This window comes from Phodopus roborovskii, unplaced genomic scaffold (genome assembly GCF_943737965.1).
Source record: "Phodopus roborovskii unplaced genomic scaffold, PHOROB, whole genome shotgun sequence".
NCBI classification, from domain to species: domain Eukaryota; kingdom Metazoa; phylum Chordata; class Mammalia; order Rodentia; family Cricetidae; genus Phodopus; species Phodopus roborovskii.
Window position 1 is genome coordinate 14,559,007 of NW_026125059.1, and position 143,497 is coordinate 14,702,503.

General features: G+C 49.3%; 3 protein-coding genes across 4 annotated transcripts; 1 reads left to right on the forward strand and 2 right to left on the reverse strand.

The window, feature by feature from the left end:
• Positions 1-15,250: 15,250 nt before the first annotated feature.
• On the forward strand, positions 15,251-71,301 carry Rims4 (regulating synaptic membrane exocytosis 4). Of its 2 annotated transcripts, none has more exons than XM_051186690.1 (6): positions 15,251-15,508; positions 54,975-55,113; positions 68,184-68,296; positions 68,535-68,636; positions 69,121-69,260; positions 70,779-71,301. In XM_051186690.1, the coding sequence occupies exons 1-6, from the start codon at positions 15,412-15,414 to the stop codon at positions 70,995-70,997; spliced, it is 810 nt and encodes a 269-aa protein (XP_051042647.1). In that variant the 5' UTR covers positions 15,251-15,411; the 3' UTR covers positions 70,998-71,301. The 2 variants fall into 2 exon arrangements, with proteins under 2 accessions (XP_051042647.1, XP_051042639.1); XM_051186682.1 differs by having other exon boundaries at positions 15,270-15,508; positions 54,978-55,113.
• Positions 71,302-76,069: 4,768 nt separating this feature from the next.
• Positions 76,070-82,405, reverse strand: Kcnk15 (potassium two pore domain channel subfamily K member 15). The gene is made up of 2 exons (XM_051186648.1): positions 82,061-82,405; positions 76,070-76,762 (listed from the first exon to the last, which is right to left on the reverse strand). The coding sequence occupies exons 1-2, from the start codon at positions 82,398-82,400 to the stop codon at positions 76,074-76,076; spliced, it is 1,029 nt and encodes a 342-aa protein (XP_051042605.1). The 5' UTR covers positions 82,401-82,405; the 3' UTR covers positions 76,070-76,073.
• A 16,975-nt stretch (positions 82,406-99,380) lies between these two features.
• Positions 99,381-111,519, reverse strand: Ccn5 (cellular communication network factor 5). Its single transcript, XM_051186703.1, has 5 exons — positions 111,305-111,519; positions 110,973-111,062; positions 107,006-107,222; positions 102,512-102,766; positions 99,381-100,380 (listed from the first exon to the last, which is right to left on the reverse strand). Exons 2-5 carry the CDS (start codon positions 111,027-111,029, stop codon positions 100,160-100,162), a joined length of 750 nt encoding a protein of 249 aa, XP_051042660.1. The 5' UTR covers positions 111,030-111,062; positions 111,305-111,519; the 3' UTR covers positions 99,381-100,159.
• Positions 111,520-143,497: the final 31,978 nt, after the last annotated feature.

Sequence of the window (143,497 nt, forward strand, 5' to 3'; positions counted from 1 at the left end):
AAGATAGGATAACTGAATAATGAAAAATTGCCATGCTTGTAGATGCGAGAAATAGCATTGTGATGCTGCTGAGGTTTGAATGGTCTCTAACATCAGGAGGGAAGGGGTTGTGTTAACTAAATCTAAATTTTCCATAGAGATAATAAGGGATGTAGCTCAGCAGTAGAGCATAAGTTGGCTGGGTGGTGTATGCTTACAATCCCAGCATTAGAGAGGCAGAGGCAGGAGGATCTCAAGTTCCAAGTTAGTTCAGACTATAAAGGGAGGAACTAGGTTTAACTCAGTATGGAAAGGAGGAGAAGGGGAGGAGTTGCATGAGTGGTAGCCGCCACAGCTATTCTAAAAAAATATGAGCAAAGGTGAAAATCATCTCTCGGCCAGATAGTAAGGAATGCTGTGATGTTTAATGTTCTTGGAGCATCTAACACAAAGTCACACTAGATCTAGGTATATGGAATGGACATTTGGTTCGTAAGAGGCAGCAAGAGAACTCAGTAGGGGAAATGGATTATGTTAATAGTGTTGGGGAAAGTGGTTCTGAATGGAAACAAATACAAACGATTTAACAAACAATAAAAATTTAAAGGATAATCTTTATGATATTGGTTATGGAGATATTTCTTAAATAAAATACAAAAAGTTCAACCTAGAGGGATAGACAAATGGCTCAATGGTTAAGAGCACTGGTTGCTCTTCCAGAGGGCTGGGGTTCAATTCCCAGCACCCACATGGCAGCTCACAACTTCCTGTCATTCCAGTTTCAGGGGACCCAACAAATTCACACAGACATATATGCAGGTAAAACATAAATACATATGAAATAAAAATAAAGAAATCAGTTTTTAAAAGTTCAAACCAAGTTAGGTGGTGGTACATGGCCTGGAGGCAGGACGATCTAGAGTTCCTAAACAACACACTCTCACAAAAACAGAAAAAAGTCCATATCAGAAGGAAAATAATTGTTTTCTGTACAATAAAAGACATTACAAAGTCAATCAGTGGTTGACAGAGAACATTTTGAAAATGTTATTACATATTTATTTTCTATGTATATGTGTGTATGCATGTGTGCATGTATGTGCATATATGCCATGGCATAGGTGTGTGTGTGTGTGCCATGGCATGGGTAAGTGTGTGTGTGTGCATGTTTATGTGTATGTGTGCACCATGGCATGGGTGTGTGTGTGTGTGTGTGTGTGTGTGTTCGCGCGCGCGCCATGGCATGGGTGTGGAAGTCAGAGAACAGCTCTTAGAAGCTGGTTTTTTGCCTGCACCTCGTGGTCCTGGGGACTAACAAAGGTCATCCAGACGGTAGCATGTACTTTTATCTACTGAGCCATCTTGTAACCTATTTTTAACAATAATGGAGGATTAAAATCTATAGGATATAGGAAACTCAGCTATCAAGCACAAAAATCTGACAAAACCTAATTTACAAAAGCAGGAGACTTATTCAAAGAATAGCAGGAAACTCAGAGAATAGATAACTATATGAAGAAAAGTGTAACTTATTGGGACTCAGAAAAAAAAATAAAAACAGAAATGACCTATTATCTAATTTTCATCAGATTGGAGAAAAAGGAAAAGAAGACAGACAGTACAGTGAGCCTGAGATGTGAAGAACAGACTCTAAAGTCTTATACATTAGTATATTGATGAGCTACCTTAAAGCATTCAGTAAAACCAAATTAATTTTCATCCATTCCTTCTCACATGGGACACAACCTATTTCCATATTGTGAAATAGCCAGTGTTTTGCAATTAACATGAAGTTGAACTAAACAAAATGAGATGCATTTCAAGGCTCTTCATGCAATAATGTAATGAGGATGATTAATTAGTCCATGAAAAAAGTTTACCTGTGTGTGGAGGTAGCCTTACCAGGTAATGATGTAAATATATTTCTTACTGAAAGTCGCAACACAAATTTTAAATAAAATAACTTGAAAATGACTGCTATCCTTGCCCTTCCAATAGTTCCATTTCTATATAGAAACTGTGGCAAAATGAAAGAGACAGGTATAGACACAGTGAGTCCCAGATCTGCCAGGGCTGTGTAGACAGACCCTGTCTCAGATAAACAAAGAAACAAAGATACAAAGAAACAAAGATACAGGTATGAAGATGTTGAACATGCTGTTGTTTGTGATAACTAAGTGCTGGCAACACATTACACAAGTTTGAAAGTAACTTTCAATAGTGAAGAAAAAGTTAAGTAGCAGTTAAAGTGAATACATTAAAGTTATGTAGATAAACAGATCTTTAAAAATGGTATTGTTCAAACAAAAGGCAGCAGAATAAAATGTGTAGTGCAATAGCAATAAAGTATGTGGCATTAAAAAACATGCCTTTTTAGGGCCTTCAAGATGGGTTAAAAATGGTTGCTCTGCAAGTCTGAGGACCCGATCCCCTGAGCACGCATGAAAAAAGCTCCATGTGATGGTGTGTGCCTGCAATCCTCGTACTGGGGTGGCAGAGAAAGGCTGATGCTTGGCTGATTCACTAGCCAAGCATCTCTAGCTGAAACAGCTAGTTCCAAGTGCTGTGGGAGACCCTGTCTCAAAAATAAGGTGGAGAGCTGCCAAGATGGCACAGTGGGTAAAGGCACTTGTTACCAAGCCTGGTGATTCAAGTTTGATCCCTGGGATCTGTATAGGGGAAGGAGAGAACGGAACCCACAATCTCTGGCCCCCACGGCATGCACATGCGTACACTTTCACAAACACACCACACACAATAAATAAACAAGTGTAAATCTTTGGAAAGTTAAACACTACGGTGGACATTGATCGAGGAAGATACTCAACGTGGAGTTCTGGACTCCACATGTATACACCAGCACTTACATGTTCATAAGCACACACACACACACACACACACACACACACACTCATGCACCTTTCAAAGTAATATTATATATTGTTTATGAATACACATGTGTAAATAGAGGTTTTAGACTGGATTGTCTAAATTCATGAATTTAATAGATTCATTGTGTCTCAGTGGTGAGGAATGAAAAGTAGCAAGTCATGGGGTTACTGATCATAGACAAAAAAAATAAAATCACAAAGCAAACTGCTAGATTTTGAGAGTGAGCATGAGAAATAATGTCATCTGCTCCCAGAGAGAGGGGAGGTTGATTCACATTAGCAGAGGAAATGCGTCATTACTTGTGAAAAGCCTTCAATACACTCATCGAGTTGGGCCCACAGTTGCTCTGCTGGGGTAGTCAGCACCCTTGTAGTAAGACTATTTTTAAAAATTTTATCGGGAGAGCAAAACACTGGGAATAATCTAAGTATCCAATGGTAACAGCTAAATAACATGGAATTATTCAATAATTTAAAAGTGACAGGGAGTTATATTTGCTGTGGGAAAAGGTGGATGGTGGAGAAAAGACAAAACATGGAGCATGTGACCCTTGTAGGATGCTGTCATTAAATGTGACCTTGGATGATTGATGGACAAAAGGAAAAGAAAGAGTAGGTAACAGTAGTGGAGATAATGTGACATGTCCAGCAATGTTCTCTGGGTAATATGATAGGACGACTTTCTATTTTCCCAATTTACCATTCTCTTCATTAAACCACAGGGGCTGAGAAGGCAGCAGAAAGGGCACCAGTAGATGTGTTCAAGCCATTATCTTACGGTTCACACTCCTATTTCTCTGAGTTGCCCTCCCCTTCACTCTGTGTGTCCCAGACATGGCTTCTGGTCTCTGCAATGTCTCCTCAGTACTCAGTAGAATTAGCCAGAGCAGGCAGCAGGTGTTACAAAGGGATACTTGGAATAACAGGCACAGGTTAATTGGGAGGGTATGATTTGAAAGAAAATGACCCCCATAGGGAGTGGCACTATTAGGAGGTGTGGCCTTGTTGCAGGAAGTGTATCACTGTGAGAGTGGGCTTTGAGGTCTGTTTTGCTCAAGCTTCCCTTGGTGTGACTGTCAGTCAGCTTCCTGTTGCCTGCAAGATGTAGGACTCTCAGCTACTCCAGTACCACATCTGCCTGCATGCCGCCATGCTCCCCACCATGATGATAATGGACTGAACCTCTTAAATATTTTCACTTATAAGAGTTGCTGTGGTCATGGTGCCTCTTCACAGCAATAGAAACTCTAACAAAGGCAGAGAGGGAGAAAGGCTAATACAGGAGTGGAAAGGAGGAGAAAGAAATAACACTAAGGATGTTTGAAAAAGCTACAGGGAAACATTATTTCTTAAACTTACCATATATATATATATATATATATCTCATACATTTGTGGGCATATATATGTACACACACACACAAACCCACACACACACACAATGGGGTATGCCACATGGGATGCTGGTGCTTCTCCCAAAAACCATGCACAATCTAACAAACCCCCAGTGCCAAGGATGGAGACCTCTCCTGGTGTTGTAGGTTAGAAGAATGTATGAGTTTCCCAAAGCAATATGGGTATTGCCATCGTTCTCAATTGCCTTCTAGATCTTGAAGTTAAGAGCCTGTTACAGAAGACACTATGCACATCGGACACAGGACTGGAGGACTCAAGCTGGAACTGACCCTAACCCTCTTCCTTGAAAAGTGGTTCTCATGGTACTAGAAGGAGCTATGCAAGCTTCCAAGGAAGGGGAGCAGCGGCCAGTGTTACCAAATAAGACGTAATGATCTGTTGGAGCTTCGGGCCTCCAGCAACTGTTTTATTCATTCCCTTCTTAGATGTGGTGAGGTTCAGGTCTAGAGAGTGGTTTCTTCAGGGTCAACCAACCTTGGAAAGAAGGGCTGACCTCTTCCGCCACTGGGACTCTCCTGGCTCAGCAGAAGAATGATGACTTGGAAAACAACAGATGGAAGGTCTAGGCATCCTAGGCTACTCTCTCACTCCAAGAAGAGGAGTGAAGTGTTCTCATTGGTAGAATGATCCCAGGGTGTCTGTTCTACCTGAGCTGCCATTGCCGTCAGCTCCTTGTGATGCTGCCCTTTGTGTTACTGGAGTCACCAGTAACCTACCAAGAACCTACCATGTCCCTTGGCACTGGCACTGGCAATGGTTATTCAGCCATTACTGACACTGACCTCTTGGTGTGTGGTGTGCATGCGTGTGTGGTGTGCATGCGTGTGTGGTTGTGAGCTGTCCAAAACAGGTGCTGGGAAACAAACTCTGATTCTCTGAAAGAGCCGTGCCTGCTCTCCACAGCTGAACCATCTCTCCAGCCCCACAGAAACATATGTGTATGCACTACCTTTGTGCACATGTGCAAGCATGTCTGTAGAATGCAGAATAAATTCCTGGAAGGCTGCTGCATTAAATGGAGGATTGCCCAGGTGAGTGGTATGCAGATTTAAGCGTTTTGATAAACATTAACAAGCTAGTCTTCAAAGTTTATTGTGTGGCTGCTTTGATTTCACTGCTTTGCTATACAGTGATTTCTCCCAGAACGAAGGACGTGAAATGAGCACAAGGGAGTCCAGACAAGAGCCCTCAATCGATTAGTGCTGCTCTCAGCCTTGGTCAGAGAAGTTTCTGCTTGAAGAGGGTAGCAGTTAATGCTCATAAAATACCAAGAACAAATGACATCGAGTCCTTAGCCTTAAATGGGACATCTCTTCCACTCCCGCCAAAGCTCTGGGAAGACTATGGAAGCCAGGGCAGCAGGAAGGTAAGGGCAGAGAGTGCTGTGACATGCTGTCAGCTGCATATGGTGTGGCCTTGGCACTCATGAGCTCTCAGTAGCAGTGGCCAGCTACACAAGGCCTGAGCAACCTGGGTCCATCAACTGTCTACCACGGAAGTGGAGGGCTTCATGAGGCTCCAATCCCCTCCCTGAGGAACAGTGGGCAGTGAATGGTGGCTGGGGAAGGGGGAATCTTTTCCTTCAGTTATGTTGCCACTGCTAAGTTGCCTATGCCTCGGTAACTCCCAACCCACACTCAGGCAAGCAACCTTAATCAAACACAGGGGCTCACAAAACAGGAGCAACAAAAGACAGGAGGGTCGGAGGGAGTCATTGGGAAGGTTAGTTAGTTCATCAAGGGTGGGGGAGGGATGACTGAGGGCGGGCGGGGTGTGTGAAAATGACCTGTAAACATTTCCTTCATGAATGAAATTGTCTTTCTTTTTAAAAAAATAAGCACAGACATGTCATCAACTGCAATGATAACCAACTTTTGTAGCCTTTCTTCATTTTCGAGAATAGCAAGAATATTCAGATTTTGTTCATTACGCTTGAGAGGGTCATACACACACTCAATGAAATATGATCTCCTATCTCACAAACTCACAGCAGTGAGGATTATCTTCCCAAGACCTGTTCAAGATCAGTGTGGCTGAAATTCTGCACTGATTAAGTAGATGGTATCAAGGCCCCACCCCTTACTGAGGAGGCACTTGGGGGAAGGGTGTCAGAGTCTCACTATGAACCTCAGGCTAGTTTCAAACTCATGCTTCTACTGCTCCTTGAGGACTAGGATAACTAACAGGTGTGCATCACCACACCTGGTTGCCAAGGCCTTTTAGTATTGTTTTGTAATCGCCATTCCCATATTAAGAGACTTTGACTTTTCAGGCCACCTCATGGGGTGATCACCTCATTATCCCTCATTATTTCCCCACCCCACAATTCCACGTTTCGTTATGACTTTGCCTACGTTATAAAGTTTCTTTTCCAAAAATTTCCATTATTCCTAAAATGTTTATATTGTGAATCCAGTTAGTCTTGTCACCACAGAATGAGGTTTCTGGGCAAGTTGTCCAAATGAGGAAACTAAGGTCCACATGGGACATGACTTAACATAGCCAAAGTCACACAGGAGTGTGCCAAAGGACAGAAGCCATTCATCCCTCTCTGGGCCTAGGCCTTTCCTACATGTTGCAAGTCTGTGAGGAATAGTTTTGAGGGTGTATGCACGCATGTGAGTGTATGTTTGAGCATTTGTGTGTGCACAAATGCATGTGTGTGTGTTGGTTGAAGATAGCCTGGACACAGTGCCACCCTTTTGGGGCTGTACCAGGTTGGGCTTTGCTTTGTGCACAGAACCACAAAGTCTGCAGTGAAGCCCAACTCCATTCCCTTCATCAAACAGTAAGTGATGAGTCCGGCACTAGAGGTGGGAAGAACCTGTGTCATTGCCTGGGGCTTCTCATGGATGCTGAACAACAGAGACTGGAGTGTTAGGAAGGAGGCAGCCAGAGGCAGTGGACTGAGTCCAGCAGTAGAATGGGTCTAGCTTTGTCCATATTCTGCCTGACCGTCTGAATGACTCTAAATGGCCCTTGCCAGTCTGAGGCTTTGGAGCATCCTCTAGACTGCTGTGTGACTGCATAGCTCTTGGTGCATTGAAAGCGCAGACGCTCTGGAATCTCCAAAAGGAGGTAGTTATCTCCTTACAGAGGGTGGTGATTTGACCAACTTCTAGCCCAGAGGAGACACTGAAGATTTGCTGGAATGTCTTAACCACAACCGTGTGGTGACAATGGTTAATACAGGGCTGGGGAGACTGTTTAGCTGGTAAAGCATAATCATGAAGACCTGAGTTCTGATCCCAAGCACCCATGTGTAAAGATGGGTACAGCAGCCTGGCTGCAACCCCAGTACAGCACAGGTGTGTGTGGGGGGGTGGGGACAGGCAGATCCCGGAAACTCATTTGGCAACCATGCTAGCCAAATGGATGAGTTCAAGTTCACGGGGAGACCCTACCTCAAAAACTAAGGTGGAGAGTGATCCAAAAGACTCTTGATATCAGCCACTGGCAGACATATGTGCACACAGCCACAGGAACACACGCAAACATACCCAAAATGTAAACACAGTGAGCACTTACAGGGAGCACACAACACACTAAGTTTTTCATATGTAATGTCATGTACCTCAGCCCTAGCAAGTAGCTTTGCCTTTATTATCCTCATTTTATGTTTTTATTTTGTGTGTATGAGTGTTTTTCTTGAACGTAGGTCTGTATACTGCTCATGTACCTGGTGCCCTTGGAAGTTAGAAGAGGGCATCAGATCCCTTGGGGATAGAGTTAAGGGAGATTCTGAGCCACTGTATGGGTGCTGGGAATTGAACTAGGTTCTTTCCCAGTCAGTGCTCTTAACTGCTGAGCCATCTCTCCAGTCCCATCAACCCCATTTTATAAACAAGAAAACTGAGGCATTGAGTTCAGCAATTTACGGAGAGATAACTACAAAGTAACCAACCACCAGTGTAGTTGGATAGACAGATGGATGGATGGATGGATGGATGGAAAAATCAGCAAGTAAGTAGTTAGAACTTGAGTTTATAAAAGTCCTTAATATCTGCCTTCTAAGCATCTTTAAGTTGTGTTATCGACATTTTGGAGGCAGATATTACCCAAGAATATACATGTTCCCTCTCTAGCTATCAGCCTCCATGGTCAAGGTCACATGTAGCAGCTTTCACACATAGTTTAGGATACACTTACATCAACCAGGATGCAGAGAGACAAGAACAGAAATCTTACACTGTACATAAATATAGCCAACCCAGCCAGTTCCACCCACACAGACACTGATACACTTAGAGACAGGCAGACATCGAAAAGGACACGCTATCAGGAGGACACACGCAAGGAGACACAGAAGCACAGAAAGATCAGGATGCATGGACTATGTGCCCTCAGATCCCACCCCCCTCTCACACACACAGAGTACATACAAATGCCAGGGTGTACATTGCATCTAAACCCAGACTGGACACACTTAGCACAAGGGTACACGCCTTGCAAGGATATACTTAGATACAAGGTCATTGCTGCATGAGGACATAGGTCTGCACACATAAGCAGAGATCATACACACACACACACACACACACACACACACTCACTCGCATGCACGCACATACGCATGCACACAGGCACACACGCACACACATATACTTCTAGTCCAGAAGGCAGAACACAGACACTGCCAAAATCTGTCTTTTTCCTGCTGACCTAGCTCCACACAGACCCACTTTAGGCTTAGCTGCATTGCAGCCCCTTCTCATTTTCTGTAGGCCAAAGTCACTTACTGGATTTTGTGAATCATGCAGACTGTCAGGGCTTCTCCCCTCAGATTAGAGGAAAGGGTCATGAAGAAGAGAGGCTTCACCGCATGTCCTTTTTGTCTCTGAACATACAGAGAAACACCATGTATTTGTCCCTATACTAATTTAATATGTCACCTATTTCTGCTTATACAGTCTCCTGGCCTGGACCCCTGTTGTCTCCCATACAAGTCTTGACCACACCTTCTCATGTGACCCTCCATGTCACCTGTCAGAGGGACAATCTTTCTCAGCTGTCGGCCTTTGTTGAGGTGGCATTTTGGTGCAAACCAAGACTGATCTGCTAAGAGGGAAGGTGCTCCCTCTGAACTCACTCCAATTCACCCCACTCTCAGAGCAGCCCTGGGATTGTTTTCAAATGTGGTGGACTGGAGAGCTGCTTCAGTGTTAGATAAGAACATTCTGCTCTACCAGAAGACCTGGGTTTAGTTTCCAGCACCCACAAGGCAGATCACAATCACCTATAACTCCAGTTGTAGGGGATTAAATGCCTTCTAACCTCTGTAGGCACCAGGAACACATGCAAGCAAAACATCCATACATGTAAAAAAACAAACAAAAAAAACCAAAAAAAAAAAAACTGTAAACCAGAGGCCACTCACTGTTTTATTGCTACAGCATTGGGGTCCAAAACAGTGCGAGGCTCCTAGTAAGTAACATCCCTAGCTTGAATATCACTTCCCCAGAACAGACTTCTTGAATCCTTGGCAGACTTGTAGTCTGCCCATCCCCTAAACCTCATAATACTATAAAATAGAGATATGCTACAAACCTTTCATCACACTTGTAATTAAATTCATCACAATCAAATGTTGAAGGACGTTTCTGTTTCTGTTATTTTTCACAAATTTTGGAAGTTGCCTGATTGCACTCAGTTAATATTATTTCCTTTTTGGGTCTCCAAGGGAGTTGAAGACTAGATAGTATTATTACAATTCCTTGTTTACCAGACTCAGTAAAGAAACTCACTGAAGATGTGTTAAGTGTCATATGTTTGAAAGACATTAAAGGATGATTTGATAATGCAAATTAGAATAGAAAGTATATTAGAAACAAGACTTTGGACTCATCAAGAAAGAATAGATATGGAGTATTTTCTCTGAACTTGTCAAGTACTAATGGACCAGACATTATTAATGTACTTATTACGGTGTATATTTTACATACTTTTATATTTTATATTTATTTTTTATATTTTACATTACATACGTAATGTTTATTGTATATAGTTTTTCTTATGTTAGTTATAACCTTTAAAAAATAATTTAGACAAAAAATAGAAACATGTGGTGATATCTTGCTTGTACAAATAATAAAACCTGTCTGAAGGCCAGAGAATGGAGCTTGCCACTAGCCAAGCATAATCAAACTATTACATAATGTCAGTGATCGTTGGCATACTGTAAATCCCACAGAGGCAGAAGCCAGGGCTGTTTTGTTCACCCCTGTATCATGAGTTCTTCACATAGATTCATATGCAATAGGCACCCAGAACTTCCATTCAGTGAACACTCAGTAAATGTCATGTCTACTCTATGTACTGATTTTGTGCTGGGGTGTGTGTGTGTGTACACATGTGTGATCACCTGCATGTCTATGTGAGGGCCAGAGGTTGATCTTGCCTGTCTTCTCCAGTCATTCTCCACCTTAGTTTTTGAGACAGGTTCTGTCATTGAGCCTGGAGTTCTCCAATTTGGCTGGGCTGACTGGCCAGCGAAACCCCTCACTAGAGTTGAGAATATAGGCCCATGTCTGGGGGTCTGAACCCAGGTCCTCATGCTCCTATGAGATGTATTTTACCAATGCAGTGGAGCCATCCCCAGATTCCTTATCTTTATTTCTTCACGGAGAATTCCAAAAGGACTCATCCAAGACTACATATCCAAAATAAGGAGAGGCATTTAAATTCATCGGGCAAGGCTTCCTCAACCCTGCCTGTGGGGCTGTGGCATTCTGAGTTTTACTTGTCCCAAGGTGGAAGCTTGTCTGTGGTTTCTCAGAGCGCTTTCTCTCCCAGATCCACACCTGCCAGTCCCCACTCAAAATCTCAAGCCTCCCTTCGCTCTCAGACTTATCCTCAAACATCAGTCACATGGGTCCAAGAGCCCAGCCAGTGAGATTTCCCATGAGGAAACCAAATATTTATAAAGGATCAAAGATTTAGGCTTATAAGCCCAAATCCTATTCCTGGAATATTAGCCATGAGCTAACCCAGAAAGGAGAAATCACACCGGAGGCTGACAAGACTTTCTTTTCTTTAAAAATAAAATAGAGCTGGGTATATTGGTGTACACCTTTAATCCCAGTACTTGAGAGGCAGAGAAAGGTGGATCTCTGAGTTCAAGGCCAGCCTGGTCTACAGAGTGAGTCCCAGGGCAACCAGAGCTACATAGTGAGACACTGCCTCCAAATACAAAACAAAAACCAGTTTGTGCGCATGGTGGGGGTAGGGCTGTGTGCATCTTGAACTTGTTCTTAGAAACCAAGAACAGGGCTTCTTTCTTTTATCAGGTGAGTCTCAGGGGTCAAACTCAGGCTGTCAGGTTTGGTGGCACTCACCTTCACACTCTGAGCAATCTCACCGACCCTCTAGGTTCTTTGGGGGTCACCTCAACTGTGCTTTTCACCAGGAGCCCCCAGGTGACCTGGATCTGGTGACCTAGCACAGGTCCAAGACAAGAGGAGTCTGTCTTAGCAGCTCTGCCCACATGTGCCACATGGCACTTTCCAAGCCTGTTTCCTTCTCTCCAAGATGAGGTGGTATTTCAGGTCCCTTTGCTTGGTGTGTTCTGCACTGACAGGTGAAGCTGTGTGGACCTTAGAGTATAAACTCAGGCTTGCAGAGCATGTGCTGCGTCTGAAGTGACTGCAGAGCGCATATAATCTCTAGACACAGACGTGCTCAGGGAGGGCTCTGCGGGGCAGCAAATACTCAGTGACTCTCACGTGGTTGCCAGCGATGTGGCCCTATCAAGCTCCATCTAGGATGGGCCCCAGGATGGTTCTCATGTGGCCTGTGGTCCAGGCTCACTGATAGCTGGCAGCTCCATGGACTTTCTTATGGTGTCTCCAGTATGGAGTCTTCACTTAGCTAGGCATCTTGGGCAGAGGCCGGCTTCTCCCAGGGTGTGGGGCCATGAGGAAGCAGGAGGACTCTTTTGACCAACCTTCAGAAGCTCTATATGCTGCACTCCCCCCCCCATTGTTCTACTGATTGCAACATAATCACCTGGATATAAGGGGTGGGGCTTGGACAAACACTGTTTCTAAGAGTGGCACAGGGGTCCTGCTGATCAGCAGCGAGGATGGAATTAGACTGTCCAAAGGTTATCTTGGCTCTGCATGCTTCATTTTCACGCACAGCCTGCTTTCGACATTTAGGCTTAGATATTCCTCTTGGGTCGCTGAGATTTCTTCCCTGGTTCCAGGCCAAGCTCTGTGACCTCCCACAGCTCCCTCACACATGCTTCCTTGAATTATCTTGCCCTGGTGTTAGGAGGCTAACAGTACAGTGGTAAAGACAGCCTTTGGAGATGGCTGCCCTAGGCTCCAATCTCAATCCTTTCCTGTGACCTTGAGGACATCAGGTCCCTTCTATAAGTCTCAGTTCTTTGTAAAAATGGGGGATAAAATGCTAGAACACCCCATTCATGTTAGCATGGGGGTTCATTCATCCAACCTACAATGAGTTAAATGAATACCCCCTTACCCCCCCTCCCTTTTTTTTTTTTTTTTTTTTTTGGTCAGGTAGCCTACTAGGCTCTGGGGTGGGTAGATAGAATGAATAAACAAGAAAAAGATCTATCATCCACAGACATTCGATGGAGATGGCTACTAGAGCTACACAGGAACCAAGGGAGGTCATCCCAGGAAGGGGGTCACGAGGGGAGCCTTTACTGCAGAAGTGGTATTGGAGTGGATACCCACGAGGTCAAGCCCTGTGGCTTTCCAGAGAGTGTTTCTGGCAGAAGGAAGAGAAATTCCACTGAGTCTGAAGCCAAGTGAGCCACAGAGATGTGTGGGAGATGAGGACAGAGAGGTGGCAGAGTATGCAAAGTTAGAGCCTTGTAGACTCTGGACTCCAACTCTGAATGAGATGACAACCATGAAGGTTTGTGGCAGGGAAGTATTCTAGGTATATTTTGGGTGTAGAGGAGCTGAGTCACTGATGGACATGGACACACACACACACATACACACACACACACACACACACGAGAGAGAGAGAGAGACACACACATACACAGAGAGAGAAAGAGAGAGAGAGACAGAGAGAGAGCTGAGATGCATGGTGTCTGAATACCTAGAAAGAATGAGGCTCCCATTTACCAAGGCAGGGTGGCTGCATGCAGAACACGCTAACATTTTTGCACCTGGTACTCAGCGAGGTGACAGAATGGAAAGGATGGCCCAGGGATCCCCACCTTGCACAATTCCCTTCTGTCTGATTGTGTGTGGAACTAGGAAAAGACATCACCACTGTGATCAAGACATAAGGCAATATAAAGGATAAAGGAGGGCCGTCCCTTAGGAGATAACCCAGTGGGGAGTTAGAGCAAAGGATGAGAAGGGCTTGCCATTCCTGTGGTGGTTTTGAAGATGGAGAGCCAGAGGGCTATTTGCAGATGTTGAGCTGCCAGCAGACATGGCCCTCGTCCTACAGCCACAAGGAACTGAGTCCGCTGGCACCCAGAATGATCATGGAATCTGATTCTTCTCCAGAGCCAGCACTAACAGCTTCACCTGGCTAATCATTTTCAAGATAGAGAACCCAGCTGAGCTGCCCAGACTTCCAATCTAGACAGATTGCACACTGATAAAGATCTGTTGCCTTTGGCTATTTGGTTGGCTATGAAGAAACAGAACAAATATACACATCCATCCAGAATGAAGGGATTCTGTTGCCATTGCACAGATGAGGAAATAGATAGGTAAGATGGGAAGGCTTGCTCTAGGCCTTTTGGAAAGGGACCAAGTTATCTTTCTGAAGCCACCTCAGATAGGTCAAGAAGAGCAGCTAGAAAGGGCAGACACTTTGGCTGGTAGAGTGAGCTTGTCACTCAGATCAGATAGGGAGGGCAGCAGGGTGTTGCTATTGAGCTTGTCTGTCTATACTCAGGCTCTGGGTGTCTGAGCTGTGTGTGTGTGTGTGTGTGTGTGTGTGTGTGTGTGTGTGTGTGTGTGTGTGTGTGTGATTCCAGGGACTATGGAGTCTTACCAGTGTAAGCCTGCAGCCATGTCTCAGCATCTTCAGTCTGAAGGTGTCTGCCTCAGGATGAATCCATCCCCGTGGGTGACTCAGTTGATATGGTTGTGTCTGTAGGTATGAATGTTCTGAGGGTAACTGTCCCAGTTTTTGACACACAGGTTATGGCAGGAGGGGGGCTAAGTGTCTGAGGTGGTCTGAGATTATGTTCTCTGTGTGTGAGAGCTTTCCAGGGTGTGTGCAGATTTTAAGACTGTGTGCATGATAAGTTGTGTGACTGTCTGAACTTGTGTGGGGTTTGTGGCATCTGAGGGTCTCAGCTGTGTGGGAGGACATGTCCTGCCTGTTGCTCCTTGTGACCCTACAGGGCTCTATGTACCTTCTGAAGTTGCCGGTTGATTTAACTGCTGTCTTGTCTCTAGGAGTCTCTGTGTGCCCCCCCTCAGTGTGAGGGAGCCCGAGATCTCTCTTCTCGTGTGAATACATCTTTGTGGGTCCTTGTGTGCCTAAGGGTCTCCATGCGAGCTGGAGTCCTAGGGGGATCTAGCAGGTTTTTCGGATTTCTTAGACTGTGTCCCTCTGAACACATCTGGGTCTCTGGGTGAGGCCTGCTTGAAACGGGGTGACTGGCCACCTGCCTCTGGAGCGAGTCTGAGGACAGCCACGGGCCAGAGCGGCCACTGGGGGTTCAACCGCAGCAGCCAGGCGCAGACAGCCTTGTGGCGGGCTCGTGCACCTGCCGGGTTGGCAGCGGCGGCTCAGCCCGCACCCTCGCGGCTCCCACGCCCCGCCCGCGGCGCCCCCTCCCCCGGGCCGCGGCGATTGGTTGCGGCGCTCGGCTCCGGCCCGCCCCGCGCGGCTGGCAGGCTGGGGGCGCCGCGGGCCAGAGCGCGCTGCGCCGCTGCCACCGCCGCCACCATCACCGCCACCGCCGCGAGCACCGCGCGTCTCCAGCTCCACGCGCCGCCAGCGTCCGGCCCTCTGCGCCCCGCCGCCAGCCCCGCCGCCAGCCCAGCCGCCCGCCCGCGGAGCCCCGGGCCGCCGCCACCACGCCGCGCGCCGTACTCCGCGTCAAGAATGGGGCGGCCAAGCTGCCCAAGCCGCCCGCCGCCGCCGCGGCCGAGGCTCCTGGCGCGGGTGCGGGTATGGAACGATCGCAGAGCCGTCTTAGCCTGTCCGCCTCCTTCGAGGCGCTCGCCATCTACTTCCCGTGCATGAACTCCTTCGACGATGAGGATGCAGGTGAGTGCGCCTCGGTCCACCCACCCCGGGAGGTTGTCCCGGGATACAGGTGCCAGGGACCCTCCGGGACCTGGGGCGCCCGGGAGAGGCGGCCACTTTCTCCACTGCACTCCCGGTCCCGCCCGGATACATACCCAGGAGCCCCTTTCACTCCCTCGGGACCTCAGGGGTCTAGGATAAGCTCTGGTCCTGCCCCTCCGCCCCAGGGATCCCTCTATAATCTGCACTCACCCTTCTGGCGCAGGTGGGCCCTTGGGTCGCCTGGACTCAACTCCCCCACGACCACCGTCTTGCCACCACCTAAGTCTGGTTTCTATGAGCTCTAGTCAGATCTTAGGGTTTAGGCCGCCTCACCCTTGGGCTTCCGATGGGTCTTCTAGCCCTTGGAGGCTGTGTGCAGACCTTACCTCTCAGAGGTCTTTGTCTTAGCTGCATCCGGAGGCTTCCTGGCCAAGACCCCTGTTTAGAGGCCAAAGTCTTGAGTGCCCCTGTTTGTCTCTTGTTCCCTTCCCCCACAGGCTGAGGCTCCAGACTCTAATCAGATTGGGGCAGTCTGTGTCTGATGGCCTTTCCTCTTTCCTCCCCAGGGAGGTGTGAGGCAATTTAAGTGGTAACAACACCAGCACACCCTCGGGTGTGTGTCCCTAACTCAGGTGTTCTTGTCCCTTCCCTGGAGTGGCCTTTCTGGATGGGCTGAACCCAGGTGCCATCCTGCAACTCAGCCTTCTGCTTCTGGGCCTAAAAAAAAAAAAAAAAAAAAAAAAAAAAAACCAACAAAAACAAAACAAAATCCCTAAAGGTAGCCACAGTCCAGGGGTGGGGGAAGAAACCAGCTTTCAGACCCTGGGACCAGGCAGAGGGTACAGAGAGCTGTGAGTCTGGATTGGGGTAAAGAAGGGAACCCAACAACAGGTGGGGTACCTAGAAGATTTGGGACAGAGGTCCCCCAAAGGGTGCCAGGCTCTATTCCTCTATTCCTTAAGCCGTGACCTTGGACAAGTCATGCCATCCAGAGTCTCAGTTTCCTCGTCTGTAAAATGCAGATGATGATGCCTCAGATACAAGGCTCCCATGTGGTGGGAGGGTGGAGTGAAATGGTTTTGAACTGATAATTTGAGAGTATTTGAAGTCAATGAGGGGCGGGGAAGAGGAGTATGTATGTATGTAGGAACGAGTGGGTTCAATACTGATTAAAATACAAATTATCTCTCAAAAGGAAATATATATATATATATATATATATATATATATATATATATGTAAAACCCCCAAAATTTCCTGCACAGTTTAAGGGATTCAAGAGCTCGGGTTTCAACTCCCTGCTGGCTGGAGCTTTCTGAGCAGGGGATGTTATGAGATGGAGAGGTGGGTACTGGTTAAGAGATGAGAAAAAGGGGTGTTCCCCAGAGTGATTGGCCATAGTTGAGGCCAACACCTGATAGAATTTTCTACTGACCTGGAGGCAGGAGTTAAGGGTGAAGATGGTTGTTACATGTCCAGTCTATGTACACGCCATCTCCTATGTCAAATAAGTGAGACCCAGGAGCTGAGCTGATCTCCTCATAGCTGAGGAGTGTTGTATTTTCTAGGCAAGACCAGGTGAGATGGAATTGGGGGGAGGTCACTAATGTAGTTGCAGCTAACTCAAAGAGAGCAGACATCAGGCTAGCTGTAGAGGAGGTGAGGGGGAGCCTTGGGGTGTCTGTAGAGGGAGAGCCGGCTTCCAGGCCGGAACTGATGTCAGCAGACCACTTGGTTGTGTCTCGAGAGTCAAGCTGGGCAGGAGCACACGTGTGTAGAAGCATCAGAGACAGGCATGGTTTGGTTTTTCTCCAGAGTCATGCTGCATGTTGTGGGTCAGGCACCTTGGCTCTTATTGCAGGACTCACTCTAGGTTTCATTTGAGTCAAAGATAGCTTCATTGAGAATATTAATGGCCATCTCTAAACACCCCTCTAATCACCCTCTTGGCTTCTAAGTGAGTTTCTTGTGTTTCATTTGTAAGAGACCCTCTTCATCCCTCTGAGGCTACATGGGGGTGGGGGTCTGTGTCTGTGAGAATGTGTGTGAATGACTGAAGCCCTGGTGTGTGGTGTGGTGTGGTGTGTGCATGTGTGTGTGTGTGCATGCGTGTGTAACCCAAGGTCATCTGGTGTCTCATGCACAAAGCTGAGAGCAGAACCAGGTTTCTGGCTCTCTCTAGAACACCAGTAGCCTCTCTTTCTGGAGGAAACCAGATCTCAGTGCAGAAAATGGTTCCCAGGTGAGGAGGCCTTGGGGAGTAGTTGGCAGCCCAGGGCTCTGTTTGGGCATCTCGGGCTCATTGATTGCTCATCCCTAAGGCTGTCTCAAGCTTGGGAGGGAGGAAGAGAAAGTCTACTTTCATATCTAGAAGAATAACGAGGGCTGGTAAGAGTTGGAAGTAAGAACCATTGTCCTGATGCTTAATTTCTCTTGATTGTCTCATCCATTCATTTTCTCCTAAAAGAAGAAAATTGGGTTTATTTCCTTTAAAACAGCACTGAGCTGAACTAATTTTTAAAGGCAGTTGGAATAGGTTCTGGGGTCCTGGACAGGGGATTGGCTTAGCCAGAGGAGGCCATCACAGACTTGGTTCCTCCTGACTTCCTCCCCTCTCCCACTGGCCCCTTTTACTGCCTGTCTGTCTTTGGTGGCTCCATTTTTGAAGCCTCCCCTTTGTTGCAGTTTCTAACCCATGTCACTACTTATTTCCCCATCCATTAGATTAGGCCAGAGCCATCTTCAAGTCTTTCCTGCTGTCTCCAGCTAGCTTCCTGAGTCATAGGCTGAGGAGGAGACTTCCTTTGGCTTTAAATGGGGCAGAGCACATCCCTGCATTGGACTTAGGAGTGTTGGGCAGTGGGTTAGGAAGGAGCTGCCTTCTCTTCCTGTGTCTCTCTAACACCCTTGAGCCCAAGAAAAGGATCGCTAAAAGTTGCTACGTTGCCCATCAAGAGGCATCTCCCCTCATATGTTCTGATGCATCTCTTACAATGCTGCTGCCTTGCCTTGTTCCCAAGGACGTTGGGGCTTTAGAGAGGCAGCACTCAGGGACACTTGTATATTTGTGCCCATGTCTTTGTTGTTCAGCCTTACTGGTCATGGGCTGGCAACTAGGGCGGGGAGGAGCCAGACATGTGACCCTGTTCTCCTCAGCTACGTGAGGAAGAAAATAATAGTACTCCTAGTAGACTTAGTTGTGTCAGTGTTTTAAAAATTATTACCATATGCTACATGACTTTCCAGGCATTTAAGGTGCATTATCTTAACCTTTCCTCATAACATCCCCTTAAAATTAATATCCTACCTAACATCCCCATTTTCAGATAAGAAAACTGAGGTCTAGGCAGAGGAATTCATTCAAGGTCATTTAGCCAGGAAGTGTGGGGTTAGGGCTTAAGTCTGGGAAAACTGATTTAAGCACACTTGCTTTTAGGATTGCTACTTACTATGCAATGGTACCTGGCATGAAGTGTGTCTCAAAACATGTTAGTTCTGGTCTGTCTCATTAGCAAGTGAGAGTTGTCTCTGAACATGGCCATAAAGACTCCTGTGTGCTTGGGCAAAGACAATCTCAAATCTCAAAATGTTAGCTGTCATCCTTTTAATGGACTGATTTTTATCATAGTTTGCAGACATAGAGCTGGGAACCACCTTCTTTGAAGTGCCTAAAAGGTGGGTATTTCAGGGGGTTTGTAAGCCAAATGAAGGTGGGAAGCATTCCGGCTTACCATTTCCCTCCTATTTCTAATGAGTTTATTTGTAGCACACCCACAGGCCTGTTCCTTGGGGTATATAGTTGGGGAGCTGGGATGTATCCCCTTCCTAGTAGATACCAAAAGAAGTTGTTACATCAGGGTCTGGACCTGAGGCTAGTGTTCCTGAGCCTGACCAAGTGATTTGGCGTCTAGTTCTCCCCCGCCCGCCCAGGAGAAGGGCGGAGATGCTGGAGGAGCCAGCTCTGATTTGCCCATAGGATGGATGCTTCGATCCAGCTCAGAGAGGAAGTTACCATGGCAACACCAGCCGGCTACCAGTCCCTCTCCTAGCAGTTAAGGCCACATCTCTGGGCTGGAAAGCCCTTCATGGCACCTCCCTCTTCCGCTCAGACCAAATCTTTTTGAGGGGAGCATGGTGGGTGGGATCCACAAACTAGTACCACAGCCCTCATCTCCTCCCCCGGTTTTGAACGGAGGGAAATGGAGGTGGTTGCTTGAGTTACTCTGAGGTTGTGAAGCTACCCATTTCCTGCCAGACAGATCTTGGCAGGGGGAATCAGGCTTCCAGTTCCTGCCAGCACCCCCAGGCACCTGGAATGACCACACTGAAATCTCACCCTCCCTCCCAAATTTGCAGGATTTGGCGGAGTTTTCTTTCCCAGGCCAAGTGCTAACTTTTGTCCTTGAAATTTGACCTGAGCTTCATCTGGGAAACAAAATGTCCTGCTGCCCCGGTCCTTCCCCTAGAAATGGTGGGAACAGAGTGAGTCCCTCAGCTCTGGGAGGAGGGGGAGGGGGGACTGGCCTGTGTACATGATTCAGGGAGGCTTCAGTATATCATATCTTCATGGGAGGGGTGAAGGGGTGCCCTAAAGCATGAATCTAGGCTCTGGACCCTCATCTCCCTCTCTCACCCCAGCAGAGGCCACATTCTGTAACCCTTTCCTTTTCTGTCATCTGTTACCCACACCTCCAGTTTACCACCTGGAGCTGTAATCTCCTTGTTTTTTTTTTTTTTTTAAAGAAAAGTAGCCCTAGCTGGCCATGCATTCACTGTGTGGCCCAGGCTTTCCTCAAACATGTGATCCTCCTGCCTCAGCTTCTTGAGCGTTTGGATTACAGCTCTGCCCCACCATAGCCGGCTTCACAATCTCCCACAAATTTGGGAGCTGGACAGAATTCTTCTAGATTTGGAAAGCTGAAGCCTCCATAGTTCAAGTTGAGCAGTAAGGTGAGGGTGTAGTCAAGGCACTTGAGTCAAATTAGCCTGAAGAAATCATCTCAGAAAAGCCAGGTACAAGGCACACATATGCACACGTGTGTGCGTACACACACCCTTGTGCATGCCTTAGGACTGCTGCTAGGGCTTTCTCTGACCCCCAGAGCTCTTTTCTTCAGTCCCCTCATTGGGTGTGTGCCTACCCCCTCGTCCGGCGTTCTTTGGTTTGCAGCCCCCCCTCTCCTGCTCTGCTATGTGGGGAAGGGGAAGGAAAGATCCATCTACCTTGCAGCCCCCACCCCTACCAGTTGCCCGTCTCTGTCTCCAGCCTTTCCTCTACCCAGCAAACATCGCCAGTATGCCCTTTAAAAATTGCCAGGAAAGAACCCTTCCATTCTCAAGGTCTGCACCATTCACTGTCCTTTTGTGAAAAGATCATAGAGCTTGGATTTAACTCCATGGCCCATGGCCTCAAGCGAATCCCTTCATCTTCCTGAGTTCAGGGTTGGGGGAGGGATAATGATCTATCTTGGCCAGAGATGTTCTTTACGTCCCTGATCTTTTAGGAAATTAAAAAAAAAAAAAAAAAAAAGGAAGGAAGGGAGAGAGAGAGAGAGAGAGAGAGAGAGAGATATGACTGAAAGTCTTCCTTGGTAGTGTCCCCTGCCTTCTACAATCTCAGCAACCTCATAGATCTTGTATCAACTGAGGTGCTGGCTGCTGCCACATACACACCCATTTTACAGATGCTGAACCCTAGTCAGCTGGAGCCATCCATGGGTGGTGATCTCAGTCCAACCATGCTTGCCTGGAGGCTACCTTCCATCTCCTGAGATGAATTCCCATGTGGGAAGAGGCTGTCATAATGGCAAATGACAAAGGCCAGGGTATAGGGGCCTGTTGGCTTACATAAGCACTCCAGGGACCAGCAGCCTGCTACACACCACCATTCCTGGATGGTCTCACCAGCTGGCCAGCGGCAGTGGCTGCATGGCCTCCTTGAAGAATCCAGTTGTCTGCCCTGGCCCTGAGGGCCCAGCCATCACCTGCCTCTGCAGAACGATGTAGGCCAGGACTAGATTATATTTAACGCTGTGCTATTTCTACTTGACAGCTCTGGAGCACCACTCCCCTCCTCCTTCCTCCCCCCTCCCCTTCTGATTCACTTGGAAACTGATGTCAGCGCCTTATTCTTAGCCCCCGTAATTGTAACTGCATCGAGCAGTGCGCACTTCATTAACAGTTTCTGTGGTGGGGGAGTGAGAGAGCTGGGTGGCCAGGCAGGGACACAGGCATAGGTGGGGACAGGGTAGGCACTGCTGGGACCCTGGCTAGCTGCCTGCTTTGGATGGACCAAACTGGGTGGGTTCCAGGTCCGGCTTTCTAAGATAAGCTGTCCTGGAAGGACCATTGGAAAGTAGTGGATGGTCCCTTCTCCTCATTAGGCAAAGAAGTGAGGCTCAGGCTGGCAGAATGGCTTGCCAAGGTCACACGTTAACAATGGGCTAGAGTTTGGCTGTTGAGCTGTTCCAGCATTTATTCACTAAGTTATTCAGTGCCAAACTACATTTTAGGTGCTAGAGACGTACCGGGAAGCGAGTCAGACATGGAGCTATGTCCTGGCCTGGGGCATTTAGACAATAACTATGTAATCAATTAAAAATCCATATTTTCAGACTGTGTTATATGACAAGAGAGGAGATAGCAAGCATCAGGCAGTGACAGCGGAGTTGACGCCTAAATGACAAAGAACCCAGCTTTTCCAGGAAGGTGTCCCAGGACAAAGGCCCTGAGGTCAGGGTGACTCAGGGAACAGAAACCTAGGTGGGATCTGGCTAGCAGTCGGGGACCATCATAGCCTGGTAGGGAGTGATCAGGAGTATCTGGTGGTCTGGAGTGGGGAACTGAGGTCCAGAGTGGGGAATGAAATGGCCCCTGTGTGAGCAGGGACTGATGGTGGGGCCAGGAACTCCTCAGACCCATCTTTGGGTGTAGATGGCTATGCCTTTGAGTGCACGGCGTGGCTTCCTTGGTGCTGAAGGTGAAGGTGGGAGGCACTGTGGAATCAGGCAGGCCTCTTCCTGCTCACCCTGCTTGCCCGCCTCCTCTTCCTCACTGGACCCAGCTCTGTGGCTTCTCAGGCTGACAGGACTGAGAGGGACCCAGGGGGCTTCCAGGGTAAGGAAGAGAGAGTGAGGCTTGGGGTCTGCAGACCGTGGCTTCTGTCCTACTTCTTTTAATTCTCGCTGACCTTGGGGGAGCCTGGGTCGAGTTTCTTCTGCACCGAATTTCCTCCTCTGTAAGATGAGCCACGGTCATAGATGACACCTTAAATATTGCTGCAAGGGATGAATTACATATTGCACATCTCCAGAGCTGGACATGTATGGTTGTGGCCACGGCAATTGTGTGTCCCATACCCAGTTCACAGAAGGTTTTAGCCAGTGGTGACTACTATGGCTGTTCCATCAGTTTGAGCAATGCTCCCCAGGATTACCTAGGTCTGTTCACAGGCAGTCTGTAGACACTGCCCTGATCCAGGGTTTCTTGTTTAATCTGGAACAGTCCTTGAGAGGCTTGCTCCCCACTTCCCTCTCTCTCCCTTCCCCCTTCTCTGCCTGCCTCTCTCTCTCTTTCTCTGTGGTGTGTGTGTGTGTGTATGTGTGTGTGTAATGTACATGAATGTAAAGGTCAACCTTAGGGACATTCCTCAGGCTCTATCTATCTATCTATCTATCTATCTATCTATCTATCTATCTATATTGTTTTTTTTTTTTTTTGAGTCAGGGTCTCTCAGTGGCTTGGAACTCACCAAGTATGCTAGGTTGGCCAGCCATTGGAGCCCAGGAACCTCAGCCCTGGGATTACAAATGTGTCTACCATGTGTGGCTTTTTTATGTAGGTTCTGGGGATCAGACAGGTTCTTATGCACCTGTGGTAAGGGCTTTACCGACAGAGCCATCTCCCCAGCTCAAATGAAAGGCCTTTGAAGGCACCTCCCATGTCTTAGGCTTTAGTGATGGCTGTTATCTGCAGGCCCTCTTGCTCCTTCGTGGTCTCTGATTCAGAAGCACCTCAGCTGTGTGAGACATACAGTCAGCTTCCTGTGTCCTCTGGGAAGCCATGTGAACAAGTGATGAACGCAGCAATGTAGCTTAGAAGATGTCACAAGCCGAGGACTGGACACAGGCAGCTCTGACACCTCAAAGGGCTAGGTGGAACAGGGCACTGCCCTGCCCCGCACTGATGAACAGTAGGCAGAGCCATGTGTGTATGCATGGTTCATTCGAGGACAACCTCGACTGGGAAGAAGTAAGTCAAAGTGATCATAGATGTAGACGCGTACTGCTGAGAAGTGCTGCCAAGGGGCTGGCTGAGTCAGTTTATTGAGATGCTTCTGAGACAGGTTGGCCAGTTTCTAGGGGAGGATTAGCAGGAGGTGGACCCTGTGAAGTAATAAACTTCTTATCTGACCCAAATAAAACTCAAAAATGGAAGACAGGGCACCTAGAGCTAGTTTGCTGGTGAGGTGTGACCTAAGCTGATAGATTGCACTCTTGGAGGGGTGGCTTGGGGTAGCAGTGACCTGGGTCTACATCGCTGCACCATGCCAGCTGTGAGTCTATTATAGGTGACTGGTGTGGGCTTCAGCCTTGTGTGTTACAAAATACTGCACAAAACTGAGATCCTGTGAGGATTTGAGGTTGTTTGTACCACATGTGGAGAAACAGGAGCTGCTGCCTTACCGGTCACTGTAGACTTCCTGGAATGAGGCCACATGCATGCATGGCTGGTTGAAAGGTGTGAGGGTGGAGGCGTGCCCTAGGCTGGGGTGGCAGTGCCTGGGCCTGCCTGGATGATGGTTCACTGTGTGTCCGTGGAGCCCGAGAGGCTGTCTGAGGGTCAGAGGGGAGGAGTCTGCACAGCCGTGACTCTTGGTGTCTCCTCTGGTCACGTCTGATTGTATGTGTATATGTTCATGTGGGAGCATGCATATGTATACATGTATGCACATGTGTTCTGGAAACCAGAGGGCAACCTCAAGTGTTGCTCTTCAGAAACCATCCATTGCATTATTTTGTTTTTAAGTCAGAGTCTCTCATTGGCCAGGAGCTTTCTAGTTAGTCTGGACTGGCTGGGCAGTGAGCCTCAGGGATCCACCTGTCTCTGCCTCCATGTACTAGGGAGGTACAAGGGATTACAGGGGTGCGCATCACACCCATGATTTTTATGGGTGTTTTGGGGGTTAGACTCGGTTCTTTGCAATCAGTTTACTGAGCCCTCTCCCCACGTGCCCTCGGTGTTGTTCTTTTGCTGCAGCTTATGCCTAAGAAACACAAACACGAGACTCAGCGCCCACGTGGAGTTTATTGAGAGAAGGGAGAAAGAGGGGGTAGCTGGTGGCCAACCGAAAGCAGGAGAGAGAGAGAGAGAGAGAGAGAGAGAGAGAGAGAGAGAGAGAGAGAGAGAGAGAGAGAGAGAACGGGGGGCAGGGAGAGAGCAAGAGAGAGCAAGAGAGAGACCAGAGAGAGAGGGGGGCGCGCTTGGCTCACTTGCTTTAAAAAGGGGGGCTTGCGCATGCGTAACTGAGTCCTCTGGCAGCCAGGTAAAGCTTGAGCCACCAGGTAAGGCTGAGGTAGCGATGACATGGCCATGAGCGCCCCGCCCATCGTCGGGGGCGGGGATCAGCTGGCTGCTAGTTCCTAATACCCGGGACTCAGTACCCATTTCTTCCAAACAAAAGTCTGTTGGGCTTCATTTCCACATGGGCAGAATCTCCTAGAGACAAAAGGCCTCACACCCCACTTGTTTCCCATCCCAAGGTCCTTCATTCAGAGTTCTTCTTTAGCTGATCTTTGGTGGATGGGTCATTGAATAATTTTAAAAAAAATAAGCACTCGGGAGGCAGAGGCAGGCAGATCTCTAAGTCCCAGGACAGCCTGGTCTATGGAGTAAGTTCCAAGACAGCCAGGACTACAAGGAGAGACCTATCTCAAAGTCCAAAAACAAACAAACAAATAAAAATTTTAATTAGGATGTTGGACATTTGTGTATGAAGATTCTAAAATTAAATGTATTAAAGATGTCCAGTGAGAAGTATCCTGAGCACAGCATCCTTGGATCTTCCTGACTCCAGATGTGTGCATTGGTACCAGATTGCACAACCAGTTCTCAGATGTGCACATTGGGACCAGATTGCACAACCAGATCTCAGATGTGCACATTGGGACCAGATTGCACAACCAGATCTCAGATGTGCGCATTGCACTGGTACCGGACTGCACAACCACATCTGTTACAGTTGTGGATGAAAGCACCTGTGTTGGAACTAGCTGAATAGCACAGAAGGCCACCAGAGAAGCTGTCCATCTTCCCTCCCACAGCTACCATGACAGTCTTATTTTTTCTTTTTTTATGAGACAGGTTTCCCTGGTTGTTCTGGAACTCTCTCTGTATTCCGGGCAGGCCTCAAACTCAGAGATCTGCCTGTCTCTGCCTCTCAAAGCATGCCCTCCCCATGTCTGGCTCACTGTAGCAATCTTTAAGGCTTCTAGTGTATCCTTACTTTCCTGTTATCACATTGAATAGAGTGCCTACGGAGCCAGGCACTGTGAAGGCTGCACAGGAGCCAGATAGTCCTGGGTACCTAAAAGAACAGAGGGGAGAGTCAGACTTCACAGTCAGAAGGTTTGGGTTTGAGTCCTGGCCCTGACATGTATTCCTGAGTGACTGTGGTGGAGTAACCACTCTTAGCCATCTGTAAAATGGGTTTGTTTATCAGAGCTCCTTCCAGTGCAAAGGTGCCATGAGAATTAAATGAGCCAGTATTGGTCAAGTGCTTTATAGACAGCCTGGTGCACACTAAAAGTAAAGTGTGCTAGTGCTTCGTATTCTAGGCTTTTTAAACCCTGAGATTGACCCTGGCTATCTTGGATGAGGACCAGAGAGACATCTTCATTTGTCCGAAGCCTTACAGCAGGTAGCTAAGAAAGCCAGAAATGGTGCCAGTTTTCCTATACTCACGACTCAGCCTTCCCTCACCCCAGCTGTGCCATGTGCTATGATGGATGGACCCTGCTGGCACCTGAGGCTTCAGTTCTGCACCATGCATTTCCAGCACTCAGTGTCCCTGGAAAATGCCACTTGCAGTCACCCTGGGACCGGGTGGGAGGATGTGTCACTGACTGAGACCTGCCGTGGAAATTAATTAGTGCCTCAGAACAGGTCTTGAGAAACATCTTTCATACGCCTGGGCACCGTGCTGAACCAGGAGTCTGTGGGGCCCACCCAGCCTGGGCTAGGCCACCCTTAAGCTGCCTGGTGGGTATCATCAGTTCTGGAGAGGAGGGACCCTCAAACTTGGCAATGAACTGGGTGTCTCTTGCAAGAGACGACTTAGCACATAGATGAAACTTAGGACCCTTGAGGTTGTTTCAAGTGGAAAGCAATGTGGAGGCCATGCAAAACTCTCCCTCTTGCTTCACCACTTAGCCCGAGCTTTGGGTTTGGCTGATGATGGATAGTACAACAGAGATGCCTATGGGGTAGTCAAGGAACACAGGGGCCACCATGGGTGTTCAACTGCTTGTACCAAGAGTGGTAGTATCCTAAACCAGCTTTCTGATCTCCTATGTCAATAGCCCTCCAGCTGAGGAGCAGACATACTTCTAGGGCCAGGCAGCTCCCATCAGCTAACGGCGGGACTATAAAGTTAGGACAGCCACTTGGGGAATGAGGGTGAGGGTGATGCTTGGTTAAAGGGTATGTCCAGATCACTGATAGGGCCCAGACATCCGCTGTCAGGGAACCTCTGACTAGAGTAGGGGAAGTAGATGAGCCCAGCTCTGTATTGGACCATGCCTAGGCAATGGCATGTCACCTGTCTATAGTTCTGTGAAGTGGGTCTGATTATCTCAAGAGGCCTATTTATGAAATGTGTCTCTGGTTCGAATACTGTCTTGGCTAGGGTCATTCACCCCATGAGAGCTGGGACCTAAGCCTGAACCCAGCCCAGTGGTCTCTTCTGCATTCTGTACTACATTTCTCGTTCTTCCAGAACATATGTATGCATTGGATGCTTCTTAAGGCTTCTCCCCCAGTGCCGTCGTGAAGGACATCTGCCTTGACTTCTACTTTGCATGGAGGCACAGAGTCCTCCATGCCGAGAAAGAATGTTTTCAATCTACTCGAACTCATGGAATCCCATGGAACTTTGGCCTGAATTGGAGAAGTAGGCAGGCTGCCTGAGGGTATGTGACAGCTTACAGGGAAGCTGATCTGTCATAGGGTGACCTGGATTTGGGATCTCATTTCTGCCGGTTTGCTGGTTGGATGACCCCGGTCATGTCATTCTCCTCCTGAACCTCGGTTTCCTCATTGGCTGAACAAGTGTGTGGCTACAAAGCAGCAGCTAACCTGGGAGTTCAAGATGCTGCTTGAACCCAGGACTTGGCAGGGCTCAATGGTGGAGAAGCTGAGAGTCAACGATGTCCCCTGTGCTTGTGGAAGAAGCAGTGTGTGTATCTCAGGACCGCAGGGTCCTCTTCGGAAGGGACACAACAGCTCTCGCCCTGCTGTCCAGGTTTAGGTTTCCTCCGATGTAGACTCTGAGGTGAGGATTCAAGCTTAAACAGCAGAGGAGCCTCATGGAGCTGCTGGGTTTTTCTGAGTTGGAAATCACATAGCGACTGCATATTATTCACAGAGTTTACAAAAGTGGTCTGTGATGCCCAGGAGGGAAGTGGGAGAGTGAGGCAAGGAAGAAATCGGGGCACAGCAAACCTTTAGGCTGGTGACCTCTGAGTAGAGGTTAGCCTTGCTGGAGACATTGGGGAGATGCTCTCATACAGGGCCATTCTGTGGGAGGCCTGACAGCAGATAATTTGACCTTTTCAGGTCCTGGATATCCGTTGCAGCTTTTCAACCACACTAACTGTATGTATGTAAACGAACAGACATTGGGTCCTAATAAAACTTTATTGACAGATGAACTTAGTCGAAGGGCTATAGCTTGAGAACCTCTAGAGCAGAAGGCACACTTGAATTGTCTACCCAGATCAAAGGATCTGGGCTGTTTATGTTTCAGCTTCCTTAGTATTGGGAGCTGTGGTGGGTGCCAAGAGTGGATGATGGCCATCATTTCCAGTGAAATGGGGGTTGGGCGCTGAGAGTGGGTCATAGCCATGATTTCCAGCAGAATGGGGAGTAGCCCTCAAGCAAAGAAATGCTGTCGCTGGTAAGGGAGATCAGCTGGTAAGAGAGATCAGGACAGCGGTGTGAATTGGCAACAGCTCTCTGTAGCTAGGGGTGTGGCGTGCTTGACCACTAGAAGGCATTGTTGGAGAGAACGCTGAAGGATGAACAAGAAAGACATCAAGTTCATGACAGAGCTGTACTTCATATCTCTGTCTTTAGCAAGCATTTGATGCTTCTTGGCTCAAAATGGCTTCTCTTCACCTGATGCTATTTTGCACGCTGGATAGAACCCAGGACTTCACACATGTCAAGGAAGTGCTTTTCCAGTGAGCTACTTCCCCAGTTCCAACTGACGATCTTGTTCTACTTTTCATGTCTGTGCCTCTGCTGGGCTGTCCTCTCCTGGGGTGCCTCTCCCTCCTCTGGGAAGCACTGCCGGACTCCTCCACTTCAGTGGGATTTACGGTCCTTTGCTTTCCCTTTTCTCCGGGGACTTACGTGATCCTGTGTTCCACCCAGGGCACTGGTTTAGGACAGGCAGCTCTGGCTCCCAAGCTTCTTCCTTCCTTCCTTCCTTCCTTCCTTTCTCTAGTTGCTGTGTTACCAGGCCCTGTTCTGGGGACCCAAGACAAACTCCCTTTCATTGTCTTCATGGAGTTCTTAGTCTGGGGGCAACCCAAAGAAACAAGAGATGGTTGCATCACTCCTGTGGTAAGCACCATATGAGGCAACATACCAAACCAGGCCATGGGCAGCTGAGCTGAGACCTGGGGGCTGAATACAGTTGATGTGTGCAGGCAGCAGAGGTTAGAGCGGACAGGACGCCACTGTGCCAAGCTCTGATAGACAGCTATGGGGACACAGGTGGCGTCCTTGAGTCTCACTGTCCCTGTGGCTTTTCTGTTCATCCCACCCTGTCTCTGTCCTTCTGTCTCTTTCAAGCACACACACATGATAGAACTATGGGTAGATTTTGCCCTCCAGTTTGTGTCTTCCAGAGGTTCTCTAGTAAGATGGTAAAAACCAAGGGCTGCAGAGCCCCAGCCAGGCTCCCACTGGCAGTCGTGACCTTAGCTATGTTATTTGCCACTCAGAAGAGATTATCTTTCTTGCTGTAGAAGGGGGTGATGCTAATTAGCTCTACTCACGTGGTACCCATCACCTCACTAACTCATCGAAGCCCCGTATCGGTCTTAGGGAGGAGTGATAGTGCTCATTCATTAGATTATACATGGTTGTCCTAGGGAGGGGCCATGATGCTCATTATATTATAAACGGCAGTCCTAGGGAGGAGTGACGATGCTCATTATTATATTATGCATGGTGGTCCTAAGGAGGAGTGACGATGCTCATTATGTTATAGACAAAAAGACTGAGACACAGAGTGGCGTGCCACAGAGGCCACCCAAGATCACAGAGCAGGGCTCAGAGGCAGGATTCCTGTCCACCTGCCTGGCTTTGGAGTCTGAGCTTAGCTTCTTGGCTTTGCTGCCATCTCATAGGTCAGAGGTTAGGAGAGAGGAGCCTTCACCCAGCCCTGAGACAGTGCTCCAGAAATATTGATGCTTGTCATTGTCAGCAAGGGCCCCGAAGTGGGAAAAAGACTTGGTCTTTGAGAGCCCAGAGAAAGGACCGTGTGGCTGATGGGGTAGCACATTGGGTCATACTTCATGATCACATCTTGCACCTGAACTTAAGGGCAGTTAGAGCCCTTGTTGACTTTTTAGCAGGTATGGGATGTGACACATAGGTTTGGGGTTTGCAAATCTTCAAAGACGTGTCTGGCTTCATGGGGAGGAATGGAGTCAGAGGTCAGGATCCGTCCCTTTGCATTGTGATTCTTCTCACACATATGGGCCCTCAGCCAGGCCTGTGATGGGCCAATGTCCAGGCTGCTTTGTGGGCCAGAGCACTGGAGAGAAGGCAGGAGTGTGCCACTAGGCTGGTCTGGTGATGCTCGGAGGCAGGGAGTGCCGACTGGAAGGCAGAAACAAATTACTCTCCCAGAGCCGAGGCTGGGCCAGTTCCTGCCGTGTTACATTATTAAATTTGTAATCTTCGTTCTAATACTTTCCAGCAGTGAATAAGAACCGAATTTAAAATGCCGGCTTTACATTTCGGGAATGGGGTTCTTTGTCGAGAGCTCTTGAAACCCATAATTTCTCTCCAGAGGTGACTGTCTAAGTCTTTTTTAAAAAATTAAAATAATAAAAAAAAGGAAAACTATTCTTTAGTTAAAGGTTGAAGCTGGAGGGGTGGACCCCAGCCGTGCATCTCCAGCCCCCAGAAGGGCTCCGAATCAGACCAGACCTACAGATGCTCAGGTCTGTCTTAGAATTTGAACTCCCAAATCTGGGCTTTGTGGGGGAGGCCTACCTTGCATCCCAGGAGTTGTCAAATCTCTAGATTTGTAAGAGTTAGGTAAAAACTGAGTCACACTCTCAAAAGGATCAGCCACTGTTCCTGTGACCTGCATAGAGGTGGCTGCTGTTAGCCATGATTTTTGTCACCACCTTGGTCCCAGATTTTTTTTTTCACCTGATATGGGGTTGCCAGACTCCCTGATTGCTTCTGTCAGACCCTCCTCCAGTCAATCCCTATCTATCTCTTGGGTATGGGGAGTCTGAGAGGGGATACGACCCACCTGCCTGGCCTTTAATGCTAGGACAAGTTCCAGGACTGGGGACCCCAGAATCCCCTGCTCACCCAGCCGTGGGCCACTGGGTCTATCCAGATCTCTTCCCCGTGTCCATCCAACTGAGGGTGGGTTCCACCACCAGTTACCTGACCAGCGACCTTGATGCTGTTCTTTGTGCATGTGCCAACAGCATACAGGTGTGCAGTGGGGCCTGGGGATGGAGAGCAGGGGTGGGCCCTGGCTGAAATCCAGCCCCCTCCTTGCTTCATGATCAGCCTCGGGGCTCTGCAGATTCTAAATCTGAACCTGCCCCAGCCTTCAAGGTCATTATGAAGACATATTACTCAGAATAGAAGGAGGGGACATATTTTATTTAGTAGCCCTGATTTATAACTTTTAAATATTTAGAATAAGTATGAGAGTCTCGTTGTAACCCTGCCAGAGCCCTACATATTAGGGGCCTTTACATCATCTTTTGAACTAGAGCGAGGCAGTCCACTTGTCTCTTCCACCTTGTGATCCACATCATAGGCTCAGGTGCCTGGCTTAGGCGACACTTTTGTGCCCGTCAGGAAAAGGTGTGCCTCCCCACACCCCAGACATCTCCTCCGGGAGGGTGAGTTGGAGAATGACCCCCCCCCCCCGTCCAGTATCAGCGGGATACGCACTGTGAGCAAAGCCGCCCCTCTGCCACCACCACCCTCACCTAGGCACCTTTGTTCAGTACACAGCCTGCCTGAGGGTTCCCAGCATCCTTTCACACCAGCCAGGGAGGAGCCACGACCAGGAGAGCCCAACGGGAAAGTGCTGACATTCTGAAATCCTGAGCTGTTCTCAGTGTTGAAGTTATCCTTGTCCTAACAGGAACGTGTGCTTTGTGTCTGCCAGATGCTCCAAGCACTTAACCTCCATTATCAAGGTGGCAGACCAGGAGGAGAATACAGTGTCACAGCCATTCACAGATGGAGACACCAAGGCACAGAAGAGACAGGCTTGAATTTGGCTCAGGATCATTCGGTAGTAATTTCAAATACACATCTGCCTGGTCCTTGAGTATGTTGGTCTAACCCCTATCCTGTAGTGCCCTTCATTATTTAAAAAAGCTTTTTTTTTATTTATTTGTTGATCTTGTGTATAGGAGAAGGGCATGGCACAGTGTGCACATGAAGTCAGAGGACAGCTTGCAGGAGTTGGTTCTCTCCTCCTACCGTATGGGTTCTGGGGATCACACTCAGGTTGTCATGCCAGGCCACCTTTCATCGACACAGCCAGTACTCACTGGTACTTGTTCCTGTGTGCTGCATCCTGCAGGGGTGTTGTTGTGGAGCCAGGACCTCTACTGCCCAGTGCATCAGATGCTAAGAGTCACTGGGTTCATAAGAAGCTGTTTACTAGCCCAGGCTTGGGCACAGGGTGGGCTTTCTGAGAACAAAGCAGATACATTATTTATGTCTCTTGGGAGCCAAGTAGGTATAGCAGAAAGCGGATACAGGGGAAGAGGGGTGGCATGGTGGGTTAGAAAAGGCCCCAGAACTTTGCTCAGAAGCATCCTTCTTGGAGACCAGAAGTACATGGTATTTTCAGGTCTTGTTGATCTGATGAGATGGGTGGGGCTTAACCTCCACCTTCACTGTCCTTCTGAAGTTCAGAAGACAGGGATGAGAGAGGAAGTCATTTACACACTTCCAACAGGTTGGGTTGGACCTCGGCTCAGAGCACCCCAGGCTGTGATCTTGTCCCAGCGCAGGATACCTTTCATTTACAGGAAAAGCAGAGTTGCCATGCATCATTATAACTTTTGCATCTCTCTCTCTCTCTCTCTCTCTCTCTCTCTCTCTCTCTCTCTCTCTCTGTGTGTGTGTGTGTGTGTGTGTGTGTGTGTAGGGGGTGGAGGTTTGCACCCTGTTATGTCGGATATCTTCTTCAGTTGTTCTCCAAACTTCTTTTTGAGGCAGGGTCTCTCTTTGAACTTATCCCTCACTGGTTTGACCTGGCAGGCTAGCCAGGAAGCTCCATGAATCACCCTGGGTCTGCTTCCCCAGCACTGAGGTTACAAGTGTCACCCCACATCTGGTTTCTACATGAGTTACTTTACCGACTGAGTTATCTTCCCACCTTCACATTTGTTGTTGTTGTTTTCTTTTGTTTTTCAAGACAGGTTTCTCCGTGTAGCCCTGGCTTGGAACTCAGTCTGTGGACCAGGCTGGCCTTGGACTCAGAGATCCACCTGCCTCTGCCTCCTGAGTGCTGGGGTTAAAGGCGTGCGCCAGCACTGCCTGGCCCCCAGGTCCGCATTTTAACCTTGACACGAGTTATAAACACATCTACCATTCCCACTGGCATTTCCTGCACACACACTGCGCTGTCAGGCACTGTGCTGAGGTTTCATGTATGCCTCCTTGCTTGTGTCCTCCCAGCGTCCGGGGCTGCACACACAGCGGAAAGGTACCTTCTGTGGCTTTACTGGGTCTCACACACTCAGGCAATGCAGGGTATGGTCATAGTGCAAACTGGGAGGGGAAAACAAACAGACAGACAGAAGCCATGTAAGGGGAGGGTCAGGGGGAGCAAGCTAGGCATGGTGACACATGTGTGTTATCCTAGAACTGAGGAAGTAGAAACATGCAGATTCCTGGGGCTCCGTGGCCAGCCAGCCCAGCCTGCTTAGTGTGTTTCAGGCCACTGAGAGACCCTGTCTGAAAACACAAGGTGGGCAGCTCCTGAGGAGTGATAACTAAGATTGACCTCAGGCCTCCATGCATGAACACACACACACACATACACATACACACACACACACACACACACACACACACACACACACACACACACACACATACTCCAAAGGGGGAACATCCTAATCTTTTAGTCCAAAAGTAGAAGAAAGTAGAATGTACTAGGGTTGTTTTCAGAAGAGACAGACAGGAGAGAGAAAGAGAAACACACAGGGAGAAACAGAGAGAAATAGAGAGAGAAAAACACACAGAGACAGAGAGAAGACACATGCACAGGAAGACTTGTTTAAAACAAAGCAGGGTTATACTGTGACGCTGTTTTGTAAGCTGAAGCCACCACTGCTCACAAACCACCTCAGAAGACCTTGGCAGGCTGGTCTCACTCGCATTTCTGGGATCAGGTCTAGAACTGAATGCTGCTGTTGGGCTGTTGGTCACGGGCTTGTTCCAGCTGCACAGGGACAGCACAGAGTGTGCAGTTCAGCCTGATGGGCCATGGTGCACATCTCTCCCTGCTTTTCTTGTAAAACCAATCAGTAAATAAAATGGAAAACTGACAACCCTCCCCAGGATTTTATTCTGTGCCTGGCCCTGCATTTCAATGTAGAAACAGAAGGCTTCTGAACTATAAATAGCCCCAGCCTCTTCTACACAGTGGCAGGAAGCATTTGTAGGTTGTCTCCTCCCAACCTGGTGACCTGGATTACTTCCTCCCTGCAGTGGCTGCGTCCCTTGCCGCCTCCTGTCTGTCCTGCATGGACCAGAGCGGCCCTGTTTGTGAGTAGTTCCTTCGTGAGCATCTACACAGGGCCACACCCTCTGGGCTGGGTGCACAGGCTTACGATAATAGCCCCGTCTTAGCCTTCCGAGGCAGGAGGCAGGTAGAGTAGACACAGTGGTCCCCAGATGAGACTTTTCTGGTGTGGAAGCTCAATAAGAGGCTTCCTGACTCTGGGAAGTGGAGGGAGGGACACTTCCTGGGGGAGCCCAGGGAGGAAGCAGCCTGGGAGAAGGAGCTGATGGATCAGTGGCCATGCCGGATACAGTCCTGTCCAGACCTTCTCTTCTCTGTAGCTGAGCAGACTGCATAGTGAGAGTGGGCCCTGTGTTCTGTGGGCCCAGTGGTTCTGGAGTCCTGTAGTCTTAGGTGAGGGGCCCTGCCCCACTTTTACTGGTCCTGGATTCCATGTTTGTCTGGACTCCCAGATCAACCTAGGTATCAAACGAAGTATCTTCATGAAGCCTGGGAACTCATCTCCTCATAGGCTCCCTGGTCATGCTTGTGTTCAGCCACACTGGAGATGCAGCGTACTGTCTAGTCCCCATCCAGGAACCACAGCTCAGTTTCTGATTTCCCTGATGAATGGGGGCATAGTCTCTAGTCTCTCTTGGGTGCCTCCAGTGATAGGGAAGGAGTTCATAGCCTCTTGGGGCTCCTACTCCACCAACAGGCAGCTTCCTATTGTATCCAAAGTCACCTTCACCATCAACCCTAACACAGTGATGACATGGACACCCCAGCATGCACAATGGACACCTTTGTTATCCACAAAATAACTACTTTGAGAAGCAAAAAACAAACAAACAAACAAACAAACAAAAACCATGGGTTTCAAATACAGTCAGACCCAAGTTCAAACACTCCCTTCTTTATAATTGTCCTACTCCATAGGCTGTATCCTTAATCTCTTTGTGTCTCAGCGTCTACTTGAGTAAGCTGGGGGACATCGTGGTTCTTACAGTCAGGTCACTGGAAAGATTAAGTAGGTGTGTGGGAGCAAGGCCCAGCACTATCATTACATTATGGAGGACTCTCTTAGTTAGGTTTTTATTGCTGTGAAGAGACACCATGACCACGGCAACTCTTATAAAGGAACGTTTATAAGTAATGGCTCGATTGTAGTTAAAAGGTTCAGTCCATCATGGCGGAGAGCATAACAACATGCAGGCAGTCGTGATACTGGAGAAAAAGCCAGGTGTCCTACATCTTGCAGGCAACAGGAAGTCGACTGCCACACTGGGTGGTATCCTGAGCACATGAAACTTCAAAGCCCGCCCCCACAGTGACTCATTTCCTCCAACAAGGCTGCACCTCCCAATACTGCCACTCCCTTTGGGGGTCGTTTTATTTCAAAGCACCACAAGGACTTTTGAATGGTGAAATCAATATCCAAAACGTTTTCATTGAGTGCTTAGTGTGTGAGCTATCCCTGCCCTGGGTGATGGGCACATTGCAAGCAAGTTAACCGACGGCTGTCATCATGATGGTGGGGTGGGTAGTACAGTGTTATTGATGAGACGACACAGACCAGGTTGTGGCACACATGTGGCCCCAGCGTTTGGGAGGTGGAGGCAGGAGGGCCAAGAATTCAAGGCCAACTTGGGATACATGAGACCCCATCTCAACAAAACAAAGGAGTAAGATGGGAGAAAGATAAAGGTTAGAAAAGTTGAGAAGGGCAGCTTCTAAAATCCACTCAGCTGCTAAGGTGGGAGACTTTGGCTCATCTCTTCCACATCTTTCTCTCCTTCCCTTTACCTTCATCGGATTTTTCCAGCAGTCCCTATGAGAAGAGAAGAAGGAAGGGGGCTGGGAGGTCATTTTGCACTGGATACAGAGACTTCTTCAGCTTCAGCCCCATATTTTCCTCTGTGCTGGGCAGTTTAGGGACAGTTATTGGAACTTTCTTCTCTCTATACACAATACCACTGGAGACCTAGTTATGATGCCTTTGGGCATCTTGAAGGCAAAATGGGTCCTTGGGTGTACAAGTACTTCGGTCAGCTTGGTCTCAGATCTGCTCTGTCAGCTGCAGATACGGCCAAATACCCTTTCTCTGTCCGGAGGCCAGGCCCCTCTCCACACTCTGTCACGGCCTGAGCCCAAGCCTAGGTCCTCTCAGATTTCCGAGGCTCAGGGCTGGCACTGGCTGGCTGTGAAATGTTCCCTCCACGAAAGTGTCCTCCCTATCCAAGGAATGAGCAGTCTGCTGATGTGTTCCTTCTTCTAGGGAACCTGGGTTTTGGACCTGCCCTCTTTCCATGGGACAGAAACTCCTGGCCAACAAAGATAACCCCAAGGAAATGAGAAAAGTGTTGTAGCTTAAAATGCACCTGTGCTCAGACTGAATGCCTGTCTATTGCTGGTGAGGTGAGCGTCAACTAATGCCACCCTCATTCATTTCCCTCTGTTCCCTTTCTCTGCCGTGACCCCAGCTTCACTGTCCCTGGTCCAGTTCATTAGCCAATCTAAGTCTTGATGCCTGGAAGCCCCAATGTTTAGAAAATACTTATTTTCAGTTCATGACCTCAAACCTCATGGACTTTTGTACAAGTAGTCTTTTTCCCTTTGGAGATCAGAACTATTCTCTGGAGGGAAACAACTCTCGATAGATTTTTCAAGGGAGTCCATGGGATTAAGAACTCAGAGACTTGTGCTCCTGGTTTAAATGGAATGGGATTGGGTGTGTTAGAGGAAGACAGGGGCTCAGGTCCCTGCTGTTGGTGTCCCTACCCCAACTCTGCTGAATGCAGGCAGTGTAAGGCTTGCTGAGCCGCAGCCACCCATCTATGAAGTAGGCATAAGTCCCAGAGAACGCAGGGTTGCTTTTACTGTGCTTTTACCGTCATCACACTGTCTTTGCCAAGGCCATCATCACTGTATGTCAGTCAGGCCTCCAGACTGGAGGTCCTGTCTTCCAAACCGTGCCTTCTCTCGCTTTTGCTGCATCTTCATAAGTTTATGTTTTTTTTTATTACGTATGTGCACATGCTTCTGTGTGGGGATATGTGCACATGTGTGCAGGAGGGCGTCACATCCCCTGGAGCCACAGGCAGTTGGGAGCTGCCTCATGTGGGTACAGGGGACCAAACTTAGGTCTTCTGCAAGGACAGGAAGTGCTCTTGACTGCTGAGACATCTCTCTAGCCCCCTTTCCTGCATCTTGATCTCATATAGTCTGAGCCACTCTTGCCAGTGTGTGTGTATGTGTGTGTGTGTGTGTGTGTGTGTGTGTGTGTGTGTGTGTGTGTAGAAATACATGTGCGTACTCACACTACAGAGGTCAGAGACATTAGCTGTCATTTCTCAGGTGCCATCCACCCTGCTTTTGTTTTCTCTTTAAAACAGTGTCTCTCATTGACCCAGAGCTGTCCAGCAATACCCGGGTATCCCCCTGACACCCACTCCCTAGAGTTGGGGTTACAAGTGTAAGCCACCATGCTTAGCTTTTTATGTTGGCTCTGGAAATTGAACTCAGGTCTTGTGTTTGCCAGGCAGCACTTTAGTGAATAAGCCATCTCTAACTTGTTTGTTGAGCACGCTGTATATAGATCTGCTATGGAGTTTTTATGTTCTCTTCTCTGGATAGATATTCACAAGCTTATTCCTTACTACCTTCAGGGTCCTTTGTTTTCATTTTCGCTTCTGGTTTTTAGAGACAGAACTTTGCTTTGTAGTCCACGCTACCCTTGGATCCACTGTGTAGTCCAGTTTGGCCTTGAACATGTGACAATCCTTCTGCCTCAGCCTTTCGAGTGTTGGGATTACAAGTATGTGATGCCACACCTTGTTTCCCTCTTCAGCTCTCTCCCAATCTCATACACGAGTTCTCTTGCTGATATTTGTCACGTCTGATGTTTGCTGACTTTGGTCTCCCCTGCGAGTTCCAGGGCCTAGAATAGCACTTGCCATATAAAACACGTTTAAAAAATACCTCATGAGCAGGCGAACAAATGAATGGATCTTGTCTGGTCTGAGATGGGATCCTTTGGTCTCTTACACACCACAGACATCTGCAACGTAGTATTTTCAACAAACTGATATTCCCCTGGAGGCTCCCTGAGCCACAGTGTGAGCCTCAGGTTCCTGAGTTCGAGTGTGAACCCCTCTGAGGCGCTAGGGACCCGGCAGGTGCCATGACAAGACTCCCCTTTAAGCACTTCCTGCACGTGTAGCCGGCCCTTTTGTCCCATTGGCTGTTTCTTCCACTCAGATTGGAAGGGCCCAGGAACAAGGACTTCACCTGCCATGCTCAGTGCCCTGACCCCCCCTCCCCCACTAGGACAAGGGCACGTGCGTGTGCATCTGGTGTCTAAAGAAGCAAGGCAAGGTTGGGACCAGCTGGCAGCACTTGGATATACCCAGGAAGGGGCACTGGCCCTTGGCTACCCTGTGTGGCAACTTGGGAACCAAGAGAGGGTGGTGGCACCCCTCCCTTGGGAGCTGGTGGTCCTTCTGTATTTCAGCTTCTATCTGAACCTGCATCCTTGCAGGTATAAATAGCCAAGGATGGGAGGACAAGGACACCTTGTCCTCTGCCACCAACAGGGATTCTGTTTCCTCTTCTCAAAGAGGGCTGCATGACTACAGATCAGGGAAGGCAATACACACACACACACACACACACACACACACACACACACACACACACACAACCCTCCATCTTATCTTAGAGGCCAGCCCAAGCCTCTCTCCCTAGGCTAGTGTGACTCAAGATGAGGTATGGATGTCACCAATGGAAGGCTCTCTGGGGTAGGCAGACATCTGGCAGGAAGTCCCAGAGATCCTCTAGGCTTAGGACCTTGGCAGACATTACCAGTTAATCAAGGCTCTCTTTCACAAGACCATGGTAGGCATCACCAATCAATCATGGCACTTTTTTTTTTCCTCAATCTAGACCCCGTGTAAAAATTGTTAGCATGGGCTATTTTAGGCAACAGCTATGAGAGAGAGAGAGAGAGAGAGAGAGAGAGAGAGAGAGAGAGAGAGAGAGAGAGAGAGAATATGTTGATCATCACCAATCTGCCAGATGGGTCAGAAATTTATATGATGTCACATGGGAAGTCCAGGGAGCAGAGCTGGGACCAGATCTACATTGCCCGAGTCCCCAGTATGGGTTGCCCTTCTCTTCCCCTATTGCTCCCTGTTTTCCATCAGAACTAAGGTTTCTAGGTGCTGGAGAATAGCTTTTAACCCATGAATTACATGCCCTAAGGATTTCTGTAGTGTATTGTCTGTCTGAAAAGTGCTTTTGTAAAGGGAGGAGTGAATAGCATTCATCAGCTCTCAAAGAGGCTCCTTCAAGACCAAGGAAAGTGTTAAAATCAGAAAAGAGAGTCATCTTGCCACTCAGTATGTGGGCCACAGTTCAATAGTGTTGACTTCATCTACTGGCTGTCAGAAAGGCAGACTTGCAGGTCCCATCCCAAACCTGCAGGGACAGAATCTACATTTAACAAGGTCCCTGGAGGACCGTTTGCACATTACCACCAAAAGGTACCAGGTTGAAATTCACTGGGCACAGCGTCAGTGCGGAGAACCTGCCGATTGCGATTGCCAGCTCGGAGGCAGGCGTGGTCCCTGCTCACGTTTGAGAGAGTGGGAAGAAACAGGTACCACAGCCGAGGCCGGCCCAGTGGGTCTGTGGGTCTGCCAAGGCCAATTCAAGAGATGTCTTTGTTTAAACGGAAGAGCAAAACAACCCCAGCCTGCGTTTAAGCTGGATGTTTCTTGTGGGGAGGAATTAGTTGGCTCAGGGTGCTGTTGTCTGTCCTGCAGGACAATTCAAAGAGGGACGGGTCTTGGGACCTAAGGAGCTGAACATGAACATGGCATTTCTCATAGCTCCCAGAGCTGAACCCAGGGTGGACTTTCTTTCAAGGGTGCTGATGCTAGGTGCTTTCAACTGGTTCTAACTGGTTGCTCTCTGGGAAGCTCAAAGGAAGTTGGCCTTCTGTCTGTAGAGGAGAGTAGAGGTGTGAAGCCTGAAACACAGCTTGCCTTGATGGGGTGGGAGGAAGGAATTGGTCCCACACGCCCACCCTCTGCCCTGCATCCCTGTTCCCCATTGTTGAGGGCTAGGCTGTTCTGGGACTATCCATGAGACCCTGATGTATGGAGAAGGAACTTAGTGTCCTACCTAAAATCAGGTACATACTTGGCAAAGCCAGTAATGGCCTGGGGCCAGGGCCTTGGGGGAGCTGTGGCTTTGGGTTCTGAGAACCCAACTCTGCCTCCAAGGGGCCATGGTTATCAGCCCCCAGGCCACCATGGGCTCAGTCTGTGGAGCACTTGAGATGTCCTGCGCCCCTTGTTCAGCACTGCCTGGCTAGCTTCCCGCTGACCTCATCCAATGGGATGACAGTTTTCTTGCTGATGCTCCCGTTTTCCCTCGCAGGAAAACTGTACGTAAGGTATGGCACTTCTTATCAAACTTGCTTGGCATAACACATAGCTTGCTCAAAACTTTCTAAACTTTCCTGTCCTCTTTATCTCCCTCCTCTCAGGGACCTGTCACTGAAGAACAACCTGCTGGTCCCGGCCACCCATCATGGTGTTTTTATTCCTGGGTCCCTGTGCAAGTGCATTCTGAGATGAGGCTTACCTGGCCTTCCAGCAGGGTTCACAAGCTAGCCTCTTGTTCAGCTAAAGTACTTACTGTCCCTGGCCAAGGCCTTCTCCACCCCTATGTTACTGTCTCCTTGGCTCTGAGGGGTCTATGTAGAATGGAGTTAAACTCAGGTCTGAGCTGTGAGATGATATGAATGTGTTACACACACACACACACACACACACACACACACACACACACACAGACGCCCCTACCTCTTACTGAACTATAATTCACATACCATATAGTTCGCCTGTTTAGATTGTATAGTTTACAGTTCTGTGGGTTTTAGTATATCCACAGATAAGTGACTGTCACCCCAGTCAGTTGTAGGACATTTCTGTTACCCACCAAAGATACTTTGTATTCATGACTAGTCAGTTCCCATGTCTCCTCACTCCATCCTGGCAAACACTAGTCTTTTTATCTCAATAGATTTGCTTCTGCATTTTGTGTAAATCAAGTTGCTGATGGTGTGTGTGTGTGTGTGTGTGTGTGTGTGTGTGTGTGTGTGTGTGTGTATCTGTTGTCAAGGTTCATCTAGTTGTAACATATAACACACAGTAATAATCTATTGTGTGTATATACCACAGTTTGCTTAGCTATTCATGTCTTAATGGATCTTTGGACTTTCTGGATCTTGTAAAGGAAGCTGCTGTCAGCACTGGTGCTCCATGCAGACCGATTTTGCCTCTTGCCTCTACCACTTTCTTGGTGTGGAGTCTTAGGTGAATTTCACTTCAGGTCTCAGAGCTTGTCTCCTGAGTGTCATTAGTAATTGTGGCAATAATTTACTCTATACCCTTATCTTGCTATGACAGGAGCTGCATGTATGTTGTGCTATTGAATTCAGGAGAGACTATTTCACAGTTAGTATGGCCCTCTGCTGTGACAAGCTCACATGCTGCCTTGTCACCATGAGTCATTTAGTGACTAGATGAGTTCTCTTTCTAGTGTGGGTGTCCAAGCCTCCCCATTCTCTGTTCCTTTGGCCTTTTCACATTATCAGCGCTATCATATTTCTTTCTTTTCCTTTTTTTTTAAAAGATGTTTCTTAAACCTTTGAAATATATAAAAAGTACAGTGACTAAAAACACTCTCCATGGCTCCGTCTCCCTCTCCAGCTTCCATGTCATTTCTCACACAGGATTTGCTCCTTCATCCCAGGTCTCAGCTTATTCCTAGGACAGGGCTCCTGCTGACTCTTAAACAGTGTTGAGTATGAGTAAAAACTAAACCTAGCGAGAGCTGACTGGTAACACCGACTCCTTACAAAAGCGTGTGGTGGGTTCTATTATACAAGGGAATCAAGGCTCGCACATTCAGTTACTTCCTTTAATTTTCTCAGAAAGTGACAGAGGCTGGGTTGGGACTCAGCAGCAGAGCACTCGCCCAGCATGGACAAAGCCCTGGACTTGGTCCCCAGCGTTACAGAAGGGTGGTCGGGGGAGAGGACCGCTTCAGTCCTAAACCTAGTCATATAGCTCCAGATCCTGCACTGCGGAGATGGAAGTGAGTGGGCTGTTTGGTGGAGATGAGTAATCGGGGGAGGGGGTAGATGGAACACCTGTGGAGCATGATGTCAGGCTTTGTAGTAAGGGTTTGGGGCAAATCCTGGGAGACATGGATACTATGTGTTCTGTGAAGCTTCCCGCTGCCAGATGGGGAGATAGACTGTACCTTTGTTCACAACCCACTTTCAGTGTGTTTATTCAGTTGGTCCTGAGTGCTGGTAGAAATGGCTTCCTAAGGAAAGGTAGCCATTGGTGGGGACATCAGTTCGATATTGGCTGTCTCCCAGTGACTATTGCAAGGCCTGTTTCCTAATTTCGGAGCAGAGTGAAAAGCCGCCTTCCTTTCTCTGCTGAGTGTAGAGCCCCCTCTGCCCTTGTATTTACTCTGCATCCAGAACGTTCCAGCTTTCGTTGACCTTTTGAGTCCACATTTTTCTCCACCTTCTTCCCACATGTTTCCCATTTGTCAACATAACCTTCAGCTGTACCAGAACGTAGTAACTGTATGGTCAATGAGATACTATTTTATTTGCATGGTCAATGAGATACTATTTTATTTGTAATTAAGTATAATTCAGCATTGAAATGATTCTGCTTTCAATCCAGACCCTGCCGCCACCTCTGGTGTAAGATTAATTATCTCGCTCCCTGGGTCTCGTAATGTTCTGCATACATCTCTCCCCTTATCCTATACTACATTGTAATTATAGCACCGTGTGTTATAATTGCCCCTTTACTTGTCTGCCTCTTCAGGTAGATGACAGAGTTTCAGCAAAGTCTTGGTTTCATTCATGTGCATTGTGAGTCTCCACCACAGGCTGTGGCGCTGAATAGGTAATTAGTAAAGATCCTGTTGGACGCATGAAAATTACATGGTATGTCTTCCCTCCCCCCCCACCTGATAGCCTGATAGCCCCTCAGGATAGAGATTGTTCTTCAGACCCCCCCACCCCATCAAGAAAAACATGGCATAAGAAATGAACCCAATAAATGTTTAGTTTGTTGGATAAGTGCAATAAAATTCCTTTCTAGAGCAGAAGAAGGTAGTGTTGCAAAGCACAGTGTAAATGCTGCAAACATTAGGCTGGAGCCTCCCTCACACTGCTCACAAATGCCTCATTCCTTCCTTGTCTCTCCTCTTCATGTATTCATGGTCTTTTCTTCAGACCCTGTGCAATAAGGCCAGAGGCATTCTCCTTTTTCCACGCCCCAGGACAGAAGCAACTGGATCTGCAGTGATCCAAGATCCTGCTCTGGCTTCAGCTTCCTGCCCACCTTGGGCAGGCACATTAGCTCCAACTCTCCTGTGAAAATGGTCCATTCTCGGCATCAATGGAAGTGTGTGTGTGTGTGTGTGTGTGTGCTCATGGAGGATGTCAGGTGTCCTGCTCTCTGCCATTCAGACTGGTGGCCAGCAAGCCACAGTGATGCTCTTATTCCTGCCTTCCACATCCCTGTGGTTACAGATGCTCATGGCCATACCCATATTGTTTTACATGAGGGCTGGGGATCCAAACTGGGAGTCCTCATGCTGGCACTCATACCCTCTGAACCATTTCTCCAGCCCTGAAACGTGATGCTTTGGGGGAAGCTGGTGGAAATAATGTGTGATTTTGAAATATATTAGATGAAATGGGCCTGTCTCCCAGCCTTGAAATCATCCCTCCGGTGAGACCCACCCCCCAGCCAGGCCCAGGCCTTTGCACCTGGTCAACACCATGATCTCTGCACTTGACCAGCACCATGGACAGTTCCCACGGCTGTTGGAATTGCGGCTGCCTGGCTTCTTCTGTGTACAGCAGCAGCATCTAAGGCCTTTTTGGAGCCACTCACGACTTTTTACCACCAAGAGGGTCAAACCCTTGCAGAGTTAGCTTCTACATACCGTTGGTCATCTAGCACCTCCATTCTGGGGATGCTGAATGTGCGTGTCGTGGTATCAGTGAAATTATGACTATTAGGCCTGGCATTGGAGAACAGTTGATGATAATATACAGTTTACCTAATGCCAGATGGTTGCAGACTAGTGTCTACTCCTTCCTCTCCCACCCTGAGTGTTGTCTGTTCTTTGTACACTTAACAGCTCTTCAATTTGGAGAATGCCATGTGAGCCAAGTGGACATTCATCAACAATCTTCCCCACCAAAGATCCCCTGCACTGAGTGCCATTTCTTCAGGGTGTCTCTTCCTACTGAAGGAAAATCTATGTGTTTACCTACCCAGTCCACAGCATGCCATAGGGAGCCTTCTAAATCTGTATCATGTGGCCCAGCATTTCCAGCCTTAGGTTTGTGTCTTGCAGAACTGTGCACAAATGGTCACCAAAAGACACATGCAAGAATAGTTTTGGCAGAGCCATTTGTAATATCTCCATATGGAGATTACCCAAGTGCTCACCAATAATAGAATGGATGAGAATTATTTTGATACATTCACACATTGCACTACAATAAAGAGAGTGAATGAAGCCATTAGAGTGACAAACCTCATAAGTACAGTTTTGAGTGAGAGAAGCCCAATAGTAAAGAAAATGGATTAGGTGTTCTAGACATTACAGGCTAGGCTGGGGAGATCGTTCACTTAATAAAGTGCTTGCTGTGCATGGACACAGGAGGACGATCCCAGCAGGCATGTAAAAAGCAGCAGAGCACATCTGTAAGCCCAGCACTGAGTAGGCAGAGACACACAGATCTCTGGAGCTACCTGGCCATCCATCTTAGCCAATCAGATGAGCTCTAGGTTCAGTGAAAGACTGTGTCTCAAAGATAAGGTGGAATGTATTCAGGGAAGACACACAGCATTGACCTGTGGTCTCCATACACCCACATAAACATAAACCACACACACACACACACACACACACACACACACACACACACACACACGGGAAGGGGGCGACACATTATATTCCATAACACAGTCTGTGCTCTTAGGGGTCTGAACAGTTATACTGTTGTTCTTGTGGGGAAGTAGCTAGATGTGGGTAGGGGAAGCTCCTGGGCTCTGTGTCTACATCTGGCAGCTGACAGTATAGACCAGTACACTGTGTGACATTCATTAAACTCTGAGCTCCTAAGTACTTACATATATACTTTACTTTGTGTATATTGTAATTTAACAAGCTGTTGCTTTAAAAACATCTCCCTACTAGGCTGAGTGTGATGGGGCTCACCTTTAATCCCAGCTATAGGGAAGTGGAGGCAGGCAGATCTCTGTGAGTTCAAGGGCAGCCTGGTGTCTGCTTCAAGTTCCAGGCCAGCCAAAGCTACATAGTGAGACCTTGTCTCAAAACCAAAACACAACTCCATCCAGGTGAGTAGAGGAGAGGGTCTAAGACTTCTGTTTGGGAGGTGGCTGGCCACATTTGGAAGTGTCCCATCCACCAGAATGCCGAGCTCACTGGGGGAATGGAAAAAAATGGATAAACAGCAGGAAGCTGGGGTTGTAAATTAGGAGCAGGTCTGAAAAGCAGTGTGTTACATCCTTTGATGTATTCTTCAAGCTGTGGGTGCTTCCAAAGTTTCTAATCAAAGAAATGGTGTGTTCTTTAGAAGCCTGTGAAAGGACAGTTCTGTAGTGGACACATTTGGGATAGAAGGGGAAAATGACAGTAAGGTATTTTAAAATCTCTCTCTCTCTCTCTCTCTCTCTCTCTCTCTCTCTCTCTCTCTCTCTCTCTCGTGTGTGTGTGCGCGCGCGTGCGTGCGCACGCTTTGGAACCTGTCCTGGAAATAGCTCTGTAGACCAGGCTGGCCTCAAACTCACTGAGATCCTCCTGCCTCTGCCTCCCGAGTGCTGGGATCGAAGGTGTTTGCCACCAACACTACCTGAACTTGAGGTTGGCCTTGGACTCTTTGTTTTCCTACTTCAACCCCTAGAGTGCTGGGCTTGAAGATGTATACCACCATGCACATCTGAGGAGGAAACTGAGATAGCCTGGTGAGGCAACTTATGCAAAAGCATAGAGCTAATGGTATGACTGGGGGAGAGGGTTAAGGACCCAGGCAACCGGCTCTAAAGACTTCTCGATGGCCCATGCTCCAGGCCACTAGACACCAGCACCTCCCAAATATGCTGCAGATATCTCAGTGAGTGGCTGTGGACCAAAGATGCATGAGTTGCTGCATCACTGACGTGACCACTGATGCATGCCCCTCCTGGAGCCTCGGTTGTCCTCTGAACAGTGGAGGTATTGGTCTGGAGAGTCTTTAAGTTCGCTCCAAATGGAGGCTAATCTGGTTTAAAGGGAAGGCAGGTTCTGATCTCCCTAGATCAGAGGGAGGGCTCTAGGTAAAAGTGGGGGGGGCAGTAAAGCTCTTCATAGAAGTCACCCAGTTTGTGATTCCTCCGTCTGCCCTCGGAGACACAGTCAGAGGCACTGTCAATACTCTGAACCCCATGGATGGTTTCAGCTTCGGTGGGTTTGAAAGCTTAGTCAAGTAAGGCAGGGGAACCTCAGTCCCCTCGGAATATCCAGCCCTGGGAGAGGCTGGCCGCAGAGGGAGGCAGCGCCATCGGAAAAAGCAGCAGTGCCTGGACCTTGGTATTTCTCTCCTCCTCCTTTTAATTAATTGAAGTCACCTGGAGCTCTTGCACCTTGGGAGTCACAGGCTGCTATGTGGAGCTACAGGGAACACACAGAGATTTAGACATTATAGTTGGGGGATCAGTGGTGGTTAGGGACGAGGGCTTAGGGACCTGGGACAAATGTCATGTAACCTCTCAGCTTCAGGTTCCTTGTGTGGAAAACAAAGCTGGCAACATTTGCTTGCAGAGAAATGTGAAGGTGAGAAGTAGCTTGCCACCCTCCACCCTCCATCTTTCACCCGAGACATCCAGTGACTGGGGGATACAGGGTCTGTTGTCCCCGCTCTTGTCCTGGCTTCCCACTAGCTCCAGCTTATCTGATGTATGCCTGGATGTGTTTCCAAGCTACTCCAAGCCCATTTCCTTGTTGTAAAATTAGACTATAATGCTTGCCTCTCAGAGGCATTGTAGATTGAATTACATGTCTACTAGTGCAGAGAACAGGATAACAGCCAAAAATAATTGTGTGTGCTCTCATAATTTGTCATTATTATTTTCTTGCTCTTTGTGAATGTTCTTAGATGTGTTAAGCCCATTCCCTTTTAGGTATGAGCAACTGAGTCTCATTCCCTTGCTGGGGATGTGTAATTTTCTTGGGGACTTGTCTTTATGCCAAGCCAATGACACAGGTTTAGTGGGTGAGCATCAGAGTGGTATCCTTGGTGCTGATGAAGCAAATGACAACTGAGCTCACACTGTCAACATGCAGCCTGCTCCAGTAGAGGTGGAGATTAGAAGCCAACTCAAGGAGTTGGGTAAAAAAGTCTCCTTGGAAGAAATGGCTTTGAACTCTATGGTAGAAATGGACAGTTCAGCTCAGTGGCTCCTTGAGGGCTAGAGAGATGGCTCCATGGTTAAGAGCACTGGCCGCTCTTCCAGAAGACCTGGGTTTAGTTTTCAGTACCTGCATGGAGATTCATTACCATCTGTAACTCCAGTTCCAGGGAAATCTGATGCCTCTGGCCTCTGCTGACACATGCAGTCATGTGCACCTACTCACATACACATGCACACAACTACACATAATTAAAAATAATGAAAATAAATCTTAGCTAAAGAAGGAATCCAAATGAAGGTATGTGTTCAGCATGTAAAGATAAACATGTACCTGTGCTCAGGATGGCTCAGCAAGTAAAGATGCTTGCAGCCAAGACCCAGGTTCCACATGGAAGGCAGAGAAGTGACTCCTGATTTCCACATGCACACACACACACACACCTGGCACAGGGACCAGGAAGACCCGGGTTTGGCATCAGCCTGCCCTGACCAGCTGTGGGTGTCTGTGTATCCTTAGGAGAGTTACTAAGCTAACCCCAGTTCTCCTGCCTGCACGTGCCCAGTCCTGGCGTTACCACTGTGCACCGCCACACCCAGCGGGAGTCACTGTTTCGGCCTCCCTTCCTTCCTGTGTGGAGTGGCAACTACCTCAAGGTTAGTGTGAGAACGTGGTAATAACGCACTGGTGACAGCCACCCTTGTTGAGTGCCGACCTGCGTCACGAGAATTTCCAGAGGGTGAAATCCTATTACGTTATCACATAAACGCTTACATTTATCTTTTACTAAATTTGTTCTTTGACAACTTCATACACACACATGGTGCATCCTGATTGCTGTTACTTCCATTTTCTCTCATCCCCCACCCATCGCTAGTACCCCCACTGCCCCCTCAAAGTCCCTTTCCTATACCCATGTCTTGTATGTGTGTATGTTTGTATGGCCTGCTGAGTTTAACCGGAGCAATCTGAGTGAGCATGAGTGTGGAACTGTCTCTGAGGGGCATGGTGGGTATACAACTGCAGGTAATGTGTGCCCCCCCCCCGTCAGAGCCCAGCAGTGTCCAGTAGTTCTGCATGAAGACTCAGGGCACTGTTGGCCTCTTTCCAGTCTACTATTGGCTGTTGGCAATGCCAGTCTGTGCAGACCCATTGCAGGTGGCTCCTGTTGCTGTGTGGTTGTGATTACATTGGTTGTGTCACACTGTAACCTCTACTCAATGCTCACAACACCTCTAAGAATTTTGTGCTGTTACTCCTATTCTGTGGGAAACTGGGATAAGAGTGCCTGACATAGGCATTGCTTACGGATAGACTCTGGGGGTGGTTGGAAGCTTGGTGGTAGAGTTGCAGGAGGAAGGAGAGAGAGAGGAGAGGGACCAAGATGGGGAAGTTGTGGGAATGGACATGGAGCATGAAGATCCCAGCCAGGCCAGGGAAACAAGGAGGGCAGGGAGCTGTGGGAGAGCGGGGGGGGGGGGGGGGGGGATGATTATTTAATTTGTCAGGACAGGAAGAGCCATTCTAGGGTTTGGTCATGGCACGGTTAGAGCTGTGATCTATTTGTAAATATATTTGTATTTTACTTTCATTTATATTATGGGCTTAATACATTTTACTATAAAAAAAAAATCCATATGGCAAATAAGCACACAAAAGAGAACTAAAATCCCCTCCCCAGTGTACTAGATAGAATCTAAATCGGTGAAGCTATTTGGCAGAGTCAGCTAAAGCGGAACAAATATCTACCTTGTGACCCAGCAGCTCCACTCCCAGGTACATTTCCAAAAGACACAGGTGCAGATCCCCACCCCCAAGAGCCTGCCACTAAAATAGCCACAGCAACATGACTCCTCCATAGCCTCAAACTTGATGAAAAGCCTGCAAAAGCCCCCCACCAAAACAGCGCCTAAACAAGTTGTGTGGACTAAGGACAGCAAGGCGCATGGACCTTGAAGGTGAAAGCAGGAGAAGAAAGCAGCTGCTTCTCCACAGAAAAGAAGGCTCCTTCCATGGCAGTGAAAACCATGCAAACGTAATTGCTGCCATTAGAGACCCAGGTGGCGGCTGCTCCTGTAAACTACTGGGGAAGGTGCTGGGCTCCTTGAGGTCCTAGGAATGCTTGTTGTTTGTTTGTTTGTTTTAAAATCCGTGCTAATTATACAGTCTTATTTAGTTTGTAAAAAGTCGCCAAGCTCTACACTTACAGTCTGTGCACTTACACTTAGACGTAAATGTTATTTAAAAAAAATGATCTTGTACAAACTCCTGCTAAAATCCCCACCCCACAATTACTCACCATTGGCTTTTTAGTTCATGTCTTCCTAGATTTTTCTGTTCATATGAATAAACATGAAGACCAACTGCTCTCTCTCTCTCTCTCTCTCTGCGCGCGCACACACACACACACACACACACACACACTCACACACGCGCACATGCATAGCTATCTATAGCTTTACAGAAATGGCACCACATTTTACATACTGCCTGCAACCTGCTTTTTTAACTTAGCAGTCTGCTGAGGGAGCCGTCCTGTGTCACTGTGGATGCAGATGAGTCTTTTCATCAGTTACATGGTCTTTTATTGTGGTGATGTGTCATTTAATTAACTGGTCCTTCATTGGTGGGCAGTTAACTCCAGCATCTCGTTGATGTGAACAGTACAGTGGGGAGCCCCTCGGTGCATAGCTTTGTGCTCTTCTGTGGTTGCTTGTGTAGAATGGACTAGTCAGAGTGGAATGCCTTGGTCTGAAGTGGTGTTTTAATCTGTTAATGGCTTGTGGGTGGTGGGTTGGAAGCGACTCAAAAGCTATTTAGAGTTCAAGCTTGAGGTAGCAGGGGTACTTGGCCGTGGATAGGAAGGGGGGTATACAGTATAAGGGACAATGACTTTGCAAGCCCTAGAACACAGTGAATGAGAGAAAAAGCCTCTGTGATCCGGGGAGGTCATGAGTCTGGGAGGGGCAACATGGATTAGAAGCTTATTGGAAGAAGAAAGCCCAGAGTAGAATGAACTTTCTTTAGGTTGAGTCCAGGGACCTGGTTCTCTTCCATATGGTGATGGAAGGCAGTTTCAATAAACACAGGCTTAGGGGCTGTGACTAGGGTGTAGGGATCATTTGCATAGTGTAGTTCTGAGGTTGTGGGGGAGTGATGAACCACTAATGGCAAGGAGAAAGGTAGATGGATGGATGGATAGATAGATAGATAGATAGATAGATAGATAGATAGATAGATAGATTCCTCCAAAGGTGCATGAATGGCAAGGGCCTAATGTATGTAGAAGCCAGTAGGGCTGTGAACAGAGTTGATGGCAGGAGGCAGGTGGGAAGCCAGTAGAATTCACTATCAAAGATGTCAAAGACAGAGTCCGTAACTCCGGCTTTGCTGGTAAAGGAGTCAGTGTCCTAAGTTAGTCCCCATCTCTGCTGACCACCATTTGTGTCATTACATCTTGTGCTGGCTCTTCCCAGCACTTAGTTTACCTGTGACTAATCACTGATCATCGACTTTGCGCTCTCAAGAGTGAGGTCACAGAGCCAAGGGCCATGCCAATCCAGCTCCCATCTTCTAGTCCTTCGTCATTTCTGCCTTCTCTTCCTAACCCTTGTCTCCCCTCCTCCCTCTAAAAAATTGGGAGGGGGGATTAGGGCCCTGTGGGAGAAAATGCAAACTATACAGTTTGAATCTGGGGTACATCAAAGATGAGTGCCTAGGGAAAATGGGCACCCATACTCAGTTTACTAGACAACAGGGTGCCAGCCTTGAGGATAGACAGAGGCACTTTTGGTATCCAGGGTCTACAGAGCTCCACAAATGGTAACTGTGCAGGATGGAAACAGTCTTTTGCCCAGAGTTCACTACCTCTAGGAAACCCCCTCCATGCTTAATCTACCAGGTTAGTGACACTTTTGCCCCCATTGTCTGTGGAGGCGGTGGTTGTCCCTGATTCCATAGTGACTGTGTTTATGCTTTCCAAACTTCCCTACCCTAAAACCCACCTATCCTAATGTGATCTTTCTCAGGATTAGACTGAAAGATGTCTCTTCTCCCAGAGGAGGGACATGCGGAGGGACATCGTCCTCCTAGGGAATAAGAGCCTGAGACTGCTTGAGTGGAGTTGAGTAGCTGAGGTTAGGTGGTGAGCATCCCTGGAATGCTTGGGTACAGAGAGTCTCGGGTGGAAGAATGCAGCATGTTTGTGAAAACATCAGCAAGGCAGCTGGGCAGGGTAAACTGGGAAGTGTCATGAGGTCATTCTCTCTCTGTAATGACTGTAGCACTTCTGAGTAACATCTATGGTGCCAGGCATGGTGGCAAACATTCCGTCATTAACCCCTTACACGTTTCATCCTCCTAAAGAGCCGGACTCCCTCCTTCCTGAATCCCACTGACATGAGCTGCAGGAGCCTGAGCGTGAGATTCCCTGAGGACTACAGGCTGGCACAGACATGAAAGACATCCCGATCTCCTCAGCCCTGTTGGTCATGCCTCTGTGTCAGTCTGTGAGGGTGACATGGAGACAGGGCACAGGGCTCAGGGATAGGGGTCAGATGCCTGGTAAGGTGCCTGGAGCGTGTCCGGGGGTGCCTGGTTTGCGGGTCTGAAGCCTCAGGGAGGGATTGCTTGGCCCTGTGCATGACTGCACTTGTCTGCGTGTGTCTGTGTGTAGGGGGCCACTTCTCTCACCTGGTATTTCTGGATCTGTCCATACTTCTGTGCCTGCTGAACACGGAGAGGGACTGGAGATGGCTGGTTAGAGAAAGTGAATGCAGACAGACACACTTCCATCACGTGTTCCTAGACACTGGGTGACACAGGGAAACATGCATATTGCTGCCTCTTCAGTGAGCTTTCTCCAGTGGGTGGGTGTGGCCTTTTAAGGCTGCACATCTGGTGTACCCAGTTACCCTCACACCCATTGAACAGTGGCTAGAGACCCATAGAAACACAGACTCAAATGATACAGGTACACACCACCTAACTGTCCTCAGACACAGACAGCAGCTAGCAACAGGTGGAAACACACACACACACACACACACACACACACACACACACACACACACTATTCTTTGCATCTTTGAGTGTATATTCTTATGTGTTTCTCTGATTATACATGGCATTTCCGTGTCAGTACACCAAGGACACGTGTAGGAGACAGGAACATGTGAGTACACACTTTGGCAAACATACACAACTTTGATAGCTCTGTACATGCACATTTGAGACTCAGAGTTGAGAAGCCACGATACCGTAATTCTAGAACTGGGAAGAGACCAGCAGAGAAGGCTAAGGTGGCTTGGCCCACTGTCAGCAACAAGCAGACAGGGGTCACATGGCTGGCTGCATTCCCCAGTGGGTCAGTCAGCCAGCACTCCCTGATGAAGTCTGCAAGGTCCCCAGCCTATCTCCAGATTCTGGGGTGCTGTGGGAAAAGTCTTACTAAGAATCTACCACATCCATAGTGAGCCATAGTGTCTGTGGGACAGGTAAGGCTTACCATGAATTATCAGGCCATGGGGCTCTGAGGGAGACCTTCGGGGCACATTCCTGCTCTTCCTAACTGCCTCTGTGAACCAGTCCCTGATGTTTGTCATTATCCTCCACACTGAAGGAGGGCGAATAGGAACCTCAGCTTTATGGATTCCTTGGGACACCATGGTCTATCCACCCATAATGAACACTGTTCTTGGCCCGGGGGCTTCCATTGGTGAATGCACCTTTGTGGAGGCTGGCCAATTAAGAAGTCAACACGTGACCACATTACATGGTCAGCACCAGGAAGAAACCAAGAACAGGCTCTTAGGCAGAGGGGCTGGTTATGGACGGACTGAGTTGACAGGAGCTGGTTGGAGGCCTTCAGAGAGAGAGAAAGCATGTTGTGTCACAAGATGGAGTCAAAGGAGTGAGTGGCTGATAAAGAAAGGCAGGATGGGAAGGAATTCCAAGCACAAAGGCCATCACCCTGTAGTTCTCCCAATTTACAGATAAACAAATGGAGGCCCAGGGAGGCCGGGTATGTCATACGCTCTCTAGCCAATGAGAAAGGTATTCTCATTCAGGATTTGAGTCCTGCCATGTGGCTTCAAAGTGATTTTGGCGATCCTCAATGTGGGCAAATTGTTCTCTAGAGAATAGTTGGTAATGTCTGGATACACTTTGGTTGGCATGGCTGGACTGGGGCGCCACTAGCATCTAGTGAGGAGGGCTAGAGGTACTGCTAGGGATTCCACAATGAGCAAGAGAGCGCCAACAACAGGGCAGGATGCTACCCACACAGTCTGTGACTCCGGCATTGAGAAGGCCTAGCCTGACCTTGCAGAGTACCTGAAAGAGCATAAGCCATGGTAGGTGCTTAAGGCAGTATCAGTAGAGGACAAGGGGGTAGGGAGTAATCGCAGAAGACTGCAGGGGAGAAAATGTAAATAAGCCTGTCCATTAACCAAGCTCAAGAGGGTGTTGTGTGCTGGGTAGCTATGTGGAGCACCCTGTGCCCCAGAGAGAATGGGTACCGATGAGCCAGCGGGGTCAAGGACATTGGTGGGCTGGGCTAGGGCTGAAGCTTGTCTGCTGTCAGCTTCTGAAATGCTAACCAGACAACGTCTTTCTTTGTCCCTCCTGCTCCCCATGTCTCTCCCCATCTCTCCTGGCCCCTGTGCTCAACAGCAGACAGCCGGAGGCTGAAGGGTGCCATTCAGAGGAGCACAGAGACAGGACTGGCCGTGGAGATGCCCAGCCGGACACTGCGCCAAGCCAGCCATGAGTCCATCGAGGACAGCATGAATAGCTATGGCTCGGAGGGCAAGTGAGTGTGGGGCCTGCACCTCCCTGCAGCCTAACTGCTCCCAATCTTCTTGGTGGGGGAGGGAGTAAGCAAGCTTCCCAAGAACCCTTAGTCCTTGGGCCTGTGGGATTGTCGGCTAAGCCTCTAGGGCCTTCAAATGACACCAGTAAGAGCCCCGGCTTTACGCTTGCCCCCAGCTCTACCACTTTGGGTCTGTGTGACCTTGAACAGGACACATCCTTGAAGCTCAGTTTCCTTATTTGTAAAGCGAGGCAAAGGCATCAACCACCTTGGGATTGTGATAGTTACTGTTAGCTGTCAATGTTACAGGCTATAGAATCACCTAGGCCTCCAGGTACATCTGTAAGGAATTATTTAGCCTCTGGCCAAGCCTGTGAGAGCTGTGTTGGTTTATTGGAGTTGAGAAGACCCACACTCAAAAGTGGGCAGTGCCATCCCCCAGGGGTGGGTCCGGGACTGTGTAAAAAAAAGAAAAAAGCCAGGACTGGGCATGGTGGCATGTGCCTTTAATTGTAGCACTTGGGAGGCAGAGGCAGAGGCAGAGGCAGGAAGATTTCTATGAGTTTGAGGCCAGCCTGGTCTACACAGAGTTCCAGGACAGCCAGGGCTATGTGGTGAGACCCTGTCTGAAAAAGAGAGATAGGAATCCAGCCGAGCACTGAGAGGGAGCAGCTGTGGCCCTGTGCTTCCCAACTGGGTGCCGTCTGACCAACTGTTTCAAGTACTGCTGCCTCCACTTCCCGCCGGGGTGGTGGTCTGAATCCTTAAACCTGGGTTGAAATCAGTCCTTCCTCTGGTAAGTTGCTGGGATCACAGTGTTTCTTCACAGCAGCAGAAAAAAGAAAAAAAAAAAAGTCACAGATGTTGTAAGGATTAAGTGTTTATTATCTTTGTAACCCTGAGTTAATATTGGATAGACAGCACAGGGCAGCGCTTGGCACATACTGCACACCAGTGCTGGATGATAACCCAGAGAAAGGAGTCGCCGGGGTTCAGTAATACGTCATTGTTGTTTCCTTTTTCCTTAGTTTTTAAAATCCCAGCTGGGTTTTAAAAATACAAACTAGGGCTTAATAAAGACTCATGTATGTCAAGTCTTGAGAAGGTTGGGCTGCCTGGCTTCTCGCCAGAGTTTCCTCTGGGGCTGCACACCAGGATCTGGGTACGTGTTACAAATGCAGATGGCAGGGCTCTGTGTCCCAGCCACCCCGACCAGTGTGACTGGGAGGGAGCCCAGAAAGTCAGCTTCTCAGCCTTCTGGAAGAACTCATTTAGGCTAGGGGCTTCACCTTTATGGGCCCTTGGAAAACTAGGGGAAGTTTGAGGTTTGCCTCCCCCATGAACACACACACACACACACACACACACACACACATACACACACACACACAAGTCACACAAACCTACCCTTCTTAGGTTCCCCCTCATGCCCATCCATGAGCTCCTGGCTAAGAATCTTAAATTCAAAATAACTCCATACTGTACAGATGGCCCAGGACTCAGAGGGGTTTGGAACCTTGCCCAGGGCCACACTGCCACAAATATGTGGCACTCGAGAGTCCGGATGCCAGCTGGAGCTCAGGCCATGCTAACACATTGCTTCGTTTTTCCAATTGAGGCAAGGAAGGGACCTGGGAGGAAGCCGAGGCTTGGGCAAGTTGGGGTCTGTGCTATCTATCTGCACAGGTGTCTGCTGCGCATGGCTATGGACACGTAAATGAGCTGAAATTAAATAAATTGTCATGCTATCTGTATGCAAGTCCTCCTGGTGGCACATAGGTCATGGCAGCTGTGTGGGATAGGGCAAGAAACAGAACGTTTTGTCTTCATGGGGGTTTTGCTGGATTGCACTGGCTGAGTGGCTGCCCCTCACAGCTGGGGACTGGGTGCAGACTCCAGCCAGTTTGGGGTGGGAAGGGCTCAGCCTCTGCCCTTCTTCGATGGTCTGCCTCAGCTAGGACTCCTGCTGGCTAAACGTCTTGTCCCCCACTCCCATCCTCACCACCCCCATACCGGGCATCTCCAGTCTTATGAATGGCCTGGTCTTGGCAGAGCTGCTGTTCCACCCACCTCAAGGAGCCATTCCGGTGGGAGGGAAGAGGGGTGGACAGCGGAAGGGAGAGGAGGAGAAATAGGAGCGGGAGAAGGAGGAGGGGAGAGGAGGGCATCAACCTGCATTTTGAGTAACCTAAGACGCTTGGCAGGGCAGCCAAGCTTGGAGGACGTCATCTAGGCACCCAGGAAATAGTGCCTTCCCACTGACAGGTGCCGGTCCGATTCAGGAGGCCTGAGACCTAGTCTTGTCCCTGCTAATGGCGCATTGGGTGTCTGTCCTTGGGTACATCCGTGATCTCAAGGCCACAAGACATCATGTTGGCCTCAGGATATTAAAAGAACCAGTCCCAGGGAAGCAGCGTGGCGCCCTAGGTGGCAGCTGACGTATCAGAGCTGCAGTCCTATATCATGGAAAAGGAAAGAAAGACAGTCCATCACAGGGCTCCCACGGAGGAAGCATAGTAGGGAGGTATCATGAGGAAGAACAGAGACACTGCCTGCTTGTGGGTAGAACGGGCTCTGGGTGGGTGTCATTTGCTGAACTATGCTTACAGGGACAGAGCGTCCAACTGCATTATAGGCAGGGTCAAAATAGGCTCTGCGGTAGGGCAGCCTTGGCCTGTGGTTCATGCTTCTTAGTTGCCATGAAGCTCTGGGAAAGTTGCCACCCCTCTGAGCCATTGTTTCATTGTGGAAAGGGGGAAGTATGCCTGGCAGTTGCGGTGCAGGTCTTTAATCCCAGCACTTGGGAGGCAGAGGCAGGTGGATCGCTGTGGGTTTGAGGCCAGCCTGGTATACAGAGTGAGTTCCAGGACAGCTAGGGCTACACAGAGAAACCCTTTCTTGGAAAACAAGGGGAGGGGAAGTAATGGAGTGGGCTGCACAGAGAGCAGCGGGGAGGGCAAGTGGGTATATGGGAAGCACTCAGAAGAGTGAGTGACCAGCACACGCTGACGGTGACAGTGGCCACTGTCAGTGTTGTTTATTGCTAATTCAGCCACTGTGAGCTGTGTGTGTTGCTGTTTTGGGTCAGTTGCTTCCTAGTGGATAAGGTGAGCCTTCCCAGAGATGTATAAGTCTACAGCGTGCGAACGAGCACTGAGCATTTTAACTGTAGCTAAAAAACCCGGCACTGTAGTGCCCGTTAAAAGTTTGGGGAAACTGAGGAAGGATCAGAAGTCTGGAAGATACTAGTTCCAGCATTGGGGGCAGACCATAATAAATGCACAACAACTTAATATGCCACATGCCAAGTCTGAAAGGAGGAAGGTAGAGGGACGCTGTGTCCTTGGTGGCATTACTAGCATATGAAGGCACCCCAGAATTATCAACCTGTAGAAATCGAGCAGGGGTTGACTCTTGTTGGGGAGCAGCCAGGTGCTGACACTTCACCCAGCCCCTGGGTGAGAAGGGGACAGAGAGTATTCATCCGTGGCCACCCACTTCTGTCCCTTCGGTGTTTGGAGAGCTGGTCAGACCCAGCTGCCAGGCTCTGAAACAGGAAGGGTTGTGAGTCTCCTCCTCTTTCCCCCATCTCTCAGGCTCTTGCCAGCCCAGCAGATGCTCACAGGGAGCCAACCTCACTCCAAGAGCCCCACAAGGCTGCTGTCCCTGGCACTTCTGGATTGGGCCGCTGAGCATCCCGATCCCAGGCATGTAAAGACAGGGCCTTCCCATGTGAGTTTCCATGTCAACACCTGTGATTAGGCACCTATAGTATGCCAGACAGCCAGGTTGGCCATCAGGGAAACTATGTCCTCAGGAACTTCCACTGTAGGGCACTGACCAATCATCCAGAAACCGATGCAAAAGACAGGTATGAAGATGATGGTCAAGCTGCAATCCCAGCCGGGTCTCCAGGTAGAGATACATGCAGCTTAGACCTCTGTCCGTGAATATGCTGTAGGCTCTAGGTGACAAAATACCAGTGGGTAGCGACCTCATCCCTTGCTATTCAAAGTGTGGACTATAGTCCAGCAACAGCAGCACCCCTGGGTGCCTGTTAGAAGCACAGAACCTCAGCCCTATCCACACCATTGGGTCAGATCCCCACTGCTGTGTGAAGACACAGTGTCAAGACACCCTGGCTTAATGACCATATCGGCCATGTGAACGCTGGAGAGAGGATTGTGCACACACTGTGCCAAGGGCTTCGGCCTGTGTTGACTCAATTAATTCCTCACAACCGCTGGGTGGTGATGTGAATGCTAATGGCCTCACTTACAGATGAGGAAATGCTAAGGGGTAACTTGCCCAAGGTCACAGGGCAAGGAAACACTGTGCTGGGATTCATATCCAGGCATCTGCCCAATTACACTCAGCCCCTTCTCTCATTTAATTGTCGCATTCATGAACGTTTCTGGAGGCAGAGGACACAAAGTCCCCCCTCTTCCTCCTCTACAGGACTCGGCATGTGGCATGTTATACAAGTTGTGTATTTTCTTTTGGAACTTGGGAAGAAGTTCTTTTTCTGGAGCCTCTTTCTCCCTCATCCCAGATTGGAGTTTTATTTGTTAAGGATGGAGGGTTAGAGCCAGAGCAGGGCTGTCTCACTCAGACAAAGGGTACAGGCTAGATCAAACCTGAGACAGAGCCCCGAGGATACTAACACACACCAACTACACACTTCACACACGCTAACCCCCACACCTACACACACACACTCATAGACACATATACCTATATTACATACACACCTATACCACACACACACACACACACACTCATACATGTATACATACATACATACATATATATATATCTCACATGTACACATATCTATATACATACCGATATCACTACACACACAGATATCTACACCTACACACACACCTAGACGAATGTATCTATATCACACACTCATACATGTAAACACACACCACACCTATACCATATACACACACCCACACACTTATCTACACACACACTTACACATATACAACTGTACATACACACATACCTAGAAGCATATTCCTATATCACTCACACACAAGCACACACATACCTGCACACACCCCTATATGCGCATAACCTACATATACACATCTATACAATACTTATGCACATACCTATGCATGCATACACCACACACCACATATACACAGTCCACATACCACACACACCAGACATTCAACTTTACACATATCATACACATATGCCACACACCACACATACACACATACCTAAATACACACATCCCCACAAACATACCACACTTTACACACACTCACACACACACACACACACACATCCCATATCCCTGCCCCCAGGCCTGAGATACTTCCAACCAGACCTCACATGTGAATTCAACTGGAAGAGGTTCACTTGGGAGGGGATTCTGAAAACTATTGTGATAGTGGTGGCATTTGATGGGTTTGCTATATGGCATTAGCTTCCTCCAGGGGCATCTCAGTGCAGCCAGCAATGCACACGCAAACTCTGATCACAGTGAGTGCACAGAACCCCAGTCTCCCAGCCACCCAAACCAGAACCCTGTAGACTACTCCCTGTCTCATGTTCTTTACCTAACTTGCACTAATGTGCCCACTTAATTGTCACTTGAACCATCCATTTCTCCCATCCATGAGGGCCCTGGCCGAGGTGCCCATTGCCCTTGTGCAGACAGCTGCAAGTCTCATTTTTGGTCCGCGGTCTGTCATCCTGTTATTACTGCTGCTGACCTCTCCCAGCCTCTCTCGGTCCACCTCCCTGAACCTTCTGCTCCACAGTGTCTTGCCTCATGTCTCAGCATCCACGGCTCCTCTACCTGCACTCCTGTCCCTACCCCTGTTACCCTCTGCCTCACTCCTGCAGATCTCAGTGAAGGACTAGCACGTTGCTTCAGCTCATGTGCCAATGCCAGTTAAATGTGGGGACTCCTGGAGTGCTGTGTTGAAGAGGATTATGGAGCCAAATGCATGCCTGGTCAGGGTGCTGAAGTTGATTAACAATGTCTGCTCTGGGCGTAGGTGGGAGAAATGGAATGGTCACAAATCTACCATTTCTCTGGCTGGGTCAGCAGCTTGCACACCCTTGGCCTCTCCAACTCTAGCATTCTCCGCTCTCTGTCCCACTAGACACTGAGTTCAGTGCCTGTCTAGCTGGCCCACAGTTGGTGTTCTCAAATTTCGATTACTAGATATGTACAACAGAAGCAGATACACATACCATTCCTTTCTGTCCTCTCTGTCCCCTTCATCTCACAAAGGCCAGGGACTTCGCATCTTCCCTGTCAGCTCCCAGAGCTGGCTTCCAGTACCCAGCTGCCTCTTCCTTTTGTCTGTTGTTATTCTGAGGTGTCTGGGTCACTCTGCCCACAGCCTAGGAAAGTAGCATGTGAGCTCACGACAGGGTCATGGCAACCCAGACTCAGGGTTGCATGATCACGGACAGACAGCCCAGGAGATCAGCAGATAGCAAGAACCCTGCCTCCTGCCCTCCCACCTGTGCTGTTTAGCAGAGTGGAGGGTGTGACCCTGGGCTAAGAGAAAGGAGATAATTTTTTCCTGTTTTATAAGCACTAGGCTTTGCTGAGCATTTGACCGTGTTAGAATCTGCCCTAAGGAATCTATCTCATTAAATACTCAGAATTACTTCTTCCCGTTTTACTAGAAAGAAAGTCAAGGCCCGGAGAGGTGAGCCATGGATCTCCCTGACTAGTGAGTGGTGGAGGGAGGCTGTGGCCCCAGGCTTGCCTGACCCCAGAGCTTGACTAGCAGATCTGCATCCTCTGCTCTGGGGACATGGGGACAGTGCCTTGGCCCTACCTATCTGGGGCCTCTACAGCCATGTATTCAGACAATCATAGAGGAAATATTTAGTTGGAATATTGTCTCTGTTGGACATGGGCAGCATGCACACATTTCTTGTTGTCATTTCCTCCTAAACCAAATAGTAAGACCAGATATTTGCATAGAATTTACACAGCATTAGACGTTAGTAATCTAGATGTGACTTAAAGTCTGCAGGAGAATGCTCATAGCTAATATGAAAACACATCATCATCTTTAAGGGAGTTGAGCATCCATGAGGTTTGATATCCAGGAGAAATCTGGTAATCAATACCCTGGGCATGATAGGAGTCAACTGTGTCTTCTAAGGGTAAGGTTGAACACTGGGGCCAGACAACTGCGGTTCGAATCTCAGATCAGCCACCTTTTAGCCAAGTGGTCTTAGTTGGCTTACTGTTAGTCTTGCTTTAGCCTTCTCTAAAATAGACATTGATGGTACATTTTATAAAGGTAAATGAGTTAACATTAATTAGTCCATTAATAGTATTAGGCTTGGCTTATAAGTTTTGTTTGTTTGTTTGTTTTGGTGTTTTGATACAGGGTTTCTCTGTATTGCTTTGGAGTCTGTCCTGGAACTCGCTCTATAGACCAGGCTGGCCTTGAACTCACAGAGATCCATCTGCCTCTGCCTCCTGAGTGCTGGGATTAAAGGTGTGCGCCACCACTGCCTAGCTCCCAGCCTTCTCTAATGCTTCACAACAAATCACAGAGGGCAACCCTTTCTATGCTGCCAGCCATCTTCAGCCCCTGAGGGTAAAGCACTATATTTATTGTAATACTTACGCACTTCTCAATCATTTAATGTGTATGAAATTCTATACCATATTTACCAGATTCCTGCCCCCCATGGGCATGCACACACACACACACACACACACACACACACATACACACACACCTTTTCATGTGACACTGACCCATTTTCTTCATAACCTGTGATTTTCACTGCAGGATTTTTTTTTTCTCTTCTCAGTCATTTATAAGCCTGCACATTTTGCCTTATAGCAGAATTTTTGTAAGTGAGGTGAGTCTGTGGGGTGTGACTGGATGGATGGACATGGACATCGCATACAGTAGGCAGTGAATAAACAGAACTGACTTCCAGAACCTCCTAGAACCGCAGCCTGTAATCACCATGAGGGTTGCACAGCCTTTTAATTTCTGATGCCATTAAGTCGGGTGATCCAACTGGAAAAGAGAATGGAATCAAACCTGTGAATTACCCAATTACTGCTTTAACCACCAAGAACACAGGGTCCAAGCTAAGCTCAAAGGTTAATAATAAAAGACAGATGGATCGCGCGCCACAAACAAAACTAATAGGATTTGAGTTGCGGGAAATCTCATTTCACCATTAAGGCAAAATAAAAGGCCAGTGGAACAATGGGTAAAAGCCTGTTTCAAGGCTCTGCCTCTGCCTGTGTGGCGCTGGCCCTGGAAGGAACTGGCTCCTGCAGGCCTTCCATCAATCCTATGGCCTGTGCTTGGTCCCAGGCATCCAGACGCTGCTGTGCTGGAGGGGAAGGACCATGAAAATGCCAAGTAGAAGGGAGAAGACTGTGCCGGGAGGGGCAGTAGGGACTGGCTGCTGTGACGTCTTTCTATGACTGGCTCAGGAGTGGCTCAGTGTGAACCGGTGTTATCCCACCCATGCTCCCCGGCCATTCAGCTAGACAAGAACTCTTCATTCCCACTTGATATGTAATGAAACTATAGCGCAGAGAGGTGGAAAACCCCAAGGGCTGGAAAGATAGCGTAGTGGGTAAAGTCACATGTTGCCAAGCCTGACAACCTGAGTTCAGTTCCAAGGCTCACATGAACAGGGCCTATTCCTGTGAATTGTCCTCTGACTTAGGCACACTGTGGTGCCATGTGTGATGCACACTTGAGTGTGTACATACACACATGCATGGGTGCGCGCGCGCGCGTGCGCACACACACACACACACACACAAATAAATGCAATTAAAATTGCTTAAAATTTCACCCACGTTGCCCAGCACTGGAATGTGAGGTGTATATCACACTATAAATCTTAATTGTTATCCTTTATTCCACTAGTTTGGGAATTTGGCAGGGAACATTTACTGATCTCCTGTTGCATGCAAGGATTATTCTATGAAGTAGTATGTGTGAAACATGTCACAGTCAGAAGCTCCCTCGTGTCCCTTTGCTAACAGATCTGCGCGGAGCCTGGAAATATTTATTTACCACAGGCACGGCACACTGCGCACAAGGCAGTGATCTTGTTAACAGATTAGAATCAGGTGACAGTGTCGACTTGCTGGAAGTCACTCGACAGGCCGGTGGCCAGGGAGGCACACATAGAACCATGTCTGTTTTGTTAGACTGCTCCATTCCACACCTCCAGGGGGAGATCCCAGGGTGGAGCATGGCCTCTTGGTGGAATTGATCCTCTGGCCAGCAGGGGCAAGGCACACTGTGCCTCTTGCTTTATGAATGTCGTGTTTGCTAGCTCAGGGTGGCAGCTTGGTGCCTTGGCAGCCAGCGAGGCACCCTGGGATGGGAAATCAGGCAGCCGCCCAGATATTAGAAACAATTACTGCTAATTACCAGGCCTGCCAATTCCCCATTGTCTGCTTGCACTCCACCAGGAAATCAAGGAGCAGGCGATGAGGATGTTGGAGGAAACTTTCAATTTTGGCTTGCAGAATGCCTGGTGTCACCTGGGGGATGGGCTCCTTCCTGCCTCAAACCTACAAGGCCTGGCTACCTTTCCACCTCTCTCTGTTTTAGAGCCCACATCCTCCTTACAGAATAGATCTTGGATCCTCCAGAATGCTGGGAAGGTAGGGCAGAGGGACCCAGAGCCATAGAGTGAAGCCCGCATCTTGGCTGTGAGTCTGGTGTCGCTCTCAGTGAAAGTAACTAAGGGTCTTTGGCTTTAGAAGAGTGATGAGTACACACTTTAATCTCCAAACATTTAAGTGAGTGTTTATTCTGTACTTGCTGCTGAACGAATATAATATAGCCATGGGTTCTACCTGCGTGACTCCTGTGCCAGGCAGCCCCCTTTCTGAAGCTAACTCAAAGACTCTGGTGGAATAGGAAGCCCCCCCCCATAAATCAACACTGGGAGCAAGAAGAAATCTGATAGGAAGGGGGTGTTCATATAGCGCAGAGGTCATGCCTATGGGCCCCCCTCCCCCAGCAGGCAGCCAAAGTTTGAGGAGGCTGTGGAAGGTGTGTGATCAAGTTATCCATTATCCCAGCTGCAGGCCACTCCCAGCTGTCATCAGTTGGATGTTGTTTCTGGGGTGAGGGGGAAGAAGTTAACCCTTAGGGGCTTCCTTCTGCCCTGCCTATAAGCAGAAGCAAGCATTGTTGCAGCCAGATGAGGGGCCCGCAGACTGTGAGCCCCAGGTGAAAAATGGCAACTGAGAGTGCAGAGGTGCATGCTGGGAGGACAGGGTGAGCCAGACACTATCTGCCTGGCTTGAGTAGTTACTGCTCTCTCCAGCTGATCTGTAAGATGGGTCCACCAATAGTATGGACCAAGGAACTTCAAGGCCCAAACAAATTAAAATGCCCTTAGACCTCTGGTGGCCCACAGTAAGGATTGTTCATTTGCTGTTACAAATCACTGAGTCAAGGTCCCATTTTTCTGGTTTGTTGAAGCTTAATCTCAGGTGGTTCAAGATTGTCCAGAAGGTTATATCTATGTCCTGTACATAGAGAGAGTACATGTGGAGTGAATCCATGTTAACTCCAAAACAGGCCCAGGAGTGACAGCCAAAATATGTCTGCCCTTGGTATCCATGAGTTGCTTTTGTGGACTGAATCAGCTTTAACTCAAAGATATTCGGGCACGGGCGGGGGAGGGGCATTCCAGAAGGTTTCAAAAGCAAAATTTGGACTTACCACATGCCTATCACTGTAATGAAAGCACATCAAGGGATGGCGCACAGATGGACATTGCTCCAGCACCTTCCATTTCTCGTGCCCTCCATCCCTGTGGTCCCACTAAATGAGCATCGTTTGCCCTGTTCATGTTGTCTGTTAGGTAGATCAGCAGTGGTCATGTCTGTACTGCACATGTATGAAGCTACCACGTCATTTTCCCTAAACAACACAGCATAACAACTGCTTACATTATCGTGTACAGTGGCATTGTGGGAAGTGTCTTATGTAATCTGCCCACGATTTAAAGTGCATAGCGGGGTTGGGGGGACTGGGGGGCTGAAGAGATGATGGCTCGGATGTTAAGAGCACTGACTGCTCTTTCAGAGGACCTGGATTTAATTCCCAGCTGACACACATGGCACCTCACCATTATCTGTAATTGCAACTCCAGGATTCCAACACACCTTCACACAGGTACCTAGGCAGGCAAAAACAGCAACATACATACAATGAAATTAAATTTTTAAAAAATCTTTTAAAAAAATAAGTGCGTGAGGGGACATGTAAGGGTCTATGCAAACTCTATCAGTACATCCATCTTCTAGGAAAGACTTGAGCATCTGTGGATTTGGGTGTCTCTAGGGTTTCTGGAACTGGACTCAATCTATCATGGGTACCAAGGGACAACTGGCTTAATAAGATGGAGAACGCTGAACACATTGTTTAGTTTTCGGCAAGCATCCCACATGCTCCATTGTTCTCTTTCTTTCCATAACATTTGTCACCTTCTTTAATGGTATATAATTGATGTTCTTTTTGGGTATATTTATTTATACTTACCTGTTTTCATGTTTCTTCTGGACAAGTATATGTGTACCATGTGTGCGTCTGGTGCCCTCAGAGGTCAGAAGAGGGCATCAGGCCCCCAGGATCTAGAGTGACAGACAGTTGTGAGCCAGTATGGTGCCGGGAATGGAACCCGAGTCCTGGAAAGAGTTACCAATGCCTTTAACCACTGAGCCATCTCTCCACTCACTGACAGTATGTCTTATTATGTGCCTGTGAGGACAGAAATCACTGTCTGTCTTGTTCCTTGATGTGGTCTATGTTCAGAACAGTGCCAGGGATGTTCTAAAACATACCACACACACACACACACACACACACACACACACACCACACACACACACCACACACACAGACCACACACACACACACCACACACACATACCACACACACACACACACACACACCACACACACACACACAGACCACACACACACACACACACCACACACACACAGACCACACACACACCACACACACACAGACCACACACACACACACCACACACACACACACACACACACACACACACCACACACACTCACACACACACCACACACACACTCACACACACACAGAGTGAATGAATGTATCGTAAAGACTCTGGCTGGAATGCGTGTATCCTTGCAGGATTATCGGTGCTGGGTAGTGTTAGTAGCTTCGACTGTTATCACTGTGCTGCTGGGACCATGGAGGAAGGAATAATAGTAACTGTTACTGACTTATTATTCAAAAACCCTTCATTCCCAGGCTCTCTATACCAGTCACACCAGTTCCATGTCAAAGGCCCAAGTCTGATGGAAAAGGGAGTTTCAACTCATCAGTTCACAAAAGCTTCTGTATCAGATTTTCATTGCCTGAACTGAGCCATGTCCGTCTGTCCTGGAGAAAAGGAGTGCCCTGAGGGCTGCTCCTCCCTGTTACAATCACATGCCTTGCAGATGTGGGGTCCCTAAAGGAAACTGGAGGTTCTACTACCACAAAAGTGAAAGTGGATATCAGGAAGCCGAACAGCAGCAGCATCTGTCGGGGCCCAAGGCTGGTGTGCAGGGCACTGATCGTCTGGCCTCTCTTGAGTGAGCCTCACATTAAACTGCTGATTCTGATCTAGCAGCTGGGCAGAGGCATCACATATGATCTAGCAGCTCCAGATGTAGGTGAGGCTGCTGATCTCTGGACCACACTTGAAATATCAAGGCATTAAGCTTTTTGTCTCCCATGACCCCTACAGCCTCCCTAGCCAGTTAAATCAGCATCGTGGTGGGTGTAGATGAAGATCACCATGGAGCTGGGTGATGGTGGCTCACACCTTTAATCCCAGCACTCAGAAGGCAGAGGCAGGCAGATCTCTGAGTTTGAGGCCAGCCTGCTCTACAGAGTGAGTTCCAGGTTTGCCAGGGCTACACAGAAAAACCCTGTCTCATCAAACAAACAAAGAAACAAAAACCACCATGGGATGAGGAATATTTTGAACCTCTGCATCGATCCCAAAGCACATCCTTTTCTTCTCACAGTCTTAACTATGGAGGTGTTTGCCTGGCTTCAGATGCCCAGTTCAGTGACTTCCTGGGGAGCATGGGGCCAGCGCAGTTTGTGGGCCGCCAGACCCTGGCTACCACACCCATGGGTAAGTGTTGGAAGCCCTGTGCCCCTCCTTCCTTTGCCCTCACCTGATGGCTTCAGGCTCTGAGCACCTGGCTTGGAGCCTGGACCATATAGTCTAGCCCTCTTCCATGCCTACCTCTGGAGTGTCCAAGCTGTAGTTATGGGACTTAGTCTGATCTTGTTTGGTCTGGGATGGGTTTAGAGGGACTGCAAGCACCTACTAGAGCTCCTAAGTCACTTTCTAGTGTCATGTCTTGCAGGAGATGTGGAGATCGGCTTGCAAGAGAGGAACGGCCAGCTGGAGGTGGACATCATCCAGGCTCGGGGACTGACTGCCAAGCCAGGCTCCAAGACACTGCCAGGTGTGGGAACATCTAAGAGATGTATCTGGTGTGGTCCACTGGACCAACCTTCTTAGAGAGATACTTTTTGTTTATCATTATACCCTGGCACCTAGTGTATACTCTACACCCCTTGGGACTCAGAAAGCATTTGTGGGAGAGGCTGGCAAATGAAAGTGTAAGGATGGCATGGTGGGCAAGTTGTGGACTGATGGGAGAAACAAATAAGCAGAGGAAAGAGGAGGCAATGAGGACCACTAGAGGAAAGCAGGCCCACCCAGACACGGCCTCAGGTGCTGCCCACCCAGGTGGAATCTCAGATAATACCCATCCTCGTGTGGTTACACACACTGCCCACTCTGCACCCATTTGCCCTGTGGCCCTTACCCATACTCCTGGGGGTTCTCCGATCCCCAGAAGTAGGTGGTTGACCTCTCTCTGTTGCATTTATTACCCACAATTTGGGGGAGCATCCTGAACCCTGCCTTCTGCCCTCTGTCCCCAGCTGCCTATATCAAGGCCTATCTGCTGGAGAATGGTGTCTGCATTGCCAAGAAGAAGACCAAAGTGGCCCGCAAGTCACTGGACCCGCTGTACAACCAGGTGCTGCTGTTTCCTGAGAGTCCACAGGGCAAAGTCCTGCAGGTAAGGGGGTCCTCTGTGTGTGTGTATGTGCTGAAGCAGGGTCTCTCAAGTGTCTTGCCCAGGGGAGTTGAAGCACTGAGTCTGACTTGCACCCACAGCTTCCTGTGTCACTGTGAATTTTGTCCCTCATGAGTCTTGGCTATTTCATCCCCGGAGCACATGGAGGAAGGAATAAACTAACTCCAAAATTTGTCCTCTGACCTTGTGAATGACATTTCATGAACACTCCATGCATGAATAATGCACACACAAACTAAAAACAACAAAATATGTATATGTCACACACACACACACACCTCTGCACACATACCACACATAAAATAAAAGCAAGTTTTCTAAAAAGATTAAAAAACAAAACCCAGGCAGACAGTGAGTGACAGTCCTGACTGAGGACTATCCTTTAAGCCTGTTCTCAACCTTCCTAACACTGCAACCCTTTAATACAGTTCCCCATGTGGTGGTGACCCCCCAGCCATAAACTTATTTTGCTGCTCCTTCATAACTGTAATTTTACTACTCATGAATCATTGTGTAAATGCCTGATATGTAGGGTAACTGATATGTGCCCTGTGAAAGGGCCATTCAACGCTCAAGGTGGTCGCGCCCCTCAGGTTGAGAACCACCACTCTAGGCCTTGTTGAGCATGGCTGAGTTAGTCCACCTTCATGGAGGGGGACAGAACTAAAAGATGAGGTACAGGACAGAAGATGAGGGTCCTGCAGCCACAGACCCAGACCCACAGGCCAACTCTGAGATGGCGTTGATCAAGAGACCAGGAAGGTTCCACAGAGGAAAATTAGTTGGACAAGAAAGGAAGCTGACAGTGACTCAATGTCCCCTTTGTGACGATGCTTCCTGTGGGGTCTGAGGCTCCCTGTGGGGAAAGCATGGAGAGGGACCATGTTGCAGATGTAGGGCCATCCTTCAAGGCCTTTGTTCAAAGTGGGGCCGTGTGGAGGATGGGGCAGAGAGGGCGACCGCATGATTGGGACACTAGAGCCAAATGTGGTCAGATGAATGACTTGTCACTTTATTTGGAGCTGGGGGTACACATGCCACAGAATGCATGTGGAGGTCAAATGACAACTCATGGAAGTCCACCCCCCACCACTCTCCCCTCCCTCTCTCCCCTCTATGTGGGCTCTGACACTGAACTTAGGTCATCAAGCTTGGCAACAGGCATCTTTGCCTGCTGAGCTATCTTGCTGGGCCCCCTTGCATGGTTTTTAAAGAGGTAGACTCCACAGGGCTTAGCTGCATTGGCCTGAGGGACCCTAGGTTCTGGTCTGACTGACAGGCATGGTTTTTTTTTTTTTTTTTTTTTTTTTTCTTAACTTTTATTGTGTGGGTGTTTTGCCAGCCCATATGTTCGTGTACGGGTTGTGATCTTGGTGCCTGTGCAGTGTTGGGAATCAAACCCAGGGCCTTGTGCATGCTGGGCAAGCACTCTACCAGCTGAACAAAGTACCAAGCTCTCAGTTGCAAGATGGAATCAGTTATGTTTCTCTTGTCCTGCAGGTGATTGTGTGGGGAAACTATGGGCGGATGGAGCGGAAGCAGTTCATGGGTGTGGCCCGAGTGCTGCTGGAGGAACTGGACTTGACCACCCTGGCTGTGGGCTGGTACAAGCTCTTCCCCACCTCCTCCATGGTGGACCCGGCCACAGGTCCTCTGCTCCGTCAGGCATCCCAGCTGTCCCTTGAGAGCACCGTGGGGCCCTGTGGCGAGAGATCTTAATGCCAGGGATGGGGAGGGGCTCCCCAAGATGGCCTGGAGACCACCCAGCCCTGACCTGGGACCCCAGGCCCAGGGGCACATTGGACACCGGAGGATGGGGTTCTTCCCCACAGTGGGGAAGCAGAATGGGGAGATCTGCTCCCTTGGGCCCCTCCTCACTCCTTCACCTCCTACCCCTGAGACCTTCCCTCTCCCAGTGGGTTGGCTACACTTTTGACTTGGCCGGTTTTGACCTGGTGGATGCGGCTACAGTCAGAAAAAGACAGAGGCGGCAGAGCAAACTACTCTCCTGCCCCACCCACCCCACCCCCTGCCACCCCCCTTTTGCTTCCTTGGAAGCTCGCTGCCCAGAGCCAAGTCCAGAATCAAGCCGGCCATCTCCATGGTGCCAATTACCAGCAAGTGTCTTTCCTGCGGCACCGGGTTCAGGCAGCTACTCTTGCCCCAGAGCTGATGGGGCAGTTTGCAAGGATCCGGAGCCAGCTCCCGGGGGCCCAGAGCTCCCCACTTGAAGGGGAGTGTGGGTCTCCCTCTGCCTGCCCGTGGAAGGAGCTTTGCCGCAGCCTGTCTGAGTCCATCCATCCATCCCCTCCTTCCTGCCCCTCGGCTGCAAGCTCTAGGAATTGGGGGCCAGCAGAGATGAAGGGAGAGGAGGGGGTGCCTGAGGCCTGGCACGGATTCCCCAGGAATCCTTGCTCCATGGGATTGTAACATGCTGCTCTGGAGCTCTTGGTGGACTGGAAAGGACAGTGGCATCTGTGATATGGTGGAGGACTGCGGGGACCTGAGTTTCTGGAACCCTGCACACAGGCTTTTCTCCTGTGTAGGGGTAGTGGGAGCCCAGCTTTGAAGAAAGCTGGGATTAAGTCGAGTGACGGCGAGGTAAGGGTTTCCCAAACAGGAGACCCCCAACTTGTTGGATGAGACCAAGGGTCATGTTGTTACCCCTCTGCCTCTGGTCTAGGGTCTTGGGGAGGCATTAGAGCCCCTCCCATTTTAGTCTTTTTAAATAACCCATCCTGTGCGAAGGGCAGAAGCCACTGCCCCAGCCTCATCCCCATGGCTCAAGGAGGTACAGAGGGAGGGTGGCCGAGCTATGAGTGTAAGATCCAGAGGCCTGGGCAGCTGCCTTCCTGTGGCCCTCCCTAGGGCCTGCAGGAGCCCTTTTGCATGCGAGGGAGGACACAGTCTGGCCCCTGTAGAAGCACATTTCTCTCTCTGTCCTGGGAGCCGACCAGCAGCCTGGGACCCCTCTTCACCTAGTCCCTGCTGTGTAGGGTAGTCCGGGTTAGCTGGGTAGTTAGTGTTCACGCCTGAGGCCTGTTCTTAGCTCAGATGTAGTCTTTTTTTTCAAGCCCCAGGCTGGGGGTAGAGGGGGGACCCCAGTACATTCCAGAAGATCGCAGCCTCTCTCTAGCCTGGGCTGGGTGGGCTGCCTGGCTCCCCAAAGGCCAGCTCTTTTACCTTCTCCTCCGTCCCTTCCTCTCTCCTCCCTTATAGAGTTGTAGCTCTAACTGCCCCCTTATACTCAGCATTCTGGGGAAATGCCCTTGGCATTGATTTGCTTCAGGATGCACTCCTGACGATTGCTGGGCCTGGGCTCCATTAGAGGGGCCTGGGCTCCATTAGAGGGTGTCATTTTCCACTGAGGGTGTCAAGGTTTTGTTGAACCCCACCTTGTTCCTGGTTCTTTTTCTTCCAGGGATTTCTCCCACTTGGGAATTCTCCCCATCCCCAGCCTGGCTAAGCTATGAGTGCCCTTTAGGGCTCCGATCCATCCTGTCATCTTCACAGGGAGCTGTTGACGCTGCACAGGAAAGGGGCTGCACACAGGCCCCTCTCCTCAAATTGGTCTTCAGAGTGTGGAGGGGCGGGCCCTGAGGACAAGGGCTCTGTTTGGGGTCCCACTTGAGGCCCACAGTTAGCCATCACCCCATTTATTTCCAACCAGTGTGATATCTCTTCAGTTAGGCTATTACTCACCGCGTAGAATATTTTGAGCCAGGAGAGCATCTTCTCTCCCCAGCTGTCACCGCTGTCGTTGTTCAGGGTGGGACAGAGCCTGGCTATCACAACCAGAGGAGGAGAGGCTCAGCTCTGATTTGTCTGAGAGAGAGAGCGAGAGAGAGCGAGAGCGAGAAAGAGAGAGCAAGAGAGAGATAGAGAGATAGAGAGAGAGAGATAGAGAGATAGAGAGAGAGAGCGAGAGAGAGAGAGAGAGAGAGGGAGAGAGAGAGAGAGAGAGACAGGGGGGAATGCAGGAGCACTGACTCCAAAGCAATAACACCCTAGGGTGGTCCTGAGGCCCCCTCAGTGATTTTCTTGTTCGTTCTGTGAAATCCCACTCGCCTCCTGGAGGGGTGGAGCAGGGGGCTGGGGCCCCATTTCTTTGTATCACTGTAAGCGTGTGCCCCACTTTCCAGGGGCTGTGACCACTCGTGTGGGAACCCTATCTGTCCTCACCAAGGACTGGACAGGGCTTGGGGAGGGGAAGTGATTTCCATCATTAGCTCTGGGGATTATCAAGCCCAGCCTGTCCCCACCGCTGTCTGACCCTCTGTCAATCAAACTCTACCATCTGGAGAGGAGTAAGAGGGCGGAGCTGGGGGCGCCTTTCTGGTGCTGGGTCTTTAGGGGCGTTTCTTTTTTCCTCTGGACAGAGGCCATGTATAGGGTAGGGCCATCTCCATTTTCCTTTCCCAGAATGCCTCTGCATTCTGAAGGGCAGGGCCTGGGGATCCTTCAGTCCATTTGCATTTTGCAAAAAAAAAGATACCAAGTCCCTGCCTGAGGAGAGCCCTCCCGAGGCCATTGGTATGCCCAGGGGCATTGCTACCTAGATCTCCTCTTCATTCACATGTCATGCTGAGCTGGGGCCAGGACAGGAGGAAGGGGACTGCCTAGTCTCATCCTTTCTACTCCTTTTCTTTGGAGCCTCCTAGTGGCTCCAAATTATGGCAGGACAAGCTGTAGCCAATCTGAGAGGTTAGGAAACCCAGGCCCCAGCAGGCCCCAGCAGGCCCCAGCAGGAAGTCATTTGGTTAAGGCCTCTCAACAAAATGCATTGGGGGTGGGGGTGGCAGAGCCTGGAGCTGTAGACTGGCACTCAGAGGCCACCACCATCACTTCCAGCTTCTAGCACAGGCGACACCACCCTGCTTGACTCTCTGTCTCTCTCTCTCCTGGGCCAGTGCCTTTTCTAGGCGTGAGTTGGGAGAAGAGGAGGCACTAGGGTGTCCAGGATCTCCTGAGCGATCTCTCTGGTGATCAGGAGCTGAAGGATTTGCTATAGGCCTTTTGTTCTGGGTCCTAACCTGTCCAGATCCAGCTGAGAGTGGGTGGAAAACACTCACCCACCTACAAAGTTTCTAGAGTAGGGGCTCCAGGAAGTCCTCACTCGCCCTCAGAAGGGATAGCCCCGCTTCCCATAGTGCTCCCCACAGTGTGTCCCCAGTGATTTTACTCTTGACCCCCACAAGAGCTCCAAATAGCAAGTCAAGGGAGGTTTATATTGTCAGCCCCGTTTTCAGGAGGGAGAGCTTGATGTCCCGAGAGAGATGCTTGCCCAACTGCCAGCTTTGACAGTGGCTGAGCTCCAGCTCATTCCCCAGGGTACACAGCACAGGCATGCAAGCACACAAGCACACAGGTGAGTGACTCACCGCTGGACTCCTTCAGGCAGGAGATTCCGGAGCACTTTAGGGTTCAGAAAAGGCACAGCGCCCCACACTTGCCCAAGGCAGAGCTGTTGCACCAGGCAAGGTCACCTGCATTTCTTTATTGAGCAACAGCGCTATACCAGGCCCAGAGCTTTGGGCCCCCTTCCTGTCCCTTGCAATGGCTCTCTTGGCCCTCCAGGAGGGCCTGTGTCTGTAGAACAGGGCCTTGGTGGATGGAGCCTTTCCACAAGCTTACCTGACAAACCTCAAGGGTTTTCATCTCAGCAAAAGAGCCTGTATGGGAATGGAAGAGGCCAGAAGCAGACACACGTGTCACCTCTGAGCCCTTTGTGTCCCCCAGCAAGGTGGCAGGAAGGTGGGACTCCAGCATCCTGGGCTGGGCGTCTCCCTCCATCTCCTGTGTCCTCTTGGGGAGCAGGAACAGCCTGGCCCTTCAGGGAGGGAGGGAGGGCTTCGGGGGTTCTCTGAGTCGGAGTGGGTCACATCGCATCGTGTTCATGACCACATAGCTCATGTTGGAAATTAAAGTTTTTGGCTTTTCTACCCTGGCTTTGCTCTTGTTTTGCGTCGAGACAATTCTGCGTGGGAAGATAAGGGGCACGTGTTTTCAGGGGTGAGTGCTCTGGGATGCCAAGGTGCCTTGCCGTGGGATTGTTAACACCCTCTCTGGGCAGAAGCTAACATCTGGAAGCTCTGCCACAGGTGCCCATGTGAAGCGGGGCCTGCAAATGAGCTCTGGTTTACTGGTGGGTAAAGGAAAGTGATGTGAAATCCCAATGACACGTTGCTGGTGATTGGTGGGACCCAGAATGAAATCTGTCCCACACCACTGAGCTGCCTATCAGTAGTGATAAGGGGGAAGGCCAGCCTGTTGATCCAAAGGGGGCTAGCCAGGGACAAGGCTGTGCTTGACAATGGAGGCAACCATTTTCACACAGGCTAATGTCACCCTTCATGCAGAGCAAAGGGAGTGCCATCTATATACTGCAGAAATTGCCCACTGTGAGCCATAAACTGCCTTCAGTCTGTCTCTAGCTCATACTTCTAGCATGAGCATCCAGTCTCACGAGGAAATTCTAGTGTTTAAAATTATGCCTTTCCCCTTATGTCCTTTTCAGAGCAGAAGCTAGCCACTTGTCATCCTTTGAAGGGGTGACCTGGTGTCACCCCTCCTAGGGGCTGAAGACCACATTTTCCTACAAGTTTAGACTAAACAGTTTACACCTCCAGGGTGACTTTAGAGTCGGCTTGTGCTTTTAGTGAAGCAGTCACGTATTTCTAGAAGGGACGATCCACAGATGGTAACGGGAGACTCAACTTCCTCCAAGCCAGAGGAAGGGTGGGTTTGCTAACAGACGGGACTAGACATTAGCCAGGCCTGACCAGGGTAGGATTGTCAGATGGACTTCCTCCGCGTTCGGCGTCTGTCTGGGCTGCTGTGACAGTAGGGCAGGGCCTCTGGACTCAAGGGAGGCGAGAAGGCTGGGTTGTCACGTGCCCAGGTCTCCAGCTGACTGATGCGAAGAGAGATGCAGGTGGAGGCCGCCCGGCTGATTCGGCTCTCGAGCGCCCCCTTGCGAAATGCGCTGGCGCGGCGGGCTGAGCGCTCAGGGGCGTCAGCGCTAGCCAGGAAGCGCAGGACCACCAGGTTGAGGAAGGCGCCGATGACGGTGAGCCCAAGAAGGATGTAGAGGAAGCTGAAGGCCACATAGGGTGGCTTCCTCTGCAGCGCCTCGTCTCTCTGCAGCGCCACGAAGTCTCCGAAGCCGATAGTGGTGAGGGTAATGAAACAGTAGTAGTAGGCGTGGAAGAAGGTCCAGCCCTCGAAGTGAGCAAAGGCAGCAGCGCCCAGGGCCAGAGTGGCTGCGCATAGCAGCAGCCCTGCCACCACCATGTTCTCTGCAGACACGTGCGGCCGCTGCAGACCCAGGCAGCGCTTGGCCGCCAGCAGCAGACACCTCACCAGTGCGTTTAGACGCTCCCCCAGGCTCTGGAAGGTGACCAGCGTTAGGGGGATGCCCAGGAGTGCATAGAACATGCAGAAGACCTTACCGGAGTCCGTGCCTGGCGCAGCATGGCCATACCCTGTGTGGAAAGAGGGATGAGGTACTGAGAGCCCAGCCTAACCCAAGGCGCTTCCACCCCAGGCCTGCCTGTCCCCAACAGCTCCAACCAAGCCCTACTTAGGTCATCCCCGCGCTCTGAACCTCTGTGTCCCCCTAACCCCAGCAGGTGAATAATCGACCTGTGGTCCTTCAGAACCACAGAATTCTGTTGGGGCATATTCTGTTGTCAGCAGTAGCAAAGGATGGAGGAAGCCCAGAGCCGAAGCATGAACCCAGTTGATAGGATGCTCTGGAGAGGCAAAACAGCTCCACGGCTGGCAGCTCTAGGGGTTGAAGGACTACACAAGGGCGTAAAGAGTTTGGGAACTGCAGGAGGGGTTCTGTGGCTTGGTTGGCACATATTTGATAGGTGCTCTGATAACCAATGGTGTATAGAAAATGTGAATTATAGCAAATTATGCTTGGTTGGAAGGTACAGGAGATATCTTCTATGGCTTCCTAGTACCTACAGAGTAAAGTCCCAGCTCTCACAAGGAAGCCCCAGCTCCCTCCACTTCCAAGCCTCACCCCTCCACTCACCTCCTTCCTCTCCAGCCTCATCCCTCTCTGCTCACCATCCCCACTCTCCAGACTCACCCCTCCTCTCATCTTCCCTCTCCCCAGCATCAACCCTCTCTTACCTGCCCACTCCCCAGATGCATCCCTCCTCTGTCCTCTCCACTCCCAGCCTCACCCCTCCTCTCCACTCCCAGCCTCACCCCTCCTCTCCATTCCCCAGCCTCACCCCTCCTCTCCATTCCCCAGCCTCACCCCTCCTCTCCATTCCCCAGCCTCACCCCTCCTCTCCACTCCCAGCCTCACCCCTCCTCTCCATTCCCAGCCTCACCCCTCCTCTCCATTCCCAGCCTCACCCCTCCTCTCCATTCCCAGCCTCACCCCTCCTCTCCATTCCCAGCCTCACCCCTCCTCTCCATTCCCCAGCCTCACCCCTCCTCTCCATTCCCCAGCCTCGCCCCTCCTCTCCATTCCCCAGCCTCACCCCTCCTCTCCACTCCCCAGCCTCACCCCTCCTCTCCACTCCCAGCCTCACCCCTCCTCTCCACTCCCAGCCTCGCCCCTCCTCTCCACTCCCAGCCTCGCCCCTCCTCTCCACTCCCAGCCTCATCCCTCCTCTCCATTCCCCAGCCTCACCCCTCCTCTCCACTCCCAGCCTCACCCCCTCCTCTCCATTCCCCAGCCTCACCCCTCCTCTCCACTCCCCAGCCTCACCCCTCCTCTCCATTCCCCCAGCCTCGCCCCTCCTCTCCATTCCCCAGCCTCACCCCTCCTCTCCATTCCCCCAGCCTCACCCCCTCCTCTCCACTCCCAGCCTCACCCCTCCTCTCCACTCCCAGCCTCACCCCCTCCTCTCCACTCCCAGCCTCGCCCCTCCTCTCCACTCCCAGCCTCACCCCTCCTCTCCATTCCCCAGCCTCACCCCCTCCACTCCCAGCCTCGCCCCCTCCTCTCCACTCCCAGCCTCGCCCCTCCTCTCCATTCCCCAGCCTCGCCCCTCCTCTCCATTCCCCAGCCTCACCCCTCCTCTCCATTCCCCAGCCTCACCCCTCCTCTCCACTCCCAGCCTCACCTCTCCTCTCCACTCCCAGCCTCACCCCTCCTCTCCACTCCCCAGCCTCACCCCTCCTCTCCATTCCCCAGCCTCGCCCCTCCTCTCCACTCCCCAGCCTCACCCCCTCCTCTCCATTCCCCAGCCTCACCCCTCCTCTCCACTCCCAGCCTCGCCCCTCCTCTCAAATCCCTAGTCTCCACACTCTCATCCTGTTCTTTTCCTACTAGAACGTCATTTCTACGCTTCTTTCTTGTTTTCCCTCACACCCCCCTTGGGCTGCCTTTTCTCCCCTTCCCAGCCCCTTGCTCCCTTCAAATCCCTCCTCATCTTCTGCCACTCTGTTGGCCTTCACTAAGCACCAACTGATTCTGGGAAACTCTGGTTCAAGCACTGTTCACTGGCATACTAATGGTATCTAAGCATATGTGGGCTTCCTTGAGTCACAGCTCACTGTGCCATTGTTGTGGAGTGTGTGGATGTGTCTCTTTCTGGGGAGAGCAGCAATAGCTTACAATGGCTTATAACCAGGGAGAAGTGTGGGGGGGGGGTCCATCTCCCAAAGAGAATATGTCTCCTTCAGCAGACTGACTCTGTCTGTAAAGGTAAAGTACAGACCCCTAGACCTGTGTGGTTTTACACAGTTACCCGTCCAGTATACAAATATGCAAATGGTACGCACAGATAGGCTGCCACTATAGTTATAGCAAAGGTTAGAACCCGGCACACATCTATCCATACAGGCCTGGTTAGGTCTGTCTCAGCAACGTAGAATACTACACCAAACCTCCGTGCCCATATCACCATGCAGACATCTGGCAAGACCTAAGGAAGCTCTTGGTTGTCTCTACTAGGGGACAGGAATGGGGTAGCGTGTTGCTGGCATCCAGAGGTAGAGGATGAGAATACTACCAACATTTTACAGGGCACAGGACAGGCCTCAAAACAGAGCTAACCAGGACAAGGTGTTAGGACTTCCAAGGCTGAGAAGCCCTGCTATTCAGCCTGAAAAAATTGCGGGACTCTTTAGGATTAATATTTTTTTTAAAAAAATATGATGTTCTAAATCAGGGTCTGGGATATATCTCAGTTGACAGAGTGCTTGACATGATGTCCCGGGTTCAATTCCTAGTACCACATAAAAGACAAGCATGGTGTCACACACCTGTAAATCCCAGCACTTGGGAGACTGAATCTGGAAGACCAGACATTCTGTCATTAACAGCTACATAGCAATTCTGAAGGCAGTCAGGACTACATGAGGCCCTGTCTCAAAAACACAAAGGGTGTCCTAAATGAAAAGAGCAGGAATAGGCAGAATAGTATATATAATGTGTCAGCCATACAGTGTGTGTGGTTCTTGAAGGAACTTATACACAGAGCATGTAGCTAGAAGTATGGGAGAGACAGGAAAGATGTACGTGAACCAGGAAGAATGAATGGGTTAAGAGACAGGATAGTGACTCAGAAAGACAAAGATGGCGTGTTTCCTCTTTCACTCAGAATCTAGATAAAAAACAAAACAAAACAAAAAAAACAAACAAACAAACAAAAAAAAACATGAAGAGGTCCAAAGGAAGAGAACAAGAGAAAGTAGTTAGTGCCTGACGTATGTGTGTGAAAATGTCACAGTGAAGCCCATTGTTCTGTACAATTAATATACACTAATAGAAAAGACCAAAGGCTTCCAGGGAAAGGGGGCAGGAATGGCTTTCTTTTTCATTCTGCACCCCCTGGTACCCTGTGAAATGTGCAGTGTGAACATGTATAGTATTCAAAGTCTCGATGTAACATAAGCATTTAAAGCTCCTCGGTTGGTTGCCCTTCCAGTGCGTGGCCCTGTGGGTCTGCCTCCCAGGCATACACTGCCCATCACTGCCTTGAATTCTCGAGGACAGGAACCGTGGTAGCCAGCTCTGTACTCCCTGAATCACCTATGCTCTGCACAGACACAGACAATAGGTTCAAAGAAAGTTAACTGGCTCAAACAAATGGGAGGAGAGGGAAGCTAGAGGGCGACAGAGCCCTCCTTCGGACTAGTAGACCAGGAAATCTGCTTGCGTTCTGCCAGGTTTGAGCAGAGGGAAATGAGTGATAATAGCAACATTGTAGATTGGCTCATTAGGCCAGGGATTAACACTGTTAACCCTGTTTTGTGATAAAGGAAGCAGCTCGAGTTAGGGAGCTGTGCATAGGTCCCAGAGCCTAAGCCCCAGATCCTCCATGCTTCTTGGTGCCTTTCTTCTGCTAAGAACTGCATTTCTGGACTCCAGGGCCTGGCTTCCTGCAAGGCTTCTTTTAAAAAAAAAAAAAAAAAAAAAAAAAAAAAAAAAAGTACAATAAAGCAGGTGGTAGCGCCCCCAAGTGGCCAGAAAAGACAAAACATTTCCCATTTCTATACCATTTTTTGTTGTTTTTGTTGGGTTTTTTGGGTGGTGGTGATTCCCCGCCCCCCCCCCATTTCTTTCCCTAGCTTTTGTTTCAGATTAGCGAGGAGGGAGATCAAATATGGCTGATAGCCCTTCAGTAAAAACGGGACAGGGCAGAGGGCAGAGGTTTCAGATGAGCCACAACTTCTGTAGGTGCCGCAAACAGGCGCATCTTGAGAATGGGGCTTGCAGACAAGAGAGGGCAGAAACATTGAATGGGAGCTGGGTGTACAGCTGGCAAATAATAAATTATTACTAATAAATAGTGCCTGCATAGCCTGTGGCACCATGCTGGGCTGTTCACACAACCTGACCTCACCTTAAACCTGGTTCTACCCAGCAAGGTAGAACATTTGCTTTTTGCCTTTGACAAAAACTTGTGTCGAGGAGGCACAGTAGCCTGCCTGAGAAGGCAGGTGGCTGGAGGTGCTCAGCCTTTAGGGTTGCAGGTTTGCTCAAACCCACGGCTCCTGTGCAAGTGCATTCTCCCAGATGCAGGCTTCTGGTTTGCTCCTCTGAGGCCACGGAGACACCTGGCAACTACAGCTGGCCCCTGGTGCTAAGTGTCTAGATCGTTGGTCAGAGCCTTGGAGAGCCTGTTTCTCTCCTAACAGGTTCCCCAGGTTTAGCCCCTAAGGTCCTGGCCAGGTGTGGTTATGGCAACAGCTGGAGTCCAAATGGTATGTATACATATATAGGGGTTCCTCTGGATGCCCAGTGTGAGTCAAAGCTTTGTCAATCAGTCATCCCCTTAACAAGTGATAGGTTTCCTAGTAGGCTCTAGGACACCAGCCAGGCAGCAGTCACAGGCAAATGGCAGCTCTGTTATATGGGGCTAACAGAATAATTGTTATAACAATAAAAAGACAATCTTATTTCCACAGTGTTTTCTGTGGGTCAGGCCCTACGCTAAAATGATCCACACACATAATAATCTCCACCACATCCGTCATTGCTCCCTCTCCCTTGAAAGACATGTTAGGCCTCCTAGATTTCAGAGAAGAACACTGTGGCTCAGGAAAGTCAAGAAACTTGTCTAAGGCTATACAGCTGACAGAATGGGACAAGGAAGCCCCACTTCTGTTCCCCCAAGAACCTGGGGTTTCTTCTAACCACCCCTATGTTAGCCTCGTGGCAAACGTTTACTGACATTCTGCCCAGTGAGGCAAAGGAGCCTCAGAGAGCTAACATGCCCCTTCCAAAGACAGGGACCGGGTGAGACCACACCGCGGCGGAGATCGAAACTGTGAGGGGCAGAGGGGAGGCTCCTCTGAGGGCTCACCGATGGTGGTGATGACAGTGATGGCGAAGTAGAAGGAGCCTGCAAAGCACCACTGGCGGCCGGCACGGTGCGGCTCAGCCTGCAGCGCCAAGCGCTCCAGCTCCCGGTAGTCGTCGGCAGAGAAGCCGTACTTTCTGCGGAACTCGCCGCGCTTCCGGGCCAGCAGCCGCTGCCGGTTGCGCTCGGCCTCGGACTCCAGCGCATCAAAGACCGCGGCACCCACCAGCAGGTAGGACAGGATGCACAGGATGAGCGCCGCCGTGCGCGCGCTCTGCTTCCTCATCGCGTCTCGAGGGCTCTGAGTCGCGGTGTCCGTGCACCCCGACGGTGCCAGGTCCATCCCTGGGCGTCCAGCGTCCAGCGGAGGGCAGATTCTGAGCTCTCCCGCGGCTTCCTCGCCCTAGCTCAGACAGGTCCCTTCAGGGACATCTGGTGCAGAGGCCCGGCCCAGGTGCGCAGAGGGCCCGCCTCCATCCCGAGCTTGCCCCAGGATTTAGGGCTAGTCACTTTTTCCTTTCTCCCGTCTGTCATCGTCTAGGAAATGTTTATCAAGCGCCCTCTAGTGCCCACCATTCTCGGCGAGAATAGAACAGGTATGCCAGCAAACAGGGAGGGACGATAAATGAGCAAAAAGATAAGGTAAGACAGGTGTGGAAAAGGAGAAAAATAGCGCTTGGAGAGGCATATGCCAAACCATCCAGGAGTGGCCAGGGAGACAAAATTCATGCCACAAGTGTAGGTTCCTTGCCAAAGCAGAAGGGAGGTGACTTGGTAGCAGGAGACAGGAGAGAGCATCAGTGAAGCTGGTGTGGCTGCAGCCGAGAAAATTAGGGTGCAAGCTGGAGAGACAGAGACAGGAGGAGCAGAGAGGCGACTTCTATAAATGCATTTTAATGTAAGTAATGCATTTTAATGTAAGTTTTATTTTATATTTGCCTGCATGTATACCTTGTACCACTTGCATATTCATGGAAGCCTGAAGAAGGTGCAGGTTCCCCTGGAACCTACACAGTTAGTGTCCAGTTGTGGGCCACCATGTAGGTGCTGGGAATTGAACCCTGGTCCTCTGGAAGAGCAGACGGTGCTCTTAACCACTAAGCCACCTTTCCAAGCCCCAGGCTGAGTCTTCAGGATGATTGAAACCTTTGGAAAAGTTGTAAGCATAAATACACACAGTTCTACCATAATCTATTTGGTGTTGTCTGTCTGTCTGTTTGTTTGTTTTTTAAAAAGGCATCAGAGCCAGGCTGTCCACACTTGTAATCAGAGCACTTGTGAGGTGGAGGTAGTCGATCAGGAATCCGAGTCCTGACTGGGATACTTGGCACCATGTCTCAGGATCATCACACCTCAGAGAAATCGAGGAGCTGCTATGTGGAAAGAAAAGGCGGCAGAGAGTGAAGACTACTCAAGAGGATGGTGTCACCCAGATACATGGGGGGGTTAGCCTAGGGTAACAGATGAAAAGAAGCAGATGGCCCTGGACTCCATCGGAGAGCTGGGCACACAGCAAGCCCTGTTGCTTAAGCTCCCTGGTATCAAGACACTTCACCAGTCCAAGTTTTAGCAAGTGAATCCTTTCAGAAGTGACACATGCTACTTCCCGGCCTGAGCTCTAAGGCTCTGTCCTCCATGCTACCGGAACCCCCCCCACACACACACACACCTGCAAGCTGAACGTGGCACCCAAACAGCATAGGAAATCTGTGCGCCCTCAGAACCACCCATTTTGAAATTCTGATGCATTATGTCAGGGTCTCATGGGGGGGGTCCATCTGTCACAGAAGCTGATATACACCGAGGACAAGAGTCACTGGTGGATTTTGATGTGGAGGTAAAAGGAAGGACTCAGGATGGCCCCAGGGTATTTCCTGAACAGCTAGGTGTTGATCTCACTTCTTAAGGAATATACTTCTGTCTCCAAGCAGCAAGATGGAGCCCTGCCTGTGGGCCTGCATGGAGACTTCTGCAGCACCAGTTACCCTCACCTGAATCTGTTGGGGACAGCGGGCCCTCCCAGGTGTCTGCTGCAGCACAGTATGCATGGCTATGAGCATGACTACTCAGGCCTATCTCCCCATAGCCTCCCACCCCTGCTTGCTTCAGCCACCCTCACCTTTCAATTCTTCCTCGCCTCGGTACAGTCTTTCCCCATCCCACTCAGCCAACATCAATTGCCTCCCTGCCAGGGGCCAGGTAGCAGCAGAAGCGCCATACAGGTATTGATGCGCTTAATCACCCCAACTCAGCTGGCTCACTCTGCCATTCTAAGGGGTTTCTTAACTCCTCCCTGAGTCCCCACAGGCCTCTGAGTGCCCACCATCCTCCATTCCACCTACTACAGCATAACCATTGCATTTCACATATGTGGTGCCCTTAAGGATCAGCCTGTGGTCTCCAGCACTCAGACCTGCTTGGCAGCACATACTCAGGGGCAGTTTGAGGTCAAATGAGAACTTTCATGTGCAAGTTGGGAACAGCTCGCCTGCATTGCTTCGGGAACTTCACCATCAGTAGAATGCTGGCTTTGTTTGCTTGCTTGTTTTTAATTATCAAGACAGCTTCTAAATATAATAGCTCTGGCTGTCCTGGAACTCATTTTGTAGACCAGGCTGGTATCGAACCCAGAGAGATCCTGTCTCTGCTTCCCAAGTGCTGGGATTAAAGGCCTGGGTCACTACCACTGGATTAGAATGATTTTTTCCCCTGTCTCACAAGGAACTGCAGTAGTATAAGAATGGTCCTGAAAGATGTCCAGGCCTCATCCTTGGGGTCTGTGAATACATTTAGCTGCCTGGCACATGCTGAAGATGCTGATGGCAGAGGTTGCTGATCAGCTTGCCTCAACGTGGGGGATGATCTCAACCTCTGGGAGGGTCCAGCATCACCACAAGGGTCCCCATACTTGGAGATAAAGGCAGGAGAGACACCCAGAGAGATGGCGGCATGAGCAGCTCCTCAGGCTGATCACTGAAGGAGGGGGCCCAAGATGAGGCACAGTGGGTGACATACAGGAACTGGAAGTTGGAAGAAGACGGGTCCCTGCTTTGTCTAGAGAAAGGAAGGAATGTGGACACACAGGCACCTTTATTTTAGCTCATGGAGGTCCATGTTGAGAGAACCAGAAAGTTCTTCTTTTGAGGGGTGAGAGTGGATATGGATGTTTAAATACATATGTGGGAGCCGTATTCGTGCACATATATGTGCATGTGTAGAGCCCAGACATTAGCTTTGAATGGTACCCCTCAGGAGCTACCCACCTTCTTATTTTCTTGGAACAAGATCTCTTATTACGATTTGGGACTCTCCAATCCAGACAACTGGCTAGCCAGCCTGCCCCAAAGATCCTCTTGACTTGACCTCCTCAGCTGGGACTACAAGCATATGCCACCACACCTGACTTAAAAATGGATGCTGGGGCTTGAGATCAGGTTCTTGTGATTGTGAAACAAGCACTTTACTTCTCCCCTCAGCCCCAGAAGGTAATCTGAAGGGGAGTGAGGGGTGGAGATAACTTTCCATATTTGTGATGATTGACAGCTGCCATAGGGTAAATGGAGAAGCCTGGGGAGCAGCATCCGCTTGCCAACAGGATTTGCCTAGGAACATTTAGACATTGTGGCTGTCACAGTGAGTGGACCCTGGCCTGTAAGACCTCAGTTCTGGGGTGGAATTGGGGCCCAGTGTCTATAGATAAAGATTTGCATGCCCTCACCCCCAGAGAGTCAGGATAGCAGCCAAATGGCCCAGAAGTGGGTTGCTGACGCGGGCGAGCTAACACAGTTGCCGCAACTTATTTTTAGTAAGGGCATCAGCAAGTTTGTTTTTCTGATTCTTCTCTGCATTAGGGAAGCAGAAACCTGGGGCCTCAGGATGGGGGCAGGGCACCAGGCCCTTCTACTCAGGAAGGCCTAGAGCAAAGCTTGTAGAGACAAGCAGGCTTGGGGAACGGCTTGGTCTTGGGAGGCAGGGGAAGAGAGTTCACGAGGATGACCCTGAACTCAACTGAGGTCCACAAAGACTTGAGTTCAGATTCCCACTCCTTCACTTCCTGCTTGCATGTCCACAGATAGAACATGGCCACCTCTCTGTGCTTCGGTTTCCCTGTGTGAGGACCGACCGACAAACCAACACTCCCACAGAGGACAGAGGCTGTGGTACGCCGCTTCCCAGGTGCCCCTGAGCTGGTAGTCTTGTTTCCTCCCTTTTCAAAACTGCCTGTCTACAGACACCAGGAACTCTGTTTTTGGACACAAAGGATAGACTAGAGGCTCTGGAGCCCTGTGTGTGCTGGGCATTGCCACAGTGTCACCTCTACAGGTCAGGAAGGAGAAGGTGCCAACCTGCAGAGACCCTGTCTATGGTCATGCCTGAGACAGGATTTGAACATGGGGCTGCCTGAGTTGGAAGGGCACCATTCCTGTTAGGCAAGGCAGTGCCGGCCATGTCACTCTTCCATCGGCCCTGGGGACCTTGCTGTCTTCATCTGTGAGATGGCTGCAAGATCCTTGCTAGATGGAGCTGTCCCATCCCTACGAGGCTCCCGTGACACAGAGCTGAGGGAGTCTTGTCAGATGTACCCACTGGGGTGGGTATAATTGGGGCCATGGAGGCACTGTCTAGCCCTGCTAGGCAGGTGACTCCCTGTGCTTGGCATTTTTGGTTCAGCGGCTCTATTTTAAGCGGAGGTGGTTAGGGTTTGTGTGTGTGTGTTTCTCAGCTTGGAAAGTCATCAGCTGAGCAGGCACCAAAAACAGAGCTCCCTAAGGCGTTCCTTTCAGCTTCCCTCCTCCTGTCTCCCTCCTGCTCCCCCTGCTTGGGGACCTGAGGAGACCCAGTGATTTTCCTCGGCCCCTAGCATTATACCCATGGCCCTTCAGTGAGGCCTGGGGGCTTTTTAAAAGCTGACAGCCTTTGCCACTTCCATATTGGGGAGAGGAAGCTGAGGCCCAGAATAAGGAAGGGGTCTCATCGAAAGCCACACAAAATCAGGTGGTAAACAGAATGGAGTAGATGGTTATCTGAGACCTTGGATCCCATCTTAGGCATGTGACTTCCCCTCTCTGGGCCTCAGTTTGCCCATCTGTGCCTCAGCAGATGGATAGGGGTATTTGCCTGATGGGGTTCCTGTGAGGAGCAAATAAATGTGTTCAATTGGGGCCTCACCAGCAAATGGCAGCACCCCTCCACCCACAGCGCCTCCCTACCCCTTCGTGTTGTTCATTCTGAAGGGCTTTGTAAGAAACAGACTTTTACAGTTAGAGCAAAGTTCAGTGATTTTCCAGAAGGCCAGCAGGCTCAGTCATTTCTCTTGATAAGATCCCCATGTGTCCCTCTTAACAGAATTGACTGTTTTCACCCCAGGGGACATCGTCCACCGAAGCTCCTTGGAGAGCAGCCATGGCTTGTCTGCAGCCTGACTGTCACTCAGGGTACTGAGCTGTGTGGCACAAAAAGGAGCTTCTCATTATCCACAGAAGACTGATGGTGGGATTGCATGGGGGTTTTCCCAGAATGTTCTGGCCACTGGAAGACAAACATATTTGGGGGGGTGGGGAGAGAGAGAGAGAGAGAGCCATACTCATAATCACACGGGAAGGTACCACTGTTCCCAGGAAGATAAAGGTGTTACCTGGGGAACAAATGACAACCACATGAGCATGATCCCTCTCTGGCTTGTGGTCTCAGCCAGGGCCACAGCTCTGACACTCGTCTGTGACAGTTACCTAGGGCCACAGAGACTTCTTTTCAGCTGCATGAGGATTGATGCTGTTAGGTTAGTGGAGATATTAAAACTTCCATTCTTCACTATAATGGAGATATTAAAACTTCCATTCTTCGCTAATACATTTCTGCTTTGCTAACGGTTAATATAAACACCCGCCGCAGACCAGGCACAGTGGCACGTGCTTTTAGCCCCAGCAGAGGCAGGTGGATCTCTGGATGTTTGAGGCCAACCTTGTCAACAGAGCAAGTTCAGCACAGCCAGGACCACACAGCAGACCGTGTCTCAAAAGTAAAACAAACAAAACATATCAAAGGAATGTAGAGGTAGGTGAATCTCTGTGAGTTCAAGGCCAGCCTGGTCTACAGAGAGATAGAGTTCCAGGACCACCAAGGCTACACAGAAACCCTGTCTCAAAAAAAAAAAAAAAAAAAAAAAAAAAAAAAAGCCAAAAACAAACATGCAGCAGCTGGCTTCCTTGGACCACCAGCCCCCAAATCATGACACAGAGACTTAGATTAATTGTGAATACTCAGGTTCAGTCTTAGTTCAGGCTTGTTTCTAGCTAGCTTTAAAAAGGAAGAAAAACTTAAATTAACCCATTTCTATTAATCTACATGCTGCTCTAAGGCTTGTTTACCTCATCTATGTAGTATCCATCCTGATTTCCTGCTTCCTCTGTGTCTGGTTAGCTGGCCTTCAGCTGACTGGCTGCTGGCTGGCTCCCCTTTTCTCTCTGTCCACCAGCCCCGCCTATCCTCCTCTGCCTAGCTATTGGCCATTCAGCTTTTTTTATTAGACCAATCAGGTGCTTTAGGTAGGCAAGGTAAAACAGTAACACATGTTTACATAGTTAATCAATCTTTGCCTAATTAAACTAATATTCCACAACACCACACACACACACACACACACACACACACACACACACACACACACCTCTATGTGGCACAGGCTGGTCTCAAACCCACGCTCTTCTCACCTCAGCCTCCTGAGGGATGGAAGTGCATCATGCCTGGATTTTAGCATTCTTGACCCAAGCATGAAGCAGGCATGGCTTTAGTTAACCCTCATTGCAAGGCCATGGGCTAGGTGCATTGAATCCACCCTAGAGAAGAGGCATCTCAGGCTTACAAGGTCACATGCTTTGTTAAAGGCACCAGGCCAAGAGGCATGCATAGGAGGGCCACCTGTTGTGAGCTTGCTCCTGGTGGGAGCCACATTTCCCTGCAGGGAGGAGTTTACCAGGCAATGGTGCAGGTGACCCTGACTGCCATATGGCAATCAGACTTCAGCTGCTGAAAATCCCCACCCTCTCTTCTGTGGTGAAGCCTATGCTGCTCAGTTCAAGAGCTATCTCAGTTGTGGGTCCAGACCCCTTACATAAGACATCACAGCCTAGCGATGGCAAGGACAAGATAGGGAAAAGCTAGACAGGAAAGTCACATTCTGGGGCTGGGAAGATGGTTCAGCCAGTAGTTCGCTTGCCATGCAAATGTAAGGATCTGAGTCTAAGCCCCAGCACCCATGTTAAAAGCCGGGCAGGCAGCAAGTGCCTGTGATTGCAGCACTGGGGAAGTGGGGACAGTGGGAACCCTGGAACATGCTGGCCAGCCAGTGCAGTCAACTTGGATGCGTTACAAGGTGAGCGGTACCTGGGGAGCAACATCCAAAGTTATCTTCCTGTTCTCATTAGTACATGCATGCATATACACTTGCACACGCGTGCACCCACATTATTACACACACACACACACACACACACAGGAGAGAGAGAGATGGAGAGGGAGAGAGGAGAGAAACAGAGAGACAGAAACACAGAGACACAGAGAGAGTGAGCCATGGAACAGTATCTCTGAGCTTTATCCACTGGTCAAATGAGACCACTTCTATTCTAATTTGTTTAAATACGGTATGCTTAGAAATCCAGTTCTAAATTATGGTGTTGGAGAGATGGCTCAGTAGTTACAAGTGCTTACTGCTCACTGCTTTTGTAGAGAACCCTGATTCAGTTCCCAGCACCCACATGGTACTCACAGCCAGCTGCAACTCCAGTTCCAGGGGATCTGACTCCCTCTTCTGACCTCCTTGGGCACTAGGCATGAACATGTACACATGCAGGGAAATTACCCATGCTCTCAAGATAAATAAATCTTAAAAGTTTTGTTTAAAATATTCAGGCACACACCTTTAATCCCAGTCCTTGGGAAGCAGAGGCAGGGAGATCTCTGAGTTCCACTCAATCTGATCTACAAAGAGAGTTCCAGGCAGCCAGGGTTTATACAGTAAGACCCTGTCTCAAAAGAAAAAGAAATAAATAACTTAAGTTTATAAGGGGAGAGGAGAGAGGGGAGACTGGGTTAAGCAAAACTAAAGACAAGAAAAAACCAGGATGGAAATCTACTGCTTTATTAAAGCTAATTACAAATTGTAATTAAATTATAGGATCATAACCAAACCTGTATAGCAACTGAGTGCTCAGCACGGGGTGGGGCAATCTATACACCCCCCTTCCGCACGCACACATATGCACAAAGGTTCAGAGGATGTCACAGAGGAGGGGCAGGAACAGTGTAAGGGCTGGAGGATGCAGAGGAGGGCAGCAAAATGTTGACGACAGGGCCACTGCACCATGAACTCACTGTAGCTATGGTTACCTGCGCGAGATCAAGCCAGCAAGGCAGAGCAGGACAAGGGCAAAAAGCAGCCGGAGCATCACAAGAATGGCCTCTGTGCCTCTTACTAATATTCTTGTCCTCTGAAACTTCTTGAACCAAGCCACCACAGTTCACATCTCCCTCAGCACCATGGTCCAGGCTTATACTTTAATGGACCATTAAGGCTCACTTAAAATGTTCAACCACTTTTCTAGTACAAAGTCCTCCAATGAGCAGCGTGGTCAAGCCTGTTACATCAATGCCCCATCCCCTGGTACTAACAATTGTCTTGGGCCCTGTGAAAAGACACCATGACCAAAGTAAACCTTATGAAAGAAAGCATTTCCGTGGGTGCAAGCTTACAGGTTCAGAGGCTCAGTCTGTTATCATCATGGCAAGGGACAAGGTGGCATGCATGGTGCTGGAGAAGAAGCTGGCCACTCTGCTTCATCCTGGTCCACAGGCCGAATGAGAGAGTAACACTGGGCCTCGTTTGGACTTTTGAAACCTCAAAGCCTACCCACTGTGACTATCTTCCTCCAACAAGGCCATGCCTACTCCAACAAGGCCATGCCTAGTCCAACAAGGCCACGCCTACTCCAACAAGGCCACGCCTCCTAATCCTTCTATTCCTTTCAGATATTGCACCACTCCCTGGCAACTAAGCATTCAGATGTATGAGGCTGTGGGAACCATTGTTATTCAAACCACCTCTGTGTGAAGTGAGGAAAGTATACAAAGAAGGGAGTGGAATGTGCTGGGGGTGTTTAGGAGAGTGGGAAGGGGGCGTTGAGGGTCCTAAGAGGGAATGGGGGATGCAGGAAGCAGATAATCATGATGCATTGTCTGCAAAGAATCAATAAAGCAGATTCTAAAAGAATTCAGTCCCTTTGTTGCAGCAGACACTTCAAGTCTGCCCATGGGCAGTGAGTGACTTGATGGAGAACAGAACACCGCCTCATCATGGAACATTCGATTGGATGGCACCAGTAAAGAGGAGGAGAATACAGACTTGGTAACCAGAATGGCTGGATTTGAATGATAATCTTCAGTTATCCCGGGCCTCAGTTTACCCACCTGTGAAATGGGGATAATGATCCAGTAAAAGCCCACAAACAGCAAGGCTTTTAAAGAGCTCTGCTAACAACTGAATGGTGTGTATGAGATCTGGCAATGGCAGTGATCACATCTCCAAGCTGGCAGCATGCTGCTGCATGGCAGCTTAGACCAAGGCAGTGAGCACAGCTCTCAGTTCAGCGATAAAAGTACCCACAGCCATCTTGGATAGACCGGGGCTAAAACAGCTATGGCTTTCATTTTAGGAATGTTGTTGTTTATCAGATAAAGACTCGTGGCCAGAAAAAGATAAAGATTGATTCACATTAAGTAAAAGACTGATTCACATTAAGAAAAACCGCAGTAGCTGGGTGTGGTGGCACACGCCTTTAATTCCAGCACTCGGGAGACAGAGGCAAGCTGATTTCTGTGATTTAAAAGTAAACCTGGTACACAGAGTTAATTCAAGGACAGATAAAATTTACACAGAGAAACCCTGTCTGAAAAAAATGAAAAAAATAGAAGTAGAAGAAATAGAGTAATAAAAAGGCCACATAAAGGTGCTGATATCACTCCTGCCAACATGGTGAATGTTCCTAAGGCCCACCGGACGTTCTGCAAGAAATGTGGCAAGCACCAGCCCCATAAAGTGACTCAGTACAAGAAGGGTAAGGACTCTTTGTATGCCCAGGGAAAGCGGCGTTATGACAGGAAACAGAGTGGATATGGTGGGCAGACTAAGCCAATTTTCTGAAAAAAGGCTAAAATTACAAAGAAGATTGTGCTGAGGCTTAAGTGTGTTGAGCCTAACTGCAGATCTAAGCGGATGCTGGCTATTAAGAGATGCAAGCATTTTGAACTGGGAGGTGATAAGAAGAGAAAGAGCCAAGTGATCCAGTTCTAAGCTGATCTTGTTATGAAGACAATAAAAGAAACTCACCTCATTTGATTGTGGTTGGTCTTTTGGGAGGGAATAAACTGAAACTAACAGGAAAAAAAAAAAAGCCACGTAAAGATGGAGAGAATCTGGATACTGTAGAGTATTATATTGTCTTTGTATTGTTTGGCTGCTGAGGAAATAACAACACATGTTAAAAGAAATGCTGCTGGATTGATTCAATTTATATATTTTTAAAATACTTTGACTTCAAAATTTAAGTCTAAGGACAGGTTACTGGGGAAAAGGATTTCTATTTTTGTTTCTACAGAAAATGAAAAGCTATGGATTCCTTCCAGACTAATGTGGTTTGATCAAGCCAGACCCCCTGAAACAGCGTCCCAGGTGATCCAACATTCAAAACAGTTGGGACAAGGCAGCCTGATTTCTGCATCTTCTTAGGATTCCCGTGACAGCACCCCCTACCAGCAGGAAGCAATTTGGAAAGAACGACACCCAAATTCCCAAATATTGTTTATATATGTTTGTTTTCATTTAAGTGGGCTTGGTTATAAATGGTTAATGACCACAACCAATCTTTTAAAGATAAAAAGGGAATTATGGTATAGATATGAATACTTTGTTTTGGAATGGATTTTCATTTATTGATACAGTTTAAGGTCAATTTTGTGATGTGTATATTTCTCCTCTTGTTTAGGTATTGTGTTTATATAGCTCACTTAGAAATATAATGTATAATTTAGCACAGATTGTAGATAGTTCCTATGATAGTCAAAACTTAAGAGTTAAGTTAGATGTATTTAAGATGGATAGGTATTCTTCAAACCTTCCAAAGACCTACAGAATATGGCATTTAAAATGGTTTAGGGTTTTTCTTGACATTGCAACACCACCTACATCAGAAAGGAAAATGGACATCAAAGAAACTCGTTATGGAGTTTGCTTTCAATATGGCAAGACTAGCCATTTGGGCAAGATACTGCTCTTGTCTGGACTGTTTGACTTTATGCTGTATAAATTGGAACATACAGGACCCACAGGAATGTGACTGCTGATACCAGATGGACATTGCTACAGGGTTCTTGCTTCATGGAAGAGTATGCCAGACATTCTGCAGGACACAGAGAAAAGTGACTGACAAACTGCCAATACAGGTAGACAGTTTAAAGTTTCCTGCTTTGCTGAGGAGTCTGCCGGACACACTATGGCCTATAGGCTGAAGATGGGACATTACAGAAGAACTTCGGGTGACTGACCAGGCATTGAGTTGTCTCTGTCATTTCTAGACTTTATATATTATACTTCTATGGTCTTTGATGGAGTTGAAGACAGATGCTTATAGTTTTTCTTAGTTAGGATTAAAGATAAATCACATATAGGACTTTAGACTCACAAAGATAGGATAGATGATAAAATATTTTCTTTAAATGTTACTAAATGTTAATGGACTAAACATTGTTGACTGTGGTTCTTATTTGATAACTATTGTGTGATATATTTTGCTATGCTAAGGTTAAAACCCTTCTTTTTATTTTAGACAGAAAAGAGGAGATGATGGAAGATGTCATTCTGTAAATATGTTTCTCTTATTGGTTAATGAATAAGGCACTGTTGGCCAATAGGAAAGCAAGATAGGTGGGACTAGGAGACTAGGAGGAGAGAGGAAGTGGTAGGGAGGAGATCGAAGATGGAGGACAGAAAGGGAACGCCAGCCCCTCTCTCCGGTAAGATAAGAAACTAGTAAATGGCCAACAGAATTATATCTAATACGGTGTCTCTGTGTGTTATTTGGAGCTGGTGCAGCTGTAGCTCCAGGCTGCTGGGAAAACATACTCATAACACATAGCCATCACAACTGGGACTAAAGGTTAGTAGTCAGTTACTGAAAGCTGCAAGGGATATTTGTTTTTCTTTGATGTGCTGGAACTAAGCCTCACTCTCACTCACACTAGGCAAGCTCTCTCTACTAATGAGTCTCTTTCCCAGTCCTTTATTTTGTTTTGAGACAGGCTCTTGCTAAATTGCTGAGGCTGGCCTTTGAGTTCACTGAGCAGTACAAGCTGGCTTCCCAAGTAGCTGGGACTACAGGTGAGCACCGTCACACCCACATCGTGTGACTTTTAAAGGAAGTGTTAGGAATAGAACCCTGGACCCGGAGCACTTTAGACAAGTGATCTAACACAGAGATCCATTCCCCACCTCCAGGACATCCTTTTAAAAGGAAGATGGATGTTTGTTTATTTGTGTGTGGGGGGGTTCGTTATTTGTTTGTTTTGTTGGTTTTTCAGACATGTTTTCTCTATGTAGCCTTGGCTATCTTGGAACTGACTCTAGACCAGGCTGCTTTGTCTCCTGAGTGGTGGGGTTAAAGGCGTGTACCACCTGGTTAAAGGTTAAAGGTTAAAGGTTAAAGGCCTGGCACACCTGGAAGATTCTATTCAATTAAAAACAAACACTTGTTTTCCCTCGGATCTATTCCTTGAGTTTAGGCCTATTCACAAGCCTCACACATTGCCCCCTCCCCATGTGTGAAAGACACCCAGGGCCTGGCAGGAACTAACGGAACAACTGTGGTACAGAATTCTTCTACCCTCTTGTGGATCTTTGTTTTGAAAATTATTTTTATTATTTTATTTGTCCCCGTGTGTGTGTGTGTGTGTGTGTGTGTGTGTGTGTGTGTGTGCGCGCGCGCGCGTGTGCGCACACCCACACACATGCACATGCGCACGTGCTAGCGAACTCGCACAAGTGCAGGTGCCTTCAAAGACATTGGAGCCCCTGGAGCTGGAGTTACAGGCAGTTGTGAGCCACTTGGTGTGAATGCTAGGAATCACACCTGGACCTCCAAAGAACAGGGCATGCTCTTAACCACTGAACTGTCTGTCACCCCAGCTGCCTCCTGGATATTTCTTTCCAGATCTTTTGGAGTTGTGTCTTCCATGCCCAATTTAAAGTGGGGTTTAAAGCACAAGTCTTTATTGAGCTTTCATAAAAAGCAAATCTCTTCCCTTTGTGCTCATATTTCACCAGCTTATGGGATGCCTAATTCAATTGCCTCTTCACAAAAGCCAGTGTGGCTGGTACAGACCAGTTTGGAAACAAACCCAATAGACTCTTGGCAAGCATGCAATTTGATGGCAGAAAGCCAGAGGAGACAAGGGTGCCAAAGAATGGCTTGCTGGCCACCCAGCGGGCGTATGGCAGGAGTGCCCATTCAAACAGTCTGTAGAGCCCTGATTAGGGGGGTAAGCTGTTTTAACAGGTTGCTAACAAGAATTCTGTTGTCACTCTAATTTTAGCTAAACTCCATAGTATGGTATTGACTCTGGGAGACACCTGCCCAGCAGACAACTCATTTGCCAGCCTGTCTTACAGTCACAGTGATTATGGGATGAGCCTCACCAGTGGAGTGCAAGTTAAAGTATGGGTTCCAGGCATGGCCTCTAGGGAATAGAGGAAATCTCCATCTCTGTCTACAGTATAGATGCAGGGGACCCTGTGCCCTGGGAAATGGTGATGCCAGGAGCATCAGATGAAGGAAAGCCACCATCCCATCAGAATGCTTGCCTGGTTTATTAAGGTGGCTAGCACCACACTGTGACACACTAACCATGAAAGTGGGTGTGACAGTCAAATTAGATGACGCATATGCAACAGACTCCTGAGTGGGAGTCTTCAGGTTCCCAGATGAAGTCTGCCTTAAGGCTGAGGTCAAGCACAAAGTGCTGAGAACCCCTATGTTCCAGAAAGTTCCAAGACTCACCTGCAGGACCTTCTCAGAAGCATTATACTGACTTCCTCCTCCTTGTCCAGCCGGGTCAATCTAGGTAGTGAAGTCAAGGGCAAGTTTCTAGGGCCAGGGAACAGGTTTAGGTCCTGGGCCTACATTGTAACAACTGTGAGACTCTGGTAAAATTGTGTCAGCTCTCTGGGTGGCATGAAATGATAATATCTGTCACCTCATTGCCTTATGACTCCCCAAGTAAACAGAGACTGTGAGGCCAGCTTGAGTGATGGCTTCGTGCTCTATTCCACCCTCCCTCTGACTCCTGCCTCCCTTTTCTCCCTGACTTCTGAACCTGTCAATCACTATTTACACGGGTCTGTTCTTTGTCTACTTGGAAGCCAGAGGAGTTCTGCCTTGAGAGTCACAAGGAGTAACAATAGCCATCCAAGTCAGAGCAGGAAGTCTGGGGACAGCTTGGAGGGGACAATCTGGCCAAGAGAGGATGCCATAGCCGTCTGGAGTGTCTCAGCACAGAGGATCTGGAAGACACAGTAGGCCCGGGAGTCGGGAGTCGTGGAAATCTGGTCCAGTCAGGCGGAGGTTTATCTCAAGGTCCCGGAGGACTTTAAACAGAGTGATTTAGCTGTGGTTGTGTTTACAAAGGTCCTCCTGGCTGTGCAGTGTGGCTGACAGGAGAAGGCGCTCATGGTGGGTCATCCACAGACAGACAAGGTACCGTACCTCAGGGCCTGATGATTAAATAATACACTCGGCACAAATAGAAAAACAGCAAAATACTCTCCCTGCAAGGAAGGGAAAGCTAGCCACCTGTATCACCGCCTCACACTGAAGCTTGGGGCACGATCTTCAAATAGGCTGCACTTTTACATCTGGACAACAGGGGGCGGCAGCGAACTCTAGTCCCAGGACTTCCATCAGCTGGCAGCCTCTCCACTATTCACGCTTACAAATATCACTGGCGGCACGATGTTACTGGTTCCTCTACCAAAGCCCATTTGAACCCACTAATAATACACAGGTTTTTGCGAAGTGCGCACTCAGGGTGGGCTGGGGGCAGGGAACTCAGGAAATGCACCATCCTGCTCGGACCAGACGCTGCGAGGGGAGGGGGGAGGCAGGCTGTTCTTTAAACAGTCAATAAATGACCACCTGTGCTCTGGATAGTTGATAATAGTTCGGTTAAAGTGAAGAAAGGAATGGAGGGAGGGAGGGAGGGAGGGAGACAAAATAGGAGGAAGAGAGAGAAGGGAGATTAAAAACAAAGAGAAGAGAGAAGAGAGAGACGGGTGGTATGGGGGAGGGGGAACAGAGCACACAGGCCTTGCATTTGGCTGAGCCTCCCAGCTCTGATAGTAGCTGTAATTTTTCCAGTTTCAGTTTCTCCTCTGTAGAGCAGGAGTCCCTCCCGGACACAGTAAATGCTCACGAGACGAGGGTGCTGTCAGCTGCCTGGTACCATCCTGGTGCCCAGTCCTAGACCACAGGGCCAGATTCTCTAGAATTGTTGCCAGTTAGAACAGGGAGGACGCTGGGCACTTTAGCAGCAGGCCAGGGGTTTCTCTCTCTCTCTCTCTCTCTCTCTCTCTATCTCTATCTCTATCTCTATCTCTCTCCGCCCCCACTAAGGGAGCTCCATCTTCATTGTCTCCCTCAATGTGCAGGAAGATGTGGTACCCCAGTCCACGGAGACTGGCTCCCTGCTGCGAGCTCCAGTCATGGCCAACAGAGAAGTCTCCAGAGAGCAAAGGGTCAATGTCATACGGTTCCCCTGCTGCTCCAACCCAGGACTAAGGAAGTGAGTGGAGACACTTTCCTACGGTTCAGCCAGCCAGACCCAGGAAGCTCAGCTACAGAAGGACAGAGAAAGGCCAGAAGGTCATCATCTATGAGCCCAGCACCCTATCTTTGCACAGAGGGTGTGCCCTCCCTGCCCTCCATCCCTGCCCTCCATCATTCTGACTACACAGAACCACGAAGGCTGCCCTTCTCCTCCCTGTTTGGTGACTCTGGGAGGCTGGCAGCCTTACATCCTGAGGTTCCTTCTCCTCTCGCCTTCAGGCCAGCTCTGGGTTCAGCAACCTCGCCCCACCAGTGGGAAGCTGCTCTCAGATGTTCTCAGTACCCACACTAAGTGTTTCTTCCTTTTTTAGTCTGTTGAATAGAACAAGTCAGTCATTAAAGAGCATGCGGCTTCAAAGATACAAGGCTCAGGTACAGGCAAAGGCACACCTGTGGAGACGGAAATCAGCTAGGGCAGGGGTCATCCCTACAAGGGAGCAGCAGGAAGAGCAGGGCTTTTCTGAGGTGATGGGAATATGATACACCTGGATGGATATTGGTTACACTGTGTGCGTGGTTATAAAGGCTGAAGACGGGTTTGCAGCGTGTGCATATAACTGTGCAAATTACACACATCTCATCGAAGTTTCATAGGGAAAAATCACTACTTAAGCACAGAGACTATTTTTGTTGTTTGTTTAGATTTTGGGTTTTGAACTCATTGTGTCCTCTGGCTGGCCTGGAACCCAGTATGTAGACAGGCTGGCCTCGAACTCACAGGATCCATCTACCTGCCTTTTCCTTGGAGTTTTGGGATTGTAGGCATGTGCTGCCACACTGACCAGAGACTTCTCTGATTTCCTAACTTGATGATAACACCAGTTTAAAAGGTATTTGTTGCCAGGCATGGTGGCACAAGCCTTTAATCCCAGCACTTGGAAGGCAGATGCAGGTGAATCTCTGAGTTTGAGGCCAGCCTGGTATACAAAGCAAGTTCCAAGACAGCCAAGGCTATTACACAAAGAAACCCTGTCTGGAAAAGTAGAAAAAAAAAAGTATTTGTTGTTTGTGGTGTTAGTGTATGTATGTGTATGTGGTATATGTGTGAGTGCATCTGCACATGTCCTTGTGTGTCTGTGTGTGTGTGTGTGTGTGTGTATACATATGTAGGACCTTAGGAATTGTGTCAGGTGCTGTCCACTGTTTTTTGAGACAGTGTCTCTCACTGGCCTGGAATTTACTAAGTAGGCTATGCTGACTGGCCTTGGAGCTGTAGGAATCCTCCTGCCTCCAATTGCTTAGTACAGGGATCATCACCACACCTGGCTTTTGTGTGTAGGTTCTAGGGATTCATCCCCGTTCTCATGCTTTCCGGGCAAACACTACCAAGGGGGCTGTCTCCCCGGCCCCCACTTCTATTTTTAAAACAAACAACAAACACTAAGTGGACCATGGAAGAGGATGTAATTTTTATATTTAGGTGGGGTTTTTTGTTTTGGTTTTGGTTTTGTTTTGACATAAAAACACAGGACCCCAAACAAAATTCCACTCCCGGTTCAGCTGTTCATCCCTGTCCTCCAGAGGGCACTCTGCTGTTGCTTGTCTGCCAGAGGTGTGGAGCTGTGAACCTCCTGCTTTTTGGGTGCTTAAGAAATGTGCATTCATCCAAATAGAGAGAAGTTCACAGATCTTGCAGATACTCCCTGGGGCAGTATGATTTTATCTCTTCATGTTCACAGAGAATTCTGCCACTGAATTCTTCCCCGGCGGGCAGGGTATTCTCAGACCAGGGAAGCCAGACCCAGGAGTCCACCTATAATCTTGACTTTGGGGACAAGTGCATACAAGTCCCAGAAGGGAATTGGGAATTTCAGGCAATCTGATGCCTGGTATCCCCGCATCCCCATTGTCCCCAGCATGGTGGCCAGGTAGCCTTTTTCATACCGGGAAGTTTGGAGAGAAAGTTGTCCCGTGTGCACGTTTGATACGGAACTAGCCAGGACAACCCAGAAGCCTGGGTCGGAATGCCAGGCTGAATTAGAAAATGGATTTGGTCATGTGCTCCACCTACCTCAGACAGAGCAGGTATCCCTCAGTGGCCCTGGACAATGAATCCAACCAGGACAGTAAACTGCAGCCAAGAGCATGGAAGGGGACATGTACCATCAGTCCAGGCCCGAGTCCTAGGGACACCCGCTGAGACTGGCAGGCTCTGTATCTCCATCCCCAGCTGGCTCTAAAAGGCACTGTTCCATGAGCTGCGACTCCTGGCTGCTGGACAGGGTCTGGGCAGACACAGGCGGCGCTGGATCTCCAGGTGGCAGAATCGGTTCTGGTTAGAAACTCGAGTGGCTACACCCAGCCCACAGGTGGTTGAGCAGGGGCCCCAGGCTGTGCTAACTTTTGGACAGGGGACATCAGCAGATGCAGGAGTAACAAGGCCAGAAACCTGGTGTCCTGGGGGTTGAAAAGATGAGGGTGAACATGGAGAGAGGGCATGGACCCTCAGGCAAGTCTGCTCACTTGCTAGCCATCACAGGGTCCCTGGAGAAGCTGCTTAGCCTTAGTTTCTTCCTAAACTTCCTAACATTTGGGGTTGAATAAAACAATTACGGGAAGTCTAAGTACAGTGCACCCCACTGACCTGGGGCATGAGACAACTAAAAAGGGGGAAAGGTCTTTCTTTTTTCTCTACCTTCCTACTCCCTGGTACATGGTATCATACAGACACACATGTGTGGCGCTGTAACTCTGTGGCAAGGTTGCTGAAGGACCCAAGATGACAGGGTCACCATGGCCAATCTCTCCTCCTCTTCTCTTATGCTTTATATCCTTCCCTCTAGCAATGAGGACCAAGAGCACATATGGCAAAGACTAGAGAGATTTTTCAGTTGTCACAGTCAATGTATACAAGGGTATTTTGGGGGGGGGTGTGGATGCTGATACATTCGGAACATAGAGGCCAGGTTGTCTTTCTACATCCCACAGCATATCCAACAGCCCCCAACCACAAAGAGTGACTCATCCCAAATGTCACTGGTGCTGGTGGTGAAAAACCCTGCCTTGTATCTGGGGTTATGTGTCAGAGCAGGGGGTGTTGATCAAGGACTGCTCAGGAGCACCAACATGCGAGGGTGCCGGCATCCCCGTGTGAAGGCAGGAGTTTGCACAGAACCCACACAGCCTCCTAGGAACACAGGTCACCTCCGGATCACGAAGGCTGGCTAAATGAGAATGTTATTGGATAGTTGTGAAGCCATCTTTGCTAAGAAATCGTCTCAAGAATAAAAGAGTCTGCACGTGCTCAGTACAGACTAAAATACAAAAACTATCCTTGATGCGCAGCTGGTTGAATCCATGGATACTGAGGACCAACTTTAAGTATGTTCATGGCCCTGTACAAGCACACATAACAGAGGCCAGATCGGAGGTAGGGCTTTTAGCTTGCTTTTTAATATGTAAGGTGAGGGCTGGCGGCATGGCTCTAAGATAGAGCATTGGCCTAGTGTGTACAAGGTTCTAGGTTCAATCCCAAGTACTATGTGAGGGGGGGGGCGTGGAATACGTACAGCGAGCTGGATGACTTTCTCCTGTGTGCCTAACTAACTTGTTGTGTCATATTCCCTGATGGGGATAATGGTGACCAGAGCGCTTATGCAGTGTTAGCATCAGGCACCTTTACTTGACCTAATTCATTTTGTCCTCGCCACAGCTCTAAAAGGTGGCTGTTCTTATTGGTTCCACTTGACAGTTGGAGAAACCGAGGCAGGGAACTTCAACAACTTTCTCAGAGTCACACAGCAAGCAAGGCCAGAGCTGGGTTTAGTCACCTTCCCCAGTCAAGTCATGTGACATCAATAACATTTTTAGAGATACAAGGAAACAAAGTCCCCAAGTTGAAGACTTTGAAGAAGGCTGCCGCTGTCTTGTCTGTACCTCTGCCCAGCCCTGGGTTGTGTCCCAAACTCCAGTCCTGACTGCTTCAGCTTTTACCTAATAATTTACTAAATCCAGACTATCATGGACTCATAATATTATAAATTTTCCACATATATTAAGTACCATAAATAAGTTCTCTATGTATATCTGTATTTTGTCACATTGCATTAGCCTATACTATATTTATTATCTACACTATATTATTTCTATCACTGTGAGATGTACAAATTTAGCTTGAGTGTTAACGCATCTCCCTCCTTTCCACTCTGTCACCTGAATGTGAACTTCTATTTTTTTTTTTAAGATTTATTTTTATTTTATGAGTGTATGTTTTGCCTCACATATGTTTGTGCACCTTGCGCATGCCTGGTACCCACAGTGATCAGAAGAGGGCATCTCATGCCCTTAAAGTAGAGTTATGAAAGGGGGTGAGCCACCACATTGGTGCTAGGGTCTGAACCAGGGTCCTCAAGTTATAATATCTCAAGTCCCTCAAACCTTATTTTAAATGATTTATTAGCTGAAATCATATCTGTAAGTGGCTGCATCTTATTCTGTCAGTTTCTAGGAGGCTGTTGCAATGTCCCACCATCCTGTCCCCAACCCCAACAGCTGAGGTCTTGATGGCCTGGGCCTACCCTACACTCACCTTGGGCCGTGTGAGACTGGATCCTCGGCATCACTCCTTGGTCACACACCCACTCAGGACAGCACCTACCAGGCACCTCTACTCTCCTGGGGTGTGGGCAGTCCCAGCTGGGCAGCAGTACATCCTCACTGCACAGTGGCAGGCAGGTGAAGCCACCATCATTGCAGCGGCAGAGGACCCTGCAATTGGGCTGGAAGGTCTCTCCATCCAGGTACCTGTGGCCATTCACCTCGCAGCTTCCATCCTCCTCCTCCACTGTGTAGGGGGGAGAAAGCAGGCCAGCTCTGGGTGCTGGGGCCAGAGCTCAAGACAGGCACCCTGTGCCAGCCCCATGCCTTACCACACCCCTCCCCCACTGGCCTTCATCCCTCCTCAGCAAGACAGAGAAGCATCCAGGAGCCTGGCTTGGACCCCAGCTCTAAATTTTCTTAACCATGGACCAAGTAATTTCACTTCTTGCCTCAGTTTCTCTGTGTGAAAAGTAGTATATGTTAGTATTTATTTCACAGTGTGTCCTGGACAAAATGAAATGGTGTGTGATGAATGTGACAAAATGAAGCCTTGGGTAACGGGATGTGACTCAGTTACCCAGCACTTACCCAGCATGTTCACGGCCCTGATTTCAATCTCCAGCTTTGTATGAACTCAGTGAGGCGGCATGCTTGGTGGCACTCCTGCAATTCTAGACTTGGGAGTTGGTGACAAGAGATTCAGAGGTTGAAGGCCAGCCTGGGCTGGAGACTCTGTGATGTTAGTGATAGTTAGTGTTTGCCAGTGAAGCACACTGGGCCTGGGGTCTCGTGTAACACCCTCTCTGTCCTTTTTCTGTGTGGGGTCATCACTGTCTGCCAAGGTTTAACTTGCTGGCCATGGGACTTTGCAGTAGCTACTTAAATTCTCTGAGCAGCCCCATCACCACCTCCCTGGAGAGCTGGAGCCTGGAGTGCTCCTCCTCGGATCCTCTTATTTGTCCAGAGAGGAAAACCAGATCAGATCCCTGTCCCCACTGCCTCCAGATCACAGCCCGTGGGTACAAAGACCAGGCCTTCTGACCTGGACTATGCTGCCATTGTTTCCCTAGAAACCACCAAGGTAGCTGTGCCTCACTCCCCATTTGGCCTGGCCACCTCTGGGTCCACCCCAGCACACCCATCACACACACACACACACACACACACACACATCACATCACACATACACACACCCATCACACACACACACACCCATCACACACACACCCATCACACACACACCCATCACACACACACCCATCACACACACACACCCATCACACACACACACACCCATCACACACACACACATCACACACACACCTATCACACACACACATCACACACACACATCACACACACACCCATCACACACGCATCCATCACACACACACCCATCACACACACACCCATCACACATACACACACACATCACACACACACCCATCACACATACACACACACATCACACACACACCCCCATCACACACACACCCATCACACACACACACACCCATCACACACACACCCATCACACACACACACCCATCACACACACACCCATCACACACACACCCATCACACATACACACACCCATCACACACACACACATCACACACACACACCCATCACACACACATCACACACACACCCCCATCACACACACACCCATCACGCACACACCCATCACGCACACACCCATCACACACACACCCATCACACACACACACCCATCACGCACACACCCATCACACACACACCCATCACACACACACACATCACACACACACACCCATCACACACACATCACACACACACCCCCCATCACACACACACCCATCACGCACACACCCATCACGCACACACCCATCACACACACACCCATCACACACACACACCCATCACGCACACACCCATCACACACACACCCATCACACACACACACCCATCACGCACACACCCATCACGCACACACCCACACACACACCCATCACACACACACACCCATCACACACACACATCACACACACACCCATCACGCACACACATCACACACACACCCATCACGCACACACACATCACACACACACACCCATCACACACACACACACCCATCTCACACACACACCCATCACACACACACATCACACACACACATCACACACACACACACCCATCTCACACACACACCCATCACACACACACATCATACACACACATCACACACACACACACCCATCACACACACACCCACCACACACACACCCATCACACACACACCCATCACACACACACACCCATCACACACACACACCCATCACACACACACACACATCACACACACACCCATCACACACACACCCATCACACACACACCCATCACACACACACACACCCATCACACACACACCCATCACACACACACCCATCACACACACACACACCCATCACACACACACCCATCACACACACACCCATCACACACACACCCATCACACACACACACACACATCACACACACACATCACACACACACACACCCACCACACACCCATCACGCACACACCCACACACACACACACACCCTACCTCACCTCTGTTGCCTCAGCTTTAGCCCCCTCGTTGCCAGGATGACCTGGTAAACAGAGGCATGTTTAGGAAAGTCAACTGAGGATGATAATTTTAGCAAGAGTTCCTGGCACCTCAGCCCATCAGCTGGGAGCTGACTGGGTGTGGGGCAAGTGGGGCGGGGCAGCCAATCCCTCAGCAGGGTAGATGCCCTGTGAGAGGCGCTGTGAATTGGCAAACCCCACGAACCATCTCAGGATTCTCCTACCCAGGTGCACCCATGTCCAGATGCCCAGACCCTTGTTTCCTCCAAGCTTTCTTCAGGGTCCCCTCTGCCAGCAACCTCCCATGAGAGCAGCCTTCACTTGGGTCCCCAGGATCCCCTGAGCACAAGCCACAGGCTTGCCATCTGGGAACTCTCAGTGCCTTTTCTCCCCTCTGGAAGTCACTGGCAAGGACTTGCAAGCTGTGTGACCTATGTAAGTGACTTGAGCCTCTCTGAGCTGAGCCCCCTCGCCTGCAAAGTAGGGGCAACATTAGGATCTACCCCAGTGTCTAGCTTAAAGAAAAACCGGCTTGTAAAGCATTTTCCCACTCGACTTACTCAAAAAAGGGCTCCCATCAATGCCAGCCCCACTAGAAGCTCTGCTGTCATCCACGAAAGCCACAAATATCTGCTGAGCACCTACTGTGGCCTAGGCCGTGTGCCAAGCAGTTGTAATTCAGGATATGTGCACAAATGGGCAAATATCCTCATTGGATCACTCCAATGAAAATAAACACAGCCAACAAACCGAGATTGTGCTGGCTGGGGACCGGCCCTAGAGAAACCAAGGTGCCGGCGAGGAATTGTAATGTTTTAAATGTGGTTGGTGCCAGGGCCTCATGGACAAAATAGTGTGTGAGTAGGAATGGGAGGGAAGTAGGGGACGTTCCTTGTGTATATCTAAGGAAAGAGTGAGGATAGAGGAACAGCCAGGACAAAGGCCCTGAGGTCGAGAGCAAGACTTGAGTGTTCAAGGCCAGTGTGGCCTTGAAGTGTGGCTTGAAGAAAGGGAGTGGGTGAGGTCACTCTTGTCCACGTGGGAAGCACGCTTAGATGAACTAGATGAATTGTAACAACCTAAACCTCTGTTTCTCTAAGGTTCTCAACTGGGGTGATTTTTGCTCTTTGGTGACCTTGGCAAGGTCGCCATTGGTATCTAATTCTGGCACCTCGTAGGCACAGAGGGTGTTGCTGACTGTCAGGCCACAGAGAGACTCTCCCCCCACCCCCAACAGTGGCCCTGGTGCATAGTCACTAAATCCTGCCCCAGAGTGTCAGAGGACACCCAGGTCTGACAGAGTGGTGAGGAATGTCACACATCCAATGCCACGGGGCAAGCAGCACTGGGGTTCACATTGCAGCCTAAGGCTCCCAGTGGGGGATGGAAGGAATGGACTGTTCCTTAACTCTGGTTGGAGGTGGGGCAAGCTATAGGGCCTAGAGCATGCTATCTAATGTCTCTGAGCCTCAGTTTCCCTGTTTGTAGTACTTGTGCCGCAGGACTATGGGACATGAACAGTGAGTGACCAGCACCGTTCGTGGCACGCACTAAGTTCTTCGGAGCCTGTACCCTTGCTTTCCACAGGGCTGTGCTTTTGCCTTGGGGCAGCTGTTTGCCCAGCTTTGGAGCTGGCTCTGATTTGGATGGGTGTGGATGGAAATCAACACCAGGGAAGTCCCAGCACAGGTCAAGAGAGAAGAAACAAGGAGTGGGCCCAGGAACCCTTGGGTCACTGGTTGAGATGGAGGAACATAGCACCTAACGTGGGGTAAGACAGATCCAGAGAGCAGGACTCCCCTTTAACTCTGGACCCCATGGCCTTTACACCGCCATGCCCCGCCCCCATTAGTCTGGCAAACCTACTTACAGAGGCACATGGCCTCCCGGCCACCGGGGCCTGCCCCAGGCTGACAAACCAGGCCCTGGCTGGAGTCGCAGACGCGTAGATGGTCACAGAACTCCCCCAGCCGCCGTGCACACACTTGACAGCAGCCACAGCCATCCAGCACAAGCGGAACTCCCAGTGGGCACTGGGGTGGTGTCCAGGGACAAGTACAGGATGTTGGACACAGCTGGGCACATACCTGAGGAGACAGAGACCTCACTTAGCTTTGACGATCATGGAAGGTTTGGAGACTATCACAAATGATCACTTCTTGGCCAAATCAGACCGTGTGGGATCCTTGTCTTCGCCTCGGTGTCACACAGAACTGGCCTTGAACTGGGACTGTCTGTCCCATGGTGCTCCTAAGAGGCCTCGTGACACTGAGCATTGGAACAAAGACCACAGGTCACAGTTTTAGTTCTAGGCTCTGCCTCATTGGCCGAATTGTCTGAGCGTTCCTTGAGTTCTCCGAACCTGGGTTTACTCATTTGTGAGAATGGGCAGGAAATGATGCCACTAACCCTGAGCATGGTAGTTTGCTTTGGGGGGGGGGTGAGGGTGCACACCCCGTGGCTGCCTCTTTCATTCTCCACTCCATTTTTATTTTGAGACAGGGCCTCTCGTTGTGCCTGGTGATCATCAATTGATTAGGCTGCCTGCTAAGCGAGCCCTGAGGATCTGTTTGTCTTTCTGCACCCTCAGTGCTGGGGTACAGATGCGTCCCAATGTACCCGGCTCTTACATGCGGGTGCTGGAGAATCGATCTCAGGTCCTCAAGCCTGAGCAAGAAGCACCTTACCCACTGAGCCATCTCCCCAGCCTCTTGAATGTGGGTAACTCTGGTGGTCATCCTTGCTAATTACAATGAAGGCTAACCTTTGAACCCATGGGAAGAGTGAGGGCCTGAGGGGTGGAAAGAGATGAAGCCAACACTTCCTGGGGGAGTTTTTACCCCCAGGCCAAAGAAATCAAACAGAATATGGAGTTCCCTGGTCCTGGCACAATCCAGCATGTTTCCTAGCCCTGAGTACACATCAGATTAACCGGGAAAGGGAAAACACAGATTCCCAGGCCTCCTCCAGGACTCACGAAACTAGAGGTCAGAAGCAAGACTGCAATCTATTTAACAAGCTGGCTAGAAGCTTTTAGATTCTGCTAGGTTCACAGACTCTCTGGCCCAGCCCACCCCAACTGGCCACCCCCATACTTCTACCCCATTCCCACTCCCCCACTTTACCCTGCTCCCACGCCCCCCCCCCCCGCACAGATGGGACAATTGACTCCAAAGGGGAAAAATGATTGCTCATAGGCAGATCTGGGGGCTGTGCCAAGCCCACCTCCCCGAGGTGTACTCCTGGCCCCAGAGGGGTAGGCTTCTCCTGCAACAGTCAAAATCTGAGCCCGGGGCTGGATGGTGGTGGTGCATGCCTTTAATCCCAGCACTCGGGAGGCAGAGGCAGGTGGATCTCTGTGAGTTCAAGGCCAGCCTGGTCTACAAAGTTCCAGGACAGCCTCCAAAGCAATATGGAGAAGCCCTGTCTCAAAAACAAACAAACAAACAAACAAACAAACATCTGAGCCAGGGGATCAGTACCCATTTATTGCAGGACCAAGGCTTCACCCCAGTGGCACAACTTAGCCAGGACAGAAATACCCAAATGAGAGCCATGGGCTCTCGAGAGGGTGGGAGCTGTGAGGGAGGTAACCATTCAAGATGTCCCTGACTCTGCCCTAGCAGGAGTAGATAGCTATGGAGAATTTGTGATTTAGGAAAAGAAAACTAAAGACCCAACGCCTCCTGATTGGTCCAAAGAGACAATGATCTCTTTACCTCGGGGGGGAGGGGGGCTCATTCTGTCCACCATTGGACCCAGAGTTCCCCCAAACCTGTTTTCCAGGGCCCGCAGTTCTCACTGTGGCCAGCAGGGGCTGCCACTGAGTAGCTGCCTGTCCTTGACCAGGGCTCCCACCTAAGGCAAGGCACTGCAGAATTTCAGGTTCCAAAGGGTTCCTGGACCGCCTCTGAGAGCTTGTAATGAACACACGCTGTCACCTCTCCAGGCCTCCTGTGTAACCTCAATATGGGATATAATACATTCTGGGGCACCTCACTCGGAGCTGGCCTTCAAGGAAAGAGGTGGAACTTCAGAACAGGGTTTTAACTCCCTTTGCTGACCAGAAATGGCCTAGCAGAAATCAAGCCTTCTGCCGAGCCCCCGGTCTACTTCAGGCCCCCAGGAGCTTCCAGCTTCTCCAGTCCTGACTCCAGGACACCCCACTAAAGACCCCAGTTACCCTGGGTGATGTGTGGGCAAGCTGTCCGTTTAGCACTCTCCTGTGAGGTATGGCAGCTCGTCTAAAAGATGATGTCATAACACTTGGAGGACTGAGGCAGGAAAAGAGCCTCAAGTCTGAACTCAGCCAGAGCTGCATTGTGAGTTCCAGGCCAGCCTGGGCTACAGAGGCTATTTGTTTGAAAATAAAGTCCAAAACAATAATGTCAAAAAGAAGTCAAAATCAAGAGGTAAAAGCTGGAAAGTAGTGGGATAGGACCAGAATTCAGGTCCTGGGAAGCCTGAGCCCTAACTTAACTCTTGTGCCTACCTGTCACCCCCAGGGGCTCCTCCACTGGCAGCAAAGCCTCTGCCTTGGCCTACTTTTTTGGTAAAGGACAGTGACAAGACAGGGCAAGTGTTCTTGCCTGGCCTATGGACGAGGCGGCCCCCTCTGGCCTCCTCCTCCCACGCCCTCTCTGTGTCCCCATATCCAAGCTGTCTCGACAGGGCCTTGTTGTTTCCAGTGTTCCGGGCCCCAGGCCACAGCCAGGAGTCACAGCCTGCCCAGGACACCTGGAGTTCCTGTCCCCGGGAAGGGTGCAGCTTCACATATTCCCGGCGACTATATCCCCAGGGTCCTGTGCCAGGTGCCAGTCAACCTGCGGGGACCAGGAAAAAATGGCCTCACAGATGTCACTCCTGTGGCGAATCTAGGGCAGCCCTTCCTCGGCCTGTCAGACACTTCTCCCTCCTGGGGATCCAGGAGACTGAGACACCCACTCCAGCATCTTGTTCTGCCCATCCCCTTCCCAGACTGGAAACCAGTTGGTCCTGATCTTTTCAGGGAGACCTCTTGAGGCCCACACTCTATTGGCCCCAGGCCCTAACTCCATCTTACCAGGAATTCAACATTTACTGTAAGGCATTGCCCAGGCTGGGGTGGGGGCACAGAGTGGGGTGTCCTCAGAACACACTATGTCCATCCCAGGCGCCATCATGCTACTCTTCTATGTTCCATTTCTTTGCTGTGTGGCTTTGGGCAATTGCTTACCCTCTCTGAGCCTCATTTGACTAAAACAGGAAAACACCTTGTAAGACTGTTGTGAATGTGAGGCAAAGTGGAACTATACACAAGCCTGTTTTAAAAAAAAAAAATGTTCCAAGTGACACTGAGAGATACTTACCCACAGAGATATCTCCTGCTCTCTCTAACCAGGGTCAAAAGGTCACTGACCACCTAAGGGCCAGCACTCTGTGCCCTTACAGATTGTACTTTGCAATCAGACCCCAACATCCAACCCTGTCCTGGTTTATTGTTACACAACACTTACATCTGACTTAGTTTCTGTGGAGGAGAGAGGGTCCCTGCCTGGTCACTGCCCCTTTTGGACACTTATCTTGGTCCAGGACCTGTGCTACCCTCTGCAGAGCAATTCCCCTCTGATCTAACCAAGGGGGTTCTTGTACGAATTCAACTGAGGCAGAGGCTCAGAAAGGGAAGGACACATGCCTGAGGTCACACAGCAGCACTTGCAAGGAACAGTGAGTGGTCTGAGCCCAGGAAGGAAGCAAGCCTGGGCACAAAGAATAGACTTTATCCCTCCAAAGGTCCTAAATTGTGACCACATATCTGTCCACCCAGAATTCTACTTTTAAAGACCAGGATTCCTTACCATTGAGAGTAGACAAAGGGAGATGGCCAGAAGATGGGTCAGTGGGGTGTCCCTCATGTCACCGTGTCCCTTGTGGAGCCAGCTTCAAACCTGGGAGGCAAGACCTGAGTCTTTATGTTCTACAGGCTATGAGGTTCCTACTAGTTACATAGATACAGAGAGAAAGAGAGAGAGAGAGAGAGAGAGAGAGGGAGGGAGGGAGGGAGGGAGGAGGGGGAAGGAGAGGGAGAGAGGCAGAGCACACACACACACACACACACACACACACACACACACACACCACTTACAGTTCTAACTCTTCTCCCCATAGACTCAGGAATGAACCCAGTTACCTGAAGGTGAGGCCTCCGAGGCCACCAAGAGGGCATGTGTGACAGTGTGTGACGCCCAAGCCACCTCCAGTGCCAAGAGGTAAGGACAAGCCGGCAGGAGCCTCTCAGCTCCTCAGCTTCCAGCAAGAAAAGCTTCCAGCCCAAGCCACTGCCACAGCAGCTGCAGGCTTGCCAGGGCCCCTGTCCCACCCCCAGGGGCCCGTGGAGACCAGAAGCGTCCGGCAAACACCCCTTTGCTGATCTGACCCACAGCGTCGTGAGCCCTGTGGCCCAAACTCCGGGCAGCCTAGACTCAGCCTGCGGTTTCTGGCAGGGAGACTGGCAGCCACCCAGAAGTGGGTGTGACCCAGAGTAGAGCTTCCCTGGCAGCCTGGCTGCTCTTGACAACCAGGAGCCTCCCTATCCTCCTGGGCTTCAAAGGTGGCTTAGTGTGGCCAAGCCTGAGCAGGCTGAGCCTACTATGTGTTGCTGGCACTGGCTGGGCCCTGCTGATCTGATTAAGCTAAATCGTCTTTGTTGAATTCTGAGGGGCTCTGTGGGACTGGAGACCCTGGGGACCAGACCCTGGGGGATGGGGACAGCAAGGGAAACACTGAAGAGGCTTCCTTGTTCAGTCTAAGGCTGGGGTACAACCTTTTGAGGGAGATGCCATTTCTGAGAGCCAAGAAAGAAGCTCTGAGGTAGAATGTTCCAGAGGGAAAAGCATGTTCAAATGCCCAGAGAAGGGACCCAGCACAGCAGCCCTGCCTATTCAGAGCCGAAGTTGTCTGGTGGCTATGTGGGTTCCTGGGCACTGGACTGTGCAGGCATATGCGGAAAATAAAACAGAATTCACGCCACCAACTGTGGGACATCCCCAGTGTCCCAGCTATTGGGTGCGGAGACCATCCCTAAGGTCCCATCAGTGGGTATGGGGAAGAAAGACAAGGGGTTTGAGGGCCAGGGTTATAGCTCAGCTGGTAGAGTGTGTGCCTGACATGCACACATCCCTGGGTTCCCTGACATTGCATAACGAATTGGGTTGGTGGTACATGCCTGTCATCCCAGAACTTGGGAGTCAAGGTTGTCCTTGGCTACATAGTGAGTTTGAGTCTAGAATGGATACATGAGACTCTGCTTGAAAGAAAAAAAGATAGATAGAAAGAAAGAAAGAAAGAAAGAAAGAAAGAGAAAGAAGGAAGAAAGAAAGAAAGAAAGGAAGGAAGAGAGAGAGGAAGGAAGGAAGGAAGGAAGGAAGAAAGGAAGGAAGAAGGAACTCAGCATAGGCTTGGGTGCTTAGAGAAGGCTGTAGCTCTCAACACCTCTGCCAGTTACAGTGGAACGTACCTGTGAGCCCAGAACACAGGAGGCTAGCCTGGACTGCAAAGCAAGACCCCATCTAGTAAGAAAACAATCAGGGAGTCCACATGCTCCCTCCAGGTCATGCACAGACTATGCCTACTGCTGTGAGTGTTAAAAGCCATTTCTAGAAAAGACCATGAGACCTGCCTCAGCCCCAGCCTGCAGAAGAAATGGTGTGGCCAGCGTGGGGATTTGCTGTTTGTGGTTTCCTCCCTGGTCCTTCTTGTGCTCACTGCATCTAAGCTGGGCCACAGGAAGGCATGAACACCAGGGAGATTGGAAAGGCATATCACAGCCATTTGGTTAGGTAGCAGGGGCAGAGGAATGGGGCACAGGCCCAGGATCAGGCATGCTGAGATGTGCAGTCACCCCTGAGCCAAGCTGGAGACCCCACGCTGGTGGCTCATTTACTCTGTGGCTGCATGAAAACTCATACCCTCTCTGGGTCTCAGACAGACCTGCATGGTGGCCATGCCAACAACCATCTTTATCTTCTGCCACCATCACCAAGACCCAGGTTTGTTTAAGACAGAGACATGCTCAGCTTGGCAGCCAGGCCAGACCACAGGGAGTGCAAATTCCCAGACTGGTCCCCAAAGGAAGGACTTTCTTTCTGTCTCCTCAGCACCCCTTTCTTCCTCTTCCTTCCGGTCAAAGAGGCAGTGGTGGAGTTCGGCAGCCACCTTGGGCCATGAGGGTACCTTGAAGATAGAGCTCATGTACAGGGGGAGATAAAGCACCTTTAAAGAGGAGACTGGAGTCAGGCATGGACAGGGGGTGCACACATGTCATCCCAGCACTTAGAAGGCTGAGGCAGGAGGATATGGAGTTTAAGGTTACATAGAAAGGCCCTGACCCTAGAGTTACATAATGTGTTTTGGATGCTCCTTATAGATTTAATTCACACAATTAAGGTGTAATGGTATGTGCATAAATATATGATTATATGTAACCACTGTTTTTAATATTTATATAGTCCCCACAGACCCTCCTATCTGAGCTGACAAGAGTCTTGAGTACTCTTGGTTACGTACTGCTGATGTAAAAATAGCTTCTTTTTGTTGTTATCAATGTTGGTGACCATGCACTTGGAAGCCTTGCTAAATCCCCATTTAATATTCTGCCTGTGGATTTGTCTAGCCTTGTCTCCCTCCAGGAATGGCATCTCTTCCATTCTGTCCTTACATTCCTGGCTGTCTGGCACAGCCTCGGACCACAGCAGCAGTATCTGCTGCTCTCTCCTTTTCCTGGCCCTTCAGGACATAGATGCAGCGTGGGGGGTATGAAAAGCTCCAGGAGATGAAGGTAATTCTTTTCCATGAAGACTGTGGACCTTGTCCAAGAGCTGTGTGTGTCAGGCTTCATGAATGCCGGGCTATTTTGTTTCCCTTGATCCTCTGAGGCAGATATGCTGGCCAGCTCTCTACGGTTGATGTTTTCTCGGGGATAAACTTCCTGATAGTGAGGGAATGTGGTTATTTTTCTGGATTCAGCCAGTGTTTTATTTAGTGTCTCCATCTGTGCTCATAAATGAAATGGGCTTGTAACATTCCTTTGTGGGTTTATCTAGCTTTGTAATGTTGGTCACTTACCAAACAGCTCCTTTGGCAGCTTCCCCTCCCCTTCCCATCTCCCCTCGCAACCTGTACAACATGAGAATTGTTTCCTCGGGTGGGCACAGCTTTGCCGCCTGAGTTCCCAGGGATGATAATTAGAGGTTGCCAGGGTATTGTCTGCCACTCCAGATCTGGAATTGACTCCTCGACTTCAATTTCTCCACTTGTCCTTGGGCCAATCTTTTGACACCTTAGTGCTTCTGTATCTGAGTGCTCGAGAGTGAGGTGGCCAGAGGGCATTGTTGAGTTTCTTCCTCTGTGGCTCTGCTCCTCATTTTTTGAGGCAGGGTCTCTCTCTGAACCTGGAGTCACTGATTTGGTGAGACTAGCTGCCCGCTGAGCCCCTGGGATCCTCCTGCCTTTGCCTTCTAGTGCGGGCATTTCAGATACGTACTGCCAGACTCAGCTGTTTTATTTGGGGGATTCATATCCAGGCCCTCAAGCTTGCATACACCACCCACTGAGCAATCACTCCAGGCACCTCTTCTGGTACCTTATACCTTCCTAAGAATTGTTCAATTCCCTACTTTCAGGTTTGCAGGTATGTAAGTGTACAACTGGTTCTCAGTGGCCTGTAAATGACTTAATCTCTATGTCCAGGTCATTGCCACCATTTTGCTATGTATTTTGTTTACTTGATGTTGGGGTGCTGGGGGATGGAACCCACAACCTTGTGAAATCTGGGTAAGTGCTTGGTCCCTGAGACATATTCCAGCCCTTCCACTACACTGTGCCTCTGGTCAGCCTACTCAGTGTGTGTCTGCTATTAATTTGGTCTTGTTTTGATGAATTCTTTTGATCTCTAGCTTGCTGATTTGTTCACAGAATCTCCTGTTGCACAGAGCTACACTCTATTTGGCCCTTCAATGTTGACTCATTCTGTATCTTTAGCAATGGCGTGTGCATCATAGAAGGGGTATGAGCTTCCCCCACCCCCAAACTGGAGGCTGCATCTCCAAACTGGATATTCCCCATCTGCCATGTCAGAAGAACGGGTTGAGGGAATGGTCACCTGCTTGGCTGCAAACATCCAGCCCCCAGGGTTCTTCTGTGCCTTCTCTTTCCACATGTTCTGTGAGGTGTGCAGAAATTCGGATGTCTGCTCCTGGCCCTGAAGTCCCAGGTACCATGTGACAGGTCCCCAAGGACAGCTGTGAACTTGGACAGTTTACCACTTGGCTGAAGTTGGAGCTGGCAAGGAGTGTGTGGGAATTGACAGGCTCCCACAGAAGGGCTGGAATGTGGTGATCACAGTGTACACATATGACCATCATAGCATGTGACCGTAAGGCAGTGTGAGCTGGGGGTTTCAGAGAGAGGGGATGGTGAAAGTATGTAGCTGCTGGTGAACTGAGGGTTATGATGCACATGGCAGGGCTTTGGGAATTGGTGTGGGGGCTTATTCTCAGGACAGCATGCCAGGAAAAGCCACAGATCCCAGCATGTAGGTATCTGGATGAACCAGGGACCTGAAGAAGCCAGGATCCATGCCAGGCTTCAAGCCTGGCCCTAACACTGTGCACCTTTGGGCAAATCCTCTGTCTTTGTTTGTCATCGGTTTCCTTATGCGTAAAAATGGGTGAGAAGTAATTCTTCATATCCCAGGCCTCCCTGGCCACATGTTTTATAGACCTGGAAATCACTTGTTTCCGGAGACAGCTCTGACCCAGGGAGAGGTTTAGAGGGAAGGCCTCTGTAACATAGAGACCCACAGTGTGACTCAGAATCCAGGGTACTTCACTGAGTTGGGGCCAGCTGACCCAGCACCAAGCCAGAGGGCAATACAAAGCTAGGTTATCCCTACACCATCTGAGAGCCCCTGTCTTGGTCAGAAAACCCCAATTCCAAAGACCCATTTCTCCCTAGGGGTTCCTATAGGTGCCACTGTCTGTCCAGTACACTTGTCCATCTTCCCATCAACCATTTATCCATCCTTCCACTCATCTATTTATATACTCATCCATCCACCAATCCATCTATCTGTCTTTCCATCCATCATCCATGCATCCATTCCACAAACCCAGGCTATATAGGCCATGCCTCGGTGTCAAAGAAGAATGGAAAGCATGTCCCTGTCCACAGTGAGCTCAAGGGGTCTGGGTACAGAGGCCGGCAAAAGAATGCAGAGGGAAGGGGGGGGGTTGCTGAGCCAGGATGTGACCATGAATCTGGAAGCAAGTACAGGTGTCATCCAGGAGATTTGAGTAGGATCAGGAGGGAGCAGAGGTCTGCAGCTTGTGGAATTGAGTCTGGATGAAGCCATAGGGGGTGGGTGGAGCTCAGGGGAGCTGTAGCTGAGCAGGCCAATGTCAACTGGGAAGCATGTTGGTAGCTGGGGTAGGAATGATGCCAAAGCCTTGGGCACACTGCGGGGCTGCTTGGACAGATAGAAAAGCTGTCTTGGGCAGGTTTCAGAGCCCTGCTCCCTTCCCTGCCAGAGTGACATCAGGCAACCGTATGAGGCCCAGTCCCCAGTGATGACATCATAATTTGTCCTTTTAGCCTCTTGGGACTCTTCTAGCTCCTGAGTCATATGTGGTCAGCAAATTGAGGACCATGTGAACATGTGGCCTGACCTGAAGCTAATTGTTCCCATTCCTGCTGGGCAGGGGAAGTTTCAGCTGGGGGGGGGGCAGGAGCTTGGTTAGGGACTTGAGTTTAAAAACATGGCCAAGAAAAATGGCTTGAGATGTAGCAGCAGGGGGGTCCTAAATGGAGCAGCTCCTAAGACCCTGTGGAGGAGTGTGTCTTGTTTTTTTTGGGGGGGGCTGTTTGTTTGTTTGTTCCTGAAATAGTCTCATGAACCCTAGGCTGGTCTTAATCTTTCTGTCTCTGAGGATGACCTTGAATTTCTGATTGATCCTTCTGGCTCTACCTTTCAAGTGCTGGAATTTCAGGTATAAGCTATCTCACCCAGTTTATTCGATGCTGGGAATTGAACCCAGAACTTCATGTGTGCTAGATAAGCACACTACCAACATCCCAGCTTGGAGAAGCACTTCTAAATCCAAAAGTTCTACACCTAAATCCAAGAGTCCCACCCACACTCAGGAAGATCCAGATATAGAAACTACACAACCAGTGTTCATTCCTGTTGACCTCTCCCGACTCTGGTGTTGCCCAGCCCGGTACTGGAGACAGCCAGGGTAGCTATGTCCAGCCCTGTGGGTCCTTAGAGGCTGGGACTGGGGGGTTAGGAGATCATTTCTCCCAGGCAGCTCAGAGACATATGCAGGCAGCTCAGAGACAGACGGTCAGCTCTGAGCTGGATGCCACCCCATGTCCTGACACAGTGGCTACAGGGTGCTATGTGCAGGGATGTGCATTGCAAGAAAGTTAACTGTGACCAGTGTACTCTCTCCTGATTGCCTTGTCTTAGTTAGGGCTCCTATTGCCGTGAAGAGACACCATGACCACGGCAGCTCTTACAAAGGAAAACATTCGATTGAGGAGGCAGTTTGCAGTGCAGAGGTTCAGTCCATTATCACCATGGCAGGAGCATGGCAGGCAAACTTGGTACTGGCTACATCTCCATCAGAAGGCAATAGGAAAGGACTAAGTATCACACTGAATGAACCTGGAGCATTCAAAGCCCACCCCCACAGTGACACACTTCCTCCAACAAGGCCACACCTACTCCAGCAAAGCCACGCCTCCTAATAGTACCGCCCCTTATGAGCTTATGGGAGGCAATTGTACTCAAACTACCACACAAGCAATAACTGACCCCCTCCTCTGAGTATAAGGTTGAGAGAAGTCCCTGGCTAGCAGGTTCAGGGCCTACAGCCTGCTCAGGGCTCAGAAGTGTCAGATGTCTGTCTGCACATTCCATAGCCAGATGAAAAGCACAGACATGGGCTGATCTAGATGGGGCCCCAAAAAGAGCAATGAGTGGACTCAAGGGGGCCAGTCCTTCCCTGTCCCCACAGAGACTGATGAGGCAAATGGTACCCCAGTCAACGGCTGTGGTGACTGGGTGTGGATAATGGCCCCAAAGCCATTAGACCCAGACAGGGTCTAAGTCTGACTGACACACATAACTTCGGCGCCTCCATAGTCTCAGGTCTGAATGTCCTACCTCTACAGCAGAGACGCAGAGTACTTGGTATGAGCCGTAGGTGGTTCTGAGCAACCTTAAATATTAAATCATTTCATTATGTCAACATCCCCGTAAATCACACTGTAGTCACCACTCTAGAGGTGGGGAAATTGAGGCACTGAAAATTGCATTCGCCTTACAGGGTTAGTCGGTGAAGGCACAACCAGAACTGGAATGCCCTCTGAGTGTGTCTGCTGAGGGAAGGACACTTTCCCTGGGGTACTTAGAGAGGGCCTGGTTCCCACTCAACCACTGCGGCAGGGTGCCCAGGGATGGTCTAGAGGATTGTTGCCCCCCTCCCCCGCCACTCACTGACCCTCACTCTCCTCTCCCAGGCTGACCATGGATGCAAACTGGGCTCAGCTGTGGCTTTTGATGGTTCCTGCCAAGCTGTCACTGGGGGCCCGAGGGTACCCAGGGCATCCCAGCCCAGCAGCTGAGTGACCTCAGGGCCAGCATTTCCGTAAACATCCCAGTGAGCCAGCCCCACGTGGTTTGGCTGGCCTCGTGTGGTTTCCTATGACATGGCCGCTTCCGCCCCCTCTGCCTATCTGGGCTTCCAGTAATGGTATGTTTTTTCTGGAGCTGGTGGTACTGGTGGTATGCAGCCCTAGGGACTTCCTGCCCACTCCTTTTCCTTCATGGGGTCTTCTTTCCTTCAACATGGCTGAGGATGGGCTACCCAGGGTCCAAGACACCTTGCACTGCCCAAGGTACCCCAGGAGGGATAGGCTAGAGCTGGGGTACCCTGGGTATTGCCCCCATCACAAGACTGGGTCTTCATCCCTGCAGCAGGAAGGGTGGGGCCCAGGCAGAGACAACTGCACCCATGAGCCTGGGAAGAAGGCTCTGTCAGTAAAGTGCTTGCTACTTCAACCATGATGACTTCAGTTTGGGTTCCCAGCTGGGTGTGGTAGCATAACATAATCACAGCATGGGGGGGGGGGTACAGAGACAGGAGGCCCCCGAGGCATGCTGCTCTGCCAGAACAGCCAAATCAATGGCTCCAGGGTCAGTAAGAGACCACGTCTCCAGTGACAAAGAAGGACATGTGATGCTAGCCTCTGGTCTCCATACATATGTACACACATATGTGCACATACAACACACACAGAGAGGATGGGGGAAACCACAGTATCCTCAGAGAGCTCTGCATGAAAGTCATCCCTACATCATCCGGGAAGTGATATGTCACATATGCTCACTTTACTAAGTATCCAAGAATGAGGTGGCTTTTCCTGCAGGTGAGGAGCCTGAGCTGGGATCTGACCCCCATGAGGCGGACCCCCGGGTCTCTGCACCCACTCTCTGGGCTCGCTGCCTCTTTAAAGATGGTTGAGACTCCAGAGTGGGGAGCATGGCTCAGTAGTGGGACACTTGCCTGGGAATATAAGGGTCGGGGGTCCACCTCCAACACTGAGGGGGAAAGACGGCCTGCAAGCGCCTTCTGGATCTAACTGCCTGGCATCCAGACAGGAAAATGGTGTGGTGGTCTGAATGAAAATGGCCCTCATAGCCATTAGGAGCTGTGGCCTTGTTGGAGGAAGTGTGTCACTGGGAGTGGGTTTTTGAGATTTCAAATGCTCAAGCCAGGTCCAGTGTCTCTCTCTCTCTTCCTGCTGACTGGATGCAGAACTCAGCTCCTTCTCCAGTACTATGTGTGTCTGCATGTTGTCATGCTTCCTGCCGTGATGACAATAGACTAAACCTCTGAGCTGCAAGCCAGCCCCAAATAATTTCCTTTGTAAGAGTTGTTGCTGTGGTCATGGAGTCTCTTCACACAGCACTAGAAACCCAACTGAGACAGATGGAGTTGGTCCAGCGGAGTAAGACAGAACTGAACGCAATCGCCATCGTTTTCTTACTCCGTTCTAGATAACCTTGATCTCATCCCTCCACTTCCCTGAGCCCGGGTTTCCAAGTGGATTTCTTGTGAGGATTAAAGATCTTGGGACAGGACTTTCAGAAAATGATGCACTCGTGATGAGGTAAACTAAGGCTTAGAAAGGCCAGCCCATCACCCACAGCCCATGTCCACAGCCCACGTCAACAGAACTGAGACTAAACACACAACCACATCCAAAGCTTTCCTTTTCAACCGCTTCGCCCCACATCACTTTTATCAAATGTGACACGGTCTCAGCCTGCCCAGCAAGCCTCAAGCCCGAGAGTCCTCAGTAGCTCCCAGCCCCACGCAAGAAATCTGAGAAGAATCTCTGGGCAAGGACACATTAAACATGGTAGATGTAGGAGTGGCTTGAAAGAAAATGGCCGTCACTGGAAGTGCCATTATTAGTAGGTGTGGCCTCAGTGGAGGAAGTGCGTCACTGTGGGGGCGGGCTTTGAAGTCTGTTTCTCAAGCTTCCCTCGCTGTGACTGTCAGTCTTCCTGTTGCCTGTTCGATGCGGCGCTCTCAGCTCCAGCACCACAGCTGCCTGCCTGCCGCCTTGCTCTCCATCATGATGACAATGGACTAGAATGGTGATGTACAGATTAAGATACATGGGACAAGAATAAATATGGGTTATATATTTTATTCGGGGAGAAGTCACTTACACGAGAAACCAATGACCCTCAAGTTCCCGCTCCAAGGATCCACACTCAGGCTGCTCTCCGTGACCGATCAGAACCAAGACAGAGCAAGCCTGTCCCAGACCCCAGACCAATTACCACACGCTCCCCTATGCACCTGTGACCACGCCCAAATGGGCGTGGTCAGTGCCACAGGTGCGGTGGCTAGGTGGATCTCTAACTACACTGAATCTCTGAAACTATAAGTGAGCCACCCTCAATTAAATGCTTTCTTTATAAGAGTTGCATGGTCATGGTGTCTCTTCGCAGCAATAATGAACCCTAACTAAGGCAGCGAGAAACCCTGCCAGTCAATCCCTGCTCACCTCTGGCCTTTTCACTAAGTGTCAAACACTGGTGTGCCGGGCTGAGGGATGTGGAGAATCTGAGTAGAGACTTCATGTGGCAAGATAAGGGACCACTTACATGGCCTGGGTAGAAAGTAAATTTCAAATGGGACCCAGGGAGAAAAACTGAGTTCATGCAAATAAAGAGGCTTAGTATAGCTCACAGTGATAGCCCGCCTCCCTAAGTCAAAAGTATTCATGTCCCACTTCATCAAAATCAGTGTGTACTGTGTGAGACTGGAGCCTGCTGGAGCCAGCAGTGCCTCCCTCCCACCGAGTCCCAGCTCCTACCTACAATGGTCCTGGTGCCAGCTGTGGGAGGAGGCACAGAAGGAGGCAGGGACCAGGGTCAGGCACCTGTGAGCCCTCAGCAGCCCCCTCCACCCCCAGGCCACTAGGAGGCTTGCCAGAGAGCCCCAGAGATCCTCCTGTCTTGCTCCTCCCTCCCCCCAAGTGCTTGGATTATAGCTATTCACCTCTACACCCAGTTCTGGTGGGGGTAATTCAGATGCCCCTGCCCTCACGGCAAGCACTATACTCAGGCTGTTGGTTGTCACTGTTCACATGGCATTAGCATAGAGCAAAGATTCAGACCTTGGGAGGTATAGGAGAGTATAGCAATTATATACGCTAACAGGGAACGGAAGAGTATGACTGCATGGGTGGAAGGAAAGAGCAGAACCCAAGAGGGATCGTGGCTAGAAAGTGGGTCTGCCTACTGCAGAAAAGCAGCCAATAGAAAATGTAGGCGCTGGAGTGGGAGCTGTAGGACAGAGCCCTTCCCTACCCAGTGCTACCCTGGACCCCATCGGCAGCATCAAAAAATGATGGTTATTATAGGTGCCTTGTTAGCCTTCCCCTGCCAGACCTGGTGCAAAACCACTTCATAATCATCCCTTTTTAGATGATGTGAAAACAGTGGCTTGCCCAGGCTGGTGCCTGTCCAGTCCCATAGCTGGGAAGGCAAAGATGGATCTTAGCTCTCTTTGGCGTTAAAGCCCACTTTATCCTGAACTTCTGCTTCCCAGCTGAGGATGGATGGCGCCAGGCCTCCTCCCCAGTAGCTGGATTTCTATGAGAGCTGCTTAGAACCAGGGCCATTGAGAGAGCCAGTTTCTGGTCTCTAGGGTAGAGGCTGGAAATGCCTGTCCACATTCCTGGGTGTTAAGTCTGGGGATGCAGGCTCCCGCCATCAGCCATCACATTCCCCAGAAAGAATCTCTATTCATAACAAACCCCAAAGGTCACCGTCTGGGAAGGAGCATTCTGTCTCCACCCTAGGGCAGAGAAGAAGGGCACAGACTTCATTAAGAGCACTCGGGTTCCCAGAGGTGTGACCTGTTCCTGACAGCCTGGAGTCCCCTTCTTGCCTCAGATGTCCCCAGCAGGGGTGTCTAAACAGGACAAATCAAGAGAGAGCCTCTAGAGAGAGCCCCAGGGTACTCACCTCCTAGCTGGGTTCCTTTCCCATGCTTCAGTTTTCTCTCTGGATAGCACCTCTCCAGACCACACCTCCTGCATACGGGAGCCCTGAGAGCTTTCCATTAGGTGACTACTTATGGAAAGCCCACCAGCTGCGAGGGGGTAAAACAGAACCCACTCCCCACCTTCAAGTTTTCTGAAAGGAACTCTTGGGATGATTGTGATTTACTTTAGAAAATGCTGGCACTAAAGAAACAACAAATCGAGGAGAATGTCAACAGCTGTGAAATTGAAATGATGGACACACAGCAAATGTTTTCTGTATGTTTGAATTTTTTCAGAAATAAAAAAGAGAAGGGGTAAGAAGAGAAAGGGACAGAAAAAACAGGGCAGTAGTAGTCACAGTGATAACCTCTCCCAGGCAGGACTGTTGCCTCCAAGAGGGTACTGTATAAATACCTGACATGATGCTGGGCACATAGCAGGGCTCAACTAGAACTGGATCTACACCCTGGCTCTACCTTTCCTATTTTGCATGACCTTGGGCAACCTTCCCTCGAACCTCAGACCGCCCACCATGCACTGACTGACAATGTGGCAATCAGTCCTTTACCTCAGTAGACACCAACAGATGAAACTTATTATCACCCTACTATGTAATGGAGAAGCCGGGTGAAGAGGAAATGAAACAATGGAAATAAAGTGTGGGGTGCCTTGCCAAATGTAGAGAAAGCCAGGGATAGGGGTAGTGAAGGAGTTCACCAGGCTACAAAAGATAAAAGATGTGTTGAAATTCACTGCAAGAAAGTGGCAGGTGTATTCCCAGACAGAGGACCACACTGCTGCAAGGGAGGGGGTGTGTGGGTGTTCTTTTACAGCAGCTGAGGGAGGAGTGGCTTAGCCTTATCACTGTAAGACTCCCTCCTGTGTAAACTGATATTGGAGCTCCAGGAGAATTGGGGGTCATTAAGTTGTTAAATAGTAAACTTTATGTGTTGTTTTCTTGAGTCTTGCCATTGGGGTAAGGCACTGTGGGCCACTGGGGTTAGGCTCCAGGTGTCTGTGCAAGACACTTGGACCCAACTCCAAATAGCTGCAGCCTGATTGTTAAAACACAGAAATCTTTATTTATTTTTTACCCTTTATCTGTATTTTTCTCCTCTTGACAGAGCAGCAAGATCAAATCATTGGCAAGTGGCAAAGATCATTTTTCTTCTGAAGCTGCCTCAGACCTGAGTAGGGGTGATGGGCCCCTAAGTAGCTCTGCTAAACTACCATAGGATCGGTAGGACAGTGTGATGGTTAATACTGACTGACAACTTCAGAGGATTTAAAATCACAAAAGAGAGCTACATCTAGGGATGTCTGTAAGGGATTTCTAGATTAGGTTAATGGAAGTGAGAAGACACACCTAACTGTGGGCAGCACCAGTCTATGGCGTGGTGCTGGACTACATAAAAAGTGGAAAGCTAAGTGAACACCAGCACTCATCTGTCTTCCTAACAACGCATGCAATGTGTCCAGACATCTCAAGCTCCCACTCTCATGACTTCCAGGTACACCCTGATGGACAGCACCTTCACCCTAAGCCAGTCAACCTTTCCTTCCTTCCCTTTCCTTCCTTCGGTTGCTTCTGTTAGGTATTTTGATCACTGTAACTAGAAAAATAATAAAGAGGAAGTTTGTATCAGGAGTGGGGTGCTAAATGTGAGGAAGTCTGGTGGTTCACAGGACTGAGCAACAAGTTTTCAGGAGAAATGTAGAAGAATCTGTAGCTTTGGTCTAGAAAAAGCTCTTGCATGCTACAAACAGAGCTTAATGGAGCATTCTGGTGGGAGTTTGGAAGACCAGAATGCTGGGAAAATGCAAGTAGTAGAAACCTGACTCAAAAGGTTTCCAGGGTGTTGTAGTTTCTTTTATATCGAGGTGACAAAAACCCTCTGACCAAAACCACCCCGGGGAAGAAAGGAGTTTATTTCAGCTTTTATTTCCAGGCCATAGTCCATCATTGAGGGAAGTCAGGGCAGGAACTCAAGCAAGGCAGAAACTTGAAGCAGAAATCATGGAGGGCTGCTATTTTTCTGGCTGGATTGCTGGCTCATACACAGATTCATGCTTAGCTAGTCTCCTTATACAGCCCAGGGCCACTCACCCAGAAAATCGTGCTGTTCACAGTGGGCAGGGCTTTCCTACTGCAATTACCAATCCTTCACAGGCATGTCCATAGATAAACCTGACAAAGGCAACCACTCAGTTGAGACCCCCCCCCCCGTCCCCTGCCCCCACCGCCATTTTTTCCAGGTGATTCCAGTTGTCTCAATGCTCTAGTTAGAGTTTCTGTTGCTGTGAAGAGACACCACAACCATAGCAACCCTTATAAAGGGAAACATTTAGTTGGGGCTAGCTTACAGTTTCAGAGGTTTAGTCCATTGTCATCACAACAGGACATGGTTTTGTGCTGAGAGTTCTACATCACGATCCCTAGGCAGCAGAAGGAGTTTGTCCCCCTGAGTGTAGCTTGAGCATATACGAGATCCCAAAGCCCATCTCCATGGTGACACATTTCCTCAAAGAAAGCCACACCTCCTAATAATTCTACTCCCTATTGGCCAAGCAATTAAACCCGTGAATCCATGGAGGTCATACCTGTTCAAATGGCCACGGTCAACTTGACAGTTAATGCTAACTGGACAGAGGGGTGGTAAGACTCCACAAGGAACTGGACTATTCTTGTTACATTCTAGCAGAGAATCTGGCTGGATACTGCCCACTTCCCAAAAACTTGAGAGGCTGAATACAGGAGTCATGGGCTTAATTGTTTAGTGGAGGAAACTTCCAGATAGGCGGGCACTCAGGCTGTGCGAGAATACTGATTAATGCTCTCAGCCAGGTAGGTCCCAGGCAGAGGGAGAAAAAGACTGAATAAAGGGTGGATGACATATGTCGGGGGCAGCAGGGGGAGGCCTCTAAGCTGACAACCAGAATTCATTCCCCAGGCCCCACATGGTGGAAGGACAGACCTGACTCTTACTGATCATTCTCTGCCTTCCTCAGTGTGATTGGAGGATAGAGTGATGGCTCGGTGGTTAAGAGCCCTTCCTGCTCCTCCAGAGGGCCTGGGTTCAATTCTCAGCACCCAAAACAAGCAGCTCATAACCACCTGTAACTCCAGGGTGTCGGATTGGTGTCTCTTCTGACTCCTGTAGGTACTTACAGACACACATTAATAAATATTAAACTATAAGAAATCAAATGGAGCCCAAAGACAAGATAGGGTAGGAACAAGCTTAATGTTACAGGCAGGGCAGTTTGAAAACCATAGTCATTATTAACGAGCTATTGAACCATTATTAAGGGCCCATTGAAGATAAACCTGGTCCTTTGCACTGTGTATTGGAAGTGCATGGCTTTTTAAAATATTTTTTCCAACTGTACAGGGGTTCAAAGACTCTGAATATATACTTTTGGACAGTCAATGCTGGAACGTTTAAAGCCTGTAGGGAGTTCTGACATTGGACAATATGGAGTTTGCATCATGATGAGCCTAAAGGAACAGTGCCCTGAGGGATGGGTAGTTACAGCTTTAAGAATGACACATTAGGGTAGCCTAGTGATGGTTAAATTTGATTTTCAACTTCACAGGATCTAGAATCACTAAAGAGGGTTGTGTCTGAACTTATATGTGAAGGGTTATCTAGATTATGTTAATTAAAGTGAAAAGACCCACCCTAAATATGAGTGGTGCCATCTCATGGGCTGAGGTATGGACTGCATTAGAAAAGCAAAAGCAGCCAAATGCTAGAATCTATCTGTCCCCTCTTCCTGACCATAGGTGCCAGGTGACAAACCAACTCAAGCCCCTACCCCTATGAGTCCCTGCCACGATGGACTGTGCTTCCAAACTGTGAGCCAAAATAAACTGTTCCTTCCTTAAGGTGTTTTTGCCAGGTATTTTAACACAGCAACTAGAAAATTAACTAACATGGTCAGTAATTCTCCAGAAGCGTGCAGCCTTCCAAGTACTACAAGAAGTGGGAGTCCAGACTGCGGGGCCATCATTTGGGAAAGGAGAGGCTTTCGTCAGTGGTGATGGGTGACATCTCTGAGATGGTGATGGTGATGGTCAGTCAGTAACTCTGAGATGATGTATTAGTCATAATTCTCAAGGTGAATATGACCAATACAATGACTATACAAAAAAAGGGGGTCATTAGAGTGGCGTACAGACTGTGGTCCAGCTAACCCAACCGTGGCTGCCTTCCAACGGAAGGTTTAAGAATCCAGTGGCTGTTCAGCCTACAAGGCTAGATGTCTCAGTTGGTCTTTAGTATAAGCTGGAACTCTGAAGAAGTTGGCTCTAATGCCCTGAAGCATGAGCAAAAGCTTCCATCTTCCATGGCCCTTACACAGGCTGCTAACAGAAGCTGTGGCCCACATCTAAGATGAATAGTCGACTGGGTGGTAGTGGCACACACCTTCAGGAAGGCAGAGGCAGGCAGATCTTTGAGTTGGAGGCCAGTCTGGTCTATAAAGCTAGCCTCAGGACAGCCAGAGTTACATAGAGAAACCCTGTCTCAAAAAACCAAAAGAAACAAACAACAACAAAAAGAGATGATATTCCTTCCTCAAATAATCTGGATTTACGGCGGATTTTCTTACCTCAGATGATTTAATTAAGAAAAAAAGTCCTTCACAGGCATATCCAGCTACTGGGATTGCAGTTAATTCCAGATGTAGTTAAGCTGACAACCAAGAATAACCATGATTGATAGTAATGGTTGATATCTCTGACAGGCGTGAGACAGCATAATCTTAATACCACCATGTTGTCTGGAAGATAACAATTGTGTTGGCTAGTTTTCCTGTCAACCTGACACAAGCTATGGTCATCTGGGAAGAAGAAATCTTAGTCAGGAAAATGGCTCCATAGGACTGGCCTGTAGGCAACTCTGTAGGACATTTCCTGATTGATGACTGACGAGGGAGGGCCCAGCCCATTCTGAGTGGTGCCATCCCTGAGCTGGTGGTCCTGGGTGTATAAGAAAGCAGGCTGAGCAAGTCATGTAGAGCAAGTCAGTAAGCAGCAACCTCCAGGGCTTCTGCTTCAGTTCCTGCCTCCAGCTTCCTGCTCTGAGCTCCTGTTACGCCAAGCCTCCCTTGATGAAGGACTTATAAGTTGCTTTAGGTCTTGGCGTTTTATCATAGCAATAGAAACCTAACTAAAACACTGAGAACACCAGAAGGTCCAGTAAGCAGGGGTTGAAAACATAAAGCAGGGTGAAAAACAGCAAGAAAGGGGCCATGGGAACCAAGGGAGTCCAAGTCCATCTGGAGAAGTTGTTGAGGAACTGTCCCAGCCAGGAATTCTGGAAGAAAGAATTTGACTAGCCGTGGAGAAGGCAGGGACTAAAAATACAGAGCAGAATACGAAATCCTGCTAGGGAGACAATGGAGGCCAACTATGGCCATGCCAGATGTTTGCCAAAAAAAAAAAAAAAGGAAATGACTGTACGTACAACAACCATGAGAGGAAGAACAGAGCTGTGGACCAGACTTGAAGGAGAAGCCCTCTCTCCCAGGGAGGAGAGCAGGAAGACAGGAAGACACAACCCTGTGGTGCAATGGGGGGGGGGTGCCTGTGCGAGAGGGGGCTTCAGTTTTCCTGGAGGCCCCTAATGAAGCAGGAGAGAATCAAGACAGGAGACAGGCTTATGTGGTCATTAGTATGTACACAGCTGGTGTGTACTAAGGGGTGGCTTGGGGGCCCCCTGGAGTCTAAGACTGTTAAGCTGAGTTAAGGGCTATGCTTGGAAGACTGAGGCAATGTACAGGTCTTGTAGGCAAGCCCGGGGATGGATGTGATTGATCTTGCTGTGATGGAGATTTTTTTTTCTCCAGCAATAACACAGCAGATATGAAGCAAAGGGTTGGGTTTCTCTTTACTCAGAATCAGATAAAGTAGTCTTCACAGAAGAACAGAACATCTTGAAAAGATTGCTATGGTCGTTGAGAAAGGACCTGTCTGGTAGGACATGGGTTAGGGTGAGCCTGGGTGGCATAGGATATCTTCCACCTGGATAATTCCGAATTGGAAGCTATACATAGGTGTCCACAGGGCTATTTATCTGCTTAGCCCTTGGGTCCCTCTAAAAGGGGCAGCTTTGGTCACCTGAATAACTGTAGGTCTGAAGGACCTACAAGCCCCCCAGCTGAATCAGGTCAGGATGAGAGCTGTGGTGAGGAACTGGGAAATTTTTGTTTCTAATACTATTTTGTTTGGAGTTGATTTCCTGCTGATTATCTCTGTCCAGATGGGTGGTCAAGAGTTAATCTTTTTCTCATTAAACTATTAAGATCAGTAGAAATACTTCAAGGGTCACACTTCTTTTTTGTTTTTATTTTTGTTTTCTTTGAGACAGGGTCTCTCTATATAACCCTGGCTGGCCTGGATCTTACTCTTTAGACCAGGCTGGCCTTGAACCCAGAAATCCTTTAATCTGGGATTAAAGGCATGTGCTACCATGCCCAACTCAATGGTTTCTCTTAAGGGGCTTAATTTTCCTTCTATTTGTGTGCTAGGATGGATCGGAGTCTTGAGGATCATATAGTTGGGAGATATTTCTTTCTCTGACTGGTTCTCTACTTGGAAGGATGTGGGCCTTGCTAGTTTTACCTCTGAGGTTTCAATGATCTTTCTGACCACACCAACAGATTCTATGAGATAAAATCATTTTTTTTTTCAGAGTAGTAGGGTCCTTTGAGAGGGGTCTCATTGTCCCCTTCATCCTGGCTGATCTCAGAGGACAAAGAATACAATATTGGTCATCTCTTTTGTCCTCATTAGTTTGGGTCTTCAAACTTAAGAGGCTAAGGACAGTATCACCCATCTTGAAGATGAAATAACAGATTTTAGTTTTAATTTTTTTGGTGTGACATTTAGACAAAGCTTAGAGGAAAACATGTTTTGAAATAACCAATTTTGCTAAGACTTCGTTTCTAAGTTGGACAGACTTAGCAAAAAAAAAAAAAAAAAAAAAAAAAAAAAGTAAGTAATAAAACAAAATCTTTGTTCTTGAATTCAGTTATTGTAAATGTTATCCAGAACAGATTTTAAGAGAACTTCGTTGTTTGGAACAGAAGACACAGTCCAGTTTTACATCAGTGTATTGACCTTAGGAGTTTTAAAGGCTCTCATCATTGTGCTATACCACCTTTAAGCCTGGACTTTGGCAAACATTTCTGGTTTGAGTTTCATCATTCCCATTCTTTTGAAAGAAGAAAAAAAGTCTTGTTCTACCTATCTTATACCCCCCTCAAAAAAATTCATTTTTGTTTTGAACTTTCTTCTTCTTCTTCTTCTTCTTTTTTTTTTTTTTAACAGTCTTCATGCATTTTTTACAGTGTGCACATTTTTTTTCCCAGCCAGCTACATAGGGGTGTTCACTTCCAGATTATTTGTTTGTTCTTGGCATCCACCGCCTCAGGACGTTTTCTTAAAGTTCCAGGAAGGAGCTGAGGGCCACTGTCCGGTTATTGGCCTTCCTTTTTGTGGTCTCATTTTTCTTGAGAGTAGTCACACTTTCTAACCAGGAGGAAGAAGAAGTTACAAGATAGGGGATTGGTTTTGAGGGGTCACTGTTGACAGTCCTTACAAGAGGAAGTATGAGCATGATAGAAGATGAGATCTCACTTCCTTTCCTAGGAAAGTGCCCCTTTAGTTTGTCAGAATCAGAAAGCTGCACAGAAAGAATTTGGAAGTCCTCAATTAAGTCCCAGTGCTAGTCCCAGAGATGCAAAAAGAGGCAGCAGAGAGAGCAGAAGTTAAGCATGACACTGTATACGCTGTTGGCAGACGTCCGATGTGGTTATAGGTAGCACTGGGCAAGGGGAGGTAGGGAGAAGGGATCCAGGTACAGAGAGCAGATGGAAGAGAACACATCCTGGGTGGGGGTGTGGAAAAGCAGATATGAAACCCATCATGGATCCCACTGAGGTGCAGCTTCAACTCAACAGGCATTACTAGTCGGTGACAGGCTTTCTGTTTCTCTGCAAGGGGTGTAAGTATCTGCTCTGGGTAGAATGAGTGCAAGTGAACTGCCAGAGAGGAGAAGGAGAAAGCCCTCGCGATGGTGTGTGAACCCACCCTGCAGCAGCTGCCACAGAAGGAAGGAAAGTAGCCCTTGTCCTCATAGACTGACCCACAGGGGCCTAAAGGAGCCCCCTGGCTTATGGGCTGACAATCGGCAGCAGTCTTAAAGACTGCCAGAGTTCCTCAACTGTCTCTGAACCACTCTTCCTGACATCACAAGCTCCAGCATACGTGACCATGAGAGGCAGCCTGGAGAGTTTCTGTCCCCACAGGCCACCAACTTTACTAGGACACAAAAGCAAGGGAGAATTTACTGAAACACTGCAGACGAGGACAGAGCAAGAGAGCACCACACAGCTGACAGGGGGCAGAACTGGAGGGAGAGGTGACTTAGTCTTATTGTGAGAAGCCCAGATCTGAGGGTCCAGGCGGGCATCTCATTCCCTTGTTGAGTAGCTCATTTTACAATGGGAGTTGTCTTCTTGAGGTGGTCTATTTGAGTAAGGAGCCATGCATCATCCGAAATCGGGCCCAGGGACTGGACACATAGCTCAGTTGGTGAAGTATTGCTGCTTGTGCATGAGGCTGTTAGTTTACTACCCTGCATCTGAGTTTTAGAAGGCAGGTGGTATAGCCCCATAATCTCTGTGCTGGGGAGGGCAGTGTGGGGGTGGAGCCTGGAGGATCCCTGGGGCCCATGGTCCCCATGGTCAGCGTATGAGCAGTCATCAAGCTCCGGTCTCAGCAAGACCTGTCTCAGCAACCAGGGTGAGCACTGACACTTGGGGTAGGCCTCTGGCACACACACTCACACACACACACACACACACACACACACACACACACACACGTGCACATGTTTACAAAAAATAAAAATTGTTAAGAGTATTTGTGTGGAGTGTATGCACACATGTATGTAGGTGCCCACAGAGGCTAGAAGCAGACCTTAGGTCCCCTGGAGCTAGAGTTACAGGTGTCTGTGTGCCACCTGACATGGGTCCTAAGAACCGAACTCAGGTCTTTGGCAAGAACAGCAAGTGCTCCTAATTGCCGCCCCATCTCTCCGGCCCCAAGTTTTCGAAGCAACTGGAGGTGGCCATAGGTGCCCACCACCAGGCTTAACAAACGGTCTTCAACTCCTTAAACCCACATGGTTAAAAAGGAAAACCAGCTTCTAACCTCTCCACACATGTGCCATGCTGTGAGCCCCTGTCACCACACAAAATAGATGGATTTAAATGTAATAAAAAACTAAAAAGGAACTCGGGCTCTGGGTTTTATGTGTGACATCACAGACGAGGCCCCACATGGTTGTAGGATTTTTGAGCGTAGCTTTAGAATTCTGTCTTTATGTTGAGCACCTCAGTGTGCTCTAAGTACTGGACGCTTTGGTTGTCACTGAGCAGTGGGTGGTACTCACATCCCATCACCCTACCCTCCTGTTCCGCATCTCCAAGATTTGGTCTAGCCTGCTCTGTACACTCTGGGCACAGAGTTCTCTTCATATCATGTGCAGTGAGCAAAAGCCAGTCCTGACATGATGGGCTCTTATCCTCACCGCCCAGTCTGGCCGTCATGACACAAAGCTGTTCTAAGCCTTGACTGTCCCACCTGGACAATGGGCACAGAGGGCTCTTTGCTGTGCTCTGCAGAGATGCCACAGCTCCAAGGAGACACAGGGCATGCGTGCTTTGAACACATCCCACAGGCCTCCTGCCCAAGTTCCTGTCAAAGCTGGTGCCTGCTCTCATTTTACGACTTTGGAGATGTCTTTGAACTAAGGATCCAGGGCTTTTGAATGGCTGGGCACTGGTTCCAGACTCACAGAAGAACTGCCATGTGAGCCTATGTGCGACAGATCAGCTCCGTGCCACGGATGTGGGGAGAACTTAATCACTTTACTATGGTTTGAGCAGTCTCCATGTTAACCAAGACGTGGGAAAGTAAACAGACGGCTGCGAGTGGACCAGACCTCAGACCAGTGTCCCTGAAACACAAAGGAATGCCCAACCTGCTTCTGGGGCCATCTCATTCTTTTTGCTTGGTGATTGGTACCAAGTGGGAGGCAGAGAGGCACTAGTGTGCCTGAGGGTCTTCCTCCAGTCCAGTCCTCCTGGCTGTGCAACTCTGGGCAAGTATATCACCCTCTCTGAACCTCCTTGACAGTTATGCGTAGCAGTGGGGCTAGAGGCTCTAGTGTTAAGAACCTGGATGCTCTGACATTCCCCGACTCTTCATAGCAGCAGTGGCCCAGGACAGAGGGTGTGGCTGCCCCAAGGGCTGAGGGTCAGAGCCCTTGCTCTGTGTGGAATCTGGATTCTGTTGCCCAGAACAGCCTCTCCTGGTGCCTGGAATTCCACCAGGAATGACTCATGCCTCTGGGAAGCCGCTGGCCTCTCTCCACCGAGCAATAACAATAATAGTCTCCTGTGGTGGCTTCTCTGCCCAGAGTTTTCACACTGTGGTCCCAGCACTGCTGAGAATAGGCAAGTAGGTGAGGGCAGCCGGCATCAGATCAGGAATCCGCATACTCAAAGCTGCATAGCAAGCTACCGCCCAAACCAAGAGGAGAGGCCTGAACTCTACTGGCTTATTGGCCAGTATCTCCCCGCCACACACACAATGCTTTTTAAAAAGCTGTATAAAATAGCTAACCAAGGGAAGCTACCCACATGTCCAATGGACAACCAAAATGTGGTATGTCCATACAAAGGAATAGTATTCTGTCTTGAAAAGCAAGGAAATTCTGTCCAATGCTACAACATTCTGCTTCCTGAAATAAATCAGTCACAAAAACCAAACACTGGATGATTCCGGTTTAACAAAGTATTTAAAATAGTCCAATTCACAAAGACTGAAAATGAAATTGCCAGACCCTGGGCGAGGGCAGGGACATAGTTGTTATTTGATGGATACAAAGTTTCAGTTGTGTAGAAGGAAGAGTTCTGTGGGTGCTGCTAGCCATGTACTTAATGCTACTGAACTATACTTTCAAAAGTTAAGGTGGATAGGCGTACAGTTCAGGGTGCAGCACATTCTCAGTGTGGGTGAGGCCCTGGGTTCAAATCCTAATGCATAGAAAAACCAAAAAATTAGGACAGTAAATGTTACACTCTGTGTACTCTCTCTCTCTCTCTCTCTCTCTCTCTCTCTCTCTCTCTCTCTCTCTCTCTCTCCTCATTTTTTGATGCAGGGGCTCTCACTGAATCTGGAGCTGCCTGTCTCTACTCTCCTGGTCTAGTGTCTCAGATCCGTGCCACCAGGCCTGGCTTTACTCGGGAGTCTTGGGGATCTGAACTCAGGTCCTCATGTCTGGGCAGCAATCACTTCATGCACTGAGCCATCTCCCCCGCCCCAAGATTAAAAGGTTTAGAATGATGTTCCTAAGAGGAAGGTAGTAAGCCTTAGCATTCCAAAGATCATGTGCCATCGGCAGGTAAGGGCTCTGGCCATGCGAGCATGAGGACCTGAGTTGCATCTGCAGAGCATGACAGCACACGTCTGCAACCATAGGGGACAGGCAGGGACAGGCAGATCCCAAGAGCTCATTGTCCAGTTGGCATAGCCAAAATGTTGAGCTTCAGGTTCAGTGAGAAACCCTGACTCACAAATTAAAATGGGATGTGATAGAGAAAAGTCACCTAATGCTGACCTCTTGCCCTTACTTGAGCATATGTGCCCACACGCTACACAACACAGCACAATATCACACACAGAGAGAGAGAGAGAGACACAGAGAGAGATAGAGAGACACAGAGAGAGGAGACACAGACAGAACACCTTAATTTATCATGATTTGTATCTGTTAGGATAAGCTAGGCCATGCTGCTGTAACAAACAGCACCGCCAATCTGAGTTTAGCATCAGACAAGTGTCCCTGCACCACACTACCCTCATCATAGTGTACCCACTTCTCCCTTTCTACTCTAAGCCCCAGTGTCTGCACCCCAAGCCCAGGATAAATCCACTGGCCCTGAAGCTCGCCCACGCAGCTAGACTGGATGGCCAGCAAGCCCTCAGGGCCCCCCATTAACTAGCTGGTTAACTTTCCTCAACCCAGTGGCTCACCTGGGATTCAGGGACACTCCCTCCGAGACAGGAAGTCAAGGGGGGTGGGAGCAGTTCGCATGGCACGGGCCTACAGTCTGACTGTCCATGTTTGAGGTTCAGTGCAGACTCTGATACCCAGGCAGCGATGGCACAAGCTTCATCTCCTGCCAGCAGGGCCCTTGGCTTGATGAAGCCAGGAAGAAAGCCTTGCTCCAGCCAGCCTTGCGTCAGGGCTGGGGAATGGGTGGGATGGAGCCAGAGGCTGCAGGCAGTTGTCTCACGCCAGCCTGGAATACTTCCTCCCCAGGAATCTGTTTTCAATCAGTTGGTCTTTTTTTCCCCTCTTTCAATCTGACCCTGCCAAGGAACAAGCATGCAAACCAGTTCAGCTCCCGCCTGGTTAACATGAATCCCTTGGAATTTCTGCTTTTATCATGGGACCCTGCCACCCACCCCGGGTATTCTTAGTCTTCACACCTGCGTGCCTGTGTTTCTGTTCCCCACCATGCTAGCCTCTGTCCCCTTTGTCCAGGCCCATTCAACCCATGCCCGAGGCTAGGCTTTGGCCCCTCTCCTGCTACAGCCTCTCCCATCTTCCCTCTGACAACACAATGGCTCAGTCTCATCTTGTGGGGGCCAGGACTCCAGTCTGACCTTCTCTGGTTGTCCTTTGAGGATGGGGCTCCAGCACCCACCTCTCTGAAGGAGCTCAGGTGATGAAGTATTGCTGAAGCACTTCCGTGGCCACTGCAGCAATGAGAGAGGTTAGTAGGTCACTCCCTTTGACAGGCGAGGAACCAGAGGCAATGAGTGGCAGGTGTGGGTGTGGGGGTGGGCGCACCCTGTCTCTTTCCCTGGGCCCCCCATTCCCTCTGCCCCTGCCCCCGCTCTGCTGAGCTGAGTACACAGGGCTGTTCCTTCAGGAGCGGAAGGTGGAGGTTGGCAACTCTCTGAACTTGTTTTCTCTTCAAGACACATACTGGTTCTGGACACACAGTGGGTCTGCATTTTGGCCCCCACCCTGTGCTGGGAAAGCCAAGCCTTTGTGACAGACACATCAAAGTGAATCCAAGCTCGGTCTTGCAAAAGCAAGGTGTCTTGATCTCCTTGGTTAACACGGTGTGCTAGAAGAGGCCTTGTGCTAATTATGAGGGAGGCCAGGACTCGACATTTTGTGTTCTCCCAATCTCTCTGTCTCTCTCCACATCTCTGTCTCTTCTCCCTATGTCTGTCACCTCTCCTCCCCAAGGGGACTATGTAGAATGGGAGCACAGAACCTATATAAAGTCAACTTAGCCTGCAAACACAATCTCAACCTAAAAATAAGAACATCCGGGGCTAGGGGTGTAACTCATTTGGTACTGGCCTAGCATGCACAAGGCCCTGGCTTCAGTCCCCAGCACCAAAAGAATGGGGGGGGGCACGGTGGACTACATGTGCAATCCCAGCACTCAGGGAGGTAGCAGCAATCTCTGAAATTCAAGGCCATCCTTCAGTTGGGGCCCGTGGTAAGGGAAAGGAGGGAGGGGGGAGGGAGGGCTGAGAATGTCCAGTCAGGATATGCCTGAACTTCCCAATTTATACCCCGGCCGGTGTTCTTCTCTACCCCCCCCTCACACCTGTAGTGGGACTTGGGGCCCTGTAGAAGTCATGAAGGAGAGGAAAGGTCCCTTCAGGTGTCCCAGCCTGGCTGCACATCAGCTCTCTGGACCCATCACCCACTGGGGTGGGTCTCACAGAGATGGCCACACTCACAGGCCTCTTTCAACCTTGGCCTTGGGAGATGCACACCTCTCTGGGGTTCCCCTGCAAAGCTCCTCCTCAGCCATTGGGGGTCTACATCCCATGCCAGCTGCCGCCTCCCCTCATTCCTCCAGCAGGTCTTAGTGGCCAGGACAGCCCTGCCCTCCTCCCGTACACGCCCAAACAACCCATGCTTGCTCTTGAAGCTCCACCTCTCCCCAGTCTTTGTGACCTGCTGGGGAAAGGCCAGCCTTCCAAGCTCAAGGCTCTGGTTTCTCAGCGATATATTTAAGTCACAGAGCCCCTCCCCCACCCAACACCATGCCCTCCCCTTCCCCATCTGGTTCATTGCTTCTTACTATTTTCCAGGTGCTGGGGAAAGGCTCAAGTGCACTCTTAGGGAGCACACACCCTCCCAGGCTGGTCTCTCCTTGGTTTTTATTACCCATTTCCTAGAAATGCTCACACCTAAAACACCCAACATTAAGCTTACTTGCTTCGCTTTCAAGTGTCTGCTGAGCGGCCATTACACAGCCAGTACCACCATTCACTCACAGAACTCTTTTGTATTCATAGTGTAACAGGGCTTGGAGTGTAGCCAGGGGTTCAATCTTCAGCACTGCAAAAACAAACAAGCTCACCATCACCCAGTGTGTGTGTGTGTGTGTGTGTGTGTGTGTGTGTGTGACATATAGACACCTTGGATTTTGCAATGATGTGTACACACTGCACAGTAATAATAGCACATCCAAATTAGGACCAGCCACAATCCCAGGGCTCGCGGCCAGTGGCTGTTTCGTGAGTGAGGACTGCTGGAGCAGCTATGGAGGTATTTCTGTGTCCCTTACTGCATAAACATTCTTGACTCTGATAGATATTGTCAGCTTGTCATTTATAGGTGGTAAAGCCAGTCGCCCAATCCCACAGACAGTGCCCAAGCTCATCTCCCTTGGCCGGCCCCACTCTGGGTAGCTTTGCCTGCTGGTTAAACAGTACCAGCTGGGGCAGAGCAGTGCTTCCTAGGCACCAGGAGCATCTCTTCCGGTGTTAGAAGGCATGGCACTGTTCTGGCTGTGGACTGTCGGCTTGCCAGGGAGCTGGGTGCCTTTCATGTCCCTGGACCTCCCTCCTTGCTCCCCAGACCCTCTTGAAATCTGGGATCCAACTGGGGCTGAAGACTTGGTACTTCACAAGATCAATGAATTTTGCTGGCCAGAATGCTGGGTGCTGGGCATTATCTCTGAGGGCATGCCACCCCCTGCTGGTCAAAATGAGCTTCATGTCCCTAACCAGGAAGCAGGGGCATCTGGGCAGCTCGGAACCCAGGGATGGTGTCTGGATTCCAGGTGAGCAGCTTTGCCTATCTGGGCTCACCACCTCCCCATCTGTCAAGTGGAAATAGCTATGATTCCCATGTTTGTGGGATGGGTGTTTAGGTGGTAGGACCTGAACATACTCAGAGGATGTGATGGACAGTCAGTGCTAGCCGAAGGATGTCTGAGATTGCTGACATTCAAGCTGGTAAAGGAGGCAGCTGATGGCTACACTTCCGTGGCCCAGTGCTATCCAGCCAGTGTCAAGACCTCGGTTTCCTCTTCTGTGGAACAGCCTCCTCACTGTCCAGCAAAGGGCTCAGGCAAGCTGGATGCAGAACCCCTTCCCAGTGCACAAGCCAGCATGGACCGGGCCTCTCCTCCACACCAGGCTAAGCACACCACATCCATTCAGTGACCACGGAGGCACTGGACTCGCCCTCTGCAGGAAGAGTGACACCTGACAATGCCTTCCACAAACATGCTTCACAAGGGCACCCAGTGAAGCCCATTGCCATGGTTTTTGGAGGTGCTGGGTGAGGTGCTGGGAGGTGCAGTGTGTCAACACACTGGGCCTGATTCTCTTCGATGTTCAGCTATTGCCTAAGTGACAATTACATTCAAAACATTGATAGTTGCAACCAAAATGTCTTCCTTCCGAAGGCTGTGGAAGCAGATGTGTAAGGAGGCGGAGAGCTTAAGGGGTCTGGAATCCTCCAAGTCCAGCCCCCCTTGCTGGTGGTATCTTCCTCAGCTCTTTCCAACTGAAAAGCTTTTCAGGACGTGGGGGTGGAGTTTGATGGGGTCATCTTCCCATCCTAGATTATTCCTGTAATATGGTGATAATGCACCAGAGAATTGGTGCAGATATTATATTCCATAAAGTACCTCCATGTGAAAATACTCATTGAATGGGGCCATTATTATTAGAAATTTTATCTGAGTCTGACCTCCCCAGCTTGTAAGAAGTTAGAGCTCTGCTCTCTTTGCCCACTAGAGGGCACCAGATATCCCTAATGCGACCTGAAGACCAGCTCTGCACTGGCTAATGCACCATCAGAGGCATGATCCTCGTAGCTTCCTTCCTGGTTCAGAATGAGTATGTTTCCTTGCTAGGCAATATCAATATCAACACCTGCATCGGGCTATATTTAAGATGGAGGGAACTTCACATTCCCCACCCTACTGTGTTCTAGGTCTTCCACACTAAATCTACAGCTGGGAGCAGCACCCAGCGCAGAAGAAACACTTGAGAAAAAGTTTCCATCCCTACCCTGATAGGGAGGCTTGCAAAAAAGGCCTTGGCCACCAGACTTAACCCGAACAAGCAAGTTGAGACTTGGTTCCTTTGATGCCAACTCAAGCATTGCAAGGCATTTCATCACCACTGCCTGAAGCGAGGATGAAGAAACTGGCAGATGGAGAATCCCGCATCTCTACAATGTCAGGACGAGGCCTTCTTTCTGGTCAGCTGCTTTTACTGGGGCCAGCTCAGGACCAGAAAGGAGCCCTCCCCGGACACCGACATCTCTGGAAGCCTGGAGGAGGTGTTCAGTATCTACCTGGAAATCTGGGTCCCAAGGTGGAGAAAGCATGTCACAAAATGAACCCATCTCCATGGATCCCTGAATCTATAGAGAGGGCTTTTTTCAGACAACACAAGGCCATGCCCGACTCTCTAATCTGCAGATGTTTGCTTGCCACTTCCTTTTCCTTTTTCTGAGAAGGCTCGTGTACCCTAGGCTGGCCCGGGTCTTAATGCCCCTGAGGGTGACCTGGTCCCACTGCCTCCTCATGCCCATTTGAGATTTTGTTTGGTTTTATCTCTGGCCTTGGGTTTGGAGCTTCTACCTCCCAGGTGCTAGGCTAACCAGTCGCTGTTGAGATTTTTAGCTGTATGGGAAATTTTTCCCTACGTGAGATACTTTTTGGTTTGTGTCTTAATCATTTGGGTTTGGGTGTCTTGTCCTCCTGCCCTTTGAGGCATTTTGTGCACCACATTGCCCTGGAGTTAGTTTTTGTTGTAGTTGTTTATTAATGCTTTTCAACTTGCTTGTTAGGGATCTTTTGGGGTCTCATTCCTACCAATGGCAAACTGGTAGTAAAAATCATTAGCCAGGCATGGTGGTGCCCACTTTTAATCCCAATACTCCAGAGGTAGACACAGACAGATCTCAGTGAGTTTGAGGCCAGCCAGGTCTACAAAGGGAGTTCCAGGACGGCCAGGGCTGCTACACAGAGAAACCCTGTCTCAACAACAATAGCAACAAAAAGAAAGACAAAAAAATTATTTATCAAAACTGAAGGAAACTTATATAAAAAAAAAGTTATGAAAAGAAAAGCTACTATTTACTGTGGGTGGAGGAATGTCATAATTACTCCATTAAGTCAACCCGAGATGCTAGAATCTCACTTTTCCTGCTAACCCCAAATATGACCAATTCATCCGTTCGAATGTGAGGCACCGCTGGACCAGAGATGTGAGGGCATTTCCAGGAAGAATTCACAGAAGGAGGCAGACACACCCTGAGTGTGGGTGGCAGTATCTCACAGTTGGAGAGCCCCGGTCAGTGGCTCTCCTTCCCATACTCCAGGACGAGCTGCTCCGCCCTGATGCCCCCTCCCCACCACAATGGGCTCAACATTCCAAAGCCATGGACCCAGATGCATCTCTCCTCTCTCACATTGCTCCTGCCAGTCACTGGGCACCCTCAACGGAAGCCCTAACGTTTTCTTCACTAATGGTGTCAGAGGTCACAGTCAGTGACTGCTCAAGGCCATGAGCTTGGGCAAGGCATGGTGGTATTCCTCAGAGCTGACGTTTTTAGACACGGTGAGGTTCCTCACCCGGACCTAGAGATTACCAATTTGGCTGAACTGACTGGCCAGTGAACCCCAGGGGATCCTCCTGTCTCTGCCTCCTCAGCACTGAGTTACAATTGCTCAACTATACCTGACTATCTATGTGGGTACTGAGAGTTGAACTCAAGTCCTCATGCAGGCATGGCCTCACCGGCCCCTTTAACAAGCTGCTTTAAACATGATCAAATGGATATTAAATAAACATATTTTCATCCTACTTCTGTTCCCATATCATAGATAGTTTCCATATAACTACCCAGTCTTTTGCAAGTATTAGACATAAGAGCACTGGGGATTTTCAATGTCTCAAAGCAGGTCATTGTCACTGTGGGAAGATCACTTTAAGGTGTGTTCTGTAGCTGCCCCCGACATCTTTTTCCACAGAAAGTTTTTCTTTGGGATAAGTTAGTAATTGCAAATTAGGGAAATAAACCCATGATTTATCCCTTGGACATGAAGCAGATGGAAGCTGGCCCTCAAGGAAATGTCAATCAAACTGCAATGAGCTACCTACCTACCATGGTGATGGCTACAGCCAAGAGAGACAATAACAGGAGTTGGTGAAGGTACGGGGAAAGCTGAGTTCTCCTGCTCCGGCAGAAGTGGGCAGTTCCCTAGGAAACCAGCTGGCAGCCCCTCCGTGTATCAGAGTTCTGCTCTGACCCAGAGTTTTCGGTGCTGAGCAGAGAAATGAAACATGTTGGAACCGGCTCAAGGCCACCACATTGGGACAAAAGGCAAAGAAACTGTGTTACCCATTCAAAACATAGCATATAAGTTTTCTTCTGTCTCTTTGTCATACAGCCACTAATTAGACCACTAAGTCAGAATGTCCACAGCCTAGGAGGCCTTTATGGCTGGACTGAGCTGTACAAGGTGCCCACTCGTGATAAACAGAAATAAAGGACCATTGTCACTGAACGAAACCTAGATAAGCCCTCTATCCTCTTGTACTGATGGTGAGTTTTGAAACCCCTGATTTTGGAGGTCTCACCCTGAGCATGAAGTATCAGGCTCACTACCTTCACTGCAGATGACACCTCTGATCAGCCAGTTGTGAAGCCCCCTGATTGCTTTGCAGATTAGACCTCTGAGTGTGTGCATATGATAACAGTTACCTAGAGGATTGTGTAGAAAGCTGCTTTTGCTAAAAACGCTGACACTCTGCCTGTGCCTACAGGTACTGAGGGCACTTTGCATCCGTTTTCAAACCACACCTGTCCCTGTCTCTGGTTCAGCCTTAGTGCCAGGCTACTCAGCCCTACATGTACATACGTGGATCATTTGGGAAATGCTTTCTCCCAAGACTGTAATGCAGACTGGCCTCGGACATCCCCTACTGGAGCAGAGATGTGTGCCTTACAATGCCTTGCACTTTCTGGGCAAAACACGGGAGTCCTTCAGCTTTATCATAATTCAAGGACATTCACGGAAAAGGAAGATGCCAGGAGCAGTTGTTCTGAGCCAGTTTGGCCAGGCTATTAGCAAGTACAATGCCAAGGTGTTTACCCTCAAAATGGAGAGTCTCTTTTAATACCACGCCCATGGGCTGGGGAGATAGTTCAGTCAGTAAAATGCCTGTTATGTAAGCATGAGGACCTGAGTTCGAGCCCCAAAACCCACGTAAGAAAATCAGAGGTGGTGGTGTGCCCCTGCCATCCCAGCATCGGGGAGCACGGACAGGAGGATCCCTGGAGTTGGCCAGCCAGCCTAGCCCAATCCACAAGTTCCAGGTTCAATACCAGTTCTGTCTCCAAAAATGAGAAGGAGAGAGACTGAGGAAAACATCTCACATCAATACACACATGCACACACACTCCTGTGTACACTCGGATGTGATGGGGGAAGGCCTTCTGTGTGTTGTGAATATGTTTCTCTTACTGGTTGATGGGTAAAGCTGTTTTAGCCAATGGACAGGTAGGTTGTAGCCAAGCAGGAAGTATAGGCAGGGCTACCAGACTAGGAGAGGGCTAGGAAGAGAAACGCAGAGAGCTGCTAGAGAGACACCATGTAGCCACCAAAGGAGTAACATGCCAGAGCATTATGGGTAAGCCAACACCATGTGGAGATACATAGTTTAATAGAAATGGATTAATAATTAAGAGAGAGCTAGCCAATTAGAAGCCTGAGCCATTGGCCAAACAGTTTACAATTAATATAAGCCTCTGTGTGTTTATTTGGGACTAAATGGCTGCAGGACCCGGCGGGACAAAAACTCTGTTATCACACATGCACACATGCTCTTGTGTACACACACAAATGCAGTCATACAAAACTGTGCCCAAGACTATTAGAAAATGACCCGGTTCTGTTGCCTCTATACAGCAAATGGCCTGGTCCCCTCTGCTCAGTGCTACCCCCATTGTCTGGGGCTGATATGGCAAGAGCCCCTGCAGATTTCTGCAGCTGGTTTGACTCCAGAGTGTTTACACCTAGCTTCAATCTGCCTTTTGTGATTGCTACCCTGTCTCCAGTACCTTCTGTTTGAAGTCTTATCTGAGAGTTTCCTAGGGCTTCAAAGCCTATGCAATTCTTAGTTGGGAAAGCCCCAGCACAGTGGCAGTATTCTTTAACCAAGCATTTACATTTGTCCCTTTGAGAAGCTTAGTTAAAATGTTTGGGGATGGGGAAATCAATGTGCTAAAGGTGTAAATTGGAGAACAATTACAAAAAGCCCTGGGCTAAGGGAGAACCTGAGCCCCCTGTGGCTGTAAAGGCTAGATTCATGCCCTGTGTCTTC

What these genes read in the sequence shown, in the direction of transcription:
- Rims4 (XM_051186690.1), top strand. Translation starts at nt 15,412, where the DNA reads ATGGAACGATCGCAGAGCCGTCTTAGCCTGTCCGCCTCCTTCGAGGCG. An exon ending in AGGCTCCAAGACACTGCCAG is followed by an intron (nt 68,637 to 69,120) that starts GTGTGGGAACAT and finishes CTCTGTCCCCAG; the next exon opens with CTGCCTATATCAAGGCCTAT. An exon ending in CACAGGGCAAAGTCCTGCAG is followed by an intron (nt 69,261 to 70,778) that starts GTAAGGGGGTCC and finishes CTTGTCCTGCAG; the next exon opens with GTGATTGTGTGGGGAAACTA.
- Kcnk15 (XM_051186648.1), bottom strand. Translation starts at nt 82,400, where the DNA reads ATGGACCTGGCACCGTCGGGGTGCACGGACACCGCGACTCAGAGCCCT. An exon ending in CACTGTCATCACCACCATCG is followed by an intron (nt 76,763 to 82,060) that starts GTGAGCCCTCAG and finishes CTTTCCACACAG; the next exon opens with GGTATGGCCATGCTGCGCCA.
- Ccn5 (XM_051186703.1), bottom strand. Translation starts at nt 111,029, where the DNA reads ATGAGGGACACCCCACTGACCCATCTTCTGGCCATCTCCCTTTGTCTA. An exon ending in CCCTTTGTCTACTCTCAATG is followed by an intron (nt 107,223 to 110,972) that starts GTAAGGAATCCT and finishes CTGTCTCCTCAG; the next exon opens with GTATGTGCCCAGCTGTGTCC. An exon ending in CCGGGAGGCCATGTGCCTCT is followed by an intron (nt 102,767 to 107,005) that starts GTAAGTAGGTTT and finishes CCCCCTACACAG; the next exon opens with TGGAGGAGGAGGATGGAAGC.